Source organism: Eptesicus fuscus, chromosome 20 (assembly GCF_027574615.1).
Source record: "Eptesicus fuscus isolate TK198812 chromosome 20, DD_ASM_mEF_20220401, whole genome shotgun sequence".
NCBI classification, from domain to species: domain Eukaryota; kingdom Metazoa; phylum Chordata; class Mammalia; order Chiroptera; family Vespertilionidae; genus Eptesicus; species Eptesicus fuscus.
Window position 1 is genome coordinate 14,030,028 of NC_072492.1, and position 115,141 is coordinate 14,145,168.

General features: G+C 55.7%; 4 protein-coding genes across 5 annotated transcripts; 2 read left to right on the forward strand and 2 right to left on the reverse strand.

Moving 5' to 3' along the window:
• Positions 1 to 380: 380 nt before the first annotated feature.
• Positions 381 to 20,269, reverse strand: SMTNL2 (smoothelin like 2). Its single transcript, XM_008156747.3, has 8 exons — positions 19,814 to 20,269; positions 12,756 to 12,846; positions 12,014 to 12,256; positions 11,334 to 11,409; positions 10,011 to 10,175; positions 8,946 to 9,063; positions 8,413 to 8,564; positions 381 to 1,311 (listed from the first exon to the last, which is right to left on the reverse strand). The coding sequence occupies exons 1-8, from the start codon at positions 20,210 to 20,212 to the stop codon at positions 1,185 to 1,187; spliced, it is 1,371 nt and encodes a 456-aa protein (XP_008154969.2). The 5' UTR covers positions 20,213 to 20,269; the 3' UTR covers positions 381 to 1,184.
• Positions 20,270 to 51,724: 31,455 nt separating this feature from the next.
• On the forward strand, positions 51,725 to 54,560 carry GGT6 (gamma-glutamyltransferase 6). Its single transcript, XM_008156748.3, has 4 exons — positions 51,725 to 51,906; positions 52,480 to 52,682; positions 52,764 to 52,877; positions 53,153 to 54,560. Exons 1-4 carry the CDS (start codon positions 51,773 to 51,775, stop codon positions 54,196 to 54,198), a joined length of 1,497 nt encoding a protein of 498 aa, XP_008154970.2. The 5' UTR covers positions 51,725 to 51,772; the 3' UTR covers positions 54,199 to 54,560.
• Positions 54,561 to 55,580: 1,020 nt separating this feature from the next.
• Positions 55,581 to 72,195, forward strand: MYBBP1A (MYB binding protein 1a). The gene is made up of 26 exons (XM_028132993.2): positions 55,581 to 55,826; positions 56,006 to 56,101; positions 56,803 to 56,886; positions 56,973 to 57,047; positions 57,148 to 57,255; positions 58,422 to 58,597; positions 58,735 to 58,902; positions 59,029 to 59,146; positions 60,260 to 60,555; positions 60,852 to 60,962; positions 61,538 to 61,663; positions 61,852 to 62,019; positions 62,110 to 62,215; positions 65,939 to 66,035; positions 66,142 to 66,293; positions 66,601 to 66,684; positions 66,764 to 66,910; positions 66,995 to 67,162; positions 67,250 to 67,407; positions 68,472 to 68,724; positions 68,945 to 69,079; positions 69,160 to 69,228; positions 69,809 to 69,922; positions 70,087 to 70,188; positions 71,042 to 71,190; positions 71,369 to 72,195. Exons 1-26 carry the CDS (start codon positions 55,614 to 55,616, stop codon positions 72,108 to 72,110), a joined length of 4,215 nt encoding a protein of 1,404 aa, XP_027988794.2. The 5' UTR covers positions 55,581 to 55,613; the 3' UTR covers positions 72,111 to 72,195.
• A 282-nt stretch (positions 72,196 to 72,477) lies between these two features.
• Positions 72,478 to 109,980, reverse strand: SPNS2 (SPNS lysolipid transporter 2, sphingosine-1-phosphate). 2 transcript variants are annotated; one of them, XM_054709140.1, is made up of 13 exons: positions 109,463 to 109,980; positions 95,316 to 95,381; positions 85,084 to 85,220; positions 80,452 to 80,603; positions 80,148 to 80,214; positions 78,694 to 78,836; positions 78,287 to 78,439; positions 77,970 to 78,159; positions 77,587 to 77,652; positions 75,130 to 75,228; positions 74,881 to 75,044; positions 74,405 to 74,451; positions 72,478 to 73,991 (listed from the first exon to the last, which is right to left on the reverse strand). In XM_054709140.1, the coding sequence occupies exons 1-12, from the start codon at positions 109,830 to 109,832 to the stop codon at positions 74,409 to 74,411; spliced, it is 1,650 nt and encodes a 549-aa protein (XP_054565115.1). In that variant the 5' UTR covers positions 109,833 to 109,980; the 3' UTR covers positions 72,478 to 73,991; positions 74,405 to 74,408. The 2 variants fall into 2 exon arrangements, with proteins under 2 accessions (XP_054565115.1, XP_054565114.1); XM_054709139.1 differs by lacking the exon at positions 72,478 to 73,991 and having other exon boundaries at positions 74,410 to 74,553.
• Positions 109,981 to 115,141: the final 5,161 nt, after the last annotated feature.

Consider the following 115,141-nt stretch of genomic DNA (forward strand, 5'->3'; position numbering starts at 1 on the left):
TCTCTCTCTCCCTCTCCCTTCCTCTCTGAAATCAATAAAAATATTTTTCTTAAGTTTAACAAGCCTGCCGCCAAACAGCTGTGAAAATTAGCGCAGTATTCCTGGATGGGCTTCCTCCGCGGGTGGGTCCACCCCAGAACCTGCCGTGGTGGACCCCTGCTTATCACAGGCATGTCAGCCAACACGGATCCACAAGGGGCGTGCTCTGTCCTCGCTCCTTCCACAGCTGAGATGAGCCAATGGGACTTCCAACCTCTTGGCGAGTGATTCAGGCACAGAAACAGTAAAGGGGTCATGTCAGTCGATTCCCCTCTGGGCCGTGTGCCGAACCTCCTAGTCATGGGCCCCACATCTCCCAAAAGAAAGAACCAACCCCAAGGGAAGTTCGACACATCTTTTATGTACAAACGGTCAGTGGTACAGATGGAGTTATTTTTTATAAATATCTGCAGCAAATCCTCTAAAAAAAAAAAGCTGTGAATAAAAACTACCTCTCTACACCAAGGGCCTGTCCATCCCCAAAGTGTTAACTGCAGGACAGCCTATTCTTAGCCAAACACTTGTGGGGCCTCCAGGGAAGGACAAGAGCCTCTGGGACCGGGCAAGGGCCTTCCCATCTCCCCAGAGAGCCGAGGTGACTTGAAGGTCATCTGTAGCCCAGGACCTGGGAGTGATTAAACTCTTTCTTCCCAAGACTTCGGTCTTCTTTGTCAGGCTGCTGATTAGGCGGCCTCTCTGTTTCCTGGCCGTGGCCCAGAGGGAGGGAGGGAGGAAAGGAAACTACAATAGTGTGAGGAAGTAAAAAACTCTGGGTGTTTTGATAAAAAAAAAAAATACTTGGTAATCAATGTAACCCTGTGAAACCAATGGATCAGACTCACCAGAGGGAAACGTGTGATTTAGCATTCGGGGATCTACGGACAAGCATTTTTTTTTTTTTTAAGGAAGATAATTAGCACCAATTTCTCTCTCTCTGGTAATTTTCCCTTTTCCTTCAAGCCCCTGGCTGTGATCAACGCAGTCGGAGCAGGCTCAGGGCGCTTTAATCAGTAACACAGCTGGGCGGGCGGACGGGCGCGGTCACACACCAGGACGCGGCTTCTCGCCGCCCCGGCTCCGGGGGGCATAAGCGCCCCGCGGGCTCCTCCTGGGGTTGCGATGCGGCGCTCCAGGCCCACGGGGCTTCATTCAAAGCGACGCAGGTGGTTGTACAGCGACTGGACGTAAGTGAAGACACACATGGGGTCCGGCTTGCGGCCCATCACCATCATGTCCTCCACCTCGATCAGGCGCTCGCAGTTGGCCAGGTTCCTGAAACACAGAAGCCCCATCAGAACGCAGGTCCTCGGTCCTCGACAGCCGCCCGCCCCCCCCCGCGGTCAGCCCCGCAGGAGAGCGGAACTCAGCCTGGAGCGGCAGGCTCCCCAGAGAATTCCGACCCCCTCGGGAGAACCTGTGCAGTCACTTCCGTCTAACGCAGGTGTTTCCCCAACTCCCACATTCGGGAAGCACCCATGCAACTCAGATTCTCACTTAAGTAGACTTACATCAATTTTCGGTCAAATTAAATTTCACTAAATTTAACTTTAAAAAAAAAAGTCACTGTATCTCAGCAGTCTATGGAAAATCAGCATACACTATAAAAATAAATGCAGGGAACGTCCTTATTTAACCATGCGGACAGGTTCTGCAACTTTAGCAAAAGGATGTATAACGAAACCAATTTTACCAAAGGCTAACTGCTATAAACAGGAGTCCCTCCCCGAGCATGTCAAACTCGAGGGCCGCATTCGAGGCCCGCGGGCCGCGAGTTTGACATGCTTGCTCTACACCATCTCATCAACGTTATAACCAAACAACAACGTTGAATGAAACATTATTCGAGGACCTGCTGTCGAAAGAACAAAGTAAAAACAAATTTACCCCAGGCCTCCCGAAACAGTGATTCTAAACTTATTCTTACCGTGACCCAAGGTTAGAGAGAGATTTTTCATCATGATTCAGCACACACATATATGTGGAAATAACATTTCACAAAAATACCGTACTACCCACATTTTCTCCATAATATTTCATCTTTATTTCTCCCCCACCTCTTTTTTTTTTTTTTAATGCTGGTTATGAGCCACTACATTGAGTTTACTACCTACTGATGGGTTACAACTCCAAGTTTAAAACATGGCCTAACATCACCTTGCCTCCCCTCCCCCCAGGCCCTGTGCCTCATGCAATGGGAGACACTGGTTTAATTTTGGCCACTGGCACAGATGCGTGTGGGAACTGGCGCCTTCCGCTGGGCTGTAACGGAAGCTGTCCCCTCCGCCATCCCAGCTGGGAGGCGGCTGAAGGCCTCGGCTCCATGGAGGTAGGACAGTGAGAATCCATAGTTCAGGAACGTCGCATTGTGCACCTCAGCACTGAATCTTTTTAAAAAAATATATTTTATTGATTTTTTACAGAGAGGAAGGGAGAGGGATAGAGAGTTAGAAACATCAATGAGAGAGAAACATCAATCAGCTGCCTCCTGCACACCGCCTACTGGGGATGTGCCTGCAACCAAGGTACATGCCCTTGACCGAATGGAACCTGGGACCCTTCAGTCCGCAGGCCGACGCTCTATCCACTGAGCCAAACCGGCTAGGGCAGCACTGAGTGTTTAAATGGCGTCCTCTGGAATGCCGAGCAACGCTTCCCCTGGGCACCAGATGCGGCTGGCCTGGCGGTACCAGGCAGACCCAAAAGGGCAAAGACAGATGCACTTGGTCGAATCATCAGTGTCCTTCCTTCAACAGCTGTGTGCACTTCGGTAGTTCCAGGGGTCCCCAGTCTTTCTCACTCACATCACTAAGTGCATGGCCATCAGGGTTCCCATCCCACCTCCATCCTTACTAGCCATAGGACTGTGGGCAAGAGACTTAAATTCTCCGCACCTCAGTTTCCCCATCTGGAATAACAGCCACTTCACAGGGTGGTGTGAGGATTAATGAGCTAATCCATGCACACAAGATGGAACAGTGTCTGGCACATGGAAAGAGCTCAACAAACAGCAGAAAATCACCCTCCTGCCTCTGCTCCCCCTCCCAGTGGGCTCCCCCCTGCTCCTTTTTGGGAGGTTGTGTGCCTTCGTGTGCCTTGTACCCCAGAGCTGTGACCCCGCTCCCATGGCTCACGCAGCACTTTCTACTAGTCCCCACCGACCCTGGGCTTGCGGGCTCCAAAGACAAGGCCCATGACATTAGCACAGGGCCCTGCTTCGTGGTGCTGGCCTGACGCCAGGCCTCCTATCAGAAACCAAATGTCAAGGCGAAATGGAGACATCTGTCCCAGATCCCATTGCCGCCTCCCCCCTCGGTCTGGAGCGGGCAGCCTGTAAGAGAATCCAACAGCTTTGTGGGGTGGCGAGCGGTTTGGCCCAATGAGCGGGCACCCTTGCTCCCCAGGTCGGGCCAGACAGGGCTCGGTGTCAGGAAAGTCGGCGCTCTGACAAGGGCAGGCATGCAAAGGTGCTTTGTCCACGGTCAAGGTCTGAAAATCGGAGTTCTCCTGAGGGTTCCCGGGGACCTGAGTTCACCTTCCTGAGCTATCACGTAGCATCTGGCGCCCCCCTCCTCACCTGCAGCCCAGGAGAGCACCTCCCTTCCCCCCTCCCTCCCGGGGCTGCTGCCAGAGGACCTCAGGTGTGTGTGAGCAGGCTCCGCATGTGTGCCCAGGGCATCGCCACCAACAGCGTGGCCTCAGCGTCCCCTGTTAAATGTGGGCAGCATTAGAACCCAGAACCTCGGCCGTGGAAGAGAACTGAAATGCCATCCTCCAAACACTCCCATCAGAAGCACCAACCGTCCCTCTGAAGGCCCTGCCTGGCACGCTCACCGCCAGGTCCAGGGAAGGGGCCCTCGAATCCTCGGAGGACAGTTCGGATCCCTCTACAGGTGGCACTGCCAGGAGAGGTTTCCCTTAGTTTCTCAAACTCTTTCCCGCCCCCCTTTTTTTTCTCAGATATATTCTCATTGATTTCGGAGAGGAAGGGAGAGGGAGATAGAAATATTAACGATGAGAGAGAATCACTGATTGGCTGCCTCCTGCACACCCCACACTGGGGATCAAGCCCGCAACCTGGACATGCGCCCTGACGGACAATCAAACCGTGACCTCCTGGTTCATAGGTCGATGCTCAACCCCTGAGCCACACTGGCTGGGCACCCTTTCCCCTCTTGACTCTTTACACCTATTGTTCTCACAGGCTATTCTCAGGTTAAAGATTCCCTCCCCCCCTCCCCACAAAGGAGCCCTGTTGGAAGACAATTTTCATATCCATGTCTTCCCCTTAAACTAAATATTGTGGTTCCTTCACTGCTCCCTTCACTGGGCCCTGTCTGTTGAGCTTGTTCTGATTTCTTGTCCCCTCATGGAGCACATGCAGAACCGCTAGCACATGCCAGGTGTCGTCCAACCTGTGCGGAGAGGGCGAGCTGATCCCTTCTCTATTCTAGCGGGAGCGCTGACCCTCAGAGCAATGACATCCCTGCCCAGGCAGCGAGTCTCTGAAATCAGCGTGGCAGTCGGGACTGGCGCTAAGGCCTCACCCTTGGCCTTACCCTCTCCTACCCAGGCAGGAGGCAGTGGGCAGGGTGCTGGCTTCCCCAGCAAACAACGAGGGGACTGGGCCACATCCCCCCGTCCCCCACCCCAGGTGACCCACCACAATAGTAATGACGAGATTGCCGGAAGCTGAGGACACAGTTTATGAGACAGGAGATGAGAAAAGTGATCATCAGCGACGTTTACAAAAATGTTTAAGTCTCCAATATTAGAGGCCTTACCTTCCATTTTAAATAAAATTTAAATTTTGTATAAATGATACAAACTTGTTTAAAATAATTTAAACAACATGGAACAGTCCAAAGGAGAGAATACAAATCACTTCCAATGTCCCCGCACAGCCAGAACCAGCGATCACGTCTGGGTACCAGCCGTGTTCAATGGGTTTACCGGGCCCCACCTCGGTGGGGGTTAGGAGAGGTTCAGCAGGGCCTTCTCCTGCTCCAGTCCACCGTGGTCTTCAGCCACCACAGGGCTGGCCCGGGAGGGAGATGGGGGAGGGCCGGAGGGGTTATTTTTACTTATTTAAGCTTCTCTAAGACCAGGATGCCAGAGCTCGGGCTGCAGCCTCCTATCTGGTTTTAGGCAGAGACACATGGACACTACAAATAGCCTGGAAGCCCCTTCTGCTCCGAGTAACCCGAGAGCGGGGCACATTCCCCGCAGGGCAAGTGGGAGCCTCGGGCCGCATGTCTGGCTCCATGGGAGAGGAGGGGGAAAGGGTGCAGAGGGTCAAGTACCCATAAAAGGGGCTGGCCCTCCGCTTTCCAAGTCCCGAACACCTGTCCGACAGAAAGAGCTCATCTTGCTGTCAACACCGCATCCGTTCACACAGATTAGGCCACGAGGAATCTCTGGGACTGTAAATTATTGGGGGGGGAGGGGGGGGGAGAGAAGCACAAGCCACTTTTACTCCACAGGCCCTGATGCACCTCTGTGCTTTTTAAAAATATATGTATTTTTATTGATTTCAGAGAGGAAGGGAGAGGGAGAGAGAGAGAGATAGAAACACCAGTGCTGGGAGAGAATCATCGATCGGCTGCCTCCTGCACACTCCCTACGGGGGATCCAGCCCGCGACCCGGGCATGTGCCTTGACTAGGAATCGAACCTTGACCTCGTGGTTCATAGGTCAACAGTCAACCACTAAGCCACACCGGCTGGATGGGTCTCTGTGCTTTTAAGGAACTTGCCCACAGAAGGATCTGGAAACTTTTCCTTCCTGATGTGAGGTGGACCCACTGTTGGGAGGCCCCACTCCTGTCCTCTTTGCCCTTCCAAAGGCTGTCACTTCATCAGAGCCCAGGCTCCTCTCCCCCCACACGGCCCGCTCCTAAACCGCCTTCCTCAGCTCCGTCCCACTGCCGGTCCGGCTCTTGGCGGCTTCCGGCAGCCCCGCACGTCTGCTTGGCTTTGGTGTCGAACCTCAGGAATACGGGGTAAGACACTGGTGGATGGGATCTCCGAGCAGGTGTCCCTGTGCTTTCTCTCCATCTCCTCTAACCAGCCAGGACACGGGGTGACCAAGCTGCTGTCCTCCCCAGCGCCTCGGACAGCCAGGCCCACCTTCCAAGCCCTCTCCAGTAAGTACCTTCGAGATAATCTGGATGACTCACGAGGGGAGGCACCTTCCCAGACTCTGAGCAAGCTCCCCACACAGACAGGCTGGCCCCCTCGAGTCAGCAGAAAAACAAGAATGCATTTCAGGGGCCTGGCAGACCATCCTCCCGTCCCCAGCCAGGAACAGACTCGGGCTGCAGGGAGGCAGGGCCAAGTCTCTTACCCCCACTGTCTGCTCTGGGGAGGAGGGAGACAAACCCTGGAGCAGCCTCCGCCACTGCTCCCCCAGGCTGGGGACATCTGTTTGGAGTCTGGAGGCTGCCCGCTCAAACCTCATGCTGGGAAAGCACAGCCACCAAGCGCTCCGGCTCTGGCTGCCAAGGGAAGCTGTGCTCCCTGCGAGCCGGGGTGCAGGGCCGCCACCCCATGGCCCAGGGCCTCTCTCTCCTTGCCACAGGCCCAGGGCTGAGGGGAACCAAGGCAGCCAGGGCAGGAGCTGGCACCGCCTGGCCCACTGGACTTGATGGAGAACTCGGCCCTGCAGACTCTGACAGCCTGATTTCTGAAGGCCCAGTTGCTGGGCTCCAGGCAGCTGGGCCTCATCCCGCGGAGGCGCCCCTCCCCAACCTCGTGCACTTGGCTCTACCTCACCATGGTCTGGCTCCAGTTGCATAACACACTCCATCCGAAGCTGTTTCTGCAATTAGGATGACAGCTAATCCCAAGCAGCCAAGAAAGAGAAGGCTTTTAAAGTATACAAGGAGTTCTTATGACCCCGAGGGGGCCGAGAGTCCAAGCGCGTCATCCGAGACAACACAACAGGGGCAATACTCATGTTCCAACAACTCGGGCCAGCAGCAGGGAGCCAGGTCTCCACTCGGCCCCCAGGGCCAGAGCTGCTGCTCGGAGAGCGGGGCCGCTGCCTCCGCTCGAGGCGAGCCCTTCAGTACCAAAGGCGGGTCCCGTCACCTGCCGGCTCCGACTCCTTCCCTGGCCAGGCTTCGGTGGGTGTGGGGGCCGGAAGGGTAGGCCGGGAATGGAGTGAGGAGGCTTGGGGTGAGGGCTCCTCCAACTCGACAAGCACAGGAGAGCACCTCCTAGACATGGGCCCGCGGCTCAGACCCCGAAGCAGAGGCGTGAGCCACCGGCACAAAGGCAGGTGGGCGGCTGGGCAGGCGGGAATGAGAACGTTCCCTCCAGGAAACTGCGCTCTGGGAGGCCTTCCTCCCCTTAACGCCACCCGGCTTAGCACCAGGCGGCCCCGAGCACGCTCATCTGTGCCGGGTGCTGCTCCAGGCCTCAATGGAGGCAGCAGTGGCCCCCCTGCCCTCCGCCTGTGCTCAGCCAAGAAGCAGCCCTGGCGTGGCGGGCAGGAGGAGAGCGAGGGCAGAGGGTTCATCCCCCCAACTCCCTCCCTGCCAGGTCACTGTGAGCTGGTCAGAGCCACGTCCCCAAGCGCAGCTCCTATCAGCCAGCCCTCTGCACAGCTATGCTCCCCGGCTCCCATCACTTCAGGCTGACTAGCCGAGGGCCCTGCATGGCACCTGGCTCCCTCCTTCCCTCCCTCCCGCCCACGCCCCGTGAGGAGTCCCTCACCGACTCAGTGTGCACGCACCCCCGCAGAACCCTGGCAGACACCTCCCGCTTCGCCTGCTCCTGATGCTCTGGGGCTGCCCTCCGACAATAACCAAACCTCCACTGGCTTCCCAAGCGCCTCCTGACCCCAGAATTGCCCCCACCCACCCTTCTCCCTATAAGTGGGTAAGGAGAAGGTAGACAGTGTTATATGAAACACTAGAATAATGTGTAGGGAAGCAACATCTACTTATTGGAGACGTTTTTTAAATGTCCCCCAGGCAGATATTACTGAATTTCCTGCTGATCCACCACAGCTGTGGGTCGCCCGGGCAGCTGCATCCTTCCACCAGCCCCGCGAGGGCAGACTCAGTCATCCCACTGCCCATCATGCCCCGTCTCCCAGACCGTCCGCCAGAGGCCAGCCACCCAGCAAAAAGGGCAGGTGCGCCAAGAAGAGAGCCCGGCTCCAAGACCAAGTACTGGGGGGACCCAGGCAGATCCCCACCTCCAGGACTCAGTCTCCCCATCAGGGGAGAGCAGACTGGAAGGCCTCAAGGTCCTCGGCTCCGCGTCGGCTGCCCCATATTCTGCCGGCCCCTTCGCTCCTCCACCCATGCAGTAGTCGGGCTCCGGGCCTGGGCCGGGCTGGGAGCCAGTGGGACTGCCATCTACTCACTCGGCCATGGTGAAGGCCAGCTCGAAGTTCTTCTGCCGCTGCGTGGGGCTCAGGGCGCTGTAGTCGAAGGCGTCGGGGAAGAAAGAATGCACCAGGGCGCAGAAGGCCATCCCGTCACTCCAGCTGGAGGAGAAGTTCTGCAGGTCCACGTGCTGCGAGCAAGGCGAGGTCCATGCCGGCAGGTGAGGGGGTGTGACCCCACCTCCGCTCCCTGCCCAATGCAATCCCACGGCAGGTTCTCCAGCCCCTCCTCGAGGGCCAGCATCCACTCAGCTCAGCCACAGCCACCAGCTCCAGTCACCGGACCTCACGCCACAGGGGGCACTAGACCAATCTACACACCAATCTACGCGGGTCCAGACACAGGACTCCTGGGATCTGCTAGGGACTGACTGAGGAGGCACAATTTCTCTAGCTCCTACCCCCCCACCCCCACTGGGTTCTTACCCTGGCCAGGAAAACAAAAGCCAAGGGTGATGCTTAGTCAAGCCCCCGGCCGGGGCCCCAGGGGCCAGGGTGGGACCTGGGCTCACCTGGTAGCCCAGAGTCTTGTTGCGACACCACTCGAGCAGGATCTGCTTGATGCTACTGGCGCTGGCCACCCCGAAGCTCTGGGACCGCTTCAGCTTGGCCCGGGCCTCGCCTTTGCCCCTGTGGAGAGAGTGCAGGCCTGCCGTGGGGGCCGCCCCGCAGCTGCCATTTCCACCGAGAAGCAGGGGAGTCCCCAGCCATTCATTCCCACAGGGCCGGGAAGGTGGCCCCACCTGCTCTGCTCACCCAGGGAGGCGCTCTGTCAGTACATAGCCTTCCTCACCCCCGTCCACGTCCAGGCGTGAGCCCTGCGTACCAGCTACACAGCCGCCCTTGATGGTATCCGGGAGGACCGTCCCCCCTCCCAGCCTCCAGGTGCCCCTGGGAACCCCTCCTTCTGAGCCTCCCTCTGAGGCCACCCGTGCTGATGGCTCTTTCCTAACCTAGGACGGTTGCCTCTTCTGGACCCAAGGACACCCCCTAACAGCCGAGATGGGGTTGTCTGGCCCTGGGGACACCCCCTCCCTGGGTCTGTCTCCCTCACTAGAGTCGGAGCCTCAGGAGCCAGCACTGGGGTCCTGTGGTTGTCACAGGCCGGGGCTGCCCGCTGCAAGCAGCAGGTGTCACTACCCCGCACTGACAGGAGGGCCCGGTAAGTGTGCAAGGGTGGGTCCCGTCTCTAACAGGAGGGTTCGAAGCATGACGGCAGACCAGGGGCACTTGGGTCCTGGGTGTCACCTCCCAGCTCCTGCTGGGAATCCCAATGGACTGCCCTCCTGGCCTTCTGGTCTCTCACAGAAACCAAAGGGACTACGACTCACAAGGAACTTGGGCGTGCGGGCAGCCCGGGGGCCCCCCTGGGAACTGGGCAGAGAGGAGGACTCTCATCAGGCCTTGCCTGGCTCCCAGCCCACCTGTGGCCCGACCCTGACCTTGTGTCTTACCCAAGAGGTCACACCTTAGGGAAGGACCCCGGGGAACAGCTCAGGGCCACAGTCCTGCCTGTGCCAATCGGGGTCTGGGCCTACTCTGGGGGCCCAGCCTGGTCTGAGGACTAGTGCCCGTACTTGCCCACTGTATCCTGCTCCCACTTCTCAAACAAAGCCTTCCGGGCCTGCGCGCTGGAGGTCCGGGGCAGCGTCTGCGACCTCACCAGCTCCCGGCGATGGGCCTGAGTGGTGGCTGGCGGCTGCGGGGATGGGGGCGACTGGGGCGGCGTCACCAGAGGGGGGCTGAGGAGAGAACCACGAGTCATCATTGCCTCACACCATCACTAGCTCCCATCACCAGCCGTCACCCACCCACCCAGGCCCGGGCTCCTCCTCCCCCTGAGTGTGAGCTGAGGCAGACACGGGGGCTTGGTGGCAGGCAGGAGGAGGCAAGCGCCACCTGCTCCGGGACCGACCGGTTAGGCAGGTTTTCTGTCTGAAGCAGGAGGGAGAAGGGCCCCTCACTGGGTGAGGGTGTCAATGCCCAAGGCAGGCAGGGGACACCCTTTCAGGCAGGAGGTGCACTCAGAACCAGTCCCGCCAGAACCAGACTCCCCTCCTCCACCACCACTAGATAAGACCCCCTTTTGTTTTCCCCCTGGAACAGTTTGCCAGAAAGTCACAATTCTTTCATTATTAAAAGAAAAAGGAAAGCCAAGCCAGTCCCCCATCCCCATCTCCAATCACAGTCCAGCCGGCCTGGGGGAACACAGGGCCCCCCCAGGGCAGGCAGGAGGAGGCCTGTATCACAGCCTAGGGCAGTGATGGCCAACCTTTTGAGCTTGGTGTGTCAAACTTCGCCAAAAAACTGAGCATAACTCGGGTAGTGTGTTATTTTGAGGAAGAAACTAACTCCAAGACTCTAGTCGCAAATGTTTCATCCTCAGGATGCGGCCGCGTGTCATCAGAAATGGCTATGCGTGTCAGGGCTGACACGCGTGTCATAGGTTCGCCATCACTGGCCTAGGGCCTCTCCAGGTACCTTCCCAGGCCAGGGGCAGGCAGCAGCCGGCTCTGAGGGACCCTGGCCAGGTTGGATGGATAAAGAGGAGAGTGGAGATCCTTCCACCCTCCTTCCTCCAGGGGAATGGAGACACCCCTCCAACCTTTCAACAGACTTGCCTTGAAGGGTCCGTAGAAAAACCGGCCTGCAGCCATATTTCTCTAAACAAAACTCTCCACCAAACGCCACTGCCTCCCTTTCCCTGCTCTGACCCGACCCAGCATCCCGGCTGCCTCAGTTCTCTGGATGCCACAAGCCCAGGAGGGTGCCCTCCCCTGGAGTCAGCACAGGGAGCTCCCTGCAGGTGGCCTGGGCACCCTGGGTCCAAGGCAAAGCCCAGATGACACCTAGGGAGCGATGACCCCCCACACACACCAGGAACACGGGCCCCGACTCACCTGTCATTGCTCCTGCCTGCTGTCACTGCCCCATAGCCAGAGCCCAACAAGGGCCGTGGGAGAGAAGAATTCTTCTCTGCGGGACAAAGGGAGGGAGAGAAACAACAAACCCTGGTCTCATGGAGGGCCCCCTCCCGCCTGCCTCCCTCGTCTGACCTGGCCCTGCACTGTTTACCCAGCGTCACTCCGTGGACACGTAAGACCCCTGAGCTAAGCTGGCCCCACCTCAGCCAACAGTGGTGAAGAAAGGAGGTTGGGGACATAGAGCAATGACATAAAAGGTCTTTAAAGGGCCCAGGGCCGCCCGTGCTATGCATCCAGCGAACCCTCACTTTGGAGGCCCATACGGTCCCACCCCAGGTCTACCACTGAGGCCTGACCACAGACCCAAGTCAGGCCTGGAGGGGACTATGCCAAAATGTGCAGGGTGAAAGGCCGCCTTCTAACCACAGCCTCAACCTGTAAGAAAAGCCATGGTGATCACCTGCCAAGGACGCTGCTCTTTCATGGCCGCTCTGGGAGAGGATTCTGGGAAGGATGGAGGGTGCAGATGGGCTAAAGAAGGGAGTGTCAGGCAGGGGAGCTGGGCCTTGACCCCAGATTTTCTGAGTCTGTGGCTAAACAACCCCCAGCCCCTGCCCACCCTCCCAGACCAGAGTTGGGGTCTCCCCTGCTCCTACCACTGGGACTTAGAGTCCAGGGTGTGGTGGCCTCACTGGGGCTTGAGCTGAGGCCCCCCAGGATGGCAGCAGACGTGGGCGAGAGAGCTGTGGCTGAAGTCTCTCCAGAGAACCTCTCGGAGACCCGCATGACGGCCGTGACTGGCTGGTGAGGCAGCCCCAAGGAGAGGCTCATGGGGCGAGGCTTGGGGGGCTCTGGTGCCCGGAAGGTCTGGGTGGCCTCAGGGGGTCCATCACCTGGACCTGCAACATGTGACAAGAGGGGGATGGTAGTGTCAGCCAGGCATCCACTGGGACCTCAGGCTCCAGCCTCCCCGAACCCTCTCCCCACCTCCTCCAAGAAGACCTCCCTGACCACTCCAGCCTCCCTGACCTCCCTCTAATGGGGACTTTTCACTGCTCCAACCAGAGTTGACATCGGGTCCAACTTCCCCTCACAGCCAGGTCAATGAACACTAGATGGCCTGTCAGTCCACTCTCTACCCTGTTCAGGCCTGGACAATCCCTCAGCCCCTGCTTACATTCCTCCAGAAACAGGAGAGCTCACCCCTCCCAGGATCTCCCATTTCCCTCTGTGTTGAAATCTCCTTCTCTCTGAATGAGGCTGCTCTCCTGGCAGCCTCTGCATGTGTTAGGGTTTATGCTCAAGTCCCCCCACCCAGCCAAGGGGTGGCCTGGCACAGATGCATGGCTGCCAAGGCCCTGACCCCAGAGCTACCCACCCTCTGCAGCCCGCCCCTACCTGCCCCTGGCTGGTGCCCGTTCTCGATGACGCACAGGTTGGAGGACCTTCTCATCTCCGACTCGCTGGCTTCATCATGATGATCCACACTCTGGAGAGACACAGACACGGCAAAGGCCCAGTCAGCCAGGGCCGGCTGCCCTCCCAAAATCGCTCCCCAAAGCCCTCCTGATTCTGGCAGAGCAGACGACATTCATATGTGAGAGAACGAGCCCGCGGGACATACCATGACAGGCCAAAGATACACAGAAAGTTGGGGCAAACCCAGCCCCAGCTGTTGAGCCCCTGGGATCCTGCGAGGCAAACGCCGCCTCCATAGGCCTCATCTCGGAACCCCAAAATGCTAGGGACAAAGGTCAAGATGGAGAGGGTCCCAAAGGAGTGTGCAAGATGGCCCCGCCCCTATCCCAGGCTGGACCAGGTGACTGGGTGAGGAGAGTGTGGCTCCGGCTCATCCCAGCGGGGCAGGCTGGCCTGGCTGCCTGTGTGGGAGCAGCTGAAATGCAGAGACATACATAAGCTTCTCCTGGGCCCACAATGGGCACCGGAGCCCTCCTGCTGCGGCCTCTGCATTGATACAGGGTCACAAATTCACCCAGACGTCCGGAGACAGGGGCCTGATTGGCTACACACGGCAGAAGTGGGGGAGGGGTGCAGAGAGAGCGCCAAGACCAAGAGCCAGCGGGAGTGCCTGGCATCCTGGCTGGGCTGCCAACCACCAGGTGACCTGGGTAAGGTCATGCCCCCTGAGTCTGTTTGTTTGTTTGAAATATGGACGTAGGCGATGCAAGTGCCACTTGAGATCTACCAAGTGCCAGGCCCTTTTTCTGGGCAGGCCGCTTATGCCAACTTGCTCTGCCCTCCCAGGTAGGTGCTACCAGCCCCACTTTACAGATGGGCGATGAGGGCTCAGAAAGGGGGTGTACACGTGAGAAAGAGCTGAAGGTTATCAGCTCCGTGTTTCAGGGACATCCCTCAGAAGACGGAAGGGAGTTGCATGGAAGGGGAGCCCAGATGGCCAGCCACCTCACCAGTCCCAGGTGGGGACGTGGGGAGGGGTGATGGGACAGTGGGAGAGCGAAGGGCAAGGACTCAGAGCTTTGGGGAGAGTGAGGACGTGGAAAGACGAGAGGACACCCCTCCTCCGCCACTCCTCCGCCAAGCCCAGGCTTCAGGTGTGAGTGATGTGGCTAGGAAGGGTGGGGACATAAGAACTTCAGTTTGGGGCGTGATTGGGTAAGGTGCTCTGGGCATCAGGGAGTTGAGGTCAGGAAGTAGTTGCGTATTTGAGTGTGAAGGAGGAAGGACAGACAAACAACGAAGAAGCAGGGGTCTCAAATCCAGGGCCTGGGGCTGATGGGGCCAGGGCTGCGGCACCACATTTCCGGGGCAGAGAGACATCTGAGAATGAGAAGGCGCAGGCAGGCAGGTAGGAAGAAAACCAGAAGAATGCTGAGAAAGGCAGGTGGAAGTGTGTCAAGAAGTCAGGCGTGTCGGCGGCATCCAAAGGTGGCCTGAGGTCAAGGAAAAGAAGGTCAAGATGAGCTCGAAAAAGCGTCCATTGGGTTTAGCAAAAAAGAGGTCACTGGGACGGTTAGGGACTGAATCAGAGGTGGGGGCCGGGCACAGGTGATGGCCTGGGGGAGAAGCTGGGGAGAAACGGAGACCACACAGTAAGTTTAGCCCTGAGGGGAGAGGAGCAAAGGGGTGTGAGGGGTTCTTTCAGATGGAAGGGGTAGGGTACCATTTATAGGCTCCAGAAGATGAGGGGACCCTCTGCAGGGTGGGGTCTCTGGGGAAGTGAGAGAGGACAGGACTCAAGAGCCTGGCCTTGGAGAGAAGGTGACCCTCAACTTCTGATTCAGGAGGACAGAAGGGGAGGGGCCAGAACTACTCCGAGGAACAAGAGAGAAGGTGGGGGTGCATCTCCTGGCATTCTAGCATGGGGAGGGCACCCCTAGAGCCACGCCATTGCTAACTGGAAGCCAGCTCAGCAGGAGGTGGAGAAACAGCCAGTCCCTCCTGAACTCCAGCCCCCACCTGTCTCCAGGTTCCACCCAGCTCTGGGGTCTCCATGTCCCCTCATCCACCTTGCTCTGGTCCAGCAGGTTCCACAGGTCCAGGCAGGGGCTTGAAGGGACAGGCTGATGATGAAATCATTTTCCCAAGAAGGTGGGTCTCTACTGGGGGAAGGAGGGGGGCCATAGCCACCTGCCCCTGCATGTTGCAGGCCCACACCCCATGATGCCCCAGGGGACCAGATGTCACAACCAGACAGGAAGGTGGTTCTGAACCAGCCGGATTCCTGCCAAGGGGTCTCAGCAAAGCGGAGGGAAAAGGGATCGGGCGAACTCATGCTAGGAGGACCCACGGCAGCTGCCCCCCAACCCTGTGACTGGAGCCACTCCTCACCCAGGGAAAGGGCTCTGCCCACATCTCAAGCCGAGGGTGGAGAAGGTCACCCCTAACTTCAAGCCTGGACCAAAGGCTCCTGCAGAGTCAAGGTTTGGGACTCGTGTCTCCTACCCCAACTCGGGGCTCTAAACACAAAAGTCCTCCGGCCTTCGGAGGGCAGAGCGGACACTCAAGACAAACCTGTCTCCCAGGACCTCGGGCAGGGAGAGCCATCTGCATCAGAGGAGGCGGAGGAAACCCCTGAGTGGGGTAAGCACCCCAGCAGGACCTGAGCCCTTAAGCCAAGGAGCCGAGCAGGGCTGGAGCGGACGCAACCAATCATGTGTCTCTCTCACATTGATGTTTCTCTCCCTCCCTCCCTCCGACCTCCACTCCACTCTTTCTAAAAATAAAAATAAAAATCACTGGGGAAAAATATCCTTGGGTGAGGATTATTAAAAAAGGGGGAGGCTCCCTGTGCGGGAGCCCGGGCCTGGAAATGTTAGAGTCATAGGAGGGATGCGATAAGTCTGATTTCAGACACTCTCTCTGGGGACGTTTTAAACACTTTTGTGAGGGCGAGAACAGTATCTCAGGCACTCTCGGTGCTGCGTGATCCCACACAGGCCCACGTGTGGACACGGGAGCCTATGCATGAGCCCATGCGTATGTCCAGCACAGCCCAGACGGCCAGAACCGCCATTCTAAGCCAGTTAACACGGCTGCCCTCCTCTCCTCCTCGTTCACGCCATGGTTTTAAAGACTCAACTCAAACTTCTCCCCAAAGCATTTAACTCCCTTATCACACAGTGTGTCTGGGAAAGGAAGGCAGATAAGGCGAGTCTGGTTTCTTTCAGGATCGGCCTGACACCTCGCTCCTGGCAGTGGTTCCTAAGGGACTCCACCACCTCGGCCATCGGGACCCAGTGGCTCCAGCTCAGCCGAGAGGGCATTTCCAGGGAACAACTGTGGCCTGGCCTCCAGCCTGGCCTCGGGCCGCTGCCATCCACCGAGGCCCCCAGCCGGCTCCCTTCATCCACCAGGTCACAGCTGTGGCTCCACAGACACTTTTGTGAGCAGTTTGGGCTGATGCCCGTTATAATCACCCACCCTGCTCAGTGCGAGAGGCCCAGCTGGGCTGGGACAGTGTCCCCCGGTTTAGATACGAGGAAACTGAGGTCTAATTGGGAGGAGGTGCCCTCAAGACCTCAGCAAATGCCCCAAACCAGCTCCGTCTGCTCCAGGGACTCAGGCCTCCTGCATGGAGTCCTCCCTGGTGACTCCTACCCCACTGACCTGCCCTCTCCCCTGTCCTGGCGCCTCCCTGGCTGCTCTTCTGTCTCCTCACTACCTGGCTCCCATCAGACCTGTGTAAGCCTGATGAGCAAGGTCCTAGCAAGGTCAGGGTTTCCGTACCCAGAGTTCAGGGCACATTTACATGCTGAATATGACCCACTTCCAACCCCTACAGTCCCCACTTTAAAACAGCAGGATGGCCCTAACCGTTTGGCTCAGTGGATAGAGCGTCAGCCTGCGGACTGAAGGCTCCCAGGTTCGATTCCGGTCAAGGGCATGTACCTTGGTTGCGGGCACATCCCCAGTAGGGAGTGTGCAGGAGGCAGCTGATCGATGTTTCTCTCTCATCGATGTTTCTAACTCTCTATCCCTCTCCCTTCCTCTCTGTAAAAAAATCAATAAAAGATATATTTTAAAAAAAAAAAAAAAAAAACAGCAGGATGCAAAAGGGTCTCCCAATCTCATTGCTGTTACAGATGGGCAGCACAGCACAGCCACCACTGGCCAGAGTGTGCGAATGCGACCCTCACACCCAGAACTCCCCTGGGACAGAGACACAGAGACGAGAGAGAGAGAGAGAGAGAGAGAGAGAGAGAGAGAGAGAGCGCCAGCCAGAAAAGCAGCAGCCCCTGTATCCAGCCATGACCCTGCTCAGTCTTGCCCTGGAAGCCTGATTCCCTATTCATGACCAAGTGCCCAGGAACACACCATTGGTCACAGCACATGAGTGGGAGCCTGTGGGTGGTTCCACACAGCCCCCCTCACTGCCAGAAACTGGCTGGGAGCCTGTGCCGGGGCTGCTGAGAGGTGGGCTGCGAGAGAAGGGGGCACCAGTGCTCCTAGTCAGGTGGGGGGAAGATGCCTCAGGCCCAGGGAGCCAGGCTCAGGGGGCTGCAGAGCCTCTGACGCACTGGAGACCCTGGCTATCGCCTACCCCATCCTCAGCTATGCTTGCTGTTCCACCTCATCCCATGCCTCTCTGAGGTCCAAACCTACTCCCAAACCGGGTCTCCATCCTCTTCCCCCAGCTGCAGCAGCTTCCCTGCTGAACCCCAACAATGGAGAAGGCTCCCCTCTCTCCATTTCTAAGGGTGGGCTCTCCAGGGCCTCCTGACTCCCTGGCAGCTCCATGCACAAGGATGGTGTGTGGCCCCGAGAGCGGTGTGTAGCCCCGAGGCCCTGTGCCTGCCCACCCCACCGGGGTTCACTGTGGCCAAGCTGCAGCGAGACAAACAGTGGATACAGGCAGCGCTGGAGGTGGAGCCTCTGCCAAGGGCTCCTGCCACCTTCTCCTTCTGCACAACTGAAGACTTCAACTCCCAGCTCTGCCCTGATATCTCCCCAACTGGCGGCCTTGACCACTCTCAGTGCAACAGATGGGTGACTCTACCTGCTCTGGGACAGCTTCACCCAGGGTGTCCCACAGCCCCTCACACTCAGCACAACCCAAACGGAACCGAGCATCTCCCCCAGATATGTGACCCAGTCGTCCCCCAGGCAGAGCGCCTCCCTCTGCCTCTCTACTAACGTCCAACGACTCTCTACCTTGCTGATTCTCCCTCTTCCATCCCTCTCCAAGGCAACCCCAGCTTTCCATCCACCCACCACTGCCCCAGCTGTGACCGTCCTCTCTCCTTGGACCATCATAATTAAGTTAGCCTGTCTCCAGCCACCCTCCAGCCCGCCACCCATCCTGGAGGGAGCTGCCAGATACGAGGAGGACCCTGTCCCTCCCCTGCCCAGTGCCCCTCACCCAACAACCCCATAACTGAGAGGACTCGTTCACCTCAGGTGACCATGGCCAACTCCCACTGAAAAAGTTGGATGACTGGAGAGAATGCTCTCACATATGTACATGTATGCATGTACATATACAGATTCATACATATATGGCTCTGGGAGTATTTTTGTTAAAACTTGGGCAGCTGCTTCCATGAGCAGACAAGTAGCACATGCATGTTAAAATGAACCCTCGGAAATGGCGGATGACACAGTTTACTGGGCACATGTGAGCTCACTGTGGTGACTTTACACGATGAACATGTAGTGTGTCGTGCTCATAGGACAGGATTAAATGTATCCGTGTTTCCAGACACTGCATATGGCTCACTGGGCCACCCAGGGACTCTGCCACCAGCACATGTGTGAGGACCTCTCATGGCCCAGGGACAAAGCCCAGGTCCCTTGCCCAGCATCCAGGGGGCCTTCACAACTTGCCCCTCCACTCTCACAGCCACTAGGCTCCCCTCTGGCCAGAGAGTCCTTTCAGCCTTCTGGAGGATGCGTGCACAGCCCCCCACCGCACCCCCATCCGCACCAGCAGCAGCAAGCCCCGAGCCTGCAGCTCAAAGCCTTCCTGGGACACGCATGGGAAGGGATGACTGCGTTTGGAGCGCATCTGTTCTGGCTGCCTGTACTGTTGGTACTGCTCTATCTGGGGCCATCTCCCACCCAGGGTGGGACCTCCAGGGGCAAGGGCTAATCTGATCCCCAACCCCCTGGCCCCCTGCAGTGCAGCCCCGCCCCCCAGGAGACCTGAGTGCCTGTTGGACTGACCGAGGGGCAGGGGCGGCAGGTGCAGACTACTCACACCCAGACCCTGGAAACCCAACCCAAGAGCACATGTCTATGCAGAGTGGAAAATCTCACCTGAGAGCCACTGCACACCCCATGGGGACATTCTAACCGGCCTCCCCAGGCCCCATGCTCAGGGCAGTGACTGGTCCACACCGGCCTCCGCCCCACCCCCACTCGGTGTGGGCCTCTGGCCAGTCACTGAGCTCAGGAATCTAGACGCTGCTCAAGGCCGGTTTCTCCATCTATCCCTTCACGGTAAGGGATTTGCCCCCTGCAGTGCGAGTTCCAAAGCACGCCTGCTGGGCTGCACCTGACCAGATTGCGTCCTCCCCTCCCCCAACGGGGCCTGCGTTCTCAACCTGGTTAATCAATAACCTAACCGTCAGGCCTCAGTGAAGCGGCAACGCTGGGGCGCGTGAATGGAGGTGGGGGAGTCGGGGATGCTGACCATTCCAACGTGCGGGCGGGGCCCCGGGCCGTGTAGATCGGTCAGGGGCCGGACCTCAGCGTAAAGCCCTTATTGTCACGGGACAGCGGAGAGAGGGAGACAAAACTTAGGGCAAACAAGGCCCGGCTCCCCAGAAGGGAGGGGGCCCGAGACCAGTGTCGCAGGCCGGCCAAGATAGTGCTTCTCGGCTTTCTCCAAATCCCAAGTGGGGCCGGACTCGCACCACCAAGTCCTCACGGCCGGTGGAGGCACAGCCCCCCAGCCCAGCGGACGTACACACGCGGGGCGGCAGCGGCACCTGCGGAGCCCCAGTTCCCCGGCGCCCGCGCCTCCCGAGGCTCACCTGGCCACGGCCCGAAATCGAGAAGGTGGCGTGGCTGGCGAAGCGCGCGGAGCCCAGGCGGGGCGCGTGGTCCGGGACGCCTGGCGCCGGCGGAGGGCTGGGCGTGCCTGGTGTGCAGGGCGCGGGGGACAGCCCGGTCGCCAAACCCAGTGCCTCCACCTGGCGCGTCAAGCGCTCGAGCTGCGCCTGCAGCCGCTGGTTGTCGCGCTGCAGCTCCGCCACGGTGCGCGCCAGCGGGCCGGCCAGGCGCAGCGCATCGGCCACGCGCCGCTCCACGCCGCGCTGCAGCCCCTGCATGTCCTCGTGCAGCGCGCGCACCGCGCCCTCCAGGGCCGCCTCGTAGCGGCCCAGCGCGTCGCGCACCGCGTGCGCCTCCGCGGCATCGGGGGCCGGCTCCATGGCCGAGCGGGGAGCGTAGGGCCGAGAACGAACCTTGCAGCGAGAGAGGCCAGGCTCCGCAGCTCTCGGCCGCGAGTGGGGCTGGGGAGCTGGGCTCGCCCGAGGGGCGGTGGGAGGGGCGGTGGAGGGCGGAGCGGGTCCCCGGAGCCCGGGGACTGGGCGCCGCGTGGGGGCGGGGCTTCGGGGGCGGGGCCTCGGCCGACTCCCGGCCACCCCCTCCCCGGGAGACCCGCGGGTGTGGCGGGTTGAGGACCCCCAGAGGCACCAGGGAAAAGCTCGCCCCGCCTCTCCGCTCCTTCTGTGCGAGTCCCCGGCACAGTGTCGAGTCCGAGCCCCCACCCCCACCCCCACCCCCGACCCCAGAGGAGCGGCGTGCAGCCTGGGAAAGGGGGCTGCGGGCCCACCGGAAGAAGAAGGCCTCGCCCTCCCAAGTGGGCTTTACTTTGGAGACCACAGACGGGGGGGGGGGGGGGGGGGGGGGGGGTCCGGGAGAGGGAGGGAGGGGGAGGAAGAGAAGCAGGGGGGTATGCTTTCCCTAGGCATTCTCACCCCAGGTCGGGGTCCTACTGGGGGCGGGAACTTCCCCCCTGCCCTGGGAGACTTGAGAGGAGCAGTCCCCAGAACTGCCTCCTGACCCTCACCCTGTGCGGGGCACTGCCCTCTCTACTGCCTGGGCACGGCTCTCACCTGTGGGACCTTGGCCTGGATTGTTCTGCACCTGTTGTAAGACCTAAGCAAGGAAAAGACAAGTGGTGAGGTTTGCTCGCTGTCTCTCCCCTCCCAGCCACACTCTCTGGAGCACGATCTTAGTGCCGTTCCGCCAGTGGTCAGTAGGGGCTCCAAGGCTCACCAAGGGGCTCCGGTTAGAGGTCAGAAGAGGCTCAAGTGAGACAGAAGGAAAGGGTGTGCCGAGGGCCTGCTCTCTAAATCCTGGGGTGGGCAGCTGTGAGGATGCCTAGGGGAAGCATAATCACCCCCTCCCTCCATCCAAGTCTCCGTCACTGACCTCCATCCACAGGCCAGGGCTCCTACCTCTACTCCCTCTCAATGCCCCTTTTATACCTGAATCCAGATACACCTCACTTTAGGATGGTGAGCACAGGTATGTGAATTTCCATGTATACTGTACTGTAAAACTGATTTCAAATATAAGTGGGCACATAACATCCTTGTCCGTGCAAACACCTTTCCTGGTTAGCCTTCTCCTGCTCGGCCTGGGCCACCTGAAGGAGGCCCAGTGGCTGGGCAGGCACCACCAGATGACCGCAGGGACGAGAGAGCTGAAAGGCCTGTTCCTGTTGCATTTGGCTTCCAAAGATGTTTGGAGCCACGGACCTCCGGGACGGGCCTGCATTGCCCCAAAGGAGCTGGATCAGCCTAGCAGATGCTGAGTGCTGATCCCCCTTCCCCCTCCACCATGGGGACAGGAAGGAACGCTGGGTTACCTAATCCGAGCAGCCTTCCAGCAATTATTTCATGAGAAAGTCAAGTGCCAAAAGGCGTGCATGTTGCATGTGTGTGTGCGTGTGTGTTCCAAATAGCTGTCTGGACAGAGTAAGCCAAACCGCTCCCTGCATTCTTTCCCTGGGTAGAATCTTTGATAGAGACCGTGGGAGACGCTGCTGCTGCAGCTTCCACCCCAGATTGCACTTGTAGCTCCTTCAGAGACCCTGGTCTCAGCCAGAAAAGCCCAGTCCCTTTGCAGGACCCAAGGAAGGACTATGTGGGGAAGTCTTAGGAGGCACTATCCGGCTTGACCCCTGGCCCCACAGCCCATGTGCACCTGGGCCTGGGCCTGGGCCAGCAGCAGAGGTGGGCCGGGGGGGGTAGGAATCCAGCCTTCTCTCCTGTTCTCCAGGGGAAGGAAGGCTGGCGGGGTCTCTGGGGTGGGAACCCTAATAGTACGGGAGAGGTGAGAGACTGTAGAGACTGGCTGCCCAGGATCCATCCACCCTCTCCCACCTCACAGAGGTTATCTGGTCTCCCCGATCCACCTTGAGACTATCGACTATTAAGAGGGGCTGCTTAGGGGTGGGATTCTGTCGAGGGCAGAGCTGGGGCTCCCTGTGGGTTCCAGGAAGGCAGACAGTACAAGAGTCAAACCATCCTCCTTGGCTCCTCTCCCTCAGCAATCAGACCACTGAGTCAGCTGGAGATTAGCCTAGGAGATAGAAAGAGATGAACCAGGAACGCGAAGAAGAGGGGCAGAGGGCCAAGGGGTGCAGAAGGGGACGATTCTGGGCGGAGGTGGGGTATGAAGACCAGTGCCACCCAAGAGCTGGCTCCATGCCAGGTGGAGAGAGGCGGTGAGGCCTCCAGCCCCCCTCTTCTTCCCCCACTCCTCCAGCTCAGCTCCTGCCTGGTACCAGCCTGTGAGGGAGGTGAGGGCTGATGAACCTGATGAACTCCCTCCACATTCACCAGCCCTGATGTCAGCAAGCCTGCAAGGCTGGCCTCCCACTGAGTCCTGGGGGCTCTGGCGCCTGCCCTCCCAGCTCCCCCTCACCGGGCTCTGACCCCTCAGCCACCTGCTGGTCCCTGATTTTCTCTGGCTCTAGGCTGGAAGCAGGAGGTAGGACAAGCCTTCCCGAGTTCCCCTGCCAGTCCCCTCATGAGATCAAATCCTTGCCAGGCCAGAATCATCAAGTCCAGTGAGCTAGAGTCATGGACCTGAGATGGGGAAACGAGGCCCTGAGAGGGACAGGGACCGGCCCCAGGACACACAGCAAGGCATACAAAGAACTGGAACCGGATTTGAACCGCTCCTTCGCCCCGGATTTGAACCGCTCCTTCCTGTGTGCAGTCCAAGCGCACCTCCCCAGGGCAGTAGTCAAATTCAGCCACATCTAGGCAGCTCCTGCCTGCTCTCAGGTTGGTTAGCGACTCCACTCCCCTGGAATTGCTCCTCAGAGGTCTCCAGTACCCCCACTTCATGTCCTGCAGCAGTGGCCCCTAAGGACCACTCCTTCCTCCTCCTCCTCCTCCAGACTCTTCTCACCTCCATGCTCTCTCCTCCCTAGGGACCTTCCAGAGTGACTGTTCTTTCACTCATCCCTTAACATGGTGGTCCCCAGGGCTCTGACCTGGGCCTGTACCCCTTTCAGCTGCAGACCTTTTCCGGGGGTGTCACCATGCTGATGACTCCCACTTCTCCACCTCTCGCCCAGCCCCTCTCCCTATTCCACCCACCTCCAGCCTGCTACCCTGAAGGTCCCACCCAATCAATCCCCAGACTCGTCCGGTCCTGAGAAAGCACATAGGGAGAAGGAAAGGACATAAGAAATGGGATGGTTCCGGCCTCTGCCAGCCTCTGCCCACCTACCCGGTACCGCCCTCAGCCTCTGCACTGGGTCCATGTGCCTGGGCGCAGTGCATGCACAGGTGCATGCTCATGTCAGACCCCATCCTTGGAGAGCAGGGACTGTCTGCCTCAGCTGTTCCTCTGTCCCCACACCTGAGCAGCAATGGCTTTAGAAAGTGCTCAATAAACATTGGGTGATTGAAACCCGGGAAAGGGGGACCATTGAAGAGCCAGTGGAACCAACAGGACTGCTGCATGGATGGACAATGGGGAGAAAGGCAAAGATGGCTCCAAAATGCTGGCTTGGGTATCTGGAGGTACCGTATGGAGATACCACTCACTAAGACAGGTCACAGAGAGGGTGCATTACAAGGCATGGGGAGCCATGGGGGCGTCCACAGATGCTACACAGAATCTGTCTCCAAGGTCACATCAGCCTTTGCACTGGGTCAAGGACGCTGCCGACCTCACTGGTCACCTCACTCCTCCAAGCCCCTCTGCTAGGAAGGGCTCAGGTTGGAGCGTCATAGGCCAGGTCAGACCCATTATCTGTCAGCCCTTGCTTGGCCCTACCACACCCTCCATGCAGCCCTCTGCTTGCAGGGGCAGCTAAGGGGCCTAGCATCCAGGCTTCATAACTGGCTTGACCCCTGGCCCCACAGCCCATGTGCACCTGGGCGAGCCAGGGGTCAAGCCAGTTAACAAGGACTCAACAGGAAAGTACACCTCAGAACAGGACACCCTGGCGAACATACCATCCCCCACTTCTCCTCCCAAATCCTGAAATCCAGCCTCTGCCCTGGAAACCGTTGCCATGTTGTGAGATCCATAGGGGTGGGGACGCAGGGCTTGTATTTATCTTTTCCTGCCAGGTTGCTGGGTTCAGGAGCCAAAAAGAGTGCTAAGTAGGGAGCCAGGAGCTGCGGTGGAGCTGCGCAAAAGCAGAAGGCCCAGGGTGGGCAAGTCCTGGAGCCTCCAGGCCTCATCTCTAGGCCTCATGGGGCTCTGCCCTCAGCCCCACAGCTCTGGGAGCAGAGCCCCTGGGGCCCATCCTGGAACCCTGAGACCCCTGGGCAGTGAGAAAGAGACTTCAACCCCTGGGTCATGCCAACTCCTCTCTACCAATCTCTTTTTTAAATTTCATCCCTCCAGCCCTAACTGGTTTGGCTCAGTGGATAGAGCGTCGGCCTGTGGACTGAAGGGTCCCAGGTTTGATTCTAGTCAAGGGCATGTAACTTGGTTTCGGGCACATCCCCAGTAGGGGGTGTGCAGGAGGCAGCTGATTGATGTTTCTCTCTCATCAATATTTCTGACTCTATCCCTCTCCCTTCCTCTCTGTAAAAAAATCAATAAAATATATTTTATAAATAAATAAATTTCATCCCTCCATCCCAGGGACACTGCCAAACACACATGTAAACTTGTAATGTTCTTCTTTTTCCCATTATCTGAGGCTTTATCTGTGCATGAATCATGATGACACATACATGGGGCAGGGGGTATCTGTGTAGAAGAAAGATGTGGGGGTTACGGAATTCTAAGACCAGCACAAATACCTGAACACATATGGGACATGTCGGATGTGTGCACATTTACAAGTACCTATGTTTCTAGAAAGGATATTGATGCATTTGTAGTAGGTGGTGAATGTGTTTATAGACACACTATATATGGATGTCAGCACAGACATCAAGATGTGTCCTATGCCAGGACACAGTACACATGTCAGCACAGACATCAAGATGTGTCCTATGCCCACTGATACTGCACATGTGCTTATACATGTATGTCATGTGTCTACATGTGCTTACATGTGTCAAATGTCTTTGTGGGTATCATTGTATGAGTGTGAGTGTATGTGTGAGTTTGACCATGTGTGTCACATTTATTGCTACCTAACCAGACCTAGAAGTCTGTTTTTAGAAGGTACAGATTCTGGATGTTTTGCCAAGACTCCTGCATATAAAATTCTAAGGGTGACCCTGACCTGGGGAGGTGGTATAGAGAGCAGAGCTTCCCACCTTCCTGGACCAACATTGGGCCCTGTTGGCAGCAGGAAAATGGCACCAGGTGTTAGACCTGGGTTCAGCAACCTTGGTACTTGAGTTCTGGATAAGAAAGAATTCAGAGGCAAGACTCAAACTATCAGAGACGGTTTATTTAGAAAGTCACAGGGGTAGAAGTGAGTCATAAAAGAAATGGACTTAGGAAACAAGTTACAGCAAAAGAAGGGCCCTCAGAGTCTAGGAGGGAGAAGAAAGGAGAGAGAGGGAGAGGAGGGAAGGAGAGGCCAGGGGAAGAGAGAGAGAGAGAGAGAGAGAGAGAGAGAGAGAGAGAGAGAGAGAGAGAGAGAGAGAAGGAAGTGGGGGTTTGGGCATGCTCCATAGAGAGAGCCACGCTGGGTCCTCTATCCTGAGGGCTTTTATCTGAGGTCTCAGGGGAGGCTCTCTATTCATCAACTTTCCAGGTGTGCCCCCTCATGGTCTCCACTGATTGGTCTGAGTCAGGGGGTCATTAGTCCCTGCAGCTGGTCCTGATGTCAGCCACAGCTTCACTCCCTCTGATTTTGCTGCTTCTCTGGGCCTGCAGCTGAAACACAGCTGAAGCCTAGATGTCATCTCCAGGGGTTAATGCTTAAGGGCGTGGTCTTGCAAGGGCTTGTCGTTTTGCCCGTTGCTAGGCACCCAGGGCTCTCCGCCCTGGTGACCCTCTGCACCTGGCCCAACCTTCCTGCTCTGCACATGTCTATCTAACTGCCTATGACAGTCCCAGTAGAGGAAGAATTTCCCACAGGCCTTTGCTGAAGCCCAGGCTACCCAGAGAGCAAACTGCTTACATCCCTGCGGGAAAGGGCCTGCGGTCCTGCCCCAAGAGGCGGAGGCCGCAGAGGGTGTGGAGTGGAGACAGCTGCTTCCAGCCCAGATAAGGCTGTTTGGCTCACATTTTCCATTTCCAGTATCCTCTGCCTCGGGTCCCAGCCCCTAAGCCCTGGCCATGGCCTCGAGAGGCCTCCACTGACTCACGCAGCCCCCCCATCCCCCACCCTGGGAACTGAGGAGCCAAGCGGGGAGACTGAAGTCCGGGAAGAGCATGCACCCCACCAAAGCCACTGGGGACTGGGGACATGGTCTCTAGGGTAGGACAGGCCCAGCCCTGGGGCTTCCGGAACCCGCCCAGAGATAGGAGGAAGGATGGGCCCCTCCTCTTGTAACAACAGTCCCTGCCCAGCCTGGCTGCCCCAGCACATGGACCCTGAGACCCAGAGGGGCAAACTGGGCTCAAACTCTGGGCTCCTTCTTCCTTCTCCCTACCCACCCCCCCCCCCCAACTGCCCACCCAGAGGCCTGGCCCCTCCAGCCCTGCCTGGCCTGCCTCCCTTCCCCCTCCCCGGGCTATTTATAGGGCCTGGCTCAGGGGCCTCCAGGACAAGAGGAGCCAGAGCTCAGGACTGCTGCTCACCGGGCCTTCCCCAGGGGCCCCGCAGCCTGGGCAGTGTCCGCTTTCAGTCCAGCAAAGCAAAAGGCCTGTCACTCAGAGTGATCAGTGGGGGTGGGGAGGCCAGGCTGAGGTGGGGGCTGGGCTGGGACCTGATCCAGGGCCCAGGGAGCCTTTTGCAGTCCATAGAGAAGCTGGGCTTCCTCAGCATTTTGGAGACTCCGTGGGACTGGGGGCTTGTATGGCAGGTCTGGGGGTTGGGGGGGTGGAGAAGAGAACCAGCCCCTCTTTGGGAAGGCCCAGAGGGCAAAGACCAACATCAGGCTGCCACCTCCCTGCAAGCCCCCAGCGTCATCTTCTCTAGCAAAATGGTCCCTCTGAACCATGGATTCCCTCCACCAACAGGGGAATGCCTGAGGGTGCCATTCAAGGTCCTTCCAGCAAAATGCACAAAACTCGCACCTCTGCGATCATGCTGGTGCTGGTCCCTCTGCCTGAAGCATCCCTTTGGGGTTCCACCTTGTCTGACACACTCCTGCTCCTTCTTCAACTCTTCAGAGCCCATCGTAAGGCCGCCTCCTCGGGGAAGCCATCACCACTCCTCTCCTTCCCTGCGCTCCCTCCTCCAATTCGGGGCTGTGTGCTCTAGAGTTCTGATCTGTGTGGGTGTGGGTGTGGGTGTGCCCTGCGCCCTCAGGGTAGGGACTCCGGAAAGGGCAGGCCCCGGCTCACTCATCCCTCTGCCCTTCGCCCAGTTCCCAACCCCATCAGCCATTGCTGTTGAGTGAATGAGAGGGAGGGTGCTGAATGCCTGAGTACAGGAACTAGTGACTGAACAGTGAATGGAGGTGGGGGGAACACGGCAGAGAGGGAACGCAGAAAAGACCCCTCTGTATCCCCTGAGCCCCAAAGTCACCGCCTGGTGTCCCAGTGGGCGGAAGGCAGCGGGGCAGCCCAGGCCAGGGCTCGGTGACACGGCTTGGCCCTGGGAAGCGGCCAGATCGGTCACTCTCATTCTTTCCAGATCAAAGTTCCCCCAGGGAACAGCCTGGAAAACCTGACACTGGGGAGTGGGGGGGGAGGCTGGGCCCATTCAGGAGGAGGGCACAGGGAGGCAAGGCACCTGTCCCAGCTCCGGGACACCAGGCCAGCAGCCCAGGGCGGAGGCTGAACACACATTACTCCAGCCCCAGCCCTCCCCTGGATAAAGGGCTGCACCGGCAGGTAGGGAACCCCTGGCTCCGGGCCCTTCTGTTCCAGACTCCCCAAGGACTCCAAGCCCCCCAGGACCCCAGGGGCTCAGCTTCTTGAATTTCACCCTCCATGTCAGTTTTTTTTTTTAATATATTTTTATTGATTTGAGAGAGGAAGGGAGAGGGAGAAAGAGATAGAAACATCAATGATGAGAGAGAATCATTGATTGACTGCCTCCTGCACACCCCACACTGGGGATCAAGCCTGAATTCCGGGCATGTGCCCTGACCAGGAATCAAACCGTGACTTCCTGGTTCATAGGTCAATGCTCAGCCACGGAGCCATGCAGGTCAGACCCATGTCAGTTTTGACTCACCCCTCCCCCATCTCTCGCTTCCATCTCAGTCACCCTCCAGGTCCATCTTCCTCTGCCTCCCAGTCGCTGTGTCTGTTTCCGTCTTTGCCCCTTTCTGTCTCAGCTCTCCACATTCCTCTGCATGTTTTTATGCCCTTGGTCCTTCTATCACCGTCTCTTTCCATTTCTCTGTGTCTCCCGAGACGTGAAGAGTAACGATGGAGTGGACGTTAGCCTTTCTTCTAAGGAGGAGCTTTCACATTCCTCTCTCTCCAGCCCCGGTCCCCACACTCTGCAGGGAAAAGCTTGTTCCTGATGGTGGGACAGGGGTGGGAGAGGGTGGGGGAGGACAGGCCCCATTGCCCCTGCTGCAGCCAGGCTCCCTGGTGCCCTCCAGCTGTGTCTGAGCCAGACCTAGGCCAGCCCCACAGCCACATGGGCAGGCAGGAAGGAAGTGGCCAGGGCTGGGGCAGCAGGCCGTGTCAGTGGGCCAGTCCCGGAGCCGGCCATTCCTCTGTCCTTCCTCATTCCACAGCGAGCTGCGGAAAGTCACACCACAGCCAGAATTCATGCCCCCCACCCCCATGTGCAAGCTAATGTACACACATGGACACATAGACACACACAGCACAGGGCAGTGGCTCAGAGCACAGGACTCCGAATCTCAGTCATGGCTCACTACTCTTTGTACCTCTGTTGTCTTATCTGTAAAACAGGGGTTATACTAGTATCTGCATCCTAGGATTGCTGTATTAAATTAATTCATGTTCGTAAATCCCTAAGCAGATAGAGAGCAATATATATATATACACACACATATACCTATAATGACTAAATTTGCATACCTGCTTTACATACATGCTTTAACCTTGACTCTCAAAAGCTACAGGTTGTTTCACCTTAATCCTGTTGCCTGAGGCTGAGCCAGACCCTGGTCACCAACAGGTCCAGACAGGCCTGATGCGAGCGGCTGTGATTCCAGGCCAGGAGCAGCACACGGCTCTGGGTGTGTGCGTTTCTGCGGATCTGCTTGTGAAACAACGTGTGGCTAACAGGCCAGACCACACGTGGGAAGTCGCATTGCTTCTGGTGAAAGATGGCTGAAAACATCTCCTTCGGATCCAAACACATAGACATGAGATTTTAAAGATTAGTCATCACACAAATGCAATCAACAACACCCGAGGGACATGGTTGTAGACCAAAAATGGAGACTTCTCCGTGAAAGAAAGGCGGTCCCTGGGGACTGGGAAGTGAGCAGCCGGCTGTGCAAGGTGTGGGCCACGATGTAAATGCTAAGCCCGGCTGGGCCTGAGCCCGGTTGGTGTCGGGACCTGTGCTGCTAGTTGATGATCACAAACCCAAGTAGCCACAGGCACCCTTCAAGGTCACGGCAAAACCCAAAGCCACGGCCTGTGGTTGGTCCTCAGCAGAGCCACCAAGCTCAAAGCCACTGTCCCAGAAATGCATCACTCACGTGGAGTGGAGGCCACAGTGGACACTTCTGAAAAAATCCTGGCCTGGAGCCCAGCCACATGCAGACCAAGCTGAGGCCACTCGCAGAATCTCCAGATTCCTCACCACCAGGAATCACAGAGCACTGAGGAGGCCAAAAAAAAATTTTTTTTTAAATCGGCAAATGGAAGAACTGAGAGCTGAAAAAATAAAGTTTTAGAGCAATTTGGAAAGCACTTTAATGTGGATATCTTTAAAATCTTCAAAGAAATCAAAGGGATCACAACCACAAAACCACAAAAGGAGTCATGAAATAAGAATAGGACAGCCCTGGCCAGTGGCTCAGTTGGTTGGAACATCGTCCTGTACACTAAAGGTTTCGGGTTCAATTCCCAATCAGGGCACATTCCTAGGTTGCAGGTTCGAGCCCCAGTGGGGGTGCATACTCAAGGCAACTGATCAATGTTTCTCTAATACCTCTCTCTCTCTCTCTCTTCTCTCTCTCTCTCTCTCTCTCTCCCTCGCTCTCTCTTTCTCTCTCCCTCCCTTCCTATCGTTCTAAAATCAATGAAAACACATCCCTGGGTAGGGATAAAAAACAATTCCGAAAAGAATAGGACAAATGACAAAGATTCCATTAGGAATGTGTTAAAATCATAAATTAAAAAAACAAAACAAAACATAAATCCTTACATTGGGAAAAGTTTTTACCACACGCTAAGCATGATAAACAAAGAAAAAGTCCATACTAGTTTCGCTTTAGTAAAACTTCAGAACATCCAGGATCAAGTCGGGGCGAGGGCGCGGGGAGAATCCTAGTACCAGAAAGAAAAAAAAAAAAAGGCAGATTACCTAAAAGCAAGGAACAAGAATCTGACATCAGGGCCCTCATCAGCAACGCTAGAAGCCAGAAGACCATAAAATAACGTTTCAGAGGGATACAGGAAAATAAGTTTGAACCTAGAGTTGTGGACACAGCAATGCTATCCTTTAAGAGCAACGACAAATTAAATCCACTTTCAGACATCATTTAAAAGAAAAGAATGAGCCTCAAAAGAAGCTGTGGTTTGCAATAAGCACTAATGAGCAAATAAATCAGCTAACCATATTGGCAAATCTGACGAACCAACTTAATTGTATTATGTTTAGTTGCTGGTACTAAAAATTTTGGAGAACATGGGAGTTGGGAGGACGGAGTATGGGGGGCTGTGCAGAGCACCACGTATCAGATGTGCCCATCACATCCTCTCGGCCTCACCTCCGACGTCAGCCAGAGCTGTTCCTGCGCTGGCTGGGGAAGACAGGCTCTCTCCGCAGGTGTGTTTCACTTTCTGCTGCAAGACTTCTGGAGGAACACCTCCAGAGGTGGCCCTCACCCAGGGGCATGGCAGCTGATGGATAGACGCTTCTCCCACTAACTCTTCTCGTGGACCATTTTGTAAAGGCTTCTTAGGCTCCTCAGAAAGTCCCCCACTGAAGCTGAGCCCAAACTGCCCACAGTGGAGACCCCAGTAACACACCCAGAGTGGCTTTCTCTCCATCTCTCACTCTCCCCGTCCCTCCCTCCAGCTTCCTGCCGTTACCTGCCAATCAGCTCTCTAGCTCACAAGGCCTTCCACTGGCTTTGCTTTCCAAAGGACTCTGAGCTCAGGCACCTCTTACCTTCTTCAGAGGATCATAGAGACACGGATTCTTTGCTTGTTTGTTTTTTATTGAGATGTAGTTCATTAAATGAATTTTATGGATGTAAAGCCAGTGATTTTTAGTATATCCACAAGGGTGCGCAACCATCACCACTACCTAATTCCAGAACATTTTCATTACTGCAAACAGAAGTTCTATGCCCATTAGCAATCACACCCCAATCCCACCACTAATCTACTTTCAGACTCTATGGATTTGCCTATTCTGGGCATTTCATATAAATGGAATCTTACAATATGTGGTCTTAAGTGACTGGCTTCTTTCACCAGCGCAATGTTCCCAAGGTTCGTGCCTTTTTATGGCTGAATGGTATCCCATTGCATGGCAGAGCAAAACATGGAAGGGTGGGTTTTAGCTGAAAGATTGTAGTTTAACTAGAGGCCTGGAGCACAAAATGCAGGGCGTGGGGAGGTCCATCAGCCCGGCCTCCACCTTCTCGCAGTCCGGGAGCCCTCGGGGGATGTCTGAATGACAGACATCCTTAGCACGGCCACGGAGGCAGGAGAGGCTCTCACTGCTGTCACTGCACTCGCCAGCTGTGAGCCCCGCTTCTGGCTGAGTGGTGGTGCTCCCCCTGTGGGAGCTGACCACCAGGGGGCAGCTCCTGCATTGAGCGGTATCTGGCTGAAACCAGCTCTCTGACGGCCCCTGAGGGGTCCCAGATTGCGAGAGGGTGCAGACCAGGCTGAGGGACCCCAGGAGGACTCTAGGGCGTGTCCGGCCCATCTTGCTCAGTCCTGATCTGCCGGAATCCAGCAGTAAGCTCACCTACTGGTGGGAGCCTCTGCCCCCTGGTGGTCAGTGCATGTCATAGCGAGCAGTTGAGCGGCCTTAGCATATCATTAGCATATTATGCTTTAATTGATTGAACGCATGACTGGATGACCGGACAACCGGACACTTAGCATATTAGGCTTTTATTATATAGGATAATCAGGAAATAGTACACAAACAGGTTATTTAGAAACATGGCAATATTTTTAAAATCCAATTAAAAAATTAAATTAAAAAGTGATCCTGTGGGGAAGAAGAAATGGAAAGGAACAGCATACAGATATTTTTCTAAACAAACCTTGGAAGTAACTGATTCTTTAAACTATGTGCATATATAACTGAAGGAAATGAAAAATAAGGGAATAATAAGAAAGAAAACATGGTAAATAGCAAACAAAATAAGCCCAATGTTTCAATCCCAATACATTTACATGGCTTACTCTCACTTATTAAGAAAAGCCTTTCAAAATGGATGAAATCCAACTATATCCTATTAACAAGAGACATGCCTAAAAAGCTACTATAATATAGGAAGATTAAAATGTAAAGGATGGACGAAAATATCTTTCTCAGGCAACTACCAAAGAAAAAGGAAAGCTGGTATGGCAACAGTGATGTCAGGCAAAATTGAATTCAGTACCCAAAGGCATTAAGAGTAAGATGGTGATTTCATGCTAATAAAATGAGCAATCCACCAGTAGAATCCACCAGTAGAATTCAGCAATCATGAGTGTAACAATGACATCCTTTTTTATTGTAGTAAAGAACACATAACATGAAATTTACCATCTTAATTATTTCTCAGGGTACAATGCAGTAGCATTAAGTACATTCAAGTTGTGCAGCCATCACTACCATCATCTCCAGAACGTTTTCACCTTGCAAAACTGAAACTCTGTCCCATTCCCCCTCCCTGAAGCTCCTAACAACCACCTTTCTATTTTCTGTCTCTGAATTTGACTACCCTGAGCACCTCCTATAAATGCAATCATACAGTATTTGTCTTTTTGTAACAGGCTTATTTCATTTACAGGCAGTCCTTGGGTTACGTCAGACTCGATGTACATCGTTTCGTGGTTACGTTGCCATCTCCCATTTATTTTTTAAAAAAAGTTCCATCATTTTGTCGTATGTACATACTGTATATGCTTTATGTTTTTTATTATTTATTTACCACAAGTAAAGGTCAGGAATTGTTATCTTTCTTTTAAACTGTTTTTACTGTTTCACTTCATTACTGCTGTGTATGTGCTCCATGTGAGTGACGTAGGTGCTTATGTAGGTGGGTTCCGACTTACGGCAAAAACCATGTTACATCGCGCTGTAGGAATGAATCCCTGATGCAACCCGAGGACCTACTGTATTTCATAGATGTCCTCCAGGTTCACCTATATTATAGTACTAGAGACCCGGTGCACAAAATTCGTGCACTCAGGAGGGTCCCTCAGCCCGGCCTGCGCCCTCTCGCAGTCTGGGAGCCCTCGGGGAGATGTCCAACTGACGACTTAGGCCCGCTCAATCAGTTGGACATCCTTAGCGCTGCCGCGGAGGCAGGAGAGGATCCCACCACCACCACTGTGCCAGCCGTGAGCCTGGCTCAGGGCTTCTGGCTGAGCAGCGCTGTGGGAGCACACTGACCACCAGGGGGCAGCTCCTGCATTGAGCGTCGGCCCCCTAGTGGTCAGTGCGCATCATAGTGACTGGTTGTTCCACCGTTCAGTCTATTTGCATATTAGCCTTTTATTATATAGGATGGATCAGAATTTCCTTCATGGTTTTGTTTGTTTGTTTGTTTGTTTTTAAATATGTTTTTATTTATTTTTAGACACAGAGGAAGAGAGAGGGAGAGAGAGAAACATTGATGAGAAACATGGATTGGCTGCCTCCTGCACACCCTCTACTGGGGGTTGAGCCCAAAACCTGGGCAATTGCCCTGACTGGGAATTGAACCAGCAACCTTTGGGTGCACAAATGACACCCAACCAACTGAGCCACACTGGCCAGGCTTCTTCATTTTTAAGGCTGAATAATATTCCATTGTACAGATATACCACCTTTTGTTTATCCACTCAGCTGTCTATGGACACTTGGGTTGTTTCCACCTCTGCGGTTGTGAATAATGCTGCTACCTATGAACATGGGTGTGAATGAATGAGTCAATCAATAGTCAACTGAAAGTCACTTATTGAACACTTACCACCTTCTAGGCACTACTCCGGGGGCAGGGAATACAGCAGTGAAGAAGACAGCACCCAGCCCCCAGGAGCTTATATTCTAGTGGGGCAGTCAACATGCACACAAATGAAGCCATCATGTGATGGCAAGTGCTGGTCAGTGCCCAGAGAAACATGGGTACAGGCCTGTGGGTCTCAGCGGCTGGCGAGGTGGGAGCTGCTTTATCTAGGGTGGTCTGAGAAGACCTGTCCAAAGAAGGTAAAAGTTGAGTGAAGACCTGAAGAGTAAGAACCTTCCAGACAGAAGCAACAGCAGAAGCAAAAACCTCAGCCTGGTTCCAGTTGGGAGAGTTTGGGAGCAGAGCGAGCAGTGAGGCTGGAGGGTTGCACGGAGGTAGAGAGACTTGAGGACCCAGAGGGAAGCAGGACCAGGCGAAGAGCGGGGCTGGGTGAGGGGTGTCCTTAAGGGCGTGGCATAGGGCATGAGAGCTTTGGAGGGTTTTAAGCAAGGGAAGGACATGATTCGCTTTAATGCCGTGGGAGAGTGGATTTTATTGGGGCCAGAGTGAAGGTAGGGATTCCAGTCAGGTGTGCACATAACTCATCCCTAAAGAAGGGAACGCCAAAACTGGTAGAACTACAAGAAGTTGAGAAATCTATTAATCATAGTGGGGAGTTTTACCTCTAAATAAAGGAGCAACTCTCTCAGCCCCTCCCATATTGTCCTGTAGTTCTCACATTTTTTTCAAGCCTTCTAGGCCATGCCCCCCAAGCCTCACCCCCACTTCTTCCCATTACCGCCCCCCGCTCCCCGCAGCCTTCTAGCTCCTCCCTGTCCCTGCCTGTCACTGCCTTTCCTCAGGCCCTACTCCAGACCCTAAATCCCTCCACTGACCTCCCCGCCTTCCCAGCCTCTTCTACTCTCCTCTTTCACACTTTCTCTTCAACATCCCCCACTCCCCTCCCCTCAGCCTCTCTTACTCCATCCCATTTTAAATGTCAGCTCCTCCCAACTTCCTCAGCTCCTTCCATTCTCTGTCCCCTCTAGCAACTCAAATCGCAAAATCATTGCCAATTATATTCATCCAGCTCCCCAGTCCCTTTCTAACCCTTCCAGATACTCAGTCTTTAAAAACCCAGGTCCCCAGGCCTGCCAACTTCCACCCGTTTTCCTTAATTCCTCTGCACCCCCTTTCTGGGTCAAAGCACTGAGGATGTGACTTGTGGGTGAACACCTGTCCCCACACTGCCCCCCTCCCAACTTCCCAGGGTAAGAAATAGTTGAGCCCAGCCAACGTGGCTTAGTGGTTGAGTGTCGACCTATGAACCAGGAGGTCATGGTTTGATTCCCAGTCAGGGCATATCTCCAGGTTGTGGGTTCAATCCCCAGTGGGGGGCGTGCAGGAGGCAGCAGATCAATAATTCTCTCATCATTGGTGTTTCTCTCTCTCCCCCCTCTCCTTTCCTCTCTGAAATCAATAAAAAATATTTTTTTTCAAAAAGAAATAGTTGAGACGATAAAAACTGATATCAGCCAGAGTTGGTGGCCACGTTGCCCTATGTTGCCATTTTGAAGGGCTCTGCCTTCATGTTGGTCCCCAGGAAACCAAAGAAAGAGCCGCCATCGCCATCGGGAGAGGAGGGACCGAGACAAGCTGCACCGTTGACCACCCACTCAGCGTCAGAGCCCATGAACCGCACCCATCCCCTGCCCTTGCCCATAGCTGATAAAAACCTCCACTCAACCCAACCCTTGCCAGTGTGCCAGTGGTTAGAGCATCGGCCTGCACACTGAAGGGTCCTGGGTCCTGGGTTCGATTCGGGGCACGTGCAGGAGGCAACAATCAATGTATCTCTCTCTTATATCGATGTTTCTCTCTTGCTCTCTCCCTCCCTCCCTCCCTTTCACTCTCTCTAAAAACCAGTGGATTAACAAAACAACAACAAAAAATCTCCACTCAACCCCATTGGGGCGACTCTTCTCTGAGTTCACAGCACTCCCTTCCTTCTTGAGTGTGTACTATCGCTTCAGCAAATCTGCTGTGCTGTGCTGTGCTGAATCTGTCTCCTTCCTGAATTCTTTCCTGTGTGGTGAGAAGAACCTGCACACAGCCACAGGGTTGAGGCCTCCCTTGGCCTCCCGTGAGGTGCCCCCTACACACACACACACACACACACACACACACACACACACATCACCTCCAGTCCCTTCCCAGGCCCCAGGCCCTCTTAGCCCTACCCATCCGCCCAGTGCCTTCAGTTCTGCACAGGGCTTCCTAGTCTCTCCTAAACCCCCTTTTCCCCAGCCTGCCCCTGCCTCCCAGTCCCCATACCTCTGTAAGGAAGAAGGCTAGGGACAAGGAAATTGTGGCTTTAAATTTTCTCTGTCTGAGACAAAAAGTAGAATAGATGCTACAAGGGGCTGGGGGTAAGGGGGAGTAATTGTTTAATGGATTTCTGTTTGGGAAGATGGGAAACTTCTGGAGGTGGATTTGAGGGGATGGTGGCACAACATTGTGAATGTACCTAATATCATCTGACTGTACAGTTAAAAATGCTTAAAATGGTACCTGTTATGTCTATTTACCACAATAAAAGAAAGAAACAAGTTATTTTCTCTATACAAGAAACAGCTGCTGGTCACTCCCAGCCCCACCCAGTCCTCTCCAGCTCCCCCTAGCTGCTATTTTGCTTCATTTCTCTTTCCATGTGAAAAACAATGTCCCCTCCATCCTCCTTGTCCTTCCTGCCTCCCCAGCTCCATCCCTCTCATTTTCCCCAATCCTTCCATGACCTCCAGCCCCTCTGAGCCCTCCTCCCTGTCCTAACCACTCCCACTACCCCCAGTGTCCCTAGATCCTGTCGGTTTCTCTCAGCCCCACAGTCCCTCCAAGTGCACTCCATCCCCATCCCCATCATATCCACCCCCCAGTCCAACAGAAGCTCTCTGTCACTCTCCTAACCCAGTCCCACTCAATTGCCCAAATTAGGTCAAAATTATCTATGTGTCCCAGGAGCTATTGTCTTCTCCAGGCTTATATGAGTTAGAAATTTCAACAGAAACCTGCCTGCAGTGGTTTAAACAAGTGTAACAAGACATGAGAACCTGTCTCCGTATTGACTAGACCCCAGGACAATGGGTGCCAATGACTCCTGCGTTACAGAGTGGGGTAACACCACCAAAGCAGGACTTGCCAAGGAGGTGGATGGAAACCAGTTTTGTGAACCTCGGCGGACCACCCCATCCAGCTCACAAAAGGAGTTGGAGAAGCTAAAGGGGGTTAAAAAACAGAGGTGGTATTTCTTTGGAGGGACCTACACAGCGATTCCCACCACCACCCTCCCCCCAGTGATGGGAAAGGAGTGGAGGTATGTTTGTCACTTACCACAGGTCCAATCAATCAATAAGCTGCTGATGGTTCCAGGAACTAGGGGTTCAGCTGAGGATGCAATAGGGGTCCTCAGGAACGCAGAGGACATAGTAGAATGTCTCTGATCCATGCCTCAGAAATCGAATGAGGGGAACTCCCACTTCCGCCTATGAAGGATTACCTGCCTCAAGAATCGCCAGGCCTCCTGTAAACGATTAGAAATCTGGAGGAAATATATAAAGCATATTTTCAGACATTGAACAACAGAGAGAAGACCAACGCACAATGTAAACACCCTAGCTCAGAGCTGGAGTTCAGAGGTCAAGGCAGCTAGGATTTATTTGCAGGGCAAAGTACTGAGGAGGAAGGAGTTTCCTAGAGATAGAGCACCAGATGTCTGCAGGGGGCTCTCCTGGAGGGTTGAAGTAAGAACTGATATATTCACATGCGAGAGGACACTACCCAAGGCAAGGGAAAGAACCACCATAAAACAGTAGGCCAAACAATGTCTGGAGTTCACACAAAAGTGGGTGTAGTTCCTATTCCACCAGCCAGAGTGGAGAGACCTTGTAATACACCAAGCACTGCAGCAGTATTCACAACAGCCAAGGTATGGGAACAACCTCATTGTTCATCAGTAGAATAATGGATAAATCAAATGTGTGCGTGTGTGTGTGTGTGTGTGCGTGCGTGTGTGTGTGTGTGTGTGTGTGTGTGTGTAGACAGATCCAGAAATGACAGAGATGACAGAATTAGGAGGTAAAGACTCTAGAACAGCTATTTTAAATCTTATAAATGTGAGGTTTCAGCTAGTGCAATAAGGCAAGGTTTTAAAAAGGCATACAGGTTGGATAAGTAAAACTCTTTTATTCACAAAACATGATTGTCCATGCAGAAAATCTTAAGCAACCTATTTTAAAAATCTACTGTAACTGAGTGTAGCAAGGTCTCAGGATATAAGAATAAAGGTCAATATATGAAAGCTAACTTGCATTTCTTTATATGAGCAAGAAACTGTTGGACACTGAAATTTTTTTTAAAATACTACTTAGAATAGTATTTACAATAGCAGAAAACTCAATACCATTTACAATAGGAGAAAACTAAAAAAACACTCAAGGATATATTTAACAGAATACTTAACAGACTTGTGCATGGAAAATGACAAAACATTGCAGAGATAAACTAAAGAAGTCCTAAATAAATGGAGAGATATACCATGTTCACAAATCATAAGAATCAATGTTATTGTCAATTCACCCTAAATGGATCTATAGAGTCTTACTATCCCAATCAAAATTTCTGTAGGCTTTCTTTCTTAAAAATTGATAATTCCAAAATTTATCCCAAAATTTTAAAAATATATATGTAGGAGGACTCAAACTACTCAATTTTCAGACTCACTCTAAAATTTCAGTAATCAAAATAGTGTTCTCTCAGTTTAGAATAAACAGTGACATCACTAGAACAAAATTAAGAGTCCAAAAATAAGCTCACACACATATAGTTGATTGCCTTTCAAGAAATGTTGAAATGTGGGGAAGGGAAAATCTTTTCTAAAAATGCAGCTGGAGCCCTAGCTGGTATGGATCAGTGGATAAAGCGTTGGCCCTCGACTGAAGGGTCCCAGGTTTGATTCCAGTCAAGGCACGTACCTCAATTGCAAACTCGATCCCAACCAATCCATGTGTCTCTCACACATCAATATTTCTCTCTCTCTCTCTCTCTCTCTCTCTCTCTCTCTCTCTCTCTCTCTCTCTCTCCCACTCCACTCTCTCTAAAAATCAATGGAAAAATATCCTCGGGCGAGAATTAACAAACAAACAAAAAGTTCTAAAAATGCAGCTGGAGTTCGGCTGGTGTTGCTCAGTGGTTGAGCATCAACCTATGAACCAGGAGGTGGTGATTCGATTCCTGGTCAGGGCACATGCCTGGGTTGTGGGCTCCATCCCCAGTAGGGGGTGTGCAGGAGGCAGCCAATCAATGATTATCTCTCATCATTGATATTGCTATCTCTCCCTCTCCCTTCCGCTCTGAAATCAAATATATATATAGATATATATATATAGATATATATATAGATATATATATGTGTGTGTGTGTGTGTGTGTGTGTGTGTATCCACACACACACACACACACACAGATATACACATATATGCGCAGCTGGAATAATTGGACACCTGTATGCAAAAATAAAATGAACCTTGACCTGTACCACACACCATACCCCAAAATTAATTAAAAATTAATCTTAGACCTAGCTATAAGAACTAAAAATACAACACTTCCAGAAGAAAACAAAGAACAAAAATCTTCATGACCTGGGATTAGGCAAAGCTTTCTTAGACAAAAGCAAAATGATAAACAAAATTTTATCAAAAATAAAAAGTTTTTATCTTCATAAGATGCCATTAAGAAAATAAAAGGGCAGCAGCGCCCTCAGTGATCCCCGGATCTGTCTCTTGCTTCCACAGTGTTTGGAGGGAACACAACTGGGAGCCTTGGAGCCAGAGGCCTTTGGGAGGCCCCCATGCATTCCCCTGGTGTCTGGCTTTTGCCTGAGCCTCTCCCTGAAACCAGCAGGCATCCTTTTAACCACCGGCGAGCCCTCTCCCATGCACTGGACCAATGGAAACAATAAAGCTTTTTGCATTAGGGGGCAGGGGGAGAGGCAAGAAAAAGAAGACCAAAGGTCAAGCCACAGACTGAGAAAACATACAGGGTGTCCCCCAAAAATGTATACACACTTTAACAGCTGATAGCTCAATTTTGAAAATGAAATGTATTTTGCCCTAGCTGGTTTTGCTCAGTGGATAGAGCATCAGCCTGCGAACTGAAAGGTCCCTGGTTCAATTCTGGTCAAGTGCATATGCCCAGATTGCAGGCTTAATCCCCAGGAGGGGGCGTGCAGGAGGGAGCCGATTAATGAGTCTCATCATTAATGTTTCTATCTCTCTCTCCCTCTCCCTTCCTCTCTGAAACCAATTAAAATAATAAAATAAAAGAAAATGAAATTTATTTTAATAAACACTGCCTTAAGGATTATTCAAAGTTTGTACATACATTTTTTGAGACACCCTATATTTATAAAACATGTTTATCCAGTAAAGGACTTGTATCTGGAATGTACAAGGAATTCTTAAAACTCAATAATAACTTATTTTTTAATGGGCAAAAGATTTGAACAGACATCTCACCAAAGAAAATATATGAACAGAAAATAAGCAAATAAAATGATGTTCAACATCATAAGACATTAGGGAAATGCAAATTAGAACCACATGAGATACCACTGCACATACACACATTAAAATTTTAAAAACTGACAATACTAAGTGATACCAATAACACAGAGTAACTGGAACTTTCATTCAGCTCTATTCGTAATAAAAAATTGCAAATAATCCAATCTCCATCAATCTATACTAATAAAAGGGTAATATGCTAATTAGACTGGACATCTTCCGGACAACCTTACAGATGTCCTTCCGGACAAAGCCATGGTGGCAGGGCCAAGGCAGAGGCGATTAGGGGTGATCAGGCCAGCAGGGTAGAGCAGTTAGGGGGATCAGGCTGGCAGGGGAGAGCAGTAAGGAGGATCAGACTAGCAGGGGAGAGCAGTTAGGGATCAGGCCAGCAGGGGAGAGAAGTTAGGGGGATCAGGCCAGCAGGGGAGAGCAGTTAGGGGGATCAGGTCAGCAGGCAGGTGAGCGGTTAGGAGCCAGCGGTCCCAGATTGCAAGAGGGATGTCCGACTGCCAGTTTAGGCCCAATCCCATAGGATCCCATAAACCGGCAGTTGGACATCCCCTGAGGGGTCCCAGATTGGAGAGGGTGCAGGCCCCCCCCCACCCCCAATGCATGAATTTCATGCACTAGGCCTCTAGTGGATATATAAAAAGAAAAATTACTGCTACATGCAATAATGTGCATGTTTCCCAAAGGCTTTATACTAAGTGAATGGAGCCAGATAGGAATGATTACATATTTTATTATTCCATTTGTAATATGTAAATCTTAAAACATGATTCCTTTGCTTTTAAAGGCCAACATGTAGGAACAGAAATCAGATTGGTGGTTGCAGAGGATGTATGGCAAAGGAACACAAGGAAACTTTTGGGGTGATGAAAATGTTCTTTATCTTGATTGTGGCTTTATACATTAAAATTGGTGAGTTTTACTTTATGTCGATTATACCTCAATAAATCTGATTTTTAAAATCGCCCTAGCTGGTTTGGCTCAAAGGATAGAGCATCGCCTGCCAACTGAAGGGTCCTGGGTTCGATTCCAGTCAAGGGCACATGCCTGGGTTGTGGGCTCGATCCCCAATAGGGGGCGTGCAGGAGGCAGCCGATCAATGATTATCTTTCATCGTTGATGTTTCTCTCTCTCTGTCTCCTTCTCCCTTTCTCTCTGAAATCAATTTTTTTAAAAATAGAATGCATGACAGACTCGCTGGCCTATTATGGTTCTTTTAATAAAGTGAAAACAGTTTGCTGCACTGGAAACTGGTACCCCTCAAATCTATGGGGGAGAGAGAAAAAAGGATGTGTGAATGTCCATGGTCCAGTTATGAGCCATTGGAAGAGCAAAGACATACATGGAGCCCTATTAAAACCTGTCCAAGAGTGCCCCCTGGAGGAGAGATGAGACCTTAGCAGCAAGAAGCTGAAGCCTGAGCTACCAGTTCACCACATCCGGGACTTACCTTGATAATGGTATGGGCCAGTGGTCGGCAAACTCAGTCAACAGAGCGGCAAACCGCGGCTCGCAAGCCACATCCGAATGTGGCTCGCGAGCCGCAGTTGCCGACCACGGGTATGGGCTAAAGGGTTTTGGAAGAACCTACGGAAGAGCCCACTAGGTGAGGAGTCAGCTTTACACACACACCAAGCCTGGGGAGACTGTGGCAGCTCACACAGTACTGGTCAGAACAAGAGCTTTCTTGCCCTGTTCCTCTCTCTTTAGCTCCCGAGGAACAAAAAGCAGGTTAGTGTGTGAGGAAGAGAATCTCAGGGTGTATGAGCAGTGAGGGGAAGGGAAACTGAGAAAGAGTTAAACAGATACGCACACATTCTCTCTCTCTCTCTCTCTCTCTCTCTCTCTCTCTCACACTCACTCTCTCTCTTTCTCTCTCACACACACACACCCTTTTCCCTGCTGCATGCTGCCAACCCAAAACAGACTAAGAAGATGCTAGGGAGAAGTTTTTAACCGTAAAGGAACTTCCATTTTCTTCCTGTGTTTTTTTATTGTGGTGAAATGTAAATAACATAATTTACCATTTTAACCGCAATTCGGTGACACCAAGTACACTTACATTGTTGTACATCCATCTCAAGAACATTTTCATCATGCCCAACTGAAGCCTCTACCCACCAAAGAATGACTCCCCACGACCCCTGCCTTGCCCCCAGCACCAGCATTCTGCCCCTCGTCTCCATGAATTTGACCACTCTGTCCGGTGTGTGTTTTTTTCTAATATATATATTTTTTATTTCAGAGACAAAGGGAGAGAGAGAGAGGGATAGAAACATCAATGATGAGAGAGAATCACTGATCGGCTGCCTCCTGCACACCCCCCACTGGGGATTGAGCCTGCAACCCAGGCATGTGCCCTGACTAGGAATCGAACCATGGCCTCCTGGTTTATAGATCAACCCTCAACCACTGAGCCACGCTGGCCGGGCTCTGGCCGGGCTCTGGCCGGTGTTTTAAATTGCAGTTACTGGAACGAGACTTTTATAACTTGAAGTGACCCAGAAACTTTTTACCAATGGAGTATCCAGAGAAGACATGGGCCCGCCCTATGTTCAAGGCAAAGGGTGGCGAGAAACCATCCCCACAGAACAAGTTTCAATGGAGATTGGGAGATAAAAATAGAATTGTGTTATGATGGCCCAGCCGATGTGGCTCGGTGATTAAGCATCGACCTATGAACTAGGAGGTTATGGTATCAGGGTACATGCCCAGATTGCAGGCTCGATCCCCAGTGTGGGCGTGCAGGAGGCAGCCAATCAATGATTCTCTCTCATCGTTGATGTTTCTATCTCTCTCTCCTTGCCTCTCCGAAATCAATAAAAAAAATTTTTTTAATTGTGTTAAGATGGCACCCTCTGAGTCCTACTTTTTCAGCCTCACACTTCACAAATAAGGGGTTATTTTTCTCTTGTGACAAGAAATCTAAAAACAGGCAGCCTAGGGCTCATAGCTGGTTGCAAAGTCATCAAAGCGCAGGCTCCTCTTAGCTCCTTACCATCCCATCCTTAGTGTAGCTCCCATCCCCACGGCCTAGGTCAGTGATGGACAACCTTTTGAGCTTGGTGTGTCAAACTTCGCCAAAAAACTGAGCATAACTCGGGTAGTGTGTCACTTTGAGGAAAAAACATTATTTCACAAATGTTTCATCCTCAGGAGCAGCAAATGTTTCATCCTCGGCATGCGGCCTCCTCAGCGGCCGCGTGTCATCAGAAATGGCTACGCGTGTCAGTGCTGACACGCATGTCATAGGTTCGCCATCACTGGCCTAGGTCTAGAGTCTGAGTTCCAGGAAGGAAGAAAGAGAAAAGGCAGAAACTTTGGGAAGAATTGGGGAAATTGCCACTCAATCACTTCTGTGCTCTGTGGTTCGGTGAGTAACCTGGATGACAAAGCCTGCTCTAAAAGATTACGAAGCCAGAACGTGGTGCGGTCTCTTGGTAGGACCAGGCTGGCCCATGAGTCTCATCTCCAAATAGGAAAGTCACTCACCCAACGGAATAGCCCTGAAGGTACTTGTCTAACTGGCTGAGCCACGTGCATGTCCTTGGCTCTACCAGTAGGGTAGGTGGAGGAGGGCTTTGCTTCTGTAGTCGGGGAGAGTGGTGGAAGGCAGGTATTGACAGTGTACACCTCGGTCAGATGAACGGGCTATGGCTGAGCCCTGTATATTGGCCCCTGTGGTGTTTATTTCTTCATAGCAGGCTGGGGCCTGACAGCTCAAAAGACCACCGAAGGCAGACTCAAATTTGTATGCATCCAATTGCTTTAAGTATAGCCCAAATAAGCATATTTTTAGCCATTTAGTGCCTGCCTGCTTTGCATACCTTGTAAACTTTACCCAATGTCTGCTGGCCACAGATACGACAAACCTCAGGGCTGTAAGGCCCCAAGCCACTGCTGCCCTTCAGAGTCCTCCGACCAGGGACTCCCCTCCTCCAGGGACCTAGACGCCTACAGAAATCCCCTCTCAGAGTCCCTTCTCCCCCAAGAGGTCCCTTGCCCATTCCCGGAAGGTCTTCTGCAACTGGGGACTTCCCCTCCAGGCAGCTCTCTCCAGACACCCACATACAGCTCTCTGGGTGCTACTGCCACCTGGTGGTCATACTTTTTTTTTTTTTTTTCTTGATCAGCCCTAAATCTTGGAACTCCACACCATAGGAAGGAGTTGGGGAGGGGAATAATTCCCCAGTAGAAAATCCGGATGCTATTATTAAAGAGAATAGAGAATAGACAGCTGAAAACCTGGCAAACCCACTACAGTCGGTAGTGTCTACTCGAAATAAGGCCCTCAGCCCGAGGATAGGACTGGGCCCAAAGGCAGCTGGAACATTTTGACAAAAGATAAAAGCAGTGAAAAAAGACCTAGATGCTAAGAAAAAAACAAAACAAAAAAAAAACCCTAGATGCTGCGAGGAAAGGGACACCAAAGCTACTTCCTGACTCAGGTCTTCTGCTTTGGGAATATTCAGTCAAGAAATGGACCAACGACCTCCTACTGGAGTTGAACTCCCCCATTCTAAGTCTGGGTCTGAGACACACTGTGCCTGGGAGCCAGCAGTCAGGAGAGCATATATGGCCTCCTTGCCCTCTAGGTCAGTGGTTCTCAACCTTTCTAATGCCGCGACCCTTTAATACAGTTCCTCATGTTGTGGTGACCCCCAACCATAAAATTATTTTCGTTGCTACTTCATAACTGTAATTTTGCTACTGTTAATGAATTGTAATGTAAATATCTGTGTTTTCCGATGGTCTTAGGCTCTACAGCAGTGGTTCTCAACCTGTGGGTCACGATCCGCAGGTTGAGAACCGCTAGCAGGGTCACCTAAGACCATCGGAAAACACAGATATTTACATTACGATTCATTAACAGTAGCAAAATTACAGTTATGAAGTAGCAATGAAAATAATTTTATGGTTGGGGGTCACCACAACATGAGGAACTGTATTAAAGGGTCGCGGCATTAGGAAGGTTGAGAACCACTGCTTAGTGTCTAGGTCCTCAGGGCCTTTGAGCCAAGGTCAATGTGCTGCTTCTACCTGGCACCACCCCCTCTCAAGTGCATGTGTCTGCTGCCCTCCAGAGACTCCTAGCTGTGTGTGCCCCCATCAGTGGCACCAGCTGTAAGCAAAAGCCACACTTCTGCCTGAATTGCAAAGAAAATACATTTATGAAAGGTCCGTGCGCACAGAACGTGGATGGGGTGGGGCTGTTTGAGAACTGGCTTGAGGGATGTGCAGCAAGGACCAGGGCTCAGAATCGTGCTGCTGAAATGTCTGGTGAGGGCACTACTGTTTCCAGCTCATCTGGGAGCGGATGCCACAGTGTGTACCCCTGACATGAACACTGAATGCTGTGTTGCCGTAACTCCGAAGCAAGATTTTGAAGGTGTGCTGCTATCCCTACCAGGTAAAAACAAGTGACTTCTGGATTCTCTGCCTATTGGGACAGAGAATGAAGCATTTGCCAGGGGCTGTGTTGATTTCCCCCAATAAAGAATCACCTGGAATAGCAGTTGCAGTTTGACTTACCTCTTATTACTACAATTGACCCTTGAACAACACGGGTTGGGTTTTCATTAATTTTTAATGTACTTTGGCTATTGATTTCAGAGAGGAAGGGAGAGGGAGAAAGAGATAGAAACATCAATGATGAGAGAGAATTATTGAGCGGCTGCCTCCTGCATGCCCCATATGCCCACACTGGGAATTGAGCCCGCAACCTGGGCATGTATGTGCCCTGACTGGGAATCAAACCGTGACCTCCTGGTTCATAGGTCAACGCTCAACCCCTGAGCCACGCCAGCTGGGCGGATTTTCATTATTTTTAACTGTATTTTCTATTGGTGATTGGGAATCTGAGCCTGTGGATAAGTTAAGCATTCCACCAGACTTACCAATTTCCCTTCAGCACCTCAAGTCCCCCTTCTAGCTAATGGACTGGTGGACCACAGTGGCACTCAGGAATTAGAAGCTTAGAGCCGGCACCCAATAACCCCTGGAAGGTTTGGGTACTTCTCCTCCCCGGGTGCACATGCCCCAGCAAGCGGCCTGTACTCACGCTAACACGGCCGCCGCCTCCGTCTGCCGAGGCTGCTCCTGACCTGCGCAAAGCTCTTTTCAGTGGTTTCTGCCACTGGACTCACCGCAAGTGACTTAAATCACACACCCCAATATTCTGGTCACATCACACAGAGTCACCTTGCAAGGAAAAACCAATTATTCGATCCCCACGACACTTCATTGCCTCCCAATCTATAATCAGAGTCAAAGCTCCGCATGGCCCAAAGGGCCAATTGTCAACACACACAGCAGGTCTGAGCCGAAGGGAGGAGGAGTGGGACAGTCAGCGGAAGGGACCGGACGAAAGCGGACTGCTGGCCTCCGGAGCCCTTCTGTTGGGAGGAGCAGCCAGGCTGCTGCAGGACGTGCTCTGTGGACGAGGGGACACCCAACCCTTAGCTGCTCCCAAGCTCCTCTCTGCCCTCCCCCAGCACACGCCCCTCAGACGAGGTGGCCAGGGGATGCCTGAGAAATGCACCTGCGAGGGTATTATCATAAGCAGCCGTTCTCAAACCTGCCCGCACCTTAGAATCACGCGGGGAGCTTTAACAACTATCGAGGCTCACTTCCGGAAATACTGATGCCGTTGGTGGGGACTGGGGGGCAGGGGAGGGACCGGCATACTGGTTGTATTTTTTAATCACTGGTAGTGATTCCAGCTGCAGAAATCACTGGACTCGGACCCTAGAGAAGGCAGTAGTTCGCAACCTTGGCTGCCATTGAAAACACCTGGGAGCTCTAGCCGGTTTGGCTCAGTGGATAGAGTGTCGGCCTGCAGACCGAAGGGTCCCGGGTTCGATTCCAGTCAAGGGTATGTACCTCGGTTGAAGGCTCCTCCCCGCCCGGGTCCTGGTCGGAGCTCGTGTTTCTTTCACATGGATGTTTCTCTCTGTCTTTCCCTCTCTCTTCCACTCTCCCTAAAATTCAATGGAAAAATATCCTGGAATGAGGATTAACAAAAAAACAAACAACCAAAAAAGAAAACACCTGGGAAGCTTTAAAGAAAATACCAATGGCCCTGGCTGGTTTGGCTCAGTGGATAGCATGTCGGCCTGCGGACTAAAGGGTCCCGGGTTCAATTCCGGTCAAGGGTACATGCCCAGGTTGTGGGCTCGATCCCCCAATAGGGGGCGTGCAGGAGGCAGCTGATCAATGATTCTTTCTCATCATTGATGTTTCTCTCTTTCCCTCTCCCTTCCTTTCTGAAATCAATAAAAATACATTTTTAAAAAGAAAATCTCAATGAAGTGCCAACCTAAGGATTCTGACTTAATTACGTAATTGATCTGCCTGGGTATTAGGATTTTCCTGGGTGATTCTAATGTGCAGAACCAGTAGGATGAGGTTGAAAACTAGTAGGATAAGAGAACGAATGAGTGATGAGGTCCATTAGGATAAGAGAATGAATAAAAGCTAAAATGGGGAAACGAATGAAGGCATGACTGAATCTATAGTTTTGTACTTCTGACTTAGAGCCACCTTGTGAGTGTGTGTGTGTGTGTGTGTGTGTATGTGTGTGAAGAGAGAGAGAGAGAGAGAGAGGGAGGGAGGGAGGGAGAGGTTGCAGGGGTGGGGATTACCCACATCATTTCAGCATTGTGATACTGAGGCCCATAGAACAGGAGCAAGGACTTCATGTGTTTTGGAGGGTCACTCTGTCCCAGACAGTGGCCTAAAAGCTTTAAATGTACTTCCTTGTTGAATCCTCCCAATAACCCTGGGAGGATCGATATTGTGAGACACGTTTTTACAGAATGGGAGTCCAGGCTCCCAGAGGTTAAATGACTTGCCTGCAGTCACGGAGTGAGTCAGTGGCAGAAACTAGATGAGGCCCAGGTGTCCTAAAGCCAATGCCATTCCTGACGGCGTCGGAATGACTGGCCCCATCTGCCCCGGAAGATGTCTCGGCCTGACCACCATTCATCGCCAGAGCCTGCCTGGCGTCTTGATTGAAGCTTAGCTGAGAGTCATCTCTTGGGGTGTGGGCCGTGCTGTCCAGGCCCAGAGCTCCGGGAGTGAGAACGACCACAAAGGGAAAGGTCCCCATGACCCAATGGTGGAGGCCTTGGTCCCAAAGAGCTGGTTGGGACATAGCTCTGAAGCAGAGGAATACCGGCTGGACATGGGGCCAAAGCATCATGTCTGCAGGACAAAGGAAGCCAACGCCGGGCGCCCAGAGGTCAGACTGAAGATGGGGCAGGAGATGGGGTAGCACAGGCACATTGGATTCCCGGCCACCCTTTCTTAGGAAGGAAGGACTGACCTTCATTCTGAGATGACAACCTTCCCACATTGTGTTAACAGGAAGTGGAACCAAATTATTTTAATAAGAGCAATTTATTTAAACAGGATTGAGTCCTCAGAAATTCCTCTCCTGGGTATGTACCCAACAGACATGTCCTAGAATGTTCATAGCATCACTAACTGGAACAGCCCCACATTGGAAAGTGTCCACACTCCCATTATCAGTAGAGCGAGTGGAACTGTGCTCCCCCATCCCACCCTTGGCAAAAAGAAGAGGTGACAACCTATGCTGATACCTCCCTTTGGTTGGTTGGTTTTTTTATTGGTCCGAAAAAATCGGAAAATCTGGAAACCAAGGGTTTCTCTGGGGGTTTGGGGATGGAAAGCAGCTTGGGGGAGAGCGGGGTCAGGAAATGGAAACAGCAGGTGCAGGGGATTTCCTGTAGATCCGTGTGGTTCCAGGACTGGTGGCAGCGGCATCACCTGGGAGTTAAGGAACCAAACTCCTGGTCCCTGCTCCAAGCCCATAGAGTCAGGCTCTCTGGGAATGGAGCCCAGCATCCTGGCTTAACAAGCTCCTGGGTGACTCTAGTGCACACCAAAGCCAGAGGACCAACTTGACCTGCCTGTGAGGAGGCCGAGAGGAAGGGACGTGGCTGGAGAGCCAAGGGGGATTAACGGATGATGTTTGTGGGGGTTGCTTAAATGGAGAAAATACTCGAGCTTTTAAAAATGCTTTTTCTTGCAATACAATACACCTCCAGAGAAGTGCACGCGTCATAAATGAACAGCTGGAGGCATTTTCACCGTCTGCACCCTCGAGTAGCCAACATCAGATTAAGAAACAGAACATCGCCCGCATCCCAGCAGCCCTCTCGTGCCTTCTCCTGTCACCACCTGACTTCTAATGGCAGGAACTCGTTTTACCTGTTCTTGTACTTTATATAAGTGGAAGCAAAAGACACGTGCCCTTTGGTACCTGGCCTTTTTCGCTCACCGGTGTGTTTGTAAGATCGCCTGTACTGCGGCATACTAGTGTAGATCCCTCATTCCCACCGCTGCAGAGCATTCCAGAGGGATTGTGCCACTCCCTCTACTGATAATGGGAGTGTGGACACTTTCCAATGTGGGGCTGTTCCAATTAGTGATGCTATGAACATTCTAGGACATGTCCGTTGGGTACATACCCAGGAGAGGAATTTCTGAGGACTCGGCCCTGTTTAAATGTTGTTGAGAAGAAGCCGGTAGAGAAGATGTGAAGCTACAGGAGAGAAGGGGGGTCAAAGAGAGTGAGGTCCCTGGGGAAGTAGGAGGCAAGTGGTGGGAAGGGTTGGGCCCGAACCAGAGGCAGGGAGTGGCAACAGGTGGGGAGGAGAGAGCAGTGGAAGGTGGGTTTGTAGTTGGGGGTGGATCGGCCTTGACTTGCCCACGTGAAGTAGGAAGCAAGATGGTAGACTGAAGTGTGGAGTGTCAGGGTTCGGGGTTTGAGGCAGGAGAGAGGGGGAAGGTTTGAGGGGGTCAGAATGGTCAGCAGAGAGATGACTAGAGGACGAATGAGACTGGAGTCCATAACCTGTCCTGTAGCACTCTGGGATTCTGGGATTTTGCCACAGAACAAGTCCTTGGTGTGAGTCCCAGAGTGAAGGAATTTGCTAACCTGGTTTCCAGGCTGTGGCTCCCTAAGGGAGGGGGGCTGTAGCGCCACCTGCTGGCCAAGAGCCACATGACTGTTTCTCTACCTCCAGTTGCTCCCCAGAGGAACCTCAGGCTGAGCCTTGAACCCAGCCAGACACCTACCTCCACTTAGAACCTAGTCAAGTGCTGAGCCCCAATCCAAGCAACAATGTAGCTGCAGTCCCAATTCAAGCTCCACTGCCCTGAATTAGCATTCCGAACAGGCCTGGGGGTTCCGGAGCTGCATCCCCTGAACAGGGAGCCAGCAAGCATCCTGGATCTCAGGGCCTATGGCTGTGGCCCAAGGGTGGGGCTCCTCCGACCTCCCTGAGTGGCATCCCCCCCAGCAGAGTCCCCTGCCCTGTGAGCCCCTAGAGCCCTGTGCCCTACTGGGACAGGCAGCCTCCCTGGCCCGTGACCTGCCCAGACCTGTTCTAGATTCCACGCCACCCTTCCCCAAGGCTGCCTCCACCTCCCACCGGCCTGGCTCGGGCAGGGCCTCCTGAGACTCAGCTGGGAAGGCTGGCAGGCAGGCGGCTGGGGCGGGCTCCGGGGCCATGGAAGCCACAGGGGAGCCCGTGCTCTATCGGAAACTGCTGCTCTGGGAGCAGAGCTGGGAGTCTGGGGAAGAAGAGGAGGAGATAGCAGAGCTGCTCGTTCCGGGCCCCTGGAAGCCCCAGGACTCCTCGGGGTGAGTCAGGGAGGGGTCTGGGCACCTGGCGACTCAGGACTGAGGCTGGTCGTGTCCCTCCCTCTGGGGCCCCTAGTGCTTGGCTCAGCTCCAGGAACGTTCTGGTTGACTGGGAGGAACCCTTGCTGCAGCCCCAGACCTGGCCTGAACCAGCCAATGCGCGGTCTGTGTGTCTGAAGGGCCGTTTGTACCAAGCCAGCCCTGCCAGCTGCTCTGTCAGAGGTTCCCAATCCCACCCGCTGGTGCAGGAGGCACCTGCTGAGCAGGTTGGGGCCTGGCTGCACCTGGCTGGGCCCGCTCCTCAGCCTGCCAAGCTCCTGTCAGGCTGTCCTCCCACTGGCTCAACCCTGCCTCCCCAACCTTCTCTCTAGGCCGCCCTCCCTCGCCGTCCTCGGTTTCCCCAGTCTTCATGTTTCTGTCCAGGCAGGGCCATCTGCCAGGAAGCCCCTCTCCTTGGCACACTTACACTCCTCTTGCAAGCAAGGTCAACCTCTGGGGAAATATTCCCGGGGTTTTCTTGGGGCTCCCGGGTGGCTGCTGCCTCGGCCCTGGCTCAGGACAACCTCTCTGCAGGAAGGAAGCTGGTGCTCGGCCCGGGGCCAGGGCTCAGCTAGTGGCCGCCCTGCTGCTGCTGGCCGTTGGCTTCTCCCTGGCCGTCTGGCAACTCCACAGCAGGGCTAGCTCTACCGAAACCTCGGGCTCTGGGGCCCCTCCCCCCGGCGGGCACTCCCACCGCCCTGGCGTATACCACCACGGTGCCATCATCAGCCCTGCAGGTCAGTGACGAGAGCAGCTCGGGGAGGGGAAGGGCCAGGACCACTCGGCCCCTTCCCATGACAGTCCCTTCCTTGCTGCAGCCCCGTGCTCCGACCTGGGCCAAGAGCTGCTTGTTGCCGGGGGCAACGTCGTGGACGCCGGAGTTGGAGCAGCTTTGTGTCTGGCAGTAGTGCATCCTCATGCCACAGGGCTAGGTCAGTGACCCACAACCCCAGTGATCCCAACCCTGGGCCCAATCGGTGACCTGGAACCCGGGCAGTCAGTGGCCCTGACCTCAAGGCTGGTTAGTGAGCAGGACTAGGACTTGGCCAACCCTAGGCTGTGACTTTTGATTCTAGGTCCATGTGATCTTGACCCCAGGTGGGTCTCCAGGCCCAGTCAGTAACTCCTGGCCCCAGGCCAAGTCAGTAGCCCTTCACCGGGGCTACTGAGTGGCCCTGACCCCGTGTGACCCCTTTGTCTTCCCCAGGTGCCATGTTTTGGGGCCTCTTCCACAATAGCTCCTCAGGCAATTCAACTGCCCTGACATCAGGCCCGGCCCAGACCCTGGCCCCCGGCCTGGGGCTGCCCTCGGCTCTGCCTACCCTGCGCTTGCTGCACACACGCTTCGGCCGCCTGCCCTGGCCACGGCTGCTGGTGGGCCCCACCACACTGGCTCAAGAGGGTTTCCTGGTGGACACACCCTTGGCCAGGGCTCTGGCAGCCCAGGGCCCAGAGGGCCTCTGTCCACTACTTTGCCACACTGACGGGACCCCCCTGGGTCCTGGGGCCCGTGCCACCAACCCAAAACTGGCAGCCGTGCTACGCAGGGCAGCACTTGCCCCCACCCCAGACTTTGCTGAGGATGCTCTACTGAGTCTGCTGGCCAGAGACCTGGGGCTGGAGGGACCCTCAGCTGAGCCTAGGCCCTCACTGGAGCCAGCACTGCAGCTACCTTCGGCCCAGGGCATCCTGTTCACCACCCCCAGCCCCTCAGCTGGCCCAGAACTGCTGACATTGCTGGAGGCAGCCCTGCAGCCTAGAGGACCCAGCCCTGACCCCTGCCCGCCACCCCTACACGCTAATGAGACCCCCGTGAGCAGTGTCCTGGCCACCGTGGATAGCAGCGGCTCCGTGCTCCTTCTCATCTCCTCACTCAACAGCTCCTTTGGCTCTGGACGCCTGTCCCCAAGCACTGGGGTTCTACTCAGCAACCTAGTGGACAAGTCCGCAGTTAGTACCTGGGCCTGCCCCCTCATTCTTCGTGGCAGCCCAGATGGCACAGAGGACGATGTGTTGGGGCTGGTGGCTTCAGGGACCCCCGCAGTAGCCAGAGTCACAATTCACGCCCTGCTCAGCCACCTGGCCGGGTCCCAAACCCAGGCCCAGCACCAGCACCAGCACCAGCACCAGCAAGGACCAACTGAGCGCTCCGGTGTTTGTGGCCAAGGGACCGTGCTCCAGGTGGCAGCCCATGCAGAGCACGCCCACGTCTCCAGTGTACCCAGTGGCTGCTGCCCCTTCCAGGGCTTCTAAGGGGGCAGGACAGAGCAGGCCCAGCTGCGATGGAGTGACAGAGTATGCATGGAGTATGTGCTCACCGCTGGCTCAAGCCCTCAAACTCTGGCCTGGTCCGTTACTGGGACTGGCTCTTCTCAGCTAAGGAAACTGAGGATAGTAAGAAAAGAGCACCAGGGCCTGGGGCCAGCCCTGAGTTGGGGTCCAGCTCTGGGAAGGAAAGATGCAAGAATGCCAAGCGCCTGCCTAGGCTCTGGGCACCCTGGGCAAGGCAGGCAGAGCCGGGGGTACTGCTGGCATCTCCGTCCTCCCCTTCAGGCCACCCTCTGCTGATGTCCCTCAATGAGGCTGGAAACAAAATAAAGATCAAGTCCCACGGATGCCATGTGCCATTCCTGCTTCTTGGTTAGTTTTCCATAAGACTTTCAGGCACCTGTGTCAGGGCTTCCCTGAGAAGCAGCCCAGGAGACCCCCACCCAGAGAGGCAGAGCCTGGGCTGATGTCTTTCAGCTCCCCCTGCTCTGCTCACCTCCTGTCTCCTAGGGCGCCGTTTGTACAAGGTAAACCTCTTCATCTCACTTCCTAAAACAGACAGCAGAGCAAGGAAGAGGTAGAGAGGGTGAGTAGGAAGTTCCCCAGGGCCTGGGTACAAAAAGCTAGGTGTATGAAATTTAAATGCCAGGTTGGGCCCTGACCACCCCACCTCCCTCAGGGCTGGGGTCTCTCTGGACTACAGCCTCCAAAGACAGCTTCTCAAGTCCACAAACAGGGTGACCAGTAGCACCTCCATATATACACATTGTACAAGGTATCTCTGATGTAATAGAACTCTTGATCCTGCTACCTCAATCTGCCGGGATCCCACCCCTGCTTAGAAAGAAAATTCTTCCCCTGCTCAGTAAATGGTAGCACAATCTACCCACTCATTTTAGCCCTAAATCTGGCATCCATCTCTTCCCTCCTCCCCTCTCCCCCACCCCACACCCATCACACACTACCAGTTCCAAATTAGCTGGACTCTGACTTGTTCTCATATTACCTTGACCCAATCCACCATTGCCTGTTCTTTCTGCTTCTACCTCTTCACTCCCCCACCTCCCAATACAGCTGCAGTATAATCTTTTTAAAGTGTAAAAAGAATCAAGACTTGCCCCTCCATAAAACCCTCCAACGAACCACCACACTCAGAATAAAATTCAAACTCCTCATTTTCTGGTGTGAGAGCGAGAGGACCCGACGGTCCCGACCCCGCCCAGCAGCTCCCGGCCCCGCCCACCTCCTCCGGCCCCGCCCAGCATCTCCGGCCCCGCCCACCTCCTTCCGTCTCCGCCCCCCCCGCCCGGCTCCGCAGTCCCCAGCCGACACAACCCAGAGCGCACGCGCCGCGACCTGACCCGGAAGAGGTTGCCCCGGAGCCCACGTGTTCCCGGAGCATGGTGGCGGTGGAGATGGAGAAGCGGGACGGGGCCGCGGCTATGTCTCCCGGAGAGGCGGCGAAGGGCGGCGCTCGGCCTGTCGACCGCCAGGGCCTGCTACAGCACAGCCGCGAGTTCTTGGACTTTTTCTGGGACATTGCGAAGCCGCAACAGGAGACGCGGCTTGAGGCCACGGAGAAGTTGCTGGAGTATCTGCGCGCGAGACCGGAGGTATGGCGGCGGGGCCTGGGACAGGGCTGCGAGGGTCTCAGCAAAGAGGGATTGGGGGTCGGGGGCACGCGTTCGCGAACCTAGATGCCCAGGTGAGCGCGGGCCGAAGGGCGGAGCGGGGGCGCGGGCGCGGTGCCATTCTCGTGACTGGTCGACCCGGGGATGCGCTGGTTCCGCAGGGATCCGAGATGAAGTACGCCCAGAAGCGCCTAATCGCTGGGCTCGGAATGGGGCGAGAAACCGCCCGGCCCTGCTACAGTCTGGCCTTGGCCCAGGTGAGATGGGGACTCCTGGAAGGGGACCAGCCGTGCTGGTCAAAACGGTGGGGAGTGAGGAGGGCAGATGTCTCAGTTGCAGGGAAGGAGTCAGTGGTCTTCGGGGGGGGAGAAGTTGGGGGAGGTGACATCTGAGCTGATGGGAGGCGCCCCCACGTGGAGGTGGAGAAAGTGTATGAGCCGGCATGTGTGCAGAGAAGCCCTGACAGGTGGAGTAGGAGGTTGAGCAGTTTTCTTTTTGGTACGTGGATTGACCGACCTCCGAGGTGCATTTGAGTGGGGGCAGTAAGCTTGGGAGTGGGTTCACTTATCTCTGCAATGTCTAGGACCCTCTAATCCCAAGTGCCACTCAGCCGATTATAGGCCGACTACTTCTGAGGAACTTAAAGAGCTGGAAGCGCAATAAAGATCATTCCTTTAGGTTCAGCCTGAGGGGAGCTCCGAGCAGGCTGTGGGGATAGAGTCTGGGAATCTATTAGCCAAAGGGGGTACTTTCTGCAACCTGGGTAGGTATGGGGCAGGGAGGCAAGATTCAGCTCCACTCTGGCCACAGATTCCATCATTGGTGGGTAGCTTCAGAGCCATCCTTAGGGTTCGAGCAGGGATCTGAAGGGGGGAGAAGCAGGAGGAGGTTGAGATCTGTTGGGCTGTGGCTGGGCCACCCCCCTGAGCCCTCTCCCTCCTGCCACAACTCCTGGCAGTTGTTACAGTCTTTCGAAGACATCCCTTTGTGCAGCATCCTGCAGCAGATACAGGAGAAACATGACCTGCAGACAGTTAAGAAGGTGAGAGTGAGTGTCCCCAGGGAGGTCAGCAGCCCTGGGTGGGGGGTACTTGGGGCCTTCTCACCAATGCCTGAATCCTTTTGTAGGTGATGAGGAGACCTGCTCTTTTTGCAAACCTGTTTGGGGTGCTAGCCCTCTTTCAGTCAGGCCGGCTGGTGAAGGTAAAAGCTTTGGGGGAACGGGGTCGTGTGGAATGGCTGGGGATTGCCGGGTGACAGTGGCACATCCTGCTCATACCCTCTACCCTTTTGTGGGCACCAGGACTCAGAGGCACTGATGAAGTCCGTGAAGCTACTGCAAGTCCTGGCCCAGTACTACAACCACTTGCAGGAGCAGCCACAGAAGGCCCTGGTGGACATCCTCTCTGAGGTACGGGTTTATGGGGTGTGGGACCTAGGGTAGCGCTACTCTTTGTAGAAACATGGAGAAGACACGAGTTAATGTTAACTGACAGAAATACAAAAATGTGTAACTGACACTTAGTAGCTATATTAAAAAGATTAAAAAAAAACAAAAACTAGTTCAATGGCATACTTAATTAACCTAATACATCTATTAGGTTGCCTAAATAACAACCTAGTGTTATTTCAACATGCAATCAATACAAAAAGTTGTAGAAGTACTTCACATTCTTTTTGTCATGTTAAGTTTTTGAAAGCCAATGTGTATTGTGCAATTAGAGCAAGTCTCTATTCAGATTAGCATATCCCAGGTGCTCAGTAGCCACTTGTAGCCAATGGCTGCCATATTGGACAGTGTAGTTACTAGAACAGCACCTGGCATGTTGCAAGTATATTTAAACATGTTTGCTGTTGTTTTGGGACAGAACCGGGCCCCTCAGAGAGGACCCCCCTCCCCACTGCCCTACTTGGAAAATGGAGATAGGCTAATACCTGGAACCTTTTGCTACTGGGGAAAAGGCAAGGACAGCAAAGTCCTGAGCCCCAGCTTTCTGCCCGGCTCTGGCTGCAGAACCAGATAATCTGAATTTGAACCCCAGCTCTCCACTTGGGGTTCCTTATATAAGAAATGGGCTAGTCCTGAAAAACGCGAAAGAGGAATAATAAAAATGGTGACCTCTGACCAGTTGGCATCGGTGAGGTGCTTATTCAAAACCCAGCTTCCTGCCCTAGCCGGTTTGGCTCAGTGGATAGAGCATCGGCCTGCAGACTGAAGGGTCCCGGGTTCGATTCCGGCCAAGGGCACATGCCTGGGTTGTGTGGGCTTGGTCCCCAGTAGGGGGCGTACAGGAGGCAGCTGCTCAGTGATTCTCTCTCATCATTGATGTTTCTACCTCCCTCTCCCTTCCTCTCTGAAACAATAAAGAAATATATTTAAAAAACAGCTTCCTGAGACTTGGAAATGGGAGCTTTTTAACAAATATCCTCTGATGCCTAGCAGGGGGGATTGTGGCTCCCCCACCTAAGATTGCACTGTACCAGGGCCCTCGAGGGAGCCCATAGGGCTCACTTCACAGAAGAAGCAAAGGGTGCTGTGAGGGAGCCACCCTCCCTCAACCTGTCTCCCCATCCCAGGTCCCAGAGGCCATGTGGCAGGAGGTCCTGCCGAAGGTTCTCAAGCCCGACTTGAATTCAATACTTGGCTCCCCTGAGCACCTGGAGATCTTCCTCTTGGCCCAGCAGAAGGTGCCCATGCAGCTGGAGAAGCTCATGGGATCGGTCAACCTATTGTCGGATGAGAATATCCCCAGGTGTGAGGGAGGTGGGCGGGCTCCTGGGGCCAAGGGGCTGCATCTGGCCATTCGCGGATTTGCATTATGGCCTGGGGTGTCCCTGCTTCCCTTGTCTGCTCGGTGGATGCCACCTGAGTCCCCTCTGCCCTCCACAGACTGGTGACTGTGCTGAAGACGGCCGCCAACTCTGTGAAGAAGGAGCGCAAACTGCCCGCTGTGGCTCTGGACCTGCTCCGCCTGGCTCTTCGGGAAGACAAGTTCCCGTGGTTCTGGAACGAAATTGTGGAACAAGGGCTAATGAAGAAGCAGTTCTGGCCAGCCAGGTGCCGTGGCGCTTCTCCACTCTTGGCCCCTCTTTCCTGTTGGTTAGGCTGAGATGGGTTGGCAGTCCCAAAGTCCACCCAGGGGGGCTGAGGGCTCTGACCAGGCTCTGTCGTGCACACCCTTAGCTACCTGTGCTTCCGCCTGCTGGGCGCATCCTTGCCCATGCTGTCCAAGGAGCAGCTGCAGCTGGTGATGCGAGGAGACACGATCCGACATTATGGGGAGCACGTAGTCACTGCTAAGGTGGGTGCCACCCCTGCAGCCCACACTGTCAGAAACAGCCAGGCTTCCTGCTAAGAAGCGGGGTGGGCCACCTCAGGGATCAGTCAGCTTCTGGAATACAAGGTTGCTCTTGGCTCCAGGTTCAGGGGTCTTCCTGCCCCTGGTCCTGCCTGGTATGGGTAAGCACAGCTGCTTTTGGGAGGAGCCTGGGAGCTGGGTGTCCCCTTCCTCTACCCCTCTGAGCAGAATTGTGGCAAGGTCGGCCCTTCTGCCCTCGGCAGAGGCATTACAGCCAGCAGCCTGCCCAGACCCCCATCCATCCCAGTGTTCTTAACTGAGCCAAGCACTCTACAGGAGAGTCAGGTGGGGGACCAGACCACCGGTCCCAGTCCTGGCTCCACCACTCACTGCTATGTGACCCTCACAGGTTGCTTCCCGGCCCCGTGCCTGCCTCTCCCTGTCTGAGAGGAGAGGAGCGGTGCCTCCTCCGAGTTGTTGTGAAGATGTTCCCTTAAAGCAGGAAGCATAGCTGGGTTTGCTCCTCGCCAGCTCATTTCACCCTCACAAGCAGCTCCAAGAGCTGCCTCCTGTTAGAATTAGGGGGGGTGGGGAGAGAGAGGGAAGGGGGCAGGAGGGGACAAATCAGAAAGTAAAGAGCAGCGAAGGGCATAGGCTGGGAGGCCCTGCCAACCTGGTCCACATCCCAGTTGTACCAATCAGAGCCCCCCAGAAATTACTTCTAAGCCTTTTTGTACCTAATTTTCTTCATCTATAAATGACAAAAGGTTGTTACAAAGATTAAACAAGCTTTCACACAAAAACAAGTGGCACAGCTAGGAGCTGGCAGAAGTGGGATTTGAACCCAGGTCTGTGGTGTCCCAGACTGGACACTGAACCATGACTCTGCCCTGCCTCCAGCCTAGAAAGCAGCCTGTCCCAATCCAGTGAGAGGTGGGAAGGAGGGGCCTCAGGCCAGAGCAGCCAGACAGGCAGGCCTTGGTGGCAGACAAGCATTAGGGAGACAGGACAACTAATCCTGGCTGTACGAGGGAGGGGCACTTGCTGGGCCTCGGTGTACCTGTGGTGGAAGAGGCTGATAGGGCTGTTGGTCAGTGCAGTGCCCGACTCTTGCAGTACCCGAGCCAGTTCAAGTTCGCTCCAGAGATGAACGAGTACGTTGGAAGCTTCCTGGAAGGCTGCCGAGATGACCCCGAGAGGCAGCTGGCCGTGGTGGTGGCCTTCTCTTCCATCACCAACCAGGGCCTCCCCGTGGTGCCTACCTTCTGGCGGGTCGTGCGGTTCCTGAGTGCCCCCGCCCTCAAGGGCTATGTGGCCTGGCTGCAGGACATGTTTCTGCAGCCCAACTTGGACTCCTTGGTGGACTTCAGCACCGACAATCAGAAGAAAGCCCAGGATGCTTCGATCCACGGGTGAGTGGGCCCAGCAGGGGACAGGCAGGGGCCTAGGGCTCAGGAGTGGGTTTCCTGGGCCTGCTGAGCCCAGAGACTAGGACTCTCCCTTGTACACTATTGGGGTTCCATGGAAGGGGAGGAAAGATGATGGGGAGCTGAGCCATAGCTCTCAAAGAAGGCCTCAGTTTCCTCACGTGTTCCCATGCTGGTGTTAAGGGGGCGGAGGTCTTGGTGTTTCTGTCTCCAAAATGGGCAAAGGAGTACCATTTTTACCATCGCTGAATGGCTCCTGTGACCTGGCTTCTGCCCTCCAGGCCTGAGCGAGCTGTGTTCCGGCTGCGGAAGTGGATCATCTTCCGCCTGGTCAGCATCGTGGACAGCTTGCACCTGGAGAAGGAGGAGGCCTTGATTGAGGAGGTGGCCAGGTGTGAGATGTGCTCAAACCACAACTCCCCATGGGTGGAGCAGCCAAAGAGTTGGGCCTCTTGCCTAGTCCTAGTTTGGGTCCCCCCTGGAGCCAGAAGTGTTGGGGTCAAGTTGTCCATGGGGAGCAGGCAAGCCATTCCTGTCCCTTAGGCAGAAGGGATTTGGGAGAAATTCCTTGGGAGCCTGTGAAAGGAAGGGACCCAGGAGGTGCAAGGCTGCAGGGGCCTCACAGGCTCCGAGTGTCCCATGGGCAGCCTCTGCACATCGACAGGGTCAGGGAGGTCTCACCATTGGCCTCACCTGTGCCAGGTGCTCCTTCAGCTCTCACTGCAGTCCCAGGGGGTAGCCCGTGTTTGCAGAAACGGTGGTGTGACTTGGTTGAGGCCACACAGGCTTGAGTGGATCTTGGTTCCAAGGGAGGGATGCTGGATCCAGATCTGAGAAGTGTCTACTCCCTCTCTTTGGAGTGGCTGGCTCCCTCTTCCTCCAGGCCTTCGGGGTGCCATCTAAGGAGGGGCTGGTAAAACTGGGTGGCACTAGCAGGCAACACGGCTTGATCTCCCACCTTCCCCAGGTTTTGCTTTTTCCACTCATTCTTTGAAACAAAGAAGCCTACATCCCAGATCCCTGAAACTGGGCAGCGGTTCTCCTTCCCTGTGGAGGGCCGGGCCAGAGAGGTGGTCAGCAATGCCTTCTTCAGGTAGGTCTTGGGCAGCTCAGGAGAAGCTAAGGGTGGGCTAGCAGGGCTGGACGGTGGCCTTGGGTGCTTGCTTTCTCCAGTTCTAAGCTGGGAGAAACTCTAGCGGCCCAGTGGGTTCCAGTGGGTCAGGGTGTGGGGCTGGGATGAGTGGCCATGTTTACTAACCCAGTGACCCCGCCCTCCCCCAGCCTGCTGCAGACCCTCAGCACACACTTTAAGCAGGCTCCGGAGCAGACCCAGGGCAAGCATCCCTGGACCTATCGCCTGGTACAGTTTGCTGACATGCTGTTGAACCACAGCCGCAATGTGTCACCCCTGACGCCCTTCACTACGCAGCAGCGCCAGGCCTGGACCCGGTGAGGGGTGGGGTTTACAGGGCGTGGGTGGGACGCTCTGGGGTCTGACACTGGCAGAGGTGGCCTGAGAGCATGCCCATCTCCCACCAGGATGCTGCAGACTCTGGAGGAACTGGAGGCTTGCTCCTCAGAGGCCAAGGCCAAGGCCACCGCCTTTCAGCACCTGCTACTCCTGGTGGGCATCCACCTTTTCAAGGTACGGCACCTGGAAAGGAGGGGCTTATGGACTTGGGGTCTGGGCCCTAAGGCTTCCTCCTGAGCAGCTTGAGGACTTTGCCAGGAAAGGCTCTGGGGAGCTGAACTTCGTAGGGCGTTGATCCAGCTGGTCCTGGTGGAGTTTAGTGCCAGCAGCTCTTTGACGTCGTGATTACTTCTTAACTCTGAACCTTCACTTTTCAGTTGACAGACAATGTTAGTTTCAGGTGCACAACATAGTGATTAGAGATTTATGTAACTTACAAAGTGATCACCTTAGTAACACTAGCACCCATCTGACACCATGCATAGTTACTACAGTTTACTGACTATCCTTCCACAGTGCTGTGCTTGATATTCCCATGACTACTTCCTTATAACTGGCGATTTGTGCTGCTAAATTTCTGCCCCTTTTTCACCCATCCTCCCAATCACCCTCACACCTGACAATCATCAAAATGTTCTCTGTACCTGAGTTTGTTTGGTTTTTGATCTTTTTAGGTTCCACATCTAAGTGAAGTCATACGGTGTTTGTCTTTCTCTGTCTGCCTTATTTCATTTAGCATAATACCCTCCAGGTTTATTCTTGTTACTGCAGATGGCAAGATTTCATCCTGTTTTATGGCTGAGTCATATTCCATTGTATATATGACCATCTCTTCTTCATTCATCTGTTGATAAGCACTTAGATTGCTTTCTTATCTTAGCTATTGAAAATAATGCAGCAATGAACATAGGGATGCATATGTCTTTTTGCATTAGTGTTTTGGGTTTCTTAAGATAAATACCCAGAAATGGAATTGGTCTCTTGTAGCCTTTGTTTTAGAGTCTATTTTGTGTGTTATAAGTATTGCTACCCCAGCTTTTTGTTTGTTTTCATTTTCATGAAATGTTTTTTCCCATCCCTATAGTTTCAGTCTGTGTGTCTCTCGATCTGTAGTGACTCTCTTGTAAAGAGCATATTTAGGGGTCGTATTTTCTTATCCATTCAGCCAACCTATGTCTAATACTGGTTTGGTGATGAGGAACTCCTTTAGCTTTCTCTTGTCTGGGAAGCTCTTTATCTGTCCTTCAATTCTAAACGATAGCCTTTTTCATCACTGTTTCTTGTCAGTCCCTTCTGGCCTGGAAAGAAATGTTGAGAATTCAGTTGACAGTCTCATGGGCACTTCCTTGTAAGTAACTAACTGCTTTTCTCTTGCTGCTTTTAAGACTCTCTTTGTCTTCAACCTTTGACATTTTAGTTATGATGTGTTTGGTGTGGGTCTCTTGATTCATCTTGTTCAGACTCTCCATTTCCTGGGCTTAAGTGTCTTATTTCCTTTGCCAGGTTAAGGAAGTTGTCTGTCATTATTTCTTCAAATAGACTTTTTAGTTCCTTGCTCTCTCTTCTCTTTCTGGTACCTCCATGATGCAAATATTGGTTTGCTTAATGTGGTCCCAGGGGACTCTTAAACTGTCGCGTTATTTTCTATTCTTTTTGCTGTTCTGATTGGTTGTTTTCTACTCCTTTGTCTTCTCTGATTTGGTCCTCTGCTTCATCTAATCTACTGTTGATTCTCTCTAATGTGTTTTTCATTTCAGTTATTATATTCTTCATTTCTAACTTTTTTACGTTTTTGTCTCCTTTCTTACGTTTCCTATCTCTTTGTTAGAGTTCTCATTGAGTTCATTGAGCATCCTAATAACCTTTGAACCCTGTGTCTGGTAGTTGCTTGTCTCCATTTTGTTCAGTTATTTTTCTGAGCTATTGTCCTGCTCTTTCATTTAGGACATGTTTCTTTATCTCCTCAATTTGACTGCCTCCCTGTGTTTGCTTCTATATATTAGGTAGAGCTGCTGTGTCCCTGGTCTTGGTAGTGTGGCCTTAGGTAGTAGGTACCCTTTGGAGCCCAGTGGCTTAGCCTCCCTGGTTGCCTGAGCTGGTGCTCCAGGTGTGTCCCTTGTGTGGGCTGTGTGTGTCCTCCTGTTGTAGTTGAGCTTTGATTGCTGTTAGCAGTGGGCGGGATGGATCCTCAGGCTGATTGTCTGTGAGGACTGGCCATGACTAAAGTGGAGGAACTGTTGTGTGGGGACTGGCCCCACAGAGCAGGATTCGCTGTAGCCAGGCTCCGATGCCTGCTGAGTCCACCCTTCGGGTGTGCCATTTGGAGGTGGTTGGGTGGTGCTCTTGGGAGAGGCTGGTGCAGCCAGGTTTAGCAGTGGCCTTTGCTTTGCTAGGGTTACCTGGTATGAGCAACAAAGGGATCTGCAGATGGTTGCCACTTGGAGGGCCAGGGAAAGGCTAAGCTGCACACTGAAGCCAGCTGCCAGTAGTGCTGGCTTGGGGCTGCTTAGCAAAAGGTCTGAGGCCAGAAGCTACTTGCTTAAGGTTTGTGAGCTTTTGTGAGATTTTAGGGAAGTCCCCATCATGAGCCAAGACAGGCTGTTAGTATGGAAAAGCCACTGGAAGCATTGAGTGGGCCCCAAAGTTGGATGAGGCAGGGTCTCAGGGAATCACCAGGCCTGGGCAAGCCATCTTAGCCAGGTTAATGGAGACTCGGATACGCTGCCTGCTGCCGCCTCTGTAGGGGAAGGGCTCAGAAAAGGAACAGTGGCCTAAGCCAGACAATTCAGTTCCTTCCTCTATATCTCTGGCACTTTTTGAGCTGCTAGGGACTCCAGCATCCCTCTGTCTCATTGGGCCACAACCTCCGCTGGTTTTCATAGTCAGAAGTTATGGGGACTTCTCTTCCCAGCACCGGAACCCTGGGCTGAGAGCCCATTGTGGTGCTGGGACCCTTCACTCCTCAGCAGAGGTCTCCACAGCCGAGATATGCCTCTCAATTTTTTACCACAATACATGGGTGTGGGGCCAGCCCTTCCATGTCTCTGCCCCTCCTACCAGCCTGTCTTCTTGTGTATATCCTTAATTCTGAGACTTATGTTCAACTAGTTTTCAGGCTGTTCTCAATTAATATTCTGTAGTTGTACTTTTTTTTTTTTTTTTTTAGGCTTTTTAAAAAATATGTGTTTTTATTGATTTGAGAGAAAGATGAAGGGAAAGGGAGAGAGAAACATTGATGGGAGGCAACAAATCTGATTCATTCATTCATTCTCTCTCCCTCTCCCCCTCCTCTTCCTCTTTCTTTAAATCAATAAAAGCATCTCCTTGGGGGTGAGGGTGTAAAAAAAAGAAAAGAAGAAAAGGTGCCTGCACAGCCAGGGAGCTGGAGACGAAGGTGGCCAGAGTGCTGGGCTTCTATTCTGGCCTGTTCTGTCACCCCTGGCCCCAACATCAAACCCCCACCGCATGGTGAGGGAGAAGTCCGCCTTTTCAGTACCATGGATCACACAGGCTGTTTTTAGAGCCCTGTCGCCCCTATAGGGTGGGTGGCTGGAGTCTGGGCTTGTCCCCAACAAGATGGGTTAAATGAGTTTAAATTACATTAGGTAAAATTAATGATTTTTCGGTTTTTTTATGTAGTAATGTTGAACTACGAGTAGGAGGAACAGCCTAGAATTGTGAACCTTAAGCATGGGGCCTGCTAGCTTCCTATGACTGCCCAGCCACCCTTGTCCAGCTCTGTCTCTGGTCTCCAGCTGGGGTCCTGGCTGCTGAGGGTGACTGGCCAAGGCAAGCTGCCATGTTCTTGGCCTCTGATGATGCAGCAGCTCCCCTTGACTGGCTCCTCCCCTGGGAATGGGGATGTGGCTCAGCTCCTGATTTCTGCCCTCCCCACAGTCCCCCACAGAGAGCTGCGACCTCCTAGGTGACATCCAGACCTGCATCAAGAAGAGCCTGGGGGAGAAGACCCGCCGGACCCGCTCCAAGGCCGCCAGTGGGTCATTGCCCCTGGGGAGAGCAAAGGGGGGTGGGCCGGGCACAGCAGGGACCAGGATGGGATAACAGTGCCTGCCCGGGCTCAGACCTCTCCCTGCTTGCAGAACCCCAGGAGCCGCCGTGGGTGGAGGTGCTGGTGGAAATCCTCCTGGCCCTCCTGGCCCAGCCCAGCCATTTGATTCGCCAGGTGGCCCGGACCGTGTTTAACCAAGTCTGCGCCCACCTGACTCCACGTGCCCTGCAGCTAATCCTGGATGTAAGTTGGGGCCTTCGGGGAAATGGGTCCCAAGAGGTGGCTGTCCCAGCACTAGGGCTGCCATATCTCCCCCTGGTCCTCACTGTAACCTGCGGAGTGTGTGGGGCCTCCTCACTCTGCTGCTGTGCAGCCCTGACCCAGGCGGTGCTGGCGTTGGGCGTGGAGGGTGTAGCCTTACCTCCTGGGCTTCACTTTCCTGCCTTGACCTTTTGGCCGAGACTGGTCTGGGCAAGGCCAGGGAAGTTAGGCGAGAGGGGCCAGTGGCCTGAGGAGGTAAAGGGGGTCAGCACCTGGGAATGCCCTGCAGGTCCTAAACCCAGAGCAGAGCGAGGACGAGGACGACAATGTGGTGGTCACAGACGATTCCGAGAAGCAGCTGGAGAACGAGGAGGTACTTGCCAACAAGGGGCAGCGCGGGGTGGGCAGACACGTGGTGTGCAGTGGGGACTATACACACCAGCCACCCACAGGACAAGAGCTCTGAGAGCGAGGACAAAAACTCCGAGAGTGAGGACGAGAGCGAAGAGGAGGAGAGCGATGAGGAGGATCGGGACGGGGACGTCGACCCCGGCTTCCGGGAGCAGCTGATGGCGGTGCTGCAGGCAGGGAAGGCGCTGGTGAGCAGAAGCTCGGGGGCTCCCGTCCCTGTCTGTCTGCATGTGCCCGGAGGCCAGGCTGCTCACTGGGCATCTGTTGCTCAGGGTGGAGTCGATGATGACGATGAGGAGCTGGGGGACGAGGCCATGATGGCGCTGGACGAGAACCTCGCCAGCCTCTTTGCCGAGCAGAAGCTGCGCATCCAGGCCCGGAGGGACGAGAAGAACAAGCTCCAGAAGGAGAAGGCGCTCCGGCGGGACTTCCAGATCAGGGTGAGCCGAGAACCAGCCTGAGCGCCCCTGACGCTGTCCAGCCCAGTCGCCTCCCATACCGCACTGAGCCCACCCGTCCCGCCACAGGTCCTGGACCTGATTGAGGTGCTGGTGACCAAGCAGCCCGAGAACCCCCTGGTCCTGCAGCTGCTCGAGCCGCTGCTGAACATCATCCGTCGCAGCATGCGCACCAGCAGCACCAAGCAGGAGCAGGACCTCCTGCACAAGACGGCCCGCATCTTCACGTGAGCCCGGGCGGGTGGGCGGGGACCACCAACAGGCCTCAAAACCAACGCTCCTCGGAGCGCCAGGCCTTTGGGGTTTCCCAGGTAGAAAGGGTAGGAGCCAAGTTTCCAGAGGGGGCCCCGAGGACCAGCAGTCCTCAGGGAGCCCCAGCCCTCAGGGTTTCTGCAGTTGGAAAACCAGACTGTTGATCGGCAGTAATATCCTGGAATTGTGGGGGCGGGATAGAGTAGTGGGTAAGAGACAGTGGGAGCACTAACCCAGTCTCAAGGTGAAGGACGGCCTGCTGGGGAAGCGTCAGCAGTGCTGGGAGCTGTAGAGTCCATCATGCCTGTGGCCACAGGTGGGGCAGAAGGTCCATGGGGAGCTGGTCAGGTGCAGCTGGGACGTGAGAGTCCTGTGGACCTCTGGCTGTGTTAGGAGCCACAGACATTTTCACCAAGGGCGGGCCTGCCCTTTAAGAAAGGGGCGGCGGCATGGGCTGCACTAGCGCAGGGAGCCAAGCCAGAGGGAGAGGGGGCAGGTGCCGATCTGCCTTCCAGAGCGCAGGGGTGCTGGGAGACGAAGGCCCAGGGAGGAGATGCCGAGTACACAGGCTAGCGCAGGTGGGGAGAGTGTGACGGACAGTGCACCCCAACTCATCCCGTGCCGGCTTCAGGCCACACCTTCTCAGCTCCTCCCTGCCGCCTGCTTGGGCACCATTGGGCTTGCTGAGTGTCCCGCCTCTCGTCCCTACTGTGTTCCCAGCCCTGCGGGGCCATGCAGGTGCTGAGCACATGGACCATGTCTTGCTTTATGAAGGGCCTGAAAGCCCACAAGAGAGAGGTGTAGACAGGAGATGTGGGCCTGGTCGGGTTGTTCAGCCCATGGCCCAGGGAGCCAGTTCCGGAGCAGATCTGCAGCTGGCCCTGGACCTCCCTCTGAGCCTTGGATCCCTTTCCTCTCTAGGTGTCGATTCCCCACCTGGGAAATGGGCTTGGAGTCCCAATTCTTTGGGGTTGGCTTTGCTTGGGAGCAGGGGTGGGAAGAGAGTATTGTAACCAGTTTGCCCCTTACCTCCCCGCAGACACCACCTGTGCCGCTCCCGGCATTACTGCCGTGACGTGGGCAACTGCGTGGAGACTGTGTCCACCCAGGTGGAGCGGCTGGTGCAGCAGGCTGCTCACCAGGCCGACTCCTCCGTCGCCCTCTACTACTTCAACGCCTCCCTCTACCTGCTCCGGGTTTTGAAGGGCAACGCCGCTGACAGGTCCATCCGCAAGCCCCAGAAGAAGGAGAAAGCTGGCACTAGCGCCAGCACCAAGCCCAAGGGCCCCGAGGTGAGCAGGCCCCGGCCCAGAAGGCTCGGCCTAGGCAGTGCGGTGCCGATAGAGAGGAGCAGGTTCCAGGCAGCAGGCCGGGACCGTCTGCCTGTTTCACAGATGGGGAGTTGAGGCCGTGACTTCCCAAGGGCCCAGCTTCAGCCTCCTGAAGGCAGCCCAGGCTCTGCTCCCATACCAGGGATCCCTCTCCCTGGCATCAACCAGTGCGCTCTCTCAGGTGGCCCAGACTGCCAGCTGCTTGGATTTGAACCTCGTGACCCCGATCTACTCATCAGCACTGAGCTCCTTCCTGACCAAGCGCAACAGCCCACTCACCATTCCCATGTTCCTCAGTCTCTTTTCCCGGCACCCAGTGAGTATAGGGCCAGCCCACCCCTCGGGGCCCCTGCTCACCCCAATCCCCATCTCATAGCACTGCCATTCCCTCCCTAGATGCTCTGTAAGAGCCTGCTCCCTCTGGTGATCCAGCATGTGACGGGCCAAACGCAGCCTCGCCATCAGGTAGGGAGGGGCCTGTCTGAACTACCCACTCGACTCACTTCTGGGTATTTGTGAGGCCCAGGAGTGCCCTGGTGAGTAAAGGCAGGCAGGCCCACCCCACCCCATCCCTGTGACCTGGCCGGCTCCTGCCTCTGCCACTCCCCATGTGGCCTGAGCCCCCCGACTCCACAGTGCTCACACTCTGGCTACCCACTCAGGTCCTAGCAGACAGGGCAGGGCGAGGACGGAGACGAGGCTGGGGAGGCTGGAGGAAGACAGTAGTGAGTAGCAAGAGGGCAAAACTTGTCAATCCAGGTTGCTACCCCTACCCAGCTGAGAGTCTTGCTCCCGCACCCCAGGCCTCTGTTCCCCCACCCCCCTGAGAAGAAGGGACAGGAGCAGATGATTACTGAGCCCAGAGCTCTATGGTGACAACCCAGGCAGGTTGGAGCCAGAGCAGCAGCTGCCCCTCCCCCAGCCTAGTGTTGCCTTGGCCTCAGCAGGTGCCCAGCAGGCTGCCAGAGTTCTTGGGGTCCCCTGTGGTTCCCTAAGCCTTGGCCAGCATGCCAAGGCTCCTGGTGACGACTTTCCCCCACCCCAGGCCCAGGCCTGCCTGCTGCTCCAGAAGGTCCTGCCCATGCGGGAGCTGAGATTGTGCTTTGAGGACCCCGAGTGGGAGCAGCTGACTTGCCAGATCCTGGCAAAGGTCACGGAGGTAACAGCCACGGGGCTCCCCTTCCACACTCCATCGGGAGTTGTTCCTTCAGGAGGGAGGATTACCGAGACACTAAGCCTGGGGGTGGTTTTGGGATTGCCCCAGGAGACACTTGGTCATAGGGGAAGCGCTCGAGTGGCTCAGCCTGGCCGCCTTCTCCTTAGAATCTGCGGGCCCTGGGGGAGGCACAGACCAAGTCGGAGCAGCTGAAGGACCGGTCCTCCTTGGAGCTGCTCAACACCCTCTTCCGGATTATTAATCATGAGGTGAGCTCTTGGGGGAGGTTCTAGATGTCAGGGGAGGAATCGGGCTCTTTCTGTGTTTAGAGAGTCGTGGGCACAGGTGCTTGACTTGGGAGGGGAGAGTGCCCACCTGTGCCTGGCCAGGGAGAGTGCCCACCTGTGCCTGGCCAGGGAGAGTGCCCACCTGTGCTGGTGTTTGCTCCAGTCAGAAAGCTGAGGAGGTGAGGCTTCCTGGTGGGCAGCGTCAGGAAGGAGCCAGTTCCCAGGCCTGCAGAGGCGGGCCAGGGGCCATCATGATGGGGCGGGGGCAGCTGTGGCTTAGTGTCTGGGTGCCTCAATCTGGCCCAGAGGGAGAGGTCTGGGAGTCCTAGCATAGACACTGGCCAAGGCCCACATGCAGGGCAAGCTTGCTGAGGGTGCTGGAGGGAGCAGGGCCTTGCAGAACAGCGGGGGACCTGAAAAGCAGCTCAGGTTGGCAGTAAAATGCCAGGAGGAAAGGGTGTTCTAGAAGCCAGTGGGTTTCACATAACTCATCCAGTCTGTGGCAGGGAGGGTGAGATGGGTAGAAGGGATATGGCCACCCTGGCGTCATTGCACGGTGCCACCAGAGGAGGGCTGAGAGGGAGGGAGGTGCGGAAGCAGAGATTGGAGCTTCTGGCTCTAGGGAGAGGGAACGAATGTGGCACCTGGGGCTCCTTTTCTTCTAAGGCAAGTGAAACTGGTGACTCACAGGCAGGAGGGGCTAAGGGTACGGAAGGGAGCACAGGGGGCACTGGAGAGGCAGTGATTGGGCAAGGGTGGGAAGACAGGGCCAAGAGCTGTCAAGAGGCCCCGCTTCCCATCTCCACACTAACCACAGCTTTCCCACCTCCCGCAGAAGCTGACCGTGGACCTGACCGTTGTGCGGGGTGTGCTGCAGGGCAAACAGCAGTACCTGCAGCACAGGGTGCGGCAGAAGGAGCAGGTGGCTGGGTCCAGCCGCCTCTACGACATCTACTGGCAGGCCATGAGGGTCCTCGGAATCCCGTAGGTTCTGGGAGGAGGGCCCACATACCTTGGGAGGGCTGGAGAGACCCTCACGCTGCACACGTTCTGACTTGGCGTGCCCAGTGTGGGCAGCTTGGGTCCCGTGGACCACAGAGATGGAGGACACTCTATCTCTGCCCTCGCTGGATGCTTCCTTACTTTGCTCACTTCCTCCCAGGCGCCCCAAGTCGGAGAAGAAGGATGCCAAGGAAGTCCTCAGTGCCACGCAGAGCCCTGTTAGCATGAAACGGAAGAAAAAGGGATTCTTGCCAGAGACCAAGAAGCGCAAGAAACGCAAGTCAGAGGGCACCACACAAGAGGAGGAGGCCAAGCCTGCAGCCACTGGCGGGGACCAGCCCCAGCCCCCCAGCACAGGCAAGAAGAGGAAAAGGAAGAAGGCTAAGGTTGCAGCCCAGGCCCAGGTGGAAGGGACGCCTGCTGCCAAGAGTCCTGCCACCGAGAGTCTGTCCCCAGAGCCCCCTGCCAAGACCCCGAAGCTGCGGAAGAGAAATCGGAAGAGAAATCGGAAGCTGTCCCAGGTGAACGGAGCCACGCCTGTGTCCCCCATGGAGCCTGTAGTCGAAAAGCAGTATCAGAAGGAGCTGCCCCCAAAGGGGGTCTCAGGCAAATCGCCACAGTTGGCGCTGCAGCCCCCGGCCAAGACCCCAAAGCTACAGAAGAGCAATCAAAAGCTGTCCCAGGTGAACGGAGCCACGCCTGTGTCCCCCACGGAGCCTGCTACCGAAAAGCAGTATCAGGAGGAGCTGCCCCAAAAGGGGGTCTCAGGCAAATCGCCACAGTCGGCACTGCCGCGGAAAAAGGCAAGATTAAGGCTGTCTTTGGCCAACAGGAGCCCCAGCCTTCTCCAGAGTGGGGCCAAGAAAAAGAAAGCACAGCTGAGGAAGGCGACAAAGCCCTGAGTGCCGGCCCTGCCCCTCAGCCCTCCCCGTCAGCCCTAGAGACGCCTATTTTTTCACCAGGATTTTAATAAACCAGCCACTCTGAGGTACTGGCTTCTGGTACTGGAGGGGAGGGTCTGCGGGGAGGTCCTGCTGCAGCAGGGGCAACCCAAGCCCTTTCCTGCATGGCCTGGGCTGCTGTCCTGGTTCTCAGCCCAGAGCACACGTGCATTGTATGGGGCTGTGGGCCAGTTGAGGGCTCATGTTCAGGGGGGTCAGCTCGTAGACCCCCACCAGTGCAGGCCTGGCCACGCGCTGGCTGAGCACAGGTGTGACCACTCCTTGTGCCCTCCCCCCACGCTGCTTTCCTGCAAGAGCCACCAAGGCATGATTTAAATAGGTTTATTTCTTCATTTACAAGAGGAATATATTTGGCTTCTCTTAAGACTCTGAGATTCACAATCAGCAGCTCTAAAAAATAAAGGAGCAGTTTGGCTTCCGGAAGGAAGAGGAGGCAACACTTGGACCTGGTTCTTGTACAACAAGAAAACATTGCTGGGGCCCCAGTTGAGCCTGGGGTGGGGGTGGAGGCCAGGCTGGTCTTTGGGGATCCCACCCCCTTTCTAGGCCCCCAGGGTGCCCCAGAGCATGGCGGGGAGTGGGTTTTCCAGTAGCTTCCACACCACTGAAGCCACACCAGCCAGTAACTACAGGGCAGCGAGCATTGTCTAGGCTGGCTCAGAGGGGCGCCTGGCCACAAGGCCCCGCACGTGTGCAGGGAGGGAGTGGAGCAGAGCGGACGGGAGAAGCTGCACGCTGGGGACCAGGGCTCGGGTGACATTTGGCAGCTGCACCCTGCATGTGGCTATGAGGGTGGGATGCAGACAGGACCACAGGGGTGGCCAGCGGCTGGGGGCAGTAGAGGGCTGTGGAAGTGCACGTGAGCGGCAGCAGCTGACGTCGATGGAGATGGTTCTGGGATGTCAGCCTCCACCAGGCTACTCCCTGGGTCAGGAAGCTGAGTGGAAGGCTGCTTCCTCTGGCTGTCAGAGCCCAGGGCCCTGCCCCTGGAAAGAGCCCAGTGTGGGGCAAGAGTGGGTCTGGCTCCTGTGGGGGTGTTCAGGAGATGAACAGGTTTTCCAGGGGCTTCAAGGAGCCCTGTGTGGTGGGCAACCCCAGTGATCTCAGACCTGGGCCACGGGTGGCTTGTAGCAACCACCAGGGCCTTCACCCCTGGTGATACCAGCTACTTGTTGGGCTGGTCCCCACCTGAGAGACCCAGGCTAAGCCCGGCCAAAGCCACAGAGACAAGTGCCCTCTAGAGTGACCCGCCAGGCTAGGAAGTTCTCCGCGACAGCTGCCCAGCTTTGCCAGGCTGAGTCCAGAGGCCTAGCTGAAAGGCTATGGTCCTCACACACCAGGGAGCCTCAGGGCCTGAAGGGCCACCCTGAGGCCTGGACAAGCTGTCTGCGCAGTCCGGGAGCCGCTGGGTCTTCAGAGCTGCCGGTGGTGCCTTGCCCGGCCAGCTGCACTGCAAAGTCTGACTCGCTGGCCCCGCGGTCTGCGGAGGTCAGGGACTGGCCCAGGATCATATAAGCTGGTGACAGGCCAGGCTCTCTCCACACACTCACTGGGGGCTGTCTTCTCCCTGGGTCCCAGCGGCCCTGCAGTCCAAACCCAGGGCTGGGGGTCTGTCTGACCACGTGGCCCCAGCACACACAGCCTTCCAGGTTAGTTGAGGACACAGCCTCTTGGAGCCATGGCCACTCGGCTGTCCCAGACCAGAGATGGGCGTCCTGCCGGGGGTCACGTGGAAAGCTGGACAGCCCAGCAGGACTGGGATGCTGAAGGACACTTCCCAGACGAGGCGGGAGCGAGCATTCTTCATAGTTCCAGAGGCACCTAGAGGGAAGGGGGGTCAGAGGTCGGAGGTGGGGCTTTGGGAGGCATCATTTTTAAAGCTTCCTTTCCTGTTTGGAGAAATGAGTTCCTCTGGGCTCTGGGGGCAGGGTATGGGGTGGTGACCTTGGCTCTTGCACTACTAGGAAGTGCTGCCCCTAGGGGCCAGGTCCAGAGGAAGGTCAAAGTGTAGGAGTCAGGCCCCTGGCCAGTCGTGGCCCTGACCTATGCCCTCATAGGTCAGGGCCCAGCCCTTCTGAGGAAGGAAGGGGGCTGACTTACTGGAAGAGGGAGCCTGCACCCCTCCCACGATCCTCGTCACTGGGCCGTGCTTCAGGAGAAAGTGCCCTGAGTGCTTCCCCCCTAATCCCACCTCCCCTCCCTGGAGCCCCTCAGCCTCCCTGGCCTGCACTCACCGCCTCAGACCTTCATGGATGCGGGTGGCATCACCAGCTCGTTCGCCCTGGGGGAGAGACGGGCAGGGGTCAAGGTGGCACATCAGCGGGGGCCGGGCCCGGGCACTGCTCTGGCACATCGAATCACGGGGGCCGGTTGACCGGACGTGCTGGGCAGGGACCTCGTCAGCCCCAGGGGGAGGTGGGAGAGCCCAGGGGTGGGGAGAGGAAAGAAAGAGAAGAGTAAAGAGGAGAAAGTCAGAAAATGAGAGAAAAAGGAAGGAGAGGGGTCCCAGCTCAAAACCATTAACCCAAGAAAAACCCAAGCCTAGAGCCACAGGCACAGCTGGTTCACCGCGGGCTCCCTCGCCGTGGAGCGGAGGTTTGGGCACAGGCAGCATCAAGAGGTCAGGAAGGCGGGAGCCCAGGGGCCAGGCCACCCACCCACCTCGCACCCAGGCAGGGTTGTGGCAGCAAGCCCACCCACACCCACTCACTGCTGCTCGGCCTTGGCACGGTCACTGAGGAAGAAGATGGCAGTGGCTAGGAAGAACATGCCACCCAGGACCACGACGAAGGGGCAGAGCATGAGGGCGTAGCCCAGGCTCAGGAACTCCCAGAGCGGGGAGTCCTTGGTGCTCTGGCGGATCAGGTCGGAGATCTGCGAGGATTGTGGGTGCGTGTCAAGGCAGGCCAACTCCTGGAGCCCGTCGCCCACCACGGCCGCGCCCACCCCAGGCACTCACAAAGCCGATGAGGTAGGGGCTGCCAGCATCCCCCAGCAGGTGAGAGGTGAAGCTCTGCAGGGCCACGGCGGTGGCCCGTCTCGTGGGGATGACCACGTACTGTGGAAGAGGTGGCAGGTCAGAGGCCAGAGGAGCCAGGCCCACCACCTGGCCTCATCCCTGGGGTCAGGACACTTCCGAAGCACCTCAGCCCCAGGGCCCTCTGCTCATCACCAGCTCACAGACCGGCTGCCTTCGACTCTGCACTGCGCTCTTAGAGAGCCAGCTGCAGTGGTCAGGGAAACTGAGGCCCAGAGGGACACAGGTTGCACAAGGGTCAGGCAACACTGGGCCCAGCCCCTGACTGCTCAGCCTCCTGCCCTCACCTCCCACCAGCCAAAGACCCACCTTGGTTCCCCTCCATGAGGACCTGGAAGGTCTAGGTTGGCCTGCGGGGGAGGGGGGAGAAGAACCCTCCCTGGAAGAGCCTGCACTTTTACCCCTGGGCACCCTAAGGGCCACGTGCCTGGAGCTGCTGGGCCCAGGAACCCTTATCAGACCAAGCAGGCCCTGACCACGGTCGCAGCCCCGAGGCGGGGTGGGCCGAGGCAGCGGAGGAGCGTGGGCAGCCTGCAGCCGCCTCAGGGGGTGCCCTGGGCAGGCCCCTGCCCCGAGCTCTAGCTGCCTCATCTAGTCAGAGTGCCTGCCCTTGGACAGTCTGTGGGAGCAGCCATGGCCCACTGGGCACCCCGTTACAGGGGGCAGGGAGGAGGCCTGGATCCGATGGGATTGTGTGGCCCCATTTCCAATAGTCACGTGGCTGTGACACTTAATAAAATGGGACACGATTTCCCTGGGACCCAAACCCTGTCAGCAGCTGGGGCTGCCCCTGGGGGCAGAGGCAGGGAGGGGGTCCTGCCCAGCACCAAGCACACTTGATTCAAACAGATTCCTCCTCCCTCCACTCCTGGCATGTGCAGTGATGCTGCACCCCCCCCCCCCCGCCCCCCTGCCTGGCTCCATGCTGAGGCACAGAGTTGAGTCGGACCCCCTCCTCCACCCAGCCCCCCACCCCACTCCACCCCGCCCCCAAGTCCCTGGTGTGGGTGAGAGAGATGGCCCAGGAAGGCAGAGATGCAGGAAGCTGGTGGGCAGGGCAGCCTTCCTGGAGAAGAGGGGCTGGCAGGAGCCCAGCGCCAGGCCGCCTCTGATCCCCTGGGCTGCCCCATACTGTGGCACCAAACCCTGAGTGCCCCAGGGTCGGCCCACGAGGAGCCCTCAGCCTCCTGCCCCCAGGGCCAGTCCCTGCAGCTCCCACTCTCCCCACCCCCACCCCCACCCTGCTGGGCTCTGCACCCCCTTCTCCCAATTCTCTCCTGACACTGACTTGGAGTCCAAGGCATAGGACCAGGTGTCACCCCATCCCCAACCCTCACCACCCTCAGACTGCTGCAACTGACCAGGACCACAGCCCCTCCCGGGCTGCACCCAGCCTCGCCCAGGGACACCAAGCCCCGCCCCCCGCGCTCAGACAGCCCTTTGTCCCCGGCCGGCTGGTCTGGGGCCCATTGTTGGCCCTGTGAACACGGCCTCTGTGCGCCTGGCCACAGCCCAGCCGCGGGCACTCAGGCAGGCACGCCTGGGACCCAGGCTGAGCTGGGTCGATGGAAGCTCAGACCCTGGGGGAGGAGCGCTGGCAGGCGGCACCCCCTCGGTGCCAGCCTGGCACTGCCAGCCTCCCGGCCACAGACCTGAGCCTCCAGACATCCCCTCCCCACCCAGGCTCCACATCCATCCTGCCTGCTCAACCCTCCAATTTCAGGCCCTCTCCACGCAGACCCCAACATCTCTGATCCCCTCCCTGCCTCCAGGCGCACCTTCCCAGCCTAACTCCCCCACCACCACCACACACACACACACACCACCACCACTACCACCACCACCACACACACAAACACACACCACACACACACACACCACCAGCACCACCATTACCACACACACACATACCACACACACACACACATACACACACACACACACCACTACCACCACCACACACACCACCACACACACACACACACACACACCACCACCACCACCACCACACACACACCACCACCACACACACAAACACACACACACACCCACACACCACCACCACCACCATCACCACACACACCACACACACACACACCACCAGCACCACCATTACCACACACACACATACCACACACACCACTACCACCACCATCATCACACACACACACCACCACCACCACCACCACACACACACCACCACCACACACACAAACACACACACACACACCACACACCACCACCATCACCACACACACACACACCCCGCCACCGCCACCACCACCAAGTCCTGCAGCTCTTCCTCCCCTCCCTTACCCTCCCCAGCTGCCCAGAGAGTCAAGAGGCCTGGTCAGCAGAGGCGACCTCAGCCTGCCTCACCATGAGGATGTCTGCGGTGATGGCCCAGTTAGAAAACAGCAGCGTCTCCCCGACAAAGATGCAGATCTGCCCAGGAGAGACCAGAACAGCCGTCAGGAAGCCCCCCACACACACCCCCGGGGCCTCAGCTCGCTCCCTGCACCCTGGCTGCAGGCAGGGAACCCCAACGCCTCCCAGCCTTCCTGGCCTGCAGCTCCCGGCAGTCAGGCTCGTAAGGAGTGTGTGGCTCATCGAGATGCCCACAGCCGAGCCCTGGACAGGCCCTGGCAGAACAGGGGCAGGCACACAGGAGCCTCCCCATGGAGGGAGGAGGGCCCCGTAAATCACACTGCTGCTCCTGCCAGGCCGCTCCCCACCACCCCTCAACCCCCCACTGCACTCACATAGGCCCCCACGATGCTGCTCTTGGCGGCCACGAAGATGAGGCAGATGAAGATGGCAGAGCCCAGCATGCCCACAGCACACACCAGCGGGTCGGCTCGCTGGGTCCGCAGGCGGCACCAGCGAGTGGCTCCTGCCCCCGTGACCACACCCAGAAAGCCCGTGAAGCAGGTGATGGCCCCAAAGATGAGGCTGTGGGACAGAGGATGGCGGGGGGTGGGTTGAGAGGAAGGCCAACGCTGGGGCAGAGGGCTGGCACCTCTGTCCAGCGTCCCTCGCCACCCTGCCGCCCACCTCCCCCACCTGGGCCTGGCCCCACCTGTCCTTGGCCCCACAGGGCGGGCTGCTGCACGCCTCCGCCGTCCTCTGCACGACTTGGGCGCGGTACAGGTACAGCGGGATCCACATGCCCAGGGCCCCTGTGGCGAAGGACACGGCCGACGTGGCCAGGGAGGAGAAGACGTAGCTGCGGCTGGGGAGAGGCCGGGCAGGGACACTGAGTGGGGCCCCGGAGGCCCCCTTCGCTCCCCACTCCTCCCGGGGTTGGAAGGCTCTGATGCCTCCCCTTGCGGGCTCTGGGCGTGAGGGCTATGGCAGCAGAGTCATCAACACGTGGCCACCATGTCACTCCCAGCACTGCTGGCAGCGGAGACAGCAGGGAGTCCAGCCACGGGTGCTAGGTGGGCCACCCCCTCTTCTCACCAGAACCCCCCCAGCAGGACTCACTTGCGGATCAGGGCCTTCATGTCTCGGAGCCACGAGGTCCGTGCCTTGAGCTGCCCCCCGAGCTGGTCGGCATGGCCTCTCTTCGTGGCTGGGACCAGGACGAGGATGAGCGTTCCTGTGATCATGCCCGCGATGGGGGACACCTGAGGGCACAGGGAGCACCAAGTTAGGACGCCAGGGCCAAGCCGGCGTTGCCTCTGCTGCACCAGGAGGGGGAGCGCAGGCAAGTCACACTCTGGGCTCTGGGCTCCAGGTTCCTCTGGGCTGGCATCTGCCCAGCCTTCCCGATGGGGCTGCTGAGCAAAGCCGCTGGGAATGAGGTCAGCAAAAAGGGCGTGGGGGCTCAACCTGCAGTGTCCAGAGCAGGAGTGGGATGGGAGGGGGGATCGAAGGAAGAAGGGAGGGGTGGGCGGTCAGATGGATAGAGGAGGGAGGACAGATGGTTGAATATGTGGACAGACAGATGGAAGGAAGAATGGATGGATGAGTGAATTAACAGACAGGAAGATGGACGATGGAACGATGAATCACTGTATGGACGCCTTAACACATGGAAAAGCAGGAAGATGGCTGGATGGCTGGATGGGTAATGGATGGATAGAAAGAAGGAAGACAGGTGGATAAGGGACAGGCATGTGGAATGATGAGTGGGAGAGGAGAGAGTGACTGTGACAGGGAGCCACACCAGCCCTGCCCGAACCCCTGGGTCTGAGAGAGTTTCCCAGGCAGGTCTTCGCCCTGCGGGTCACTGGGAAGGGACTGGCTGGGCACGGAGCATCCAGCACATAGACCAGGCAGGTTATCGCGTGGGAGGAGCCCATGTGGCCCCAGAACAGAGGCTCGGGGCACCCTTGGGGTCTTCCCTGGGTCCTGCCCCCTGTGAGAACAGAAGCTCCAGGCCCCAGCCCTCTCTCCAGATGGGGGGCCACTTCGGCAGCCTGGATTCCAAGGTGCCGGCTCCTCTGCCAGCTCGTGAGAACCGGGAAACCTGCTCCCCCCACACCCCACAGGCCTGGAGCCTCTCCATGCGCTCCCACTCCCATTAAGGAATTCCACGGAGGCTGCTTCCTTCCTGCTTTTGAGGAAAAAACACTTTGTCTTAGCTTCCTCTCCTCTGCGACTGGGGATCTCTGTTTCCGGGGACAGGAAGTGGCTGCAGGCCCCCACAGAGGTTGTGTCTCAGCCTCGCCCCAGCACAGGGCCAGGGCTCACAGCAGGAAGCGCCCTCGTGGATCTGGAATTTCCTGACCCGCTGGGAGAGTTCTTCGTCCCCTCAGCCTGGGGGCCCCTGAGGGTGATGGGCCTGACTTGGGCTCTGCTCACACCTGGATTCCCCAACCGAGTGCAGGCCTGCGGGGTGGGAAGCCTGGAGGCCCAGGCCTGCATCCCAGCCCGGGGTGTGTCCCTGGATCTCTGGGTGACCTGGGCACAAGCTGGTCTGGGGGTGTCCTTACCCGCAAGGCCCAGTGCCAGTCTCCGGCTGCCTGCTTCACGCTGGAGCCAGTGATGTAGCCCAGGCCGCTGCCGAGAACACAGGCACAGTCAGCAGGACAGGTGCGGGGGGAGGGGGATGGGGGAGGGGCTCACTGTCCACGGGGCAGGACCCCTGCCCACCTGCCCCAGCCCCCCGGCCAGCCACCTGCAGAGCAGGTCCAGCGTTTCCCCAAGGCTGACCACCCACATGTTTAGGTCACCGAGGACCAAACCTCAGGGAGAGGGCCTGGTCAGAGCTGCAGGGGACCTCGCCCGGGTCCTCACCTGCCCAGCGGGATGGCAAAGTAGAAGACAGACAGCATGAGCGTGCGTGTGTTCTTGGTGAAGAGGTCGCCGATGATGGTGGGCGCGATGGTGGAGTAGCTGGCCTCCCCGATGCCCACCAGCCCCCGGGACACGACCAGCAGCCAGAAGTGCTGTGGGGGAGGGAGGGGCGGAGAATGCTTGGGGACTCTCCTTCTCCTCTGCCTGCTCATCCTCGGGCCCCCACTTTGCCCCGCACCCCTGCAGGGTCCAGGAGCTAGGGGAGAGGTTGGAGCCCAACCCCTGCCTCAGCAACAACTACACCCTTAGGCCACTCGGGGCCTCAGTTTCCCTCTCCAGAGAGTGGGTCTGACTGGGCCTGGTGGGCCCAGTGCTGAGATGGGACTTGACTCTCCCAAGTTGAGTGTTGTAGTTGTGGCCCAGACAGGCCCCCTCTGTCCTCGTAAGCACCGTGGACATATAAGCCTGTGTCTTCACCAGCACCCCAATTGGGAGACTTCCTCCCTGAGTTCTGGCCCCGCCTCGGGAGCCTCGAGTCACCCCCCTCTGTGTCCCACCCCCCCACACACAGGGCAGCTGGCTGGCCCTGGCAGCACTGAGGAGCAAGTGTGAGTGGGGAGTGGGCAGGGCGGCCCAGTGCTCGGCGCTCCTCCCCGCGCACACATCAAAGAGCACAGCCCCGCTGATCTGGGAGGGGTGGGGCCGTGCCAGCTGCCAGTGTACGACCCCTTTGATGTGGACCGGGCCTCTCTGTCCCCAGCTGCCCAGGGCCTGAGAACCCAGCCTGGTCATCTTTCCCCGGCCCCACCCTGACCACCCATCCGGCCAGCATCGCCCACATCCAGCCCTCCTCTGGGCTCTGCTTCCCTCCCTCCTGCCCGGCTCTTTCCCGGTCCTTTCTCTGAGTCACTGGTCCTGCTCAGCCATCTCTGCGCCTCTCCTTTCTACAGCTCGTCACCCGCTCCATCCCCGAGTCTTTCCCTGGTTCCTTACTTCTGCTTTTCCTGGGGATCACCTGCCAACAGCCTTTGCCTATTTTTTGTTGGACTGTCTTTCTTGCCTTGGTTTCTGATAGCTTTCTGGACATCCTGGGTAATGATCCTTTTTTTTAATCTTTTTTTTAATACATTTTATTGATTTTTTTACAGAGAGGGAGAGAGAGTTAGAAACATCGATGAGAGAGAAATATCAATCAGCTGCCTCCTGCACAACCCCCACTGGGGATGTGCCCGCAACCAAGGTACATGCCCTTGACCGGAATTGAACCTGGGACCCTTGAGTCCGTAGGCTGATGCTCTATCTACTGAGCCAAAGCGGCTAGGGCCTGGGTAATGACCCTTTATTACGTAGGTCACAAATAGTGTATGGAGTTCCTCCATACAGAAGCTTCATTTCGTGTTGTTTAATTTGAGAATGTCCGGTCTGCTCATTTCTCCTTTAATGGCTCTGGATTTCACATCTTGTTCAGGAAGGCCTATTCCATCCCCAAATGAGAGAGGTGTTCTCCGGTATGTTACGGTTGTTATATTGCAGAGAGAGTGCGACTGGGCGGGGTGTCCTCAGCCATTCTCCTCGGCACAGGAGCAGGCAAACAAGCCCTGTCTGACCAGGGATCCTGTAGATTCCCCCCTCGCCCCCCCGCCCCCCCCAGCCCACTGCTCTGTGCACTTGCTACTTGCACACCCACGTACCAATGAACAGCATTTAGTGTCCCGTGTGCTTTGAAAAAGATGACCATAAAAGGAACCATTCCATGAACCTTGTCCCACAACTTGCTCTTTCCCTCATTCTTATCTTTTAATATAGATCTAGTTCATTCTTTTGTGATTAGGAGTCTCCTAAGATGCCCTGGCTGCCGTTGCTCAGTGGTTAGAGCGCCGGCCCACGCATCGGAGGGTCTCAGGTTCAATTCCGGTCAAGGGCAGGTACCTGGGTTGCCGGTTCAATGCCTGGCCCCAATCCGGGTGCGTTCGGGAGGCAACCAAATGATGTGTGTCTCTCACATCGATGTTTCTCTCTCCTCTCTCTCTCTCTCTCTCTCTCTATCTCTATCTCTATCTCTATCTCTATCTCTCTCTCCCTTCTACTCTCTCTAAAAATCAATGGAGAAAATATCCTCGGGTATTAACAAAGAAAAAAGTCTCATAAGATGAAGACACCCCATTTTGTCTGGGCTTCCCCCCCATCATGGTCCTTCAGTTAGTCTCCCCTTTTTTCTATTTTAAGACTACAGCAAACATCCTCGCATGCACTCGTGTCCCCAAGTTGGAGTTTCTGTCTTGGGCATCTACCTCAAAGCCAAAGGCTGGGCTGAGGGATTTACACAGCTAGAATTTCACAAAACCCAGCCGTGTCGCTCTCCAAAGAGTCTATCCATTTACACTCCCACCAGCAGCTGGAGTAACACGTAGTATTGCCAGCCTTTCTAATTGTTGCCAATCTGACGGGTGTGAAATGGTATCTCATTGTTGTTTTAATTTGCATTTCCCTGATTACTTGAGAGAGTACAGTCTCTTCCTACTGTCAATGCCCACTGGGTATCTTCTCCTGCAACTGTCTGTCACTGTCCTTTGCCCGTTTTTCCCACTGGGTTATTTGTCTTGCTTGTTGATTTATAGTTCCTCATGGTTATAGTTTGCTTTTTACTTTACTCTGACTTATCCGGAATTTATTTTGGTGCGTGGTTTGAAATACGGGCTAAACTTTATTTTTCATCCAGATGGACAGTCAATTCTCCCGAAACCATGAGATGCAACTTTCATCCTACACCCAATTCCCATAGGAAGGAGGACTGTGTCTCCCGATCTCTTCTTCCGTCCCTCTGCTGTTTCAGGTAGAATAGCCAGATTGGATTAACTCACAGGGCAAGTCCCCTCTCGCTGTTATTTTTCACCATGTTCTTGGCTGTTCCTAGGCGTTTTCTCTGCCAAATTAACTTCAGAACCCTGTGGGACTCAGATTGCGCTTGCAGTGAATTTACAGAGTAATTGGGGTGATCTGTCTGCTTCTCTCTCTGCCTCTGCTTGTCTTCTCTCCCCGACCCTCTCTCCTCTACACACCTGGAGGGGGCTCAGCCCTGGCATCCTGGTCCTGTCCCAGAAATAGCACCAAAGATCAGAAGACCAGGGGCCTGGCCAGGGCAGGACACGGCCCAGAGAGGCCCTAGAGGCGTCTGGTCCAGGCCCCATTTTCTATCGTGGGTGTCAGGTTGACACTACGGCTTGGAGCTTTCCTGAGCCTGACCTTCCTCTGAAGCAGCCCATGAAGCAAAGTTGTATCCCCAAACCTGCTGATTCCCTCTGCCCTGGCTTCCAACCCCCTCTCGATCAATGTAAATCTGACTCACCAAGTCCTTCTTCACTCTCTTCCAGGGCTCTGCACTGCCCTCAGGAGGAGGCCCAGGCCCTCCCGCCTGGCATCTGAAGCTCTCCTTGACTGGTCCCTGCCTTCCTTTCCAGCCAAAACACTCTGTCCCTCAATTTCTGAACACACCCCACCATCTGCACCCATGGGAGTTTGCTCCTTCTGCCCATGCTCTCTTCACCAAAAGGCCTCATCTCCCTGTCCTGCCTGCCCAGCTCAATGCCACCTCCTCCAGGAAGCCTTCCCTGAACCGTGGATTTTAAGAGACTGCACTCCTTACATTGACTCTCAGCACTTCGCACATCTGGAAGGCTCTAAACATGGGATCTTCTGCCACATCTTCCCACCCCAGCCTGGGTGCTCCCAAGGACAGGGCCAGGGTCTCCTCCTTTGTCCCCTAAGCTGCGAACTTCTTGAGGACAGATCTGGTATTCTCCCCTTCTCCCTCTATCTCCCTCTGCTGTCACCATCATGTGACTGTCCTTCCTCTGCTGAGCATCCCTAGTGATGGGAAACTCACTACCTCTCAAAGCAACATATCTCCTTTTTGGAAGAAAGAGTCAAAGTAATGATTTGCTGAATACCTGCCATGTTCCAGGGCCTAGATATTCATTGGCTTAGTTATTTCTCACAATAACCCTTTAAGTTGAGAAGTATTATCCCCATTTTAGAGATAAAGAAACTGAGGCGCAGAGAGGTTAAGTAAATTTCTCCAGATCACAAGGCTGAGTGGGCAACAGAATTGACAGAATTGATCTGTTCAAACCCAGGACTGTGGGAGCCGAGTAAGAAACATCTCCCTTATGTTGAAGTGATGCTGGCCTCCCTAAGACTTTGACCCACGTAGTTAGCTGGCCATCACACGAAGAGCAAACTGTGGGAGGCCCAGACAGGGGTGGTGGCTCACCTGTGGTCACACAGCAAGATGATGGCGGGGCCAGGACTAGAACCAATGGGTCCCGACTCCTAGCTCCCTGTGTTCCTCCAGTCCGACCCAGATCAGAGGCAGCTTAGAGAGTCAGGCTGCTGGGCTGTGGGTCCCTCAGTTCCGGCCAGTGTGGGGAAGGGTCTATTTGCAGGGCCAGTTTCTAAAAATCCCCAACTCCCCCCCGCCCCCCAATCCCACTGTCCTTGGAAGATACTATCTGGAGCTGGAGCAAAGGGGCTGGAACCCCCCAGACTAGACTAAGACGGGTCAAGCAGACCGCACCCACTGGAGGAACGGATGGGACACTCAGGGCTGCCGGGCAGGCAGTCGGCCAGGCTCACCTGCTGGGAGATGAAGGAGCTGGAGAACGTGACGGCCGACCAGAAGAAAATGCCGCAGCTAAGGATCACCTTCCTGTTGAAGCGGTCGCCCAGGTAGCCGAAGATGGGGGCCGCCACCATGAAGCTGCAGATGAACACTGTGCCGGCAGAGGAGAGCGTGAGGGCTGGTGCAGGGTCCCTGAGCCTGGACCCCCTGCCCACACCACCCCAGCTCGAGGCCAGAGCCCAGGAGACAAAGCTTAGCCTGGGCCAGGGCCCGAGGCAGCAACCCCAAGAGAAGAAGCACATGTTCACGATAATGTTCATGATGATGGGGAAGCAACCTCAGGCGGGCCTGGGCCCAGGGGCGGCAGGAAAGGCCCTCTGGGTTCAGGTGATTCCACGACCCCATCCTCTTTATGCAGGCCCCCGACTTATCCAGCTGTAGGGGAGCCCCTTGGGTACTTTTAAAACAGTAAAGATGTACTCCTCGAACCGTTTCTGTATGCCAGGAGCTGCGCGAGGCCTCACCACACAGCCTCCTGTGGATCCTTCCAGCCCAGCCCACCTCGCAGATGGGAGACAGGCTGAGGGAGAAGTGACTTGCCCAGGGCCCCACCAGTAGTGAGCAGCCCAATGGGGATTTGATCCCGCCTGTCTGTCTCCAGAGCCAGCGGTCCTGATGCTTGGCCACACTGCCTTCCCCGTTAGACTTGGGAAAGAGGGGAAGGGAACGACCCAAGGTCACACAGCCAGTCAGGGCAGGACTGGGCCGGAACTCCAGGGCCCACCCCTGACACATCACACAGCACCCTCACTCCCAGCCGGCTGGCTGCAAGGCTTCCCTGACATTTGGAAACACTGTGGTTCATTTGTTCATTCATTCATTTATTCGTTCATCCATCCATCCAACAAAACAGGCAGCCCTAGCTGGTTTGGCTCAGTGGATAGAGCGTCAGCTGGGTTTCGGACTCGATCCCCAGTGTGGGGCGTGCAGGAGGCAGCTGATCAATGATTCTCTCTCATCACTGATGTTTCTATCTCTCTTTTCCTCTCCCTTGCTCTATGAAATCAATAAAAAAAATTTTTTTTAAATAAAAGAAATAAATAGAAGGGTCAGAGAAAGTGACATTTCAACACAGATCTGGAGGAGGTGAAAAAACAAATCATGCATACATTGGGGCAAGAATGGCAAGTACAAAGGCCCTGGGGCAGGAGTGCACTTAGCATATCTGAGAACTGCAAAGAGGCCAGAGTGGCTGGAACAAGAGAGGCAAAGCGGGGGGAAAGGCCAGCTGGGTTTCGGCCTTATGGCCCATTGTGATGCTGTGGCGTCTGCGGGTGAGAAAGGAAAACACTGGAGGATGCTGAGCAGAGGAATGATCTGACCTGGTTTTGTTCTTCCAGAACAAGAGAAGGGCAGAGCCTCAGAGGACTCCGTGGGGATGCCACTGCCGGTGATGGGAGGGGCCTTGGAGGTCCCAGGTGGGATAAAGAGGCCAGCAAGCAAAGGTAGGCTCTGGGTCAACAGGCAAGGCAGCAACCCCCCTCCCCCCCCCCCCCCCCCCCCCCCCGCCCAGGAAGTCAGTCCCACAGCTGATGGGCAGATGGCCAGACAAAGGCTGGGAGTGGGCAGACAAGGTGGCCAGTGACTGGCCTCTGACACCAGGCTGAATGTGCACACGGGCTGGGCTGCTCTCTCAAGACCCCAGGGAGGCTGGCCTGGAAAAAGAGAAAGGGGGAGGGGAGGAGAGAGGGGTGGAGGTGACCTAGGGAGAGAGGACTGGCTGGAGGGCACGACGGTCTCTTATCCTAGTGAGAACAGTGAGTGTGTATGGGGTGTGTGGGGGGCCCTGTTAATCCCAACTGTGTGTGACTGGGACCTTGGGCATAATCAACATAGAGACGCACAAAAGTGGGCACCAGTGACGCACTGCCTGGGTTCTAAGTCCCAGCTGCTCTTTCCCAGCTGGGTGACCCACGCAGGGCACAGCCTCTCTGGGCCTCCGTTAGCGGTGTGCTGATAAAGGCTGAACAACTGGCTCTCCTGAGGTATACTGTTTGCCAATTCCCACGGTGTAAATACTCCCACCCTGGCTGATTTCAAGCTACCAATGTGATGTCACTGTTCCACACAGCACTGTATACACAGTAATTCTACCAGACAGAGATAATAGAAGTAAATAGCTTTAAGAACACAGATAAGAGTAAAACATAGTAAAATAATTAAGAAGTGATGAACTGTACTTAATACCTTTGTGTGTTTTTTAAACATGTTTTTATTAATTTTATTTTATTACTATTTGGGGGGTGTTAATCCTCACTCGAGGGTATTTTTCCATTAATTTTTAGAGAGCGTGGCAGGGAGAGAGAGAGAAACATCGATGTGAGAGAGACACATCAATTGGTTGCCTCCCGCACACACCTGGGCCAGGGCTGGGGATGGAGCCTGCAACCAGGGTACATGCCCCTGACCAGAATCAAACCCAGGAACCTTTAGTCCACAGGCCGATGCTCTATCCATTGAGCCAAACAGGCTAGGGCTGTTTTTATTGATTTCAGAAAAAGTGGAAGGGAGAGGGAGGAGAGAAACATCAATGAGAGAAACATTGATCAGCTGCCTTCTGCACACCCCCTACTGGGGATGGAGCCCAAAACCCAGGGGAATGTCCCGTGCAACCTCTAGGTGCACGGGACGATGCCCAACCAATTGAGCCACCCTGGCCAGAGCTATTACCTTCATTTTTATTTTATTTATTTTTTTAAAATATATTTTATTGATTTTTTACAGAGAGGAAGGGAGAGAGATAGTTAGAAACATCAATGAGAGAGAAACATCGATCAGCTGCCTCCTGCACACCCCCTACTGGGGATGTGCCCGCAACCAAGGTACATGCCCTTGACCGGAATCGAACCTGGGACCCTTCAGTCCACAGGCTGACGCTCTATCCACTGAGCCAAACCGGTTTCGGCTACCTTCGTTTTTAATGAGTTGTTTAATCGTAAGTTTACATAATTTAGTTTTTAATAATGGTTGCATTTAAAAACCAGCTCACACAATTCCTAAAAATCTAACCGTTGACTCTGAGGCGCAGGTCTAAGTCGTTCCCAGCAGCCCTACCCCCTCACCTGTAAAAGGAAGATAAAAGGAGCAGCTCCCAGTTGCCCTTAGCAGAGGATGAGATAAGGTTTGTAAGGTGCTTCATGCCACACCCCGCCCAGTCCACACTGGGCCCTTGTTTCGATTATTTCCTCATCTCTAGAAAAAGAATTTTTCCTGCTGGGCCAGTCTCCCAGGACCTTTCAGAGATCAAACCAGGATATGGGCACGAAGGAGATTCCGGTCTCATTAGGCCTTACACACGTCAGCGGGGAGGGAGAAGGTTCCCTCTGTGCCTGTCTGTGCTAGGTGGGGAGTGAGCAAAAAGAATCAGAGTGGGAGCTGCACCCTGTCTGGTCCCGGGGGGCAGACCCCATCCGTGGGCTGCCCAGCTTAAAGGGCTAAAATGCCAGGGAACCAGCAAGGAAGGCCAACTCCTGCCAGGATAATGAAGGGAGGCTTCCTGGCGGTGGTGATGTCGGTGCTGGGCACTGAAGGAGGCATAGCAATTGGCCGTGATGATAATCCTTAAAATATAAATTACAAATCTTATAAGCGGTCCTGAATAACAGGTAAGGAGGCACCATGCCTACTGTTATAATAACCTCAGTTACCATGTACGGGGAATTTATTATAGGCAAGGCCCAAGGATGCGCCCTGGACATACGCACAGGTTATCTCATCTGATTCTCACTATTGTCTTCTTCGCACAGAGGGGACAACAGGGGCTGAAAGGAGTGACCGTCACACAACGAAGTGTGTGGCTGAGCCAGAATTGAACCCCCGTTTGTCTGACTCCGGAGTCCTTGCTGTAAATCACACTACAGACGGTCAGGCTAGGAAGGGGGATGGTCCCAACTGAGGTTCCCAAGGTCAGAGAAAGTTCAGTGTATTGGGGACAGCGAGAAAGTGGGTCAGGCTACAGCTGGGGAAGCTGTGGAGGAAGCAGCGGGAGACAAGGTGTGGAGCGAGGATGGGCCCTCAACACTAGGACCAGGTTTGGCGTTTAGTTGGCGGGCAGCAGAGAACCACAGCGTACTTCATGCTCCCGCTTCACGGGCGCACTGGGAGGCCCCCACTGGTGGGTGGAGAGGGGCTGAGGGAAGTGAGCCAGGGCCTAGGCCAGACCCCGACCCTCCTGGTCCATCCCCACCTGCCTGCCTGCAGCAGAGCAGGGAGGCAGCTGCTGGCTCTTCCCCCGCCCCCCCCCCCAGCTTTCTGCCTGCTCACCTGGGTGGGCAGAGGCACCCTGGACTGCAGGTGCACCCCTATTGCAGCAGGTACTCTCTGTCCCCACCCCGGTTCCAGCCTGCTGAGGTCACCAGGCACCATCCTGAGCTTCACCGTGTCTGTCCCATGTCACAGCTGAGGCCACTGATACGTGGGGGGACTTGCCCAAGATGATACTCTGACCCTCCTGACCCTGGACTCCCTCTTCCCTCAGTCCCTTCCCTTGGGGACAAGGGAGTCCAGGGTCAGGAGGGTCACAGTGTCATCTTGGGCAAGTCCCCCACAAACCAGTGGCCCCGGCTGGGAAATGGGAGACACGACCCATCTTTGCAGCCCTCCCCTCTGCTCTGCCCGAGGCGGGGGAGAGAGGGGGTCCCAGGCCAGCGGAGGGGGCTAACCACAATCAATCCCGACAGGCACAGGGGGAAATGCTGCTGGCAGAGGAAGGGCACAGACAAAGGCAGGGGCGCGTGCGCCTGTCCCAGGCAGGGCACAGAGGCCAATCCGGCCAGCAGGGCAGGCAGCTCTGCTGCAAATAAAGACCAGCCTGGCTAGAAGCTTCCCTGTGCCCCACCCCCACCCCACCGTCTTTGTTTGTTTCAGGAGAGCTTTCTGGGCAGCCCGGCTGCCCCACCCCATCTCCCTAGGGCCGGCTTTCCCAGCAGCTCCCGCAGGAGGACATCCTGTGGCCCGGGTGTGGGGAAGCCCTCGCTCAGCTCACGCTCAGCTCACGTGTGCTGAGCCCACAGGTCTGGGACAATGGAGTAGCCAGCAGGGAGCCGGGGGCGGGGGGGGGGGGGGGGAGGAAAAGGCAGGGCCCTGATGGCCGGGGTGTAGGGGTTGGGGGGGAGTAGGGGTTGGGGGGAGTAGAGGTTGGGGGAAGTCAGGGCTGAGCTTCACCCGCTTCCAATGGGATGGCCAGGCCCCCTCCTCCTACGGCTGAGAGTCACCAGGAAGCCAGGGCATGGACACCATCTGTAAGGGCTGTCCACCCCACAGCAGTCCAGGGGCTCAGGGTGCTGGCTGAAGGCCTTCTCCCTTGGGGGCCCACAGAGGGACCAGCACCCAGAAGCTCAGGACAGCCCCACACAGTCTCTGTGCCCTGGCAGGCCACCCCGGGACCCACCACAGGCTGCTGAGCCACCCTCAGTGCACATGCACCCCGTCTGACACCAGAAGGTGGTCCTAGAGCAGAAGTGGGCAAGGTCTGAGCTGGGGAGCCCTGGCTCCCACACTGTGGCCTTGGAGCATGCATCCAGCCCCCACCTTGGCCCAGCTGAACCAGGACTATTTTTACAAAGTCCAGATCTGGCTGACCTGTTATTTGGAAAAGATCCGCCATCCTCCACATCCTGTGGGCAGAGAGAGTGCTTGGGCAGCATGGGGTGGGCAGGGGCCAGGCTCTGCCCGTGGGATGTGGAGGATGGCAGCCCAGGCCAGCCAAGAGGATGGGAGGACCCGGACAGCCTGGACCCATCAGTGCCTGAAAGCCACCATGCCCAGACTTCCTCCTTTACAGTCTGCTGGGGACATAAGCCCGAGGTGGGCCCCTCAGGCCTCAGGAGGTCCTGGGGAGTAGCCACAGGGGCTGCCCAGCTTTGCCTTCAGAATCAAAGCAGAGGATGTCACTACGGTGGCCAAAGTGGGGAGGGGAGCAAGGCCAGCAGGAGACGCAGCCCCAAAGCAGATGCGCTGTCTAGTTTCAGTCTGAGCTGGCTCTTCCTGTCCCCACTCCCCCCGCCCCACCCCCATGTCCCATCCTATCACTGCCTCGTGACTCCACACACCCCAGGCCTGAAATGCCATCCAACCTCCTCCACCATCCCTTCCCACACTGGGTCCCGGAGTAAAGATCCTGATGCACCTGCCCTGCCCCGAAACCTTCTCTGGCTCCCCACTGCCCCAGACAAAACCCAGATGCCTTTTACCATCAGACCCTGCCTGTTATCCAGCCCCTCCTCCCATCCCCCACACTCCAGCCAGGCAGCATCAGCCTTCACTCTCGCCCTCCGAGCTGCTCTTATGCTGATTTCCTCAGCTCCATCTTCCAATTTGCTTATTTTCTCTTCAACTGGGTCTAGTCTACCTGTTAAGAACGCTAATTATTACACTTTTTAATTTTAATCATTAGATTTTTCACTAGGAGAATTTAAAATGTAGGTCTTTTTAAAACATCTCCCTGTTCTTTGGTGATCAGGTGCTATTCCTGTCTTATACATTCGACACTTTCCTGTAGAGCTTTGCAAGCTGAGTCTGCCTGGTGTTCAGGTCCCTCCAGGAGTTCTGCGGTTCCCCGGGAGCTGGTTTTCCCATTGTCTGGGCCAGCTGACTCCCTCCCTCCAAGGTGGGTGTCCTTGTGTGCTCTACCCACTTCACATTGGAGTGTGCCTTCAGCGGGAGTGGTCCCCTGTGTCCCAGGCAGGATATGGATCGTTAAGGCTTTCCCTAAAGAGCAATTTTGCACTGGCCTCTGCTGGATTCCTGGAAACATCGGGTCTACACGGGAAAGGCAGGGGACGTCTCAGAACTGCACAGAGCAGGGGCTGGACGAGGCTCTGCTTAAAGCCGGAACCAGGAAGGCGATGCCTTCCACAGATGGGAACACTGCCCACCGGCCTGGGGGTACAGATTGAAATCAGGGAGCTGCCTGGGCTCTGAGTGGAAACCAAGCTACCCAGCGACACGAGAAGCCACGTCTGCACTGCCCGCTCCTCAGAACAAAGTAACCCCGGAGCCTGGAGACACTTGATGAATCTGGGTGATGGCTATATGGAGGGTCATTGTACCATTCTCTCTACATTGTGTGTATATTTAAATTTTTTTCATCATAAGAAATGTTTACATTAGCTCAGCCTGTATGGCTCAGTTGACTGAATGTCATCCCATGAACCAGAAGGTCATGGTTCGTTTCCGGTCGGGGCACATGCCCGGGTTGTGAGCTTGGATCCCCAGAAGGAGGCGTGCAGGAGGCAGCTGATCAATGTTTCTCTGGCATTGGTGTTTCTATCTCTCCCTTTCCCTTCCTCTCTCTGAAATCAATAAAAACGTATTTTTTAAATGTTTACATTAAAAATACTGCAAGAAGCTTCTAAGACATACTGTGACCCAAAACACTGCAGCACTTGGCTTTAATACCAGCTCCACTCCTGTGTTTGAGTTGAATTCTTTGCTTCTGGCCCCTGAAACTTTCCTGCTAGCTTTAGCTTTCAAGCTCAGCCGTGTAATTTAGATGTTACCTGGCATCTTTCATCCAGTGTGGAGGGGAATGGAAGGCTTCTCGCATCCACGCAATCTGGTAGACTCGAGTAGCCGTTCTTTCCCCTGAATAAATTCTAACTCATCCTTCAGAGCCCCACTCACATGCCCTCCTTTCGGAAACTTCTCCACCTGCCTCCAGGCAGAGCTGGGCCCCCCTGGCCCCCAGGCCTGGGTGGAGACGGGATGTTTTCTGTTCCCATCAACGGAGGGGACTCCCTGAGAGCAGGGACTGCGTCTGTGGCCGAGCCCAGCTCAGGGCCTGCCATGCAGCTGCCTCTTCAGGTGTAGGTTAAGGAGGCCCTGATTTCCCAAATAGGAAGAGCCAAGAGCTAGATTTCTGGAGACTCGGGGGTCAGCTCTGAGCTAGCAGCAATCTGCAAGGGGGCTCAGAAAGCAGGCTTTTCCCAAGCCAGGTTCACGCCCTGCTCCCAACCGGAAATAGCAGGGGCAGGCCCAGGCCTCACCCTCAGCCACATCCCAGCCTGTCTCCTGGCCCAGCAGCCCCTGGTGCCCAGAAATAAGCAGACAACCGGCTCTCAGCCCTGGCCCTTTGATCCGGGCAAGCACCAACACCTGGCTGGCGCCCTCCACCTGTCTCCGACCTTATCAGGGCTTGGGGAAGAGACAGGTGCCCGCGGCCCAGGCAATTAGGTGATGTGCCTGGGTGCCCACTGGGCCACATCCTGGTCTAGCTCACCTGGCTTCTTGGCTCGAATGGCCAACGGGGTGAGGACACTCTGGGAACCGTCCCAGCTGTGCTAGGGGTAGGTGTTAGGGTGAGGGTCAGGGCGTAAGACTAGGGGGTCTCTGAGAGTGCTGGGACTCTCATCATGGCCCACACCCCCACACCACCACCAGAACACTGAGATCCAGACTCTCAGACACCTAGGACTCACCAATCCAGTGGCCCTCTGTGCTCCCTCCCCAAGCCAAGAGGACAGTATATGCAGAGTTCCAGCTCCATGAGACCTGCAGCAAGTCACCTCCCCTCTCTTAGCCTCTGTCCCTTGATCTGGAAAGTGAAGCTTGTGGGAGGAATAATCAAACGAGATGATGCCTATGGGATACTTGTCCATCTCTGGCCAGGTCACTACCACGACTCCTCTCTTAGCCAAGAAGGCAGCCGGGGACATCACTGTGGCAGCGCTACAACCCTCACAGCCCTCCCACCTGCTCGCTGGGTGGCTGCACTGGCCTGACCTCACTAGTGGGGCTGAGTGGAGAGACTGGGGCAGAGCCTTGTTCTGTATCACTCAGCAAGGCCAAGACCAGGAGGGGATGAAGCTCAGCAGCTCCCAGTGACTCAGGGGCCACAGAGGGAGGGTCTGGTGGCTGGGCTCTCTCCTGTCCTGTCCTCCCCAGCTCAGCAGCCTGCTCGCTCCCATGCTCCCACCTGGCTTGAACTCTCTAAGTTCAGAGCCCAGGCTGGAGGGACCTGTCCCAGACCCCAGCGCGCAGGCTGACTTTCTCTGGCCCAGCCAGGGACACCCAGCCAGGGCCAGGGGAGGGGTTTGGGCTCACATCCTGGGTGGAGGTGACGTCTGCAATGGCAGGGACCTTAGGAGGTGCTGGACCACACAGCCTTCCCCCAGTCGTCACTCTGTCAGCTCTCACATAGTAGGGATGAGCCCTGAGCTATCTCACCCCCTCTCTCTGAGCCCCAAAGACCCCAACAGGTAGCCAGGCTGTATGAACTCATTGTTCGACTGGAATGCCACCTAGACAGGTCAGGCAGGTTCCTGGACAAAGCCAGCTCACTCCACCCCTCCCCCCAGCAGAGCCCCAGCAGGGGAAGGGGTTCACAGCCTGGAATGCAGACTATGGACTTCCTCCCATACATTTGACTGGGCCTCATGGTCAGGGGGAACCCTGGGCCCGGAGGCACCAGGCCCGCCACACAGCAAGGCTGGGATGCAGTGCTGGCCCTGAGCCTTGGCCCAGGTCTGGGGGCCTACTGAGAACACAGCCAGCATGGCCACAGCTAGTGAGAGGGCCAGGGAGCCAGGAGCTCAGACCCACCCGGGACATGCAGTGGGCAGGGCAGGGACAAGGGAGACATGGACCCTAGAGGGAGGGGCCAACAGGCAGGGGTAATCGCTTAATGACCTGCCACCCTGCCCTGGCCCAGGGGCTGGAGCCCTGCCTCCTCAAGAGTCAGAAGGCGAGGGGCCTCAAGGGAGCCGGGGCCAAGAACCTCAGGCCTGGACCTAGGCTCCTGCCCCAAGTCTGGGAAGGGCTCTGGGCTGACCAGGGGGGTTCCTGATTTGGCATCTAAGCGATAACTCCTAGGTTGATGGCAATGGAAGGAACTGGGGGTGCGGGGGGGGTATGGAAACAGGGCTGCCCGGGCCCTGTGGACAGCGCCCAACTTACTGACCTAAGGAGCTCCTTTCAAGCCTCAGGATGAAACCTGGAGCCCTGGGTCCCCTGAGGCCCCGGGAGCCACCTGCAGGGACGTGGGCCCTCGGCCTGCACTCGGCCTCCCACGGCCTCTCAGGGCAGGGGCATAACAGCTTGATTTTTTTTGCCCGAAGAGAAGCAGAGGCTGGAGAAGGGGGGCCCTCTGTGAGTGGCAACAGTGGGATCTGTACACAAAGCAGAGCCCCAGCGGAGAATGACCCCCCAGGAAGGAGGGGCAGGACCGGGCAGGGGTAGTGGGCCTCACCTGACTGCAGCAATCCGGCTCCTCGGTCCTTGACCCCGAAGTGCTGCTGGATGTCCAGAAGGACGCCTGGCGGGGAAGACAGACGGTGCTTACTGGTGACGTCTGATGCCTGGTACCCCCATTCCCCACCTGACCTGGGTTACCCCAGTCCCACACCAGCCCTCTTTCCACCTTGCCGGGCCAGCCTGGCCCCATCCACACAACTCTACCCACCCTGCCCAGCTTAGCCACTGGGGACCTTGGGGGCCAAGCTTCCATCCTGCCCCACTGGGCCTCCTGTGCTCACCCTGGGGAGAGGACCTCACCCCCTCCCTCCCTCCACCACTGCAGGGGCCCAAGGCACAGGCAGGCCCGGCTCCTCCAGGGTTACTCGGCCCAGTGAGGCAGCTGAGCTTCCTACCTGCCCCGCTGTGGCCCGGCCCCAGCCTCCGGGGCCTCCGTGAGGAGCAGACACGGCCCCTCCGTCCAGAGAGCAGCTGGACAGCCGCTGAAACTGCAAGGGAAGCTCTGCCTGGGAGAGGGCTGAGGCGCCGTGCTCACACCTGCTCACCTGCACGTGTGCACAAGCACATGCGCACACGCACACAAACACACACATCCACCCAGGTGTCCTCAGGAGTATAACCAGGACCCCCAACGTTTCGAGGCAGAGGGAAGCAGGTGGGGCTCCAGACTTGCTTTTCTGGGGGAAGGAGATTCCTTTTCCCAAGTCCCAGCCCCCTCTGTTCTCCCATTAGCGCATTGCCTGTGGGGGGTGGGGGGAGGGGAACCAGAACAACCAGAAACTGCCCCCAGCTGTGAACAAACAGGGCCAAGGCTGTCTGAGGGCCAGCAAGCTCCTGGGGCCCTCTCTCCTCTCTGCACTCACCCAGGGCCATGAGTAAGCACAACCCCAGCCCTGAGGGCCCAGGGCCCGCCCCCCCCCCTTATCTCTAGAACACCAGGAAGCCAGGCCAGAGCCCCGCTGACCACCACACCTGCCCTGGGGAGGGGCAGGGGGAACAGGAGGAGGAGAGGGGGCCTGCCTTGTGAGCACCCCATGCAGCGACAGAAGAAGGGTCTAGACCCTGCCTTCAGGGATTCCCAGGCTCTTCATGATGATGATGATAATGATGATGAAAATGATGTCAGCATTTGAAATGAAGATGGTTCAAATTATTGAGCATTAAGTGCTTTGCTAGTTTAATCCTCGTACAACCCTATTATGGTACTATTATCCCACTGGACAGATGAAGAAACTGAGACACAGGAAGTGAAGCCACATGGTCAAAGTCATACCACGTGAAAGTGGAATCTCAAGCGTTGTCTGAGGGTCCCCTCTGATGGCTGGGGGTGTAAGTGGGGAGACTGTCTCACTGCCTCTCCCAAGACCCAGGGCTGGGGTGCTGGGCAGTTTCCTGGGGTGGGGGTCAGTCCCAGCTGCAGCCTGAAAGCCGAGAGAAGCTGGCCTGCTCTTTGTTAATGCCGCCTTAATGGTGGATTTACCATAATTACCCGTAATGAAGAGGCTGTGTGAGGCCCCGGTAATGACTTAATAGCCAAGGCGGGCTGTGGCCTTGCCTTGAAGGCAGAAGCCCAGGGCCCATCCTGGGCCTGTGGAATGCAGAGCCACCAAGTGGGACCTCCAAGGTGCCCTGACCTGGCCTCAGAGACCCAGAGTTCCTTCGGGGCCTGTGGGTGGCCCTGGCGAGCCTGATCTTGGGGAACCACCCACACTCACCTCCCACCCCACATCCATTCCCACTCCTGAGTCAGGACGTGTGGGTCTGATCACATCCCTCTCGCGCATCGTCACTATCAACTGAGACTCCCCAGTGGTTCAGGAGGACACCGGCCCCTTCACCAGGCCACCAGCTGCAGGTTCAGCCTTATCAACCCCACCCTCCCACCTCCCAGCTCAGGAAACCACCCCTCCACCCCAGACTCCAGCCACCCCAAACTACTCATGGCCCCACAATTACACAAGCTTCCTCTTCTACCCTGGCACAACTTTGTTGACTCTGCTAATTCCTGCCACTCCTTCAAGACTAGTTCAGGTGCTTCCTCTTCTGGGAAGTCTTCCCTGATTTCTGCCCCTCCCACCAACCTCAATAAGTTAGTTGCCCCTGTCCATCCTTGTTTTAGCACTTGTCACACTAGGATTAGTTAGTTCTACAGGGAAGACACACGGGGACATGGATATGAGCTCCTTGGACCCACTGTAGCCAGGAGCTAAGAGCCACCAGTTACTGGTTCCAACTAAGTTCCATGTACCGTGTGAGGCTCTTCAGATGGTATTTCTACCCGTGCAGGTGTCTACGATCATCATCCCCTTGCTGCCTCTGCTAGGATCTACAATTATTAACCCCATTTTACATATGAGGAAACAGGCTCTGAGAAGTTAAATAACTTGTCATAGAGCACTTAAGGCGTCAGAGGTGAGATCTGAAACACATCTATTACCATAATCAAAGCTTGTTCTTCTGCCACGCTGCTTCCATGTGGTTTGCTCTTGTCCCCCGGCCCAGGGCCCAGCACACAGCCAGCCCACCATGACTGTCTGTGGAGTGGATGCACAGACGAATGTGTGTGTCTGCCCCTCCCCCACTAGACCAGGAGCCCCTGGAGTGCTGGAGCCAGAAGGTCATCTCCAGAACCCAGAACAGGGGCTGTTTAAGTACTGGGTAAGGGTGGGTGGAGTTGGGAAGTGGTAGGCGGGTAAAACTCCTCCTGGGCCCCTGAACAGTGGGTCCCCAACCACAGCCGAATGGAGAGCACGGATCTACAGTAACTACTGGCCACTTCCTGGGAAGAAGGCCATATCAAAATCGGCATCATACAGACGGCCTATGTGCACAACAAATAAAAACACTCTTGCCCTAGCTGGTTTGGCTCAATGGATAGAGCATCGACCTGCGGACTGAAGGGTCCCAGGTTCGATTCCGGTCAAGGGCACACGCCTGGGTTGCGGGCTCATCCCCAGTTGGGAGCGTGCAGGAGACAGCCAATCAATGATTCTCTCTCATCATTGATGTTTCTATCTCTCTATCCCTCTCCCTTCCTCTCTGAAATCAATAAAAATATATTAAAAAGGAAGGGAGAAAGGGAGGGAGGGAGGGAGGGAGGGAGGGAGGGAGGGGGAGAGAAAGAGAGAGAGAGAGAGAGAGAGAGGGAAGGAAGGAAGGAAGGAAGGAAGGAAGGAAGGAAGAAAGGAAAGAAAGAAAGAAAGAAAGAAAGAAAGAAAGAAAGACTCTTGCTTCTTCCCAAGGCACAGTCTAGCCACCTGACCAGACACAGTCTCCCTCCCATGACTTCATGGCCCAACATTTGCCTCTGCCTCCAGGAAGCTTCCCTGGCCTCCTCTACTGCACGGAGCTCCTGGGAAGGAGGAGGAACATTTCTCCACATCCAGATGGCATCCAGGGTCCCAGGGACGTCCCAGGCAGTCTGGACCCCAAGTCACAGGAAGCTTTGGATGCCCCCACCCCACCCCTGGCACCCCACCCCCGGCACCCCAGCTTAGGTCCAAGGCCTGAGCTGTAGGCAGAAGGCCCGAGGGAATCTTCCCAGGAAGCAGGGCCTCCTGCAGGCCCCGCCTGAGCCTTTCTGGGTTGTTTTCCCTCTAATAGGCCTGGAAGGAGCGACGGCCACAAGAGGATGAGATCCCACCGGCCACTGGCACGGGAAGCGTGTGTCACAGCAGCCCGGCCGGTCGTCTCAGATTTTCCTCTGGGCTCCAGCCTGGCCTGGGCCCACACAGCCCCTCCCTTCTTCACCACAGCCTTATTTTTAGCCTCTTTCCTGGAGGCTGAGGTTTGGTGGGTCACAGGATGGGCCTCACGCCCAGGAGAAGCCTCCTACAGCTCAGGCCAAGCCCACTCCACCAGCCCTCCCAGCCAGGGGCATGCACGGTGGAGTCCCCACCCCACCCATCCCATGGCCACAGGTCCCAATCCAGGCGTCTCCAGGCAGTTACCCCAAATCCACAGCCAGAATCGCCCTCTGCCCACAGGGTCCTCTTCCCTGAGCCAAGAAAACATTCTGGAACAGCAGGAGCATCTGAATCTTCTCCTTCACTCACCCCAGCTACACTCTCCGAGCCCCGAGGGTCTTGCCTCTTGTCTAAGGTCAACTGTCCCCTCTAGGCCACCTGTTCCTCCTGCCTCTCAGGGATCTCTCCCTGGGCCCGCCCCTGGCTTGAGCTTGGATTTTCAGCACCTCCCTCACCTCTGTCTCCTGCACATCAGCCTAAGAAAGCGCTCACATCTCTCTCATCCTGGTGGCGAAAGCAATCCTGACCTGTCCCCTCTGGCAACTGCTTCTTCTCTCTCCCCCTTTACAGCTAATGTCCTCGCCCCTCCTCAACTCCGAGGCCTCACCTCCATCACTCCTCCTGGTGGCTCAGTCCCACAGCCCCTCTCACCCCTCAGTGTCCCAGCCACCTGGGCTCCACCCCTCTTTGGTCCCCATTCCCTGAGTGGCACCATGACACTCCCAGGGCCAGACACCTGGGAGTCAGCCATGATACCCCCTTGCCTCCCACAGGCCCATGAATGGGCCCAACAATTCTCTCCTTCACCACGTGACCTCCTCTCCAGGCTCCCTGCTTCCTCTCTTGGCCCATCTAGCATCCCTCCCGCAGCCTGACCTCACAAGCACTTATTGATCTGCTAAGTCCTGGGCGGGGTTCAGAGACACAGACAGTGTCTGGACTCAAGGAGCTAATGCCATGATCCAGGGGTTGTCACCTATGGGTAGAGCTCAGCTACCCACGTGTTCTTCAAAGTCCACTGGCCCCGGCCCCTGGTTCAGTATAATGACTACCAACAGCAACAATAATCTGGGCTTTCACATGTTTAGTGCTTACTATGTGCCAGACACAGTTCTCAGAGGGCTACCAGTATTAGCTCATTGGTGTGGCTGCCCAATAATGTTGAGTGGCTCCCAATTGCCACCCAAATGAAGGCCAGATTTCTTCTGGCATCTGAGGCCTCCGTGATCCACGCCTGTACAACCACCCTGTCTAGAGGTGAGGAGCAGGGGCCTATTAACACGCAGCCCGGGTGTTTGGAAACCACGGGCCTGGCTGATCTGAAGCCACCAGGACTCACACATAACAGCCTGTATGTAGGCCTCCAGGACTTGACTGCAGCCATGCCCTCCTCCTGGAGTGTCCAAGTCCACTTGTTTAGATCCACCTGATCCAGAGCCCAGATCCAAGATCACTTCTGCCAGGACACCCCCCCCCCCCCGACCCAACTCCTCCTCTGCGGCTCCTGTTGAAGAGGAACCTGTAACCTCGAGGGCACCCCCAGAGCTGGTTGGAATCTGGCCTGACTCACCCAGTTGGCTGGTCACAGATACTCTCGGTGATCCCCATCACTGCTGGTTCCTCTGTAGCCACCAGAGGAGCCAGGTCCAGACCCAAACTGCTGACATCACAGAGTCCACCGAAAGGCCAAGGTGTACAAGGAAACCCACAATGACCTCAGGAGCCCCAGTTCAGACCAGCCTCGGATGCAAGGTAGGGACATTGTGATCCTGAGGTCTCTTCTTGCCTAGTCAGCCAGGGCAGGCCACTCAAGCTCCCTCCCCAAGCACAGTCATCACCACCCCACAGTCACTCTGCCTCTCTCAGAGCAACAGGCACCTTAGCTGAATTCCCAAGAGCCTGGGCTCTAGAGCCAGACCACCTGAGTTCAAATCCTGGCTTCTCAACCTTCTCTGCTGTGTGACCCAAACAAGTTACTTAACCTCTCTGTGCCGGTTTCATCTTCTGTAATATGGCTTAGTTTTAAGATCTGCTTTCTATGGTTGTTGTGAGGTTGGAATGGGTTGGTCCATGTAAAATGCACAGAATGGTGCCTGGCACTTAGTAGGTAGTCGATAAATGTTATCACAGGTCATTAGCTCATGGGGCAGGAGCCTAGTCATGACAGAGAACAATGGGAACTCCCACCTCAGTGATCTTTTCTCCAAAATGGGGGCAGATGGCTAGAGAGACAGGGCCTAGGGATCTGAAGGGATGGGTCAGGCCTGCCATTGATTGCTCCCCCTAGGAGGGACCCTGGTCCCCTGTGGAGGCCTCAGAGCTGGCTTACTCTGCTTTAACACTGGGCCACAGCTCCCACCCCAGTAATTATAGGGCCTGAGGGCCTGGCTCTGCTGACCTGGCTCTGGATGGCTAAGGCTGGGAAACCACAGCCTAGCCAGGCTGACAACACCCCCCCTTTAAGGAGATTGGCCAAGGCAGTCCCTGATTGGGGGCCCCAGGCTCTCCAGCACACACACTTCTACCACCCAGAGCTCCCACCAGGGACAAGCTTAGTGACTGCCAGGAGCTTCTGGCCCTACTGGGAGCCTCAGGATGAGAGTGACCCAGGATCGCCCTACATCCCTGCCAGGTTCATCCTAAACCTCAATCGCATTTGTTCTACATATGCTGGCCCTCCTAGCTGCATGTTGTCCTACAAACCTGGGTCATTAATGTCAGGATAGCTTAGTGGTCATCTCTGCAGGGACCCTGGGTATGAGGCCCCAGCCCCAGGGCCCCTCAGAGAGGCCCTACCCCCTCCCTAGAGGATCTAGACTGCAAGCTTGTCCCCCTAAAGAGCACTCCAGCTGGAGACCATAGCACCCCTCCCTACCAAGAGCCCTGCCTGCCAGCCCTAGAGAGGACCCACCCCCAGAGCTCAGAGAGCCCTCCCTTCTCCCCACCAAGTCTCCGTGCCCAGGGTGGGCGGGGACAGGCAGCGCGGCCTCTGTCCTGTGGTTCTAGCCTATCATTTGGGGCCAGCTTTCCTGGAACCAGGCTCGGCCTTAGCAATTTGGGGGCTTTGCACAGCCACTCCTTTCCCAGCTCAGCCTCCCTGGCCCTGTCCTACCTCAGAGGCTCCCCAGACCACTGGACAGAGGACAAGGTGGCCACACCCTCATCATGATCCTCAGAGGGCGTGGCCTGTGTGACCACAGACATAGGATAAGGGGAGGTGTAAGGAGAGAGATAAGAAACCGCAGAACGGCGCAGCTCAAGCCACAGCTTTCCTGTGTGCTGCTTCAGTGGCCAAGGGGACCCGCGACTTCTGCTCCCACTTCTCGGGTGGAAAGTTGAGGTTCAGCGGTGAATGGGCCAAAGGCCAAAGAAACGGGTGGGAGCAAGGCTGAGCTGGCCTCCAAGTTCCAGACCTGGCCTGTGTTCTCCCACCTCACCCCAACAAAACCCAGAAAAGGGGGCGCAACCAGCCCCCTCTGAACATCCACATCCACAGCCCTCACGTGGGTGCGAGAAACAGCGTGTGACCAAGTAGCACCACCCATCCCCAGGCACAGCCCTTCACAGTTTTCAAAGCCTAATCATGCCCCTTGCCTCCTGGGACCCCATTGGAAATCCATGCTTGACAGGAAAGGGACCACAAAGACATCCATGAGCTACCAGGTTTGGGGGGAGACCCCAGCAAGGTCTCCATGATGGCAGAGGACTGAGGGGAGGTAGGAAGCCAGGCCCCAGTCCTCCCTCCAAGCTCCAGGGAGAGCATTGTTCCTGCTGATTTCTGCTACGTCTCCTCTAGGGTTCCTTTCACCAACTTCCCAGCTAGTTACCCCAAGAGGGCCAGGCCCAGAGCAGGCAGCCTCACTGTGTACCTGGGGCCAGCCCTTCCCCTTTAGTGCCCTCTCTGCAGGAGAGACCGAGCATAGCCACCCCAGTGCCCTCCTGAATGTACAGAAGTCATTCTTCCCAGTCTGGGGGCCAGAGGGCCCCACTGTTGGGGCTAAGAGCTGGGCAGGCAGGGACCATGCTGACCACTTCCCCAATTTCCTTCCGGGGGGTGTGAGGTCCCCCAGATCACTGTGTGATCTGGTCAGGACGAAAGGGTCGGGCCGGCCACCTTGAGAGAAACCCTGGCCTCAGCTGCAGGGGCCCGGTCCTTATCTAGGTCGTCCAATCCTTTCAAGGCCCTTTCAGCTCAGAAGGATGGGCTTTGGGGTCTGGGTCAACCCAACTCTGCCATTCAAGTCAGTCAACAAGGGCCAAGCTTGTGCCAGGCCCTTGGGTATCGAACTCACAACCAGAGATGACCAGGCTCAGCCCCTCAAGGCTGGAGGGAGACAGCCACCCTACACAGGGGTAGGTGTTGGGATGGATATGGGAAAGAGTGCACTTGAAAACCACAAGTTAGGTGCCTGGCTCAGCCCAGAAAGTTGGGGAAGATTTCTTTTTTTAAAAATATATTTTATTAATTTTTTACAGAGAGGAAGGGAGAGGGATAGAGAGTGAGAAACATCAATCAACTGCCTCCTGCACACCCCCTACTGGAGATGTGCCCGCAACCAAGGTACATGCCCTTGACCAGAATCGAACCTGGGGCCCTTCAGTCCGCAGGCTGACACTCTATCCACTGAGCCAAACCGGTTAGGGCGGGGAAGACTTCTTGGAAGGAGGGCAGCGGCACCACTGAGACCCAACCAAGGAAACTGAGGTTGGCTGCTGCAGTAACTGGGGAACAGATCTGGTTATCCTGGGGGAGGGAGGTGCAGGCAGAGCCAGGGGCCAGCAGATAAGTGTTCCTGTGACCAAGTGGCCCGTGCTCCCCTTGGGAGCAAGATGCTGACCACAAAAAGAGAGGAGCAGACCGACCGGCATGGTTCAGTGGCTGAGCATCGACCTGTGAACCAGAATATCACGGTTCAATTCCAGGTCAGGACACGGACACATGCCTGGGTTGTGGGCTCGATCCCCAGTAGGGGGCCTGTAGGAGGCAGCCAATCACTGATTCTCTCTCATCATTGATGTTTCTATCTCTCTCTCCTCCCTTCCTCTCTGAGAAATCAATAAAAATATACTTTTTTAAAAACAGAGAGGTGCAAAATCACCTATTATGGATTTAGGGCTCAGAGGGGGTCAGGATCTGCATCATGTCACACAGCCAGTCTGGCAAAGCCAGGAGCTCAGCCCAGAAGACATTCAGAGCCCAACAGAGAGTCCAGCCCCAGGAGCTTGAAAATCAAACCAGGCTCTAGCCAGTTTGACTCAGTGGATAGAGCATCGTCCTGCAGACTGAAGGGTCCCAGGTTCGATTCTGGTGAAGGGCACATGCCCAGTGCAGGGGGCGGCCAATCAATGATTCTCTCTTATCATTGATGTTTGTATCTCTCTCCCCCTCTCCCTTCCTCTCTGAAATCAATAAAAATGTATTTTAACAGCAACACAAAGAAAGTCAAACCAGTGTCCCCTTTGCCTCCCTTCTCTCCCTTTCTACTCTCAGGATTTCAGGACCCCCACACCTGGGCAGAAACAAAAGCCACTTCCTGTCTGGAGAGGTGACACAGTGCTCTCTCCTCTCTGAGCAGCTCTGACCCAGACAGCCTTCCTCTCAGATAAGCTGTAACCTGCAGCCTGCAGCCTCTTGCCCCATTCATAAGATGGGGATCTAAGGCACAGGCTGGGGCACTCAATGGCCCTGGGTCCCAGACTAAGGTAGTGAGTTCCAGGACACCTCCTCTGAACGTGGCTGGGTAGCTCAGTTGGTTAGAGCATCGTTCCAATACGCTAAGGTTGCCAGTTCGATCCCCAGTCAGGGCACGTACACGAATCAATCAACAAATACATAAATAAGTGGAACAACAAATCAATGTTTCTATCTCTCCCTTCTTCTCTCTCTGTCTCAAGCAAATTAATAAATTTAAAAAAAATTTTTTAAGACACTTCCTCCAACAGGTCTACAGCACAGCCCAGGTGCTGACGGAACCAACCGCAAAATGCCTGAGGAGGAAGAAGGATCAAGGAAATGGGCGGCTGGCAGTTAGTCATTGGGGTGCCCGCATTCCAGGCCGGGCTGCGGTTCACCTGCCTGCTGACCTGCCAGACAGGCGCTCTGGAATGCGGCCCAGGGACACCTGCCCTGCAGATTTCAGGGCGTGCTGGTGTGTCAGAGGCTACAACAGGGCCACCCAAGGGGACAAAACGACCTGGGGGGACGGGATGGAGGTAGCATGGACTATCCTTATCCACAAAGACAGCCACAGAGGTGAGGCTTAACGGGGCCCTTCCCACCTAGGTAACCCTGTAGGAGACCCTAGGCCTCCATTTCCCCATCTGTCAGTTCTGGACAGACAACCAAGCAGACAAAAAGGAGTCAAGACCCCCAGCCTGGCAGCCCCCTCGGCACCGGCTCAGGTGTTTGGGGGAGCCCCCAGTCCCCGTGCCAGGCCTGTGTTCTTGGCTGGGTCCCTGTGCTCCGCTATTCTTCTGGGTTTGTGTTAGTGAGCGGTTGCCACGGATACCGGTCTCAGCTTCTTTGCCAGAAAAGGACTCCCCCAGGGCAGGGCTCTGCTTCTCCTCACGAGCCTCCACCCCACCCAGTTTCAAGTGGATCCATGAGCTGGATCAAAGGGAAAGAACTTAGGAAGGGACAGGTACCCCAGAGAAGTTGGGGAAGGATCCCAGCTCTCACGTAGTCAGTCTCCAACCATGAATAGCCGGCGCCGGCCCCCTCTTGGTTCCAGAAACAGAAGGCTGCCACCCACACCCGCAGCTGTGCTCCCACTTTACAGATGAAAGAATGGGAGTCCAGGGGGCACCAGGAAGCAGAGCTGGGGAGAGGGGATCCAGGACCCTCACCTGAGCGGCTTCCTCCTTCTCCTCACCTGGCAGCCACAAGTGGACTCAGAATGGAGAGTGGGTGGCTGCCAGGCTGGGAGGGGCCAGGGGAGCAGAAGCCACATGCCCTCGGGGGGGGGGGGCTTAAACAGCCTCAGTTAACCTGAGTGAAAGTCATCGCCCAGAGTCTGGCCAGCAGAGAGCAGGGGCCTCCTCCACCAAGAGAACACTGCACTGCGGGCTCTGGTTCTGCTCTGCTCGGCTCTGCCCTGCGACCTCGGATGAGCGATGGGCGCCTGCCTTCCCCAGGCATCAGCGTCCCATCCGCACAAGGAGGCGGAGGGAAGGGTCGGTTTCTGGGTTCCCTCAATGTCATCCAACTGAAACAGCCCGGGAAGCCTGGCCCTCCTCACCTGCTGCCCTCAGGGGTTCTCATGGCAAGGAGAGGCCGCAATTAGCTGGATCACTGGGTGGCGCTGGGAATGCCAGGGCAGAGGCAGACCCACTGCTGCTGTTCCCAGGACAGAGAGCAGCCCCGGTGGAGAAGGGAGAGGTTCGAAAAGCTGTCCCGAAAGAGACTGTTCAAAACAGAGAACGGCGGGCGGCGGGCGGGCACGGGGGCCAGGGCACAGGGAGAGAAGGCAGCTGACATCTGTGACGCTCCCCTAGGAGTCTGGCCTTGGCCCAGGTCCTTAAGAGACATTCCATTTGCTCCACACAACCCAGAGGTGGGGAGGAGGAAATGACCACCTGGAAGCCTCGGGGGACACGCCCAAGGTCACACAGCTGGCCGCCGAAGAGCCTGGACTTACATCTGGCATCAGGGACTCTAGAGCTGCACTGCCCACTGCAGGGGCCCCAGCCCTGTGTCTGGTGAGCACCTGAGATGCAGCTCGCCTGAACTGGCACGTGCCATAAACGTCAAACACTCAGGGTTTCAAAACTCAGTGTGAAAAAGAAGGCAAAAGATCTCATCCATAGCTCTTACACTGATTACATGTTGAAGTCGGTTGGGTATAGTGAGTTGAATAAAATATATTAATTTGTTTCTCTTATTTCTTTTTTATTTTTTAAATGCGACTGCTAGAAATTTTTAAATGGTATATGGGGCCTACATTATATTCCTTTTGGACAGAGCTGATCTATACCACGAAGACAGAAATTCACAGGACCGATTTAAAAGAGAGTGGGAACTCTCTTTTTTGAGGCGGGAGCCAGGACCAGACTGTAAAGTTCTGGGGGGCGGGGGCGGGGCAGGAGGGGAGTGGCCGATCAGTGGAGTGTCAACATCCCCTGGCGCGCTCTCTCTCTCTCTCGCGCGCTCTCTCTCTCTCTCTCTCTCTCTCTCTCTCTCTCAAATGGGCCAGCCAGCAACAGGTGGGCTCAGACCTGGAATGACCATTCATTCCCCTGCCCCACCCAAGCCATAGTAGTTGCCATAGAGACAGTAAATCTTCCTAAAAACTGACCTTGGGTCCAGGAGAGTGTGGGGGAAATCTACCATAAAGAGAGGGAGAGGAGCCAGACTCATCCGGAGAGGAAATCTGTGTACGTTGTGTGCTGGAGGCGGGGTGGTGCCTGAGCCCCGGCCCTGGCTGGGAAAGGGAGGGATGCACAACCCATCCCGGTGTTTGCACAGGGCTTTCCGGGCCTTCCTCCCTGCTGCCCGCGCCCGCTTAGCCACTGCTCCCATCCCCCCTTACCAATTCACCAGAAAGTTCCTAGCGTCTGATATTCTGATTCCGGGACCCAAGTCGGGGTGGGGGCAGGTAACATCAGACCTCCCTGATCCCACCCTCTCCCCGTCTCCTCTCAGCCCCCACCCCCTCCCGGCAGAGATGGCTTCCCTAAGATCAGAGGGGGTGGTCTGGGGCCGGAAAAAACAAGTTGAAAGTGCTGCCGTGCCAGAAGCAGCCCATCCACGGCTCCTCCGCTGAGAGAGGGTGGAAAGCCTCTTCCTAGGAAAGCCTCTTCCTGGTAGTTCCAATGCCATCCTTGCTGTGCACCCTCGGGCCATCTTGGACAAGGCTGGTACAGGGGCCTGGGTTCCCCCACCTGTATACAGAAGTCTATTTTGCACTGACTCCAGGGTCCCAATGTTCTCCGACTTCTCCCCACCTTAGGGTGGCACTTAAACTCCCAGGTCCCAGGCAGGCACCTGCATGACAGGGGCTGGTGCACTTGGGCCATACTGGGTATTCCTGCTCACACGAGCAAAATGAGGAACTGGCGCCACTGGTACCCACTTCCACCCTGCAGCACGCTCGGAGGAATGGCGAGAGCCAAAGGTTTTGAAAGCTGGAATGGGGGGGTGGGGAGGGCCTCTGCTCTCCCATCAGAGTTCTTCCCTTCCACTTGACACAAAACCCCCATCAACAGAGGAGGAGACCGAGGCCCAGAGAAGGGAACCCAGGTAACAGCTGGTTGATACAGGGCTCTCCTCTAGATCACCTCCAAGTTCTCTTTAAAATCTGTCCCAAATTCCTCCTGCCTTTTATTTTTTTGTAGTTCCAGAATCTACTAAGCTGTGGTTAGGCAGGTTCTGGACCAGCGTGCCAGATATACTGCCACAGCTCTCCCGCAGGGAGCCCCCACCTATGCCAGGTCCTTTTCTCTCTGGGCTGCACCATTCCCACCTACGGGCAGCCTCCGGGAAAGTCCCTACTCCCAGACTCCTGAGAATTGGGGGAGGGGAGGGGAGGGAGCAGCCTGGAATTCCATCCGCAAAGGCCCAGGGATCAAGCACCTCACAAACAGACTTAAACACAGGCTGAGACTGGCCCAAGGTCACACATAAGGTACCGGAGACGTAAATCTTGGGCTAGAACCCGGTTATTCTACGGAATGCCACCCCATCTCCAAGGCTAATTCGCCGAGATGCTCATAGAGAATGAGGCCACCCTTCTCTACCCCAGTGGCCAGCGCCCTACCCCAGGCTCCAGGCGCCATAGAGCAGGGGGGAGGCGTCTTCAGGCCTCTAGCCAGGGCCAGCTGCAAACCGCATCCTGGGTCCCCAGGCGCCACAGACCCACTCCGCCCCTCCCTCTGCTCCCCGCAGCCTGGAGCCTTTGTCAGCCACGCGCTCACACACACACCCGCGCTGCCTGCGCGCACACACTTGGTCCCCCCTAGCGCACACCCGCAAGGGGCGCGCGCACTCGCCGCACGGACGCAGGGGAGTGGAGGCGGCGGAGGAAGGAACTGACGGGCTACCGACCTACAGACCGTCTGGACAGGGGGAAGGGGAGGAGAGGCCCGAAAATCTGAGGTGGGGGCGGAAGGGGGCGCGGAGGCGAAAGGCAGAGAGACGCAAAGGAGACTCTTGGAAAAGAGGACAACGGATGGGACGTCAAGGGCTGGCGAGGACGCGCGGGCTATACCAGGGGTGGGACTCCCCCAACCTCTGGCCCCGGGTGGGGGACGGTTTCTGGATTGGATCAGGGGGCCTGAGCGGAGGGCCCTTAGGGACTCCGCGTAAGGCTTGGATAAAGGGGATCTGGGACCACAGGCTCCCCGGGGTACCTCGAGGCGGGGAGCTCTGGTTCTCGGGCTGAATGGGGCACTAGCTCACCTACTACGGTGTACCTGTCCAGGTAGTTGAGCACGTTGCCCAAGCTGAGGATGGCGGCGGCTGCCCCTCGCCTGCGGCCCAAGCTGGCGGGTTTGGGCTGCTGCGCGCCGGGGCCCTTGGCAGCGGCTGCGCAGCTGGGGGTGCTGGGGGAGCTGGGAGGTCCCGACGGGGCCCTCCTCACGCTGCCCGACAGCGTCTGCACCTCATCGTCGGGGGCCGCAACTCGAGCGGCGCCCGCTGTCCGCGCCCCGCAGCAACCGCCGCCGCTAGCTCCTAGCTGCGCCCCCCGGCGCCGGCGCCGCCGCTCCGCGTCCGCCTCCTCTTCCTCCGCGCCGCCCGCCGCCGCCGAGGCGCATTCCAGGCACATCATGCCGGCCGGGATCGCGGCGGCGGGGGGCGCGGGGGGCGCGCGGCCCAGCTTGGACCCACTCAGTGCGTGTGTGCGCCGCGGAGCCGCCGCAGCACCATCCCGGCCCGGCCCCGTCGGCTCCTGCGCTCCGGTCCTGGTTGCGGCGCGGCCACGGTTCAGCACGATGCGCTGTCGCCGCCGCCGCGGCTCTGACAGCTGAGGTCCGGCTCCGCCCACCACGCCGCGCCCAATCAGCTCCAGACCCGGACCACAGCCCCGCCCCGCACGTGCTGCCCCGGGGGGTGGGGGGTGTCCTTCCGCAGAGCCCCTTCTGCCCGACGGGGGCGCAGTCACGCTGGAGCCGCACGACCGCGGAGGCGGGCGAGGGCCCGGAGCGGGTTTGTGGGAGCTACGGGGCTAGGAACAGGGTGCGGGAAGCAGGACTCCCCAGAACTCATTCAATGCCCTCCGTCTCCACTTCCTACCACGAGACTGGGCCCTTGGCGGAGGCTGGAAGAAAGCTGAAGACGCCAGCTCGTGCACGACCTGGAGAGAGGGTCTCTGTTAAGTGGGGGGGGTGAGGGGAGCTCTTGTAGAAAGAACCCGTGGCTGCTCCAGCAGCTGCTCACCCGCCCTCATTTAGTCAGTTCAGAGAGAACTGCGTAAGAACCAGGAAGCGTGACCCGTGCGGGCTTAGCCCAGGACCCAGGTCTCCAACAGGCACACAAGGCTATCTCCCCCGGGAAACCAGATGAGTCCCCAACCTCCCCCTGGGCCCATTCCTGTGTGTGCACTGAGGCCCTACCCCTGTCCCAGAGAGGCAGCCCCTGGCAGCGAGAGCCAGGGCTCCACCAGAAACAGGGCATTAAGAAGGGGCCTCCTCTCCTGAGTGTGTGGCATCCCCAAGCGTCAGGCTTCCAGCTGTGCACTAGGTAAGGGACGACAAGAGGTTTGGACCTAGCCCAGCGGTGCCCCGGAGGGTGGCAGGACCCTGGCCTAGACTCCCTGGGTCTCAGTTTCTCTCTGCGGGTTAGTTAGGGAGATGGGATTCAGACAATCTGCAAGTCAACGAGTGGACAGTGGAGGGGGGAGGCCTGTCTTCCATGGAGAGTGGTTGGTAGCTTGTGTATCCACAACCACCACTCTCACCCATCTCAGAGGAGCTGAGGTTCTGCCACACACACACACACCCCACTCATATGTTTGAGACTTTGATTGAAATTAAAATCCTGTACAAACGAAGTGCTGAGGACAGAATGGTAGAACTAGACAGAACCTGAGAAGCCAGAATTATTCCATGTGTTTCACAGACGGGTCCCAGGGCCCAGAAATGACCCCATTATGTGCACATGGCTAGTCAGTGTCAGGTGCTGATGGGGGGCTCTAACACCACCCCCCGGGCTGGGAGCTCAGTTCCTACCTCAGGTTCCTCCAGATCCAAAGTCCACAGGCAGGTGCTTCTCATGAGGGTTGACTACAGTGAGTCATGACATGGCAAACGGGTGACTCAGCATGAGGCATCCCCCACACACACACCCGACCCTCTGTCTCTTGCGAGCAGTTAATCCCCAAGCTGCTGGTGGCTTTTGACACCCTTGAGGTGTATTTTAAATTCTGCGAAGTGACTAAAAATATGCTTTGGCATGTTGGGTATGAATGACTGTGATGGAAGGGTTAGAAAAGCAGATTTCATTCTGAAAGTCTCCTCGCTGCCTCTTTCCAGCTTGCTGAGTTCAAGCCTACAAAGCCGGACAGGGGAAGTTCCGATGGTTGCCCTGGGATGACAGGTGACTGAAAGATAAAGACGGACCTAGGAGCTCCATGGGGATGGGGCTAGGCCCTGGCAATGAACCTCGTGTGCGATGGCGCCAGCTGGAGCACAGTGTCCGGCTGTGAGACTGTCCAGCTGTGAAGGAGGCACAACCACGGCCGTAAGCCCAGCCTTAAGGGCCCCTTCTGCCTCCCCAAAATTCCTCATCCTTTCAGCCATAGTTCTTTCTGGCTGTGTGGCCCCCGGCAAGTGACAGCAGTCTTCTGAGAGCCTCTGGCAGTCTCATGAGACCATTGGTCAAAGGACTTGTAGGGTTCTGTCTCCCTATCACCAAAGAAGAAGCTGGGAGTTCAGGCTACCTCTCCTCCACCCATCCCCCTCCATGAGAATGTTTCCAGCTCAGGCTTCAGTCTCTTCCCTTCTCACTTGGCACACTCTCCCCTGGCAGTTTCTCACCCAGGCATGGGCATTCAGCACTCACCCCGTGCCCATGACACACCAATCTCCATCTCTAGACACAGCCTCATCTCCAAGTACTAGGACCATATGCAGTCTTCTGCACATTCCCTCCTAGACATCCCACAGGCTCCTTGAACTCAGCACATCCAAAATGGAACTCATCATCTTTTTCCTAAACCTCCCCCACCCCCAGTATCATTTATCTCTTGACAAATAGCATCATCATCCACACTGTCACCACGCCGGAAATCTGGGAGCTATTTGGGACTCCTTCTTCTCGCTCAATTCCCACATCTAAGTCCTGTCCATTTGTTCCTCTAATAGCTCCCAAGGTCTGCATTGCTCACTGACTTAGTACAAATCTCTCTGTCTCACTTGGACCCTTTTAAAGCTCAGCACCACCTGCCCCAACATCCTCCTCCAGTCTTTTCTCAGTATTTCTTGACAGCAATTTTCTAAATCACACGTAAGACCCCATCACTACCTTACACAAAAAACATTTCATGTCTCCTTACTGCCTGTGGGATTAAAAATATCTAAGTTCCCTTAAAAATATGTATAGAAGGTCCTTAATATGATCTCCAAAACCTTTCATAACGCTTTGTGACCCATGCCAACCTCTAGCCTCAGATCCTTCGGCCCATCTCTCAAAATTACACTCCACCACACAGAAAATTAAGCTCCATAAACTCATGCACAGTCATACTTCCTGAAGCCCAGAGGAGTGGCAGGAGTTGGGGGCACTTGTGTAGAGTCCTTGCTCTCCCATCCACACAAAAGCCCTTGTCCTACTAATGCAATGCTGCTTCAGTACCACGGAGAGCGTCACATGGGCTCGTCCCCCTCCCCAGGCTCTTGAGTCTTGTTCTGCCTAAGCTGTCTACCTAGTTGCCTCCGCCCGCTTGTTATTTAGAAACCCAGCGCAGACATGGTTTCCTCCAGGAAGCCCTTCTGGAGCCAGCTGAGCAACTGTCATTTCCTCCTCTGGGCTACCTGAGGAACCTGTGTATTCCTCCATCCCATCCCACACATTGTGCTGATTATGTTTGTCCACCCACACACACACCCACCCCACAATAGACTCTGAGTCTCCAGGGCCCATACCCTGTCTGATTCATCCCTGCAGTCCAGTACAGAGGAGGTGTTCAGAGGATGTTTGTTGATTGAATGAGTAAATGACATTTAGCAGGTGCTCCGAAGTATGTGTTGATTTGTATCACATGTCTATTGCTCTAAGCGACTCCAAAACCAGCCCGATTCTTCTCCCTGCCCCTCTGGAAAAGGCATTTCCTCCCTGATTGACTCACCCTCCATGAGCTTCTAAGTGCCATGTTTGTCCACCCTTTGATTACCTTCTCCACAGGTCACCTCCCGCAGTGGGGAGAAGGCACCTGCCCAGGTGTTCCCAGCTAGGATTTGTTGGAGCTCCTCCATCCCCAGCCCACCCTGCCTGAGGAGTTTCCTCAGAATGCTTCATCTCTGCCTCTCTCTGCTGCTCAGAACAGATGGCTCTGAGTCCCCACAAACACAGGCATTTCTGTTCTGTCATTTGAACATGTTTAACACTTTCTAAATTATAGAAACTTCATCCTCCTCTGGTCATGGAACAGACCAACAGAAATGAAGAATCCCTGGAAGGACATCGAGTCCAGCCTCTTCCCTTTTCCCATGGAGAGACCGCATCTGAGATAGGACCAGTGGCCTGCCCAAGGTCATTGTACTGGACACCATATTTGTTCTCTTGTTTTTTATTGTGTGTGGGGGGGTGGTCTTTTTCCCCCTTTCATTGCTGTTTTGTTTTGATGTTCAGAGTCCATCCCCTCTCCTAACAGCACCCTCGTATCCTGGCCTTAGTACATCAAGGCATGGCATAGGATCCGCTTGCCCAGTGTTTTAAATCTTGAGTAGGGTGGCAAAAGAAGTGGGAAAATTTGTCTGGAGCTTGGTGAAGGCCCCCCAGTAAGATGATCCAAGGAGCCCTGGCTCCTGAATCTCCTATCTTCCCATCAATTTTGTGAACTCCTGATGTGCTTCCAACAAATTTCCTTCTGACTTAAGATAGTTTCTGTTGCACACAACCCTACCACGCTCACTGGCATGGCCACACAGAAGGAGCACATGCAGTCACATACCTCTTGCTGCCTCCTGACAGCTCTGTCTCTAGAGTTTGCATCAAACCAAGCAACCTCACAGGCCCACCCAGGCATGGAGGAAAGACAGACACTTCAGGGACTAAAGCAGGCAGACCGATGTCTGGGTGTTGCAGGGGAACAGCCAGGGTTGGGGTGGTCATCTCGATACACATGTTCAATCCTTCAAGCCCAGGGTCAGGGTGGTGGAAGAGCTTTTATCAAGACCCTGTAAACACAACTTCATATGCTCGTACACCAACACAGAAAGGAGTACGCACAGGCACACACACTGGCAGGCACACCCGCATGCCAGGATGACACCTGGCCCTGGCATGCAGCATGTTTCTGGGAAGAGCAGTCCATTCATTGTGGGAGCAGGTCAGGCTTGAGGACCTCAACCTGTTGAGCAGCATGTTCCCTCGCGACATTCCCAACAAACAAGTCCCGAGTATTAGTGACGGGGATTACTAAGCAAGTGCCCTTTAAGCCAGACAGGTGTGTTCCAGTGGCCACTCCTCTGCTCTAGTCTGAGTGGCTGAGCTCACACTGACCTACACCTGTGACCTCAGCCCAGTCTGGTACTGGTCTCTCCCTCCCAGAGTCCACCAGCCCCGAAGCTCCCACCCCGCTTCAAACCACTTCCGATGATAGCATCCTATAAACTCCTGGCTCAGCATCTTGTCTAGCTCAGTCCTAAGGAGCTCCACCCACCCTGCCCAGCAACCCAAACACCAGGATCCACTGAAGTCAGAAGAAACTGTCCCAGATTACAGGACTCAAGCCCCAACTCCTCAGCTGGCATCTGAGCCCCTCTGGTCTCAGCCAGTCTCTCCTGCCTCCTTTCCCTCCCCTAAAACACACAGGCACTCTCCTCTCCTGCCACACCATACCCCTCCATCATTCATCACAGGTCTGCTCCATTTCTCATACACTAGCCTGGTCTCTTCCTTCCACTGGGAATTCCCTTC

Excerpts from the sequence above, each read along its gene's own strand:
- MYBBP1A (XM_028132993.2), top strand. The coding sequence starts at position 55,614 with ATGGTGGCGGTGGAGATGGAGAAGCGGGACGGGGCCGCGGCTATGTCT. Across the intron at positions 66,036-66,141 it reads GACCCGCTCCAAGGCCGCCA|AACCCCAGGAGCCGCCGTGG; the intron begins GTGGGTCATTGC and ends CCCTGCTTGCAG. Across the intron at positions 69,080-69,159 it reads GTCTCTTTTCCCGGCACCCA|ATGCTCTGTAAGAGCCTGCT; the intron begins GTGAGTATAGGG and ends TTCCCTCCCTAG.
- SMTNL2 (XM_008156747.3), bottom strand. The coding sequence starts at position 20,212 with ATGGAGCCGGCCCCCGATGCCGCGGAGGCGCACGCGGTGCGCGACGCG. Across the intron at positions 9,064-10,010 it reads GAGCAGGATACAGTGGGCAA|GGGCAAAGGCGAGGCCCGGG; the intron begins GTACGGGCACTA and ends CTCTCTCCACAG. Across the intron at positions 1,312-8,412 it reads CTGGCCTTCACCATGGCCGA|GAACCTGGCCAACTGCGAGC; the intron begins GTGAGTAGATGG and ends TCTGTGTTTCAG.
- GGT6 (XM_008156748.3), top strand. The coding sequence starts at position 51,773 with ATGGAAGCCACAGGGGAGCCCGTGCTCTATCGGAAACTGCTGCTCTGG. Across the intron at positions 52,683-52,763 it reads TGCCATCATCAGCCCTGCAG|CCCCGTGCTCCGACCTGGGC; the intron begins GTCAGTGACGAG and ends TCCTTGCTGCAG. Across the intron at positions 52,878-53,152 it reads TCCTCATGCCACAGGGCTAG|GTGCCATGTTTTGGGGCCTC; the intron begins GTCAGTGACCCA and ends TGTCTTCCCCAG.
- SPNS2 (XM_054709139.1), bottom strand. The coding sequence starts at position 109,832 with ATGATGTGCCTGGAATGCGCCTCGGCGGCGGCGGGCGGCGCGGAGGAA. Across the intron at positions 78,440-78,693 it reads ATGAAGGCCCTGATCCGCAA|CCGCAGCTACGTCTTCTCCT; the intron begins GTGAGTCCTGCT and ends GCCTCTCCCCAG. Across the intron at positions 78,160-78,286 it reads CCCTGTGGGGCCAAGGACAG|CCTCATCTTTGGGGCCATCA; the intron begins GTGGGGCCAGGC and ends TCTGTCCCACAG.